The 136,798-nt window shown below is 53.8% G+C and overlaps 5 protein-coding genes across 9 annotated transcripts; 2 read left to right on the top strand and 3 right to left on the bottom strand.

The window, feature by feature from the left end:
* Nucleotides 1–18,881: 18,881 nt before the first annotated feature.
* On the bottom strand, nt 18,882–26,171 carry MYMK (myomaker, myoblast fusion factor). The gene is made up of 5 exons (XM_053962413.1): nt 26,037–26,171; nt 23,596–23,710; nt 20,971–21,119; nt 20,036–20,152; nt 18,882–19,028 (listed from the first exon to the last, which is right to left on the bottom strand). The coding sequence occupies exons 1-5, from the start codon at nt 26,169–26,171 to the stop codon at nt 18,882–18,884; spliced, it is 663 nt and encodes a 220-aa protein (XP_053818388.1).
* Nucleotides 26,172–34,588: 8,417 nt separating this feature from the next.
* On the top strand, nt 34,589–62,548 carry ADAMTSL2 (ADAMTS like 2). Of its 5 annotated transcripts, none has more exons than XM_053962373.1 (19): nt 34,589–34,664; nt 36,176–36,287; nt 37,146–37,288; nt 37,858–37,933; nt 38,313–38,415; nt 40,038–40,183; nt 40,286–40,409; nt 41,387–41,467; nt 42,618–42,793; nt 43,710–43,974; nt 44,764–45,112; nt 49,950–50,053; nt 51,898–52,024; nt 54,567–54,780; nt 56,912–57,067; nt 58,337–58,507; nt 58,879–59,055; nt 59,934–60,078; nt 61,770–62,548. In XM_053962373.1, the coding sequence occupies exons 2-19, from the start codon at nt 36,177–36,179 to the stop codon at nt 61,886–61,888; spliced, it is 2,787 nt and encodes a 928-aa protein (XP_053818348.1). In that variant the 5' UTR covers nt 34,589–34,664; nt 36,176; the 3' UTR covers nt 61,889–62,548. The 5 variants fall into 5 exon arrangements, with proteins under 5 accessions (XP_053818348.1, XP_053818347.1, XP_053818346.1 ...); XM_053962372.1 differs by having other exon boundaries at nt 44,731–45,112; XM_053962371.1 differs by having other exon boundaries at nt 43,710–44,052; nt 44,731–45,112.
* A 503-nt stretch (nt 62,549–63,051) lies between these two features.
* Nucleotides 63,052–86,167, bottom strand: FAM163B (family with sequence similarity 163 member B). The gene is made up of 3 exons (XM_053962377.1): nt 85,904–86,167; nt 65,645–65,760; nt 63,052–65,563 (listed from the first exon to the last, which is right to left on the bottom strand). The coding sequence occupies exons 2-3, from the start codon at nt 65,735–65,737 to the stop codon at nt 64,964–64,966; spliced, it is 693 nt and encodes a 230-aa protein (XP_053818352.1). The 5' UTR covers nt 65,738–65,760; nt 85,904–86,167; the 3' UTR covers nt 63,052–64,963.
* An 8,779-nt stretch (nt 86,168–94,946) lies between these two features.
* Nucleotides 94,947–111,050, top strand: DBH (dopamine beta-hydroxylase). Its single transcript, XM_053962439.1, has 12 exons — nt 94,947–97,169; nt 99,257–99,403; nt 100,648–100,905; nt 102,267–102,443; nt 103,157–103,259; nt 104,495–104,661; nt 105,371–105,514; nt 105,609–105,647; nt 106,449–106,508; nt 107,226–107,353; nt 107,792–107,951; nt 110,305–111,050. The coding sequence occupies exons 1-12, from the start codon at nt 96,738–96,740 to the stop codon at nt 110,437–110,439; spliced, it is 1,950 nt and encodes a 649-aa protein (XP_053818414.1). The 5' UTR covers nt 94,947–96,737; the 3' UTR covers nt 110,440–111,050.
* Nucleotides 111,051–112,344: 1,294 nt separating this feature from the next.
* SARDH (sarcosine dehydrogenase) lies at nt 112,345–136,557 on the bottom strand. The gene is made up of 22 exons (XM_053962252.1): nt 136,289–136,557; nt 136,099–136,217; nt 134,671–134,986; nt 133,977–134,155; nt 133,359–133,538; nt 132,902–133,025; nt 132,632–132,732; nt 131,418–131,522; nt 130,908–131,037; nt 128,839–128,925; nt 128,632–128,722; nt 126,733–126,874; nt 125,167–125,250; nt 123,648–123,761; nt 122,994–123,132; nt 122,351–122,464; nt 120,189–120,336; nt 119,614–119,707; nt 115,390–115,552; nt 114,968–115,136; nt 113,812–113,947; nt 112,345–112,858 (listed from the first exon to the last, which is right to left on the bottom strand). The coding sequence occupies exons 3-22, from the start codon at nt 134,978–134,980 to the stop codon at nt 112,733–112,735; spliced, it is 2,736 nt and encodes a 911-aa protein (XP_053818227.1). The 5' UTR covers nt 134,981–134,986; nt 136,099–136,217; nt 136,289–136,557; the 3' UTR covers nt 112,345–112,732.
* Between the last annotated feature and the right edge of the window lie 241 nt (nt 136,558–136,798).

Below are 136,798 nucleotides of genomic sequence, written 5' to 3'. Positions count from 1 at the left end.
GCTGTGAGTCTGAGCTGGTGAGTGCTGGATCAGGATGGAAGAACGCCCGGTGTCTGTGCTGGGCTGGGGCAGCCCCAGGGCTGGTTTGCCCTGGGCTGGGGCAGGGATGGTTCTCTCTGCATCCCCCACATCCTGAGGCTGGAGCAGAGCTGGGGTTTTGCAGCGTGGTGCTGCTTGGTGGGTGATTTTGGGGAGCGTGGTCCCTGTTGAGGAGCAGTCAGGGTGCTGCAGAGGTACAATGATGAAATATTTCCAGCGTGTGCTGGGTTTGCAGAGCCGTGCAGGAGGTGGCTGCTGGGGACACATGGGGTGAAGGTGGGTGCTCACTGGGGTCTGGCCTGGTGTTGGATACACCCCTGGGAGGTGCAACTGGGGGACTCCCAGCTCAGGAAGCAGCTCCAGCTGCTCCTCCCACAGCTTTCCAAAACCCCACGCCTTTGGAAAATAATGCCTGCACCCCCAGCTCCCTGGGCATCAGCACCTGGAGCCCAGGTTAGCTTTTCCAGCCAGGCAGACAGAGCTCAGCTCTTCCCTGGCTGAATCCCTCAGCCCACTCCCCCCCAGAGGAGAAAATCACCACCTCTCAGGCTGCCATCTGTTTGTTTTGTCAGATTCTGAACTTGCTGAAACGTCTTTCGATTGGTGAAGGAACGCAGAGTAGAAGAGCAGAGCCTGGCAGGCTGCATGGTGAGTGGAAAACAGTTTTTTTTGGGGCTTTCTGGAGTTTGAAGGCCTGATGATGGATGTGCATGAGAGGGATGGTAATGGCTTTGTGAGTATCCAAACACAGAGCAGAGGAATAACTCTGCCTGATAGACTGAGAAATGTGTGTGGGACAGGATCCTCCCCGCTCCAACACGGAGCTGAATGATGGAGTGCTGCAGGTTTTGGGAAGGGAGGCTGGCATGGGCTGCATGTATTGGAAAAAAGGTGCAATCCTATTGAAATCCTATTAAATCTTTGCTGTGAATGCTTTGGAAAAAGCTGCATCTTGCCTCGGAATGAGGCTGGCGGAGCTTGCAGAGATCTGAGAAGGACTCGTTGTGGTTCTGACCTGCTGGGCAGGGCTGGTGCTCCCTCTGCCTCCTGGCTTCCCTTTCCCTGCCTTCCCACTCTGCTCCCAGTGTCCAGACCTACTGACAAAAGTGATGGGTTTATGTGGAAATTTTGTGGGGATAAATATTTGCCTGTCAGCAGGGCTGGGTCCAAGTGTGATTTCTCATGTGCCATTTGGAAATGACATTTCCAAACAAAATTAGAATTTCCCATTGGGGTTATCTGGGGTTTTTTTGTTGTTTATAAGCTGGAAAGTGGTTGAATTTGAGGGATTTCCTTGTTGCCATGCAAATGGAAGAGTTGTTCATGTCCCCATGCTTGGAGTGAGGGGTTTTAGTGTCCCACTTCCAACCTGGCTACTTCAGGAGCTGGGATGAGCTGGAAGATGTGTGTGTGCCCTTCAGCTGGCTGGGGAATGTACCAAAAGTGGGATGTTTTAACCTGCTTGTGGGACTTTTTTTGCTGTCACATGAAATCCCCATGACCCACAAATTCCAGTGGCTGTGGGTACAAGTGAAACTGGCACAGTGGATAAAAAGGGGACGTGGGGAAAGGTCCTGGGTTTCCAGCCCTTGCTATGCCATGTGGTGACTTTGTCACTCACTGTCACTTCTGTGACAGCTTTGGGTGTGAGCAGTGTCAGGGCTGGACACTCTTCTGGATCCTGAATGTCCCCAGGGCTCTCTCGGGTGGCTCCTGAGAGAGGGAGGGATCCCTGGATGTCCTTGCACCCCTTGGATCTGTCCTGCCTTGCCTGGGTGCTGTGGTGGGGGTCACCTGTGCAGTGACAATCGCAGGGCTGGGTGTCCCCAGGGATGCTGTGCTTTTGGGTTTTCCACAAAATCCAGCTCTGGGCAGGATGGGCTGGGATGTGGCTGCTCCCAGCTGGGGTGGGCCCTGCTGGCTCTCAGTGCCCTGGTGCTGAGCCAGGGTGGGGTTTGGGTGCTGGGTGAAAACTTGGTGAGCTATTGGACACGAAGTGAGTACACAGAAGCTTGGTGAGTTCAAGAGAGAAAAAAGAGCCAATTTTATTTCTGACCTTGCAATATACAGAATTCCAAAAGTGACAGTGGATTGGAGGGTGAAACTGCCACCTCTCCAACCACACTGGTCAAACCAACAGTCCATCAATTCTCTCCTCCCACAAAGAAGAATGCAAAACAATCATTATTTACATGGACAGTGCGTGAAAACTCCAGTAGAAATATGTAAACATTATCAGAAGGCATATAAAACTTTCAAAAGAACTTTAAAACTTTCAAAAGAACTATAAAAGAAAACCTAACACTTTTAAAAATCAGGGCAACAGGGCTGCACATCCATGGGAATCCCTGCAGGGATGTCTGAGAGGCTGATGCTGACCTGTGACCTTGGGATGATGATTCTGCCACTGCCAGGCTCAGCCCACATCAGGATGCAGCCACAGGGGCTAAAAATTGAATTTTAAGAACAAATGCAGGAAATATCCTGCACATCCAGAGGCACCAGCAAGGTTTTAGATAGCCTGTATTTGCTGGCAGGTGGCAGGATAAATAAAATTATTTGAAGAAAATTTTTAATTTTTTTTTTTACTGTGTTCCTTTGGAGCTGCTGGGCCAGGCTTTGGAGCAGTGCCTGTTGTGATGCCACAACCTGAATTTTTTGGATCCCCCTTCCCTTGCCCACTTCTGCTGGGTATTTTGAAGTTACTTTTTCTTTGATGGCAAGGACTGGATTTCTTTACACTTGGGACAAAAAATCTCCCCCCTGAATTCCTGAGAGCTGCTGCCTGCTCCTTCTTTGGCTCTGTGTGGGTTTTGCCTGTTTAATATGATTAAAAAAAAAAAAAAAAGAGGAAAACAAAACATATCATTTCCTTGCTTTAATGTGAGCCAATTATGGCTTGCAGGCTGTTAACTTCATCACCACTTCTTCCAACAAAGCTCTTGGTAAAATAAACCACAGCAGAGCTGCCTTCCCTGGGCCTGCTGTCCATCACAGCCTCGAGCCATGGCATTTTATCCATCCCCCCTGGCTGGAAAAAAAAAAAAAAAAAAAACAAACCCAGTGGCTCTGTCCCACACATGCCCACTAAAATATCCCAGCACTTGTTGTACATCTGCTGACGGATACCAACTGGAAAGGAGATTAGGGCTCAGACTCCGCGCTGGGCTGTCTGCCCCTCCTAATGAGGAACACATTGGAGCACGACTGCAGCTCCAAATGGCAAAATCAGGAGGGTTTGGGAGGGTGGAGGGTGCCAGGGCGTGGGGCAGAGGGATTGGAGTGTGCCAGCAGCCAGGGAGAGCCCACAGGGGCTGTGTGGGGTGCTGAGCCCAGGGGACTCCGGCAGTCGGGGACACCTGAGCTGCTGTCAGGGCTGGCACAGGGTACCAGGGATGCTCTCTGTGCTGTCCCCAGGGGCCTCCTGTCCCTGCAGTGCCCTGCCCATCGCCCCCAGTCACACCTTGAGGCAGGGCTGACCCCTCCAACACCTCCTGTCCCTGCAGTGCCCTGCCCATCGCCCCCAGTCACACCTTGAGGCAGGGCTGACCCCTCCAACACCTCCTGTCCCTGCAGTGCCCTGCCCATCGCCCCCAGTCACACCTTGAGGCAGGGCTGACCCCTCTGACCTGGGCACTGCTGGCTCAGGGACCTGGAGCTGGGTGTAGCCAGCTCTGGTGGAATCCCACACACTGCAGGGCACCTTCTGTGTGGTGTTGCCCAGCTGCTTCGCCTTGGGAAGAAAAATGTTCTTGGCATTCACAAGCCTGTCAGGGCCATCCCCAGCAATGGTGCAGGGTCCCTGCTTTTCCCACCTTTGGCCACAGTCATTTCCCTGGAGGCTTGCACTGGGACCCACAGACCCTGCACCCGTTTGCTGGTGACTGCATCCCCATCTCATTGCTCCATCCCCTGGCTGGGATCCAAGGCAGGAATGTTAATTTATTTTTATTTATTTTGTGGCTAATTTGGGACTTTGGGCAGACCTGGTACTGCCTTCTCCCTCCCTCTGCTGCAGTATCCTGTAAAAAGGCCAAGATGAGCTGGGATTCCCATACAAGGGCCAGTGGGAGGCAGCTGCATCCTCAAAGCAGAAGAATCAGGAGCTTCTGATAAGCCCATTTTTATAGGCACCTTTTAACCTGTTTATCCTGCTGTCAGAAAATCTCGTGGATGAAATTCGGAGTGAAAGCAGAGACCTGAAAGCACATTTCTGCCCCGCTGCTGATCTGTAAATGGGATAATCTTGTTACAGCCACCTGTTAACCCTGCAGAGACTCTTGAGGATTTCTGGGCAGATATTACATTATTTTAATGGCATAACAGTGTCCTGTCCTGTGATCCTGGGTTGTCCCCAACACCCCAGCCCTCAACTGCTTTCCCATTTGATATCACTGAAAGTGACACTAAACAGCTTCAGTTAAACCAAAGTGGATTGGAGGTTTTGGAAGCTCGTGGTGCGCCAGGATTTGATTCAGGAGCCTTTAGGGTGAGCCCTATGTTTGTTAGAATATCCTCAGGGACCTTCATGACTTTGAGTTTCTCTCAATTTTGTGACTGGATAGAGAAGAAAAAACCCCAAAACCGTGTCCTTGCCATGGCAGTTAACTCATGTGCCCATGCCATGGAGCTCCTTTCCCTTCCCACCAGCTTCGCAGCAGCTCCTCTGGGATGTTGTCCCTGCACTTTTAAACCTCACAGGCCGCGTGTCCCCTGCAGCCCCTGAACTCTCGGTCACCCGGCAGGTAGGGCTGACCCCAAAATTCATTTCCCTTGGGAAAGCCTCCTAAGCCCCGTGCACATCCCACTGCCCCCCGGGTCCCTAACGGGTGAGCCAGACCTTGCAGGAGGATGGGACGTGGAAATCCAGGAGCAGGGATGGCAGGTGCCACCCCTCACTTGGTGCCTGTCCCCTCCCGAGAGCTCCCTGGACTTTTTGGGTGTTTGCAGCCCCTGGGGCCGTGCCCGTGTCTGGAGGAGCTCATGTGAAAGCCATTAGAAAGCGTAAGGAAAGGGAGCACGACGGTTGGGAATGGTTTTGTTTGGGTTTCTGAAACGTGCGCATGAAAACACTGTGTGGTTTTCTGACAAATTTGAACCAGCGCTGCTCAATCCGCTCCAGCGCTGCTACTGTTGATCTTGCAGACTGTAAAGCATTTATTGGAGCTGCTTGAGGCGAACTTAAGCATCTGTGGAATAACAAGTCCAGGAAGTAATTGCATCCACAAGGAAAATATTTTTATGTATAATTCAGTGACCCATTTTATAAACATTGTGGTTCCACCTTGGACTTTTTTTTTTTTTAATCCTTTTTTTTTTTCTTTTCCCCTTTTTTTTTTCTTCACCCGCAGCCTTTCCTCTCCAAATGTCTGGGTTTAGTGATCCATGTGGGGCTGTGTTTAGTGGCTCTGCGGTGAGGGTTTGGCGTGGCATGGGGCGGGAAGTGGAGGGGAAAACCCTGGTGCTGCAGGGAGATGAGGGTCCAGCTCCGAAGGTGGCACCACAGTGGGGTGCTCCAGGGAAGCAGAGACAGCGTGGATTGCTCCTGCTGAGCTTGGCAGGCACAGAGGAATTGTTTCGTGGCAAAAGCTTTTCTTTCTTCCTTAGCAAACCAGCTTTACGAGAAAATGAGTCACTTCCAGCCTGGGTGGCACAGTGCTCGCACGGGTCTGGGGACCTGGGGACTCCATGGCCTCTTTTTGGGCTTTTGGGGTCTCATTTCCAGTAGAAATTCACTCCTGCCCCACCTTGGTGACCCCAGGAGCTCTGTTTGCTCTCACAGTACAGGTGGGAGCTGGAAGGAGCTGCCTCACAAAGACCTTTGTGCCCTGCCTGTCCCCTGACAGCCTGGGCATGGCCAGTTTGGGGACAGCACTGCATACAGGTGTTTAAACAGGTGGCAACGTAGAAATAGATTTGCTCTGACACAACAAACTTATAAAAAAGATAAAGCTGCAAAACACTGTGTTAAAATTACACTCATTTTTTGTAGGGTTAATACTGGCACCTTACCCAGGGTAGAGCTGCCCTTCCTGGGGACTGGGGGATTGATGGCCTGGGACCTTGCTCCCCCTTTTCCTGCCATGGATTGGTTGGCATCTTTCCCCCTTGGGAGGAATGAAAGTTTGACTCAAAGTGAGTGGTGAAAGGCCTGTGGCTGCTGTGCCATAGGACCAGTGGCATCTCGTGTGCCCCCATCCTTGCTGTGGCACCGTGGGGATGTGACTGACCCCCTGTCAGTGCCTGTGCTGCTGGGATGGACCCACCACGTCCCTCCCAGCTCCTGTCCCTCTCTCTGTCCCTGTGCACCAGGCATGGCTCAAACAAAGCCTGGCAGGGCTGAAAATCAGAGGGTGAAGCTCAAGTATGAGGTGCCAGGCTGAGCCTCCCTTGCTTTTCCCATTGCTCCTATCACCCCCAAACTGCTCTGTCCTGCCCAGGGAGCAGCGATGCCAAGGGCAGCCACAGCCTTGGGGCCAGGCCTCACTCCAGGAGGGAGAAGAAAACAAAACAAAACAGGCTTGGAAGTAAATATTATCTGTATATAGAGGAACACGATGTTTCTTCATATGGGTCTAGAATTTCTGCCTTTTAACAGCTAACCTTGACTCAGCCAATATCCACAACATGCAGCTCTGGCCAAAATATGCTGGGCCTTAAAGTACCACAACAGCTGTTTTTCTTGCTAAAATATGACATTAAATTTTTTTGGACGGCTGGTTGCTTCCTTGATGAAAGTGGAATAAGGGGCTATTTTTCCTCTCCCTCTTCCCCCCCCTCCAGCCTTTCCTCCTCCTTCCGTGCAGGGCGATAAAGCCGGAGCCTTTGCAGATATCCCGTGTGGGCAGGCCCCATGGGGCCAGAGGGGAGGGGGCTTTGGGCAGACCTGATACTCCCTGCAGCCCAAGGGAGGGGGCTGCTGCTCACTGAGCCCCCCTTGTTACTGCTGGATCCCTCCCACGCCCCGGCAGGGTCAGTGCCAGCAGCAGTTTCAGCCCTGACATCTTGTTTTGCCCATGTCAAAATTTTCTGCCCTTAAGATGAGGGCAGTGGTTGAAGGACTGGGGCTGGTGGGTTTTGTGCTTCAGACCCTCTGTTGTCACAAAAGGGACAGTTTGGGGCTTTCCAAGAGCTCCAGCTGTGGTCAGTGGTGTGGGGCAGGAGCCTGGTGGCCACATCTGAGTGAGCCGGTGCTGGTCCCTGTCCCTGGGCTGACCAACACTTGGAGGAATTGCTGGTGGCCTGAGCTGGCGCTGGCTGGGATCTGCCCTGCTTTGTCCCGGGACACCAGTGAGGGCTTGTGCAGGGTTTGGAGCTCTGCAAAAATCACTGCAGTGGCTTTTGCTCTGGTGGTGTCACCTGGTGTGACAGGTGCCTTCCTGGACAGCCCGTCCACGGATGAGCTGCATTCCTCAGGATCCAACAGGCACAGGGATGGGGATTTGCAGTGGAGTCACTGCTCTGAGCCTTAAAACACAGGAATGGCCGTGGTGGCAGCAGGGATTTGTGGTGGATGGTGGCAGCAAGGTGACTCTGCTCCTCAGTGCTGTGGCCATCCCCCAGCAGCATCACCCAGTGGCACCTGTCTGTGCTCTGGGGCACTCAGGGCTCACTCACACCTGAGGGGTGATGTGGCAGTATCAGGATGGGGTACCTGCTCCCCTTGTCCCCACCCCAAGGGCTGTCACTCCTTGCCCAGCTTTCTGTGCACAGCTGAGGACAAACTCCCTGCCCTCCACGCCTCATCCTCGGCTTCTTTTTCCTTTATTTTAAAGATCAGATCCATTTTAACGGGAGGCAGAAGAACTTTTAAAGTGGGGAGGTGGCAACTAAAGCAGGATGAGAATTCCATTGCCCAGAGCCTCTCGGGCTCATCGATTTCTTCTGGAGGCTGATTGATAACCCAGCGAGGTGTGGCACGTGCAGGGTCCCGACTCCTGATTACCCATCCCTCCTCTTATTTCCACAACAATCCCGATTACCCATTCCGACTCCGGATTACCCATTCCTCCTCTTATTTCCACAACAATCCCACTGCAGGACCCTTCTTTATCCCCACTCCCTGCCGAGCTCTCAGCCTCGCCGCGCTGTTTATTTAGGAGCACCCAGGGGTGCTCACGGCCGGGATGCCCTCGGGGGGTGCCCGGGGTGCCCGTGTGTTTGGAAGGGGCTCGTTCCCTTTTCCCGGCCGGCGAGCATGTGGTTGGAATTAGCGGCGCGGCTGCAGGGGGAGCGGGCAGCTGGGTTTCTCCGGAGCGTTTCAGTGCTTAATCTCTGAAGAATGCAGAATGTCTGTCTGGACGGCCCGGCCAAAATCAACTCCGCGGCACGGGGAGGCCAATATAAACGTTCATGTTTTGTGTCACCGAGATTTCATTAGATGTTTTTTATGTAATTGCATAAGTCGAACTACCGTGATGAAAATGCCACAGCGAGCAAATGAGATGAATTGTGAAACCTCTCCTTCGAGGAGACACTGGCCCCCTCTGGGCCGTGTGGATCCAGCTCCAGCCCCTTCCAAGGTGCTCGGTGACCTTTTAGGGATAAATAATGGGTTGTTTCTCCGTGTCCTCGCTTTCTACCCCTTGCCCTGATGTCAGGGCGAGCTCAGAGCTGGGCCAGGAGCAGGTCTGCCCATGGCCAGTGCTGGGAGGCAGAGGGGCTGGCTGCTGCTGTGCTCCAAAGGGGCTCTCATCCCTCCTTGGAATCCGAGGGGGAGGCAGAGGAGTAGGGAGAGGACGGAAAATCTCCCATTTCTTGGTTGCCTGGCATCCAAGTGCTCTGCAGCATCTGAGTGATATCACTGCCCTCTTGATTTCCTGCTTTAAACCCTGGTAGGGGCAGGGATGGAGAGTTCAGGGCTCAACAAGCACCCCCAGTGATGCTGTGCCCCATCCCCATCCTCTGACCCTCTCCACTAACGACAACCACTTCGTTAATCTGTCCCTTCGAGGCCTGGCGTGCTTTCCTGATGATAACAGATGAATGCTAACTTAATTAGGCCTGAACCAGTGCTTGCTTGCTTCAAACCCAGACATGCTCCAAGGGCTGCTGAGTGCTGTGACACGATGGTGCTGCTCATCCCGGGCTGGAGGGCTCGGTGAGGTGACACCCCGTCATCCCTGAGCACCCATCCTGCTCAGGGGGAGAGGCTGGACCCACGGGGTGGCAGCCCAGCACCAAGCCCCGGGTTTTGCTCCCGGAGGAGGCTCTGCCCTGGGTTCCCCGCGGGGATGGGAAGCAGCCGGCACCACGGGAGCCTCGGGCGCTGCATCCCCGCAGCGGCTCCTGCGAGCTGGGCTGGGACGGCCGCCCTGGCCGCAGACACATCTGCTGGGCGGGAGGGCCTGGAATTTGGGATATTGTTTTTCTGGCGGGGAGCGGTGGGTGCCAAAAGCCTGATAAATTAATCACCTCTGACATGGGTCAGTCCAGCTCTGGCGTGCGCAGGCTGGGCCCCCTGAGACGCTGCTGCTGCGACGCCAAAATTCATCAAGCAGCGAGGCTTGCCCCGGAGAGCAGCGGATTTTGGGAGGGGGCAGCTGCTGCCAGGGAGGGGCTTGACCACTGCGGTCCTCTGGGATGGCAGCACAGCTCTTCCAGCTGCCTGTGCCTGGCAGTGCTGCCACCTGACATCACTTGTTTTGGAGCAGGACCTGGCTGGGTGGCTGCTGCCTGCTGGGGGATGGGAATGGATTTAGGATTTGTGCAGCTCCTGTCAGAGCAAGCTCCTTGCTCAGCGACTGCTGGAGTGCCAGTGGGCTCACAGAGCCCAGGGAGGCTGCGTGGGATGGGGATGTGGGGCAGGAAGATGTGCAGGGCATGGCAGGGGTGCAGCTGCTGGAGGTCACAGGCAGCTTCTTGTGACCCCTCAGCCCAGTCCCTGCAGGCAGGTGTCCTCTGTTGGGAGCTGGGGTCTGCATGTCCCTCTGTGTGCTGCTGAGCCTGGGGCCGAGGTGAGAGCAGCACTTCCCCTCTCCCGCAGTGAGCAGCATCATGGACCTTTCATGGTGGGTTTTGTTTTGTGGGGATCTGATCGATCCAGCCTTTTTGCCCAGGGCAAGGCAGGCTCAGCCTGCACCTCACCAGGCTCCTCTGCCCTTGGAGAGGGGACAGGGGGCCCACAGGTCTGGTCTGGTACAGAGTGTCCATCCCTGGGGATTGACAGGTCCTGACCCTGCAGAGCCCCCACTGCTCGCAGCACACCCCGGAGAGAAGATGGGGAAGGGCTTTGTTCAGCCTCTGCTGGGCTTTCTGCACAGCTGTGGAACAAAGGGGATTTTCCTGGTTTTAATGACTCCTCTTACCATCCACCTCTTCCCCTCTCATGTGCTGCTTCCCACCCTGGTAGCTGCCAGCAGCAGAATTTGCTTTACCTTCCTCCAGCTTTCTTGGGAACATTTCTGCTCAGAGAAGGAGAGAGAAGGAAACAGAAGGGGAGCAAAGCTCAGGGGACAGGGTCCCACGAAGTCTTTGAGAGTGTCAAGGGCTGTGTTTGTGCCTGGCATTCCCCGAGGTGTTCACAGGGCTGCTCTGGGTGGCAGGAGGTGTTAAGACACCCAGCATGTGCTGTGACCTCCACGTGGGATCAGAGCAGATCTTATCAGCAGCATGCAGAAGCCTCCCTGCATCCCTCCTGCCTTCTTCTCCGCTCGCTTGCTCTCCTTCTCTCCCCCTTTTATTTTTTTTTTTTTGTCCAGACATAATTAATGTAAACCAAATGCTTTGTGCACAGCTGCTGGCATCCTGAAAACGTTTTGTGTGTGGTCTCTCCTTTAGCCTGGACAGGGATGTAGCAAAGCTCTGAGCACTATCCCAGACCTGCCTGGGTAGGGAGCAGCATCTGTTGCACAAGAAGCACCTTGAATTTCTGCATTTCCCTCGTGGGATGAGGTTATGGTTGAACTGCTTTAGATCAAACCATGGAGCTGCCCTAAAACTTCATCTCCCAAACCCAGTCAAACCCAAGCTTGACTTTTCTTGCTGGTCGTGCTTAACTGAAACCCCAAATATCTGTCTCATTTTTGTGGCTGCCTCTGTGTGTCTGAGTTCCCCCAAGGCCTAAGGGATGCTCATGCAGCACAGCTGCTGTGGGAAGGATGTCCTCATGCTGCTTTTGGTGCCTTTGGACACAGGGAACAGCGAGATATTGTGATTTATGTTTTTTTTCCAGCCAAAGGGACACTTTTTGATCACTGCTATTGTCACTTGATCTTTAGGGCTTGAGGTGAGAGGGAGAGAAAGTGTCTGGCCCTACCTGTTTTGCTCCCAAAAGCCCAAGCAGCAGCTGAGTGACATCCTGCAGCCTCTGGATTCCCTTCCTGCACCTTCTGCACCCCCACACTGAGCTCTCCCTGCAGCTCCCCCTTCCCAATCCCTCACAGATGATGCTTTTCCCCTCCACTGCTCCGATCACTCCCTCAAAACCCCAGTGTGGCATCTGGGATCACCAGCAAAAATGAGCAAATTCCATGCCCCACGTCCTGCTTGCTCACTCTGAGTGTGGTGGGAAAGCTGTGTGGTACCTAGGGCCGCTTGGTTCCCAAAAATCCCTTTTTTTTAAAAGTCAAAAACCCCTCTGGGCTGGTGTAGAGTCCTGCCATGGTGCAGTGAGGCTGTCCTGGCCCTCTGTGAGTCAGTGGCTGAGCATTTTGCAAATGTTGGAGCTGAATGGGAAGCATCTGAAATCCCTGCGTGGACGTGCTTTGGATTCCGGGATGATTAGGATGCTGCAGATGCCTGGGTGAGAAGGTGGGCTGGGTGGAGGTTTGGGGGGTGACTGTTCTCATGTTTCTGCTCCAAAACTGTCTCCATGTTGTGGCTGGGAGATGGGAATGACACGTCTGGGATGAATCCTCCCAGTAGAGACTGAGCAGCTGGGGCATGTCTTGAGGTGGCTCCTTCTGGGGAGGCTCAGAGCAGAAAACCCATGTGCAACAGGACAGTCACCATTTGGGGGCAATATCTGTAATTTAATTCCTCAGACAAAAAGCACATTCACGTGTTCACACAATATTTTAGTTAAAAAACCCAGTACCTGGAAGAGTTTAAAGGGAAAACTTTCAAGCAGCCCGTGGTGGGTGCCTGGGGAGATGTGGGTGTGCAGGAGGGGCTATTTCTGCTCTCAGTGCTTGGCTGAGTGATGCTCATAGATGAGGGAAGGGCTCTGATTTGCAGAGAAATCCTTCCCTGGCTCCCCATCCTCACACCCAACCCCACTCCAGGATGTTCTGTGGGGCTGGAGGATGCCAGAACACAAACTGTGTGCACCGAGTGCCCCGCAGCACCCGGGCAATGACAATCTTAAACGAGTGAGAGGCTGAAAAATAGTGAGTGAGATATTTTAAAAGGTCACCTTGGCCAAGGAGGCATAAATTCTTCCTTGTGCGAGTGAGATGCTTTAGGAACTGCCTTAAAATTAATCCAAAACATGAGCTCGGCTCCAAATGAGTGGGATTTGGCAAGAGGGCTGGACACATTATCTTTAAATATAGGCAGGCATCCTGGAGGGTTTCTGGTGGTTTTCCTGGTCACTTCTTATTCCTCTGTCTCCCCCTCTGCTCCCCACTCCTTGCATAATTCTCTCCCTTTTAATGCCTCTTCCCACATTTTGGGAGTGATGTCTCCCCAGATCAGGCAGGGTTGCAGCACTGAAAAAGATTTTGTGTCCCGTGGCACTTTTTCTCAGGAGAGCATTGCCTGTGTGGCCAGTGACTTCTGTCCTGGGGAGGCTGTGGCTCCCAAGGGTTGTAAAAGGAGTTTTAAAGGCATAAATCGACATAAATGGGTGTAATCCACCTCTGCCTTGTGGATTGGAGCCCTCACGGATCCCAAGCTGTGCAAAATGTGTGCTTGTGACCATCAGCGTGGGGCCTCATCGGTCACTGCGGCCCCAAAACCTCCCGTGACAGGGGCAGCAGTGCCCAGCACACCAGGAGGTTTGTGACAACGGGCTCTGTGGCGCTTTCCTGGGCTCTTCAGCTCCCTTTGTCCCCTATCCCACCATAAACACGAGGCTGGGGGCTCGCGGAAACGAGCGGGGCTCGGTTTAGGCCGGGAGGGAGAAGCCAGTCCCCGCCACCAAAGCAGGGAGGCTCGGGACCCTCTCAGGCTTTGAAGCTGGAGATGTCTGGCCATACAAAGACACATCTGTGTTTAATCCTTCCCCCTGTAACTGAGCCTGGGCCGGGGCAGAGCCCAGCAGCCCCTCGCCGCGTGCTGCGGGGATGTGTGCGGATGCGTTTGAAGGGCCTTGGCAGTGCGGCGGTGCTAGGCCGGCTAGAGCCACATGTTCTTGCAAATGCAGCTTCCTATTGACTTGTTAAACATTTGCTATTTATCAGATTTTGCTTTTAAACTGTCTGTAACAGTCTGGGAGAAGTTGTGTCAAAATCCCTTCCAGATGTGAAGGTGCTACCTGATACTTTGGTTATAACCTGGACCCTCGCTCCTGCTCCATTCAGATTAGCTCCACTACTGTGGAAATGAAAATGCAAATAAAGACATAAAGAGAGTTGAGACGTGGGTAAAACTTCCCTCAAACCTTCCCTTTTACAGGCAAAACGATCCTGCCTTTATAAGGAGATTGTGAGTTTTATCAGTGAGCATTTGCTTTGCTGGAAAACCAGAGGAGAGCAGGGGAGAGCAGCCACCATCCCTGTCTGCCCACACGGGTGTTTTTAAAGCATAATTGACTTTTTTTTCCCCTCCATTTAAATAATGTTTCTTTGGGTCTGGGGCTTCCCAGACACATCAGCCCGTTTTATGAGCATCAGGTGATGTGTGCAGTTGGAAACCTGAGCGTTTTCTTTGCATTTGGAGCACGTGGATCAGATAACGGTGGCTCATTAAATGCTCGTTGGAAGGCGGTTGCGAGGCTGGGAGCTTTCCCCAGGAGCACCCGCTCTGCAGACCCCCTGCCCCTGTCCCTTTCCAGGAGAAAACTTTGGGGCCACGAGATATTCCCAGCTCAGGACAGCTCCATGGTATCTGTCAGATCATACAGGGCCCGAGCCAGCTCCCATCGTAGCGAGGGAGGGTTTTTCCACTGCCTTTGAGAGGCGCTGGAGCGGGGCCATGCTCTGTGTAATGCGGATCCGGCAGCGTGCGTGATGCACTGCATGATGACAGAATTTCTGGGAGATTGGCCTAAACCAAAAACCTTGGACCCGGGACCGCTCTGCCGGAGGAGTGGGGAGGCTGGAGACACCGAACCCGGGCCTGGAGAGGGGTTTTGCAGCTGGGGAAGCATCCCTGGAAAGGCCCAGATGTGGCCCGGCTGTGCCACATCTGCCCTGCCCCGGGGTTTGGTGGTTTGGGTTGAGTCCACAGCCGTGTCCGTGTCCGGTGCTGCCGGGGGGAAAGGACACCTGGGAGGGTGTGAGGGGCTCCCTGCAGGACCTCAGGCTGGCTGTGGTGCTGCAGCTGAGCCCCAAAACGCCCCGGAGCTGAGTGGCTCAGTCTGTCTGCAGTGCCCCAAAAATACCCCAGTGCTGCCAGTGGCACTGGGATGGGGCTGCCCTGCCTGCACCAGCTGGGCTGGGAAGTTTGGCTGGGGATCTTGCTGAGAGAAAAAAGGAGGGAAGAGAAATGTGCTGGACCATTGTGTGGCATTTTAAGCAGAATCCTGATGCATTAAAGTGGTTTTTTCTCCCATAAATGCTGGGTTAGGCAGATTGGCACCCTCACAGGAGGTACCACTTTACTGATTCCTGTGGTTGCCTCTGCCCTAACTCCATCCTGCTGTTCCTGTGTGCCTTCTGACTGCTCAGCAGAGCAGGAGACCTTCTTTTTACACCCAAAAAGGATGTTCATTGGGGCTGGGATAGCTGGAGCAAAGCTGAGAGATACCAAGTGGTCCCAAATAGGTGCTTCAGTTGCTCCACCTCCCTTTTTTTCCAGGCTGATGGACAAGGCTAGGTTCTCACAGTGCATCTGCACCATGTCCTGGGGCTGTGGAGCCCCAGAGCTGTGTAGGACATGACTGGTGACTTGCTTTTGCCCCTGCAGACCTGATTTTATCCCTCTCACAGGGCACAGGCACATCAGAGCTGGAGGGTGATGGAGGAGCCCAGGGCAAGAGTTCTCCCTTGGACTCCCCACAGAGCTCCTGCCCCTTCCACCACTCTTGAATTTCCAGGGGAAACTTTGGTTCCTTTGGCAATTCCAGGCAGAAGGCTGCTCCCAATGAACTCCTGGTGCCTCAGGATGGAGCAACACCACTCTCTGAAGTGGGGTGGTGTCACTGGGGCCTGACAGCTTCTACGTGGGCACAAGGAAAACCTTGGCCCCACCATCTGCATTAACCTGGCTGGTTTCAACACTTGGACATGCGTGGAGGAATGACAGTGGGAGGGTGGGGAGGGAAGAGCAGCGTGAAGGGGAAAAAACCTGAAGCTGTCTCTCAGAATCACATGGTGATAAGGCTTTTTCTGGAGTGCCCCATGCAGCTGGCAGCAGAAACCAGGCTTTTATGTATGGGTCTGGCTGGCTTTTCACTTTCTGCAGCCAAAAGGATCTGGATAAAGTTTGCCTGGAAGATTAGCTGGCGCTGAGCCTGACTAGACATCTCTGGAAGCCTCCCCTCCAGCAGGAGTAGGTTCTGGTTCCCTCCTCCACCAGCCCTGCCGTAGGCAAGTGTGGGGGAATGTCCCCTGGAGGGGACAGTTCCACCAGCCCTCTCCCCTCTGGCACACCAGATCCCTGCTCCCACTGCAGTGGGGATGCTGGGGAGCGTGCAGGGATCCCAAGGGATCTTTGTCACCAGGATGACAGGGAGGTGACACTCCACAGCCCGAGGGATGGGATTGGGAGCACGGGGCCTGGGCACCCACGACCCTTCCCTAGGGACACATCCTTCATGTGTCTGTTCTGATACCAGAACTGGGCTGGGAAATGGGGTGCATGGGAGCCCCCCAAGCAGGGCTGGGCTCCCCCAGTGCCAGCTCTGGGGCAGATGTGCTCCAGCTGCTGCACACTGGGTTTGGCACCAGCTGTGCTGTCCGGCCACATCTGAGCTGCCAGCTCCGGGGCACAGCTGGCAGGGGATGGAGGCAGGGGAAGAGATGCTGTGTAATGCCACCCCCACGGGGTCCGTGGGCACGCTATGCTGACCCAGACACAAAGCAAATTTTGGGTTGTGTGCCCACGGAGGCCTGGCAGAGGCGGGAGAGACTGCGCTGGTAGCAGATGCCAATGCCTCCAGAGCGGAAAGCCCAGTCCCTCCCCTCTCATTCCTTTTTTTCCTTTTTTCTGCCTTTTTTTTCTTCCCCCACCTCTGGCTGATCTTAAAAAAGCCCAGGCAGTTTGGGCTCTGTGAAACCCAAATGCCTTTTGCAGCATCAAGCCCGGATCCCATAAGTAATATCCCAGCATTGAAGAGTAAGACAGTATATGAAGTAGACGGGGAGCTATAAAGACACTTTAAAAGGGGCAATAAAAGTTTTGGGTTTCATATCGTCTTACCAAAGAAGAGAATAACAGAGAAGCAGGAAATTTCAGTAGCAGACATGACAAAGGTCACAGCACTCAGACTGCACCTTAGACGAAAACACCTACTCTTATGAAAACAGCCAGAATTTTTGGCAGGGGCTCAAGAGCTCTTACAGGCAAAGCTCTCGGCAGCGCTAAAAGGTTACAAGAGACTGTTTTGTCTACGTTGCTGTAGATGTTTATAATATTTCCCTGCATTGGTGCTGCAGGGGATATCCTGCCCAGGATAGTGGATCCAGCCCTGCACCTTCCTCCCGTGTCGGGGTGCCAGGTGCTGCCATCAGCTCGGGGCTGGTGCCAGGGCAGGGACCCTGTGGCTGTGCCCAGGTGTGTGTCAGTCCCACGTGGGTGCTGGCCCTGCATTGGGGTGCAAAGGGATGCATGGTTGGCAGAGCTGGAGCATTGCCCTGGGGCATCAGCAGGGAGAGGAGGGGACAAAGTAAACCTTTTGCTGTGTGCAAGAAAATTTGGGTGTTTTTTTGCAGCTCAGTATGTGGCAGGTGGGAGCAGGAGGTTTTATCAGCTGCTCCTCAGGTAACATGCCCTCCATGTTTGCGTGGGGTTTGCCAACCTTTGGTCCCTCATGCTCAGCCCCAGCTGGGTGTTGTGGTCACCCTGTGCCCTCCTCCCAGCACTGGATCCCCACAAGGCTCTCACCGTGCCCACAGTGCCCATGTCCCCAGGGCTTGCTGCAGGGCTGGGCCTGTCACTGCAGCCCAGGAGGGACCAAACAGTCCCAAAATGAGCTGCTGGGGTGAAGGAGGCTCTGATCCCTGGCTGCAGCAAGCGAGGGAGGCTGCTGGCACTGCTGGTCAGGATCCTGGGGAGGGTCAGCGTTGAGTATTTGCATTTGGGGTGACAAACACCCAGGAAGAGCCAGCGTGGCTGTGGATGTCCATGGGGATGACGCCTCAGGAAGCTGTTGTGCACCCTCAGAGGCATCTCTTGCAGGCAGTGCTGAGCTACTTCTTTCACTCCAAATCAGAGCACTTGGGCCTGACTTTTGGGGCCACCCTGAGCAGCCCTCACATGGCAAAGAGCTCCAGTAGCGTGCAAGCAATGAGGAAAGCCTTGCACACAAACCCTGAGAGCATGCTGTAAACATCCTGAGGGCTGGATCCAGGCAAGGAACGGAGCTGTGTGGGTTTAGGTGCTGGGGAACCCTTTGAAAGCTGTCTGCTAGCTCTGCCTCTGCATGCAGCTGCATCAGCTGTGCCACCGCTTGCCAGTGACTCTTGGATGCTTGGGGGTTCATAATTCATTTCTATTTTTGTTGGAAGCTCATTCAGTTTTGGTTGTTGCCCCGTCGCAGGAAGTTGCTCTGATGAATGACTGGGGTGGATTTCTCTTCCAGAGGAACCCAGGCTTAATGTGGGCTTTCTGTGGACATCTCTGTATATCAATACTGCTCTAATTGTCCATGACATATAGTCTTGGCCTTTTTCCCAGACAGTCTAAATAAATCATACACTTCTGCTATAGTAAATAGTCTGTTAGAGGAGATGTTATAGGCTTACAGCCCTCCCCCCTCCCTCCAGGAGCTTCTTTTCTCTGCCTCTCATTTTCCATGTACTTTCCATACCAGTGAGGCACCTGCTGCCTGCGCCTGCAGGTTTGCATGGACAAAGTGCCCAGTGTTGCACGTCCCTCCAAGTTAGAGGGGCTGTGGTGGCCGTGCCCAGAGCTCTGCTTTGGAGTTGGCATCTGCCCTCGACTGAGCTGAGTGGAGCTGGAAAGTTTCCCACCCCGCTGAAGAAATGCTGGCATTGCACACTGGCAAGGTCTTTGTTAGTATATATTATTTACATCGAGAGAATGCATAAATAAAATAGTTAATATCTCACAAAAAATACAGGTTCTGTTAACTGGGTGTTGCAAACGCAGCTTTGTGCGCACGGGCTGGGCAAACCTGCACGGAGGGGACAGCTTGGGTCCTGCCAGGTCAGTGCATGGGACAGCCCAGGAGAAGGTGACATGGCCTGGGAGGGCAGGGGTCTCCTGGGGCAGGGGACAGGTCCCAGCCCAGCTGAGTGCTCCTCCAGGGAGAATATGGGTATGTACCAAACTGGAAGTGCAAGCTTTGCTAGGGCTGATGGTGGAAAGGTGAATCACAGGGTGGTTTGGAAGGGACCTTAAAGCCTGTCTTGTTTCAATCCCCCTGCCATGGGCAGGGACACCTTCCACTAGACCAGGTTACTCAGGAGACTTCCCAGGGGAGAAAATCCCAGAGCGGGCACGGAGCTGGTGGGAAAAGATGCCAGAGGAAAACCCAGCAGGCAGGCATTTTCCTTTTGGCTGCAGCCCTCCATCACCCAGGGGCAGGAACACGCGTGCCCGGCCTGCCCGGGGGCTCAGACGCAGCAGCAGAGCGTGGAGCAGTCCAGCCTGGCGGGGGTCCCGCCGCCCCCGGCCTTCTTGTTCTCCTTGGGCAGCAGCAGCACGAGGGCCATGGCCAAGGCACAGTGGTAGAAGCTGTGCACGTAGGTGTAATCCCACTCCTGCGGGCAGGGAGAGAGGGTGAGAAGCGGGAGCAGCAGGGCCGGCGACTCGCGTGAGGTTCGCGACATTAAATTTCTACAAGTAGCCAAAAGGAAGGGGATAAAAAAGATTCCTGAACCTTCTGCCTCCCTTTGCTGTCAGAGAAGAAAGGATTTCCAGTGAAAAAAAAAAAAAAAAACCTAAAGCAAAGGGGATTTAACACGTTCTAATTTGCACATTTCCCAATTCTTGAATGAAGTGTTTCATTACCCCGCAAAGGACGCGGCGGCGAGGCCGGGGCGCGCGGGGAGGCGGCTTCTGCTAAGTGACATTTTTATGTTCTGCTAGAATCTGCAATTACCAAATGCTTTGAAAAATAATCCTTGGGGATGCCTGTGAGGTTGTATCTCGCAGCTCCCAAAGCACAGAGCAGCCGTAACGGCGGCGCTGAGCGCAGGCACGGCCGGCAGCTGTGTCGGGGGGTTATCGCCTGCCCGGCGCGACCCTTCGGAGCAGGACAGGGGCACTGGCCAGCAGCAGGAGCAGGAGGATATAAACACAGGATCAAGTGCCCCTGGGAGTCACTGAGAGTCTTTTCTTTGGCGTGAGCCAGCTCTGGATCCGGCCATGCCTGGGTTGGATCCAGTCCCTGCCGCGTCGCTGTGAGGTGTCCTTAAGTCACCCGTGCCCAGTTTCCAAAAAACCCCGTTCCCACTTGACAAAGCCATTCTGAGGACCACGTGTGCCTGAGGAAAGCACATCCCCTGTCCTTGTCACTCACTGAAGGGGGAAAAAGAGACACAGCATCACCCTGTGTGCCGCTTGCTGTCACACCTGCCCCGAATGGATCATGGAGAGACCCTTGTCCCTGCTGCCAGACCCCAGCATGCCAACTCTTAGACCCATGTCTAAGCTGGGTTTTGTGCAAGGCTGGATGCAGCCCAGTGGTGTGAGCGGGGCTGTCCCTCTCTAGGTGATGTCCCTCACACCTTGTAGAGTCAGGGAGGGTGAGTGTGCACACAGGTACCTCAAAGAAGAACCTCAGCATCAGCGCCAGCGCCCCGAAACAGAAGCCAGGACCGATCTGTTGGGTGTAGACACTCTTGTCAGGATAGAGCCCTTTCTTCTCCTTCATCTTCTGCAGCTGGGAGGAAGGAGAGAGCACACCAAGTGGATTCACCTGGATTTAGCTAGCTGCTCCACCCTCATTCCTTGTAATAACGCTGTTTTTTTAAATATTCAGCCCTAAAGCCAGCTCAGGGAGTGTGTGCCCTCACAAACGCAGTCTGTGGGAGAACAGATCCCAGCACAGCATCTGCAGACTGGAGGATGCAGGGTGCTCCTGTGCCTTGGTCTCCTCCTTGCCCATCCCCTCCCCATGATGGCCACTTTTAGCTGCTGGCTTAGTGACAGTTAATAACTGGGACTCGCACCACTGTATTTCCATGATGTTTGGCATCATCTTTCTGCAATTTTTATCCCATCACTCCTTGCCAACTCCTGCAGTGGCTTCCCCACCTCAGTCCCAGCTGGGCCCACAGCACAGTGGGGCACAGACTGCAGCATTGTGCCCAACTGTCCCAGCTGGATTCAGGCAGACTGCAGACAGATTCCTCCCCACTTTATCACCGTGGTTTTATCCACATCTTCCCCGGATCTGGGGCAGTTTACCAGATCCCTCTGCCTCTGAGTAGCTGTAAAAACTCCATAAATACGCTCCTCCTGATTAGAAATGCAGGGACAGGAGATGTGGTAGATTGCTCAGACCGATCGAATCTGGCATTTATCACAAAGGCTGCTGTCTGCCTTCTGCTCGGGTTAAAGGAGAAATCACTGTGAGATTGAGCGCTGCATCTCGAGGAGGAAATCACTGGCACGGGTTGGACTCCTCCATGCAGGGTTCAGCTCCTTTCCCACCAGGGGCATCCCACAAAGGCCACCCCAGTGCCCTGCCCCACGTACCCATCTGACCGTGATCACCAGCACGGCCGTCCCGATGGGGCCCGAGTAGACGCCGTAGCCCCAGCGGTCGTGGTAGATCCTCACGGCGATGGTGAGGACGCCAAACATGATGAAGGTCGATCTCTTGGGCTCGTCAAACTCTGCCAGGGCTGAGGGACAGAGAACAGGGAGCACCAGCTCGCAGCCCACCTTTTTCAGCTGCTCCCCTAAAGCCTTCCTGGGGTCTCTCCCTCCTGCCCTGGGGTTGCACCCATGTATGGTTTGCTCTTCTCATGTCACACTGCTGGGGAAACTGAGGCACGTGGGGCAAAGCAAACCATCCTGAGGCATCTGAATGGTGGGTCCAGGAGATGATTGTTGGGGTTTTATTTCAGTGTTGCATTGGGGAGCTTAAAGGAGATTCTGTTCCCAGAGAAGCTGTGGCTGCCCCATCCCTGGAAGTGTTCCAGGCCAGGTTGGGTGGGGCTTGGAGCAACCTGGGATAGTGGAAGGTGTCCCTGTCCATGGCAGGGGGTGGAACAAGATGATCTTTAAAATCCCTTCCCACTTTAAACCACTCTATGATTTCCCTTTTACTAAACCCAGCATTCAGAGGCGTTTGCAAAAACCCTCATGCCCTGCGAGCCCACAATCAGCTCTTGGGTTCATCCTGCATCTCCAGCCTTCCCAAACTCACTCTGGCACAGGCTCCACCACCCCAGTGCAGTGGGACTCCCTCTCTGGTGCCACGGGGTCCCGGCTGCCCGGCCGCGCCGGCACCTGCCCGGGGTTTGCAAGCTGGAAGTCGCCAGTGTGAGTAAATTATTAGAGGCTTTTGTTTAGCACAGAATGGGGTAATAACTGATAAAAGTTATGGATCCCAGTGGGCTCCATGCTTTTCCAGCTTGCACAGCTGTGTTATGGCTGTCCTGGATTTGCATTCCGGGAAGTTTGCCCGAGGGTCTGCGTCCGCACATGTGCACTCGGGCTTTACAAGCCACAGTGAGAGGCTTCCCTGGGCTTCAGTCACCACACCTTCCATGTCCTTGGATCGTGCTTTTATAGGGAGTTTGGCTAAGGGATAATGTCCGCATGTTAATCTCTGTTGTTTCCCAGCGGGTCAATATTTTAAACCTCGTAGTCCAGGATTTGTATTTTTTGCGAGGTTTCTGAACGCAGTAATGAAGCAATCAAGTTGAATTTTGCTGTAAGAAGCCAAAGTGTCTGGATCAGCTCTGACCTACCCTGACACTGCTGTTATCCACTGAAAATGCCCTTTGGAAATGATTTGCCTCGTTGCCTTTTCTAGCTGAGCAGAGAGAGCACTGCGGTGCCCTGAGTAGTGGGGGACCCCCCATCGGGACTCACATTTTGAGGGGACAGAGCCATTTCTAAGGGTAATATTTTCCCCACACATTTTTCCCTGCATGGTAAATTTATCCTCTTGCATGCCCTGGAAGGGGGATGCTCCTGCATCCCCACAGGATGAATTTGCCCAGCTGTGGGGTGTTACCCCTGCTTGTGCTGGGCTCCGAGGCTGCAGGAGCCCCGTCCCTGCTGGAGGTCCTGCACCACCCCTGTGGGGGGCAGAGGGGAAAGTCCTGTGGTCATTTTGGGGCTGTACATTGGAGCACTGACTTCAGCTTATCGTGGGGAGAAATGGGAACTCTGTCTGGAGTGGGCAGTGGTTAGAAATGGTCCAAATTTTGGAGCAAAACCATTGTTTGTTGGAACATCTCTCTCCCCTGACCCTGCTCTATTCTCCTGCCATCAATACTCACATCCTTCCAAAACTTATGGTGACAAAATGGGAAAATGATAGGTTGGAACTTTATGTCTTCCTCATATTTCTTTCCGTTTCTATTACATTTTGCTTCGGTAGCAAATAAGGAACAAAATGAGGAAAAAGAGAGTGAAGAAAATGTGGGAAAAGGAAAACTGAATAACAGGGCAAGGGGTGGGATTTATAGTAAAAAGGAAGTGAAATAAATTTCTGCTTTTTCTAAGCAGATCTAATATTCCTATCAGCCCAGACCAGGCTTTTGACAAACTGGGAAGTTATATTTGTTTTGACTAAACCACTTTGATTCTCATGCTACCAAGGGAAGTGGCAGATTCTGCATTTCTTAATGCCCCTAAGTGAGGCAAGATAAGCTCACGGGCCTGGTATGGGGAAAATGAGGAGAAATGGGAAGTTCCCTGGTTTATGAGGTTTCAGATTCAGTCGTCTCATAGTCTTGTCCTTCCTTGAACTGCAGCACAAGGCTGCCAGTGTGTTGCTGTCATTTGAAGCAGAGGACATGTGTGAGAGCTGGTGCAGACAGAACACCCGACCAGCACCACCAGCAGGTGCCACAGCTCTTTATCTCCAGGAGCAAAACGTCCCCAGCCACCACTCAGGACAGTTCCGTGTCTGGACCTCACCAATTGCAAAGACTTTCCAAGATGTTAATGATACAAAACTGGATTAATCCACAGCACACTGACTTCCACAAAGGACAATTTCAGTGGCAGCTCAGGTGGAGCTCAGAGTGAGCAGCATTTCTGGGGACTGTCCCCACTGACTGGCCCATCAGCTATCCTGACAAATCCAGCCCTTCCTGCCAGTGGTGCAGCTTTCAGGAGCCACAACAGACCAGTTCTTACCCATCAGGGACACCCAAATGGACAGGGCTGTTCCGTAGATGCTGAAGTACTCCAGGATGTCGTAGCGCATAAAGCACAGCACTGATAACCCGGGGCCGTCACAAACATGGTAAAACTATTCAAAAAGAAAAAAAAAAAAATCAGAAAACCAGTTTCTTACCCACATACCATCAGGTAAAAGTGCTTATCAACTGGTTTGAAATAGTGTAGCTGCTGAGAGGATGGCCAGCCAGGCCAGAACAGTGTCAGCTACAGCAGGATCACTGATATGCAGTAATGAATATATTTGAGTGATAATGTCATCATTCCCAGTTGCAAATTGCCCAAGAATCAGCATTCTTCTCTTAGTACAAACTAAGGCAGGCTTTAATTTGCCTCTTGGCCAGAATTTGCAATCTGATGACCAAGCTGCTTTGAGCGGGGTGCTGGGGGACGGCCTCTCCAGCAGAAGGAGGACTCTGGGGTTGTGGTTTTAATTGCGAAAGATTCTTGTAAAACAATTCAGAATGAGTGTCCTGATGAAATGTGTATGGATGCCAGGTCACTGTCCAGGCTAAACAGGGTTTATATGGCCAGACTCTGAATAACGGGGAATTCACTCATTAGTGCATTCCCTTAAAAACCACCAGTTCCTGCCCATTAACTCATTGATTAGGTTATTTGCAAAACCCCCATTGTCATGCAACATGAACGCAGACAGCTCCAAGAGATGTTTTCAGTGCAATCAGAGGAATGCTCCCAGTGCTTGCCTGGCTCTCTCCTTTTCCTGCCAGCCCTCAGCCCTGCAGGTTTTGCAGTGGCAGCAGCAGTGAGCTCTGCTGTTCCTGAAGAAGTCCCTGCTCCGCTTGGCCCGGCGCCCTTGGAACGCTGCTCGCTGTCACGGCCCGGTGGGGATGCTGATATAATTTATAATGGGAATTGCTGCGAGCCCTCTGGCTGGCTGCAGCTTCTAGAAAAGATTGCACCACGGCTGTAATTCTTCTCCCTGCCTGAGATTGGGCTCGGGGAGTCTGGAGCCGGGGGGAAGAAAGGGTGGAAGGCAGAGCATGTTCCTGGCACTTGTCTGCCACGGCCATGTGCTTTCACTGCTCTGTTCAGCTCTCCTGCTGGAGGAGGAGTGGGATGCTACAAAAAAATGCAACAGCAGCAGCTGCTGCCCTTCCAACCCCCTCCCCACCGCACTGGCAGCTGCCTCGCCTCCTGTCCCTTCTTTCCCTTCCCCACTCAGGGATATTTTGCTTCTTCAGTCTCTTCGGAGAGGACCTGTTCCACCTCCCTTCGAAACACGTGCCAATTTTCCTACTGACTTCTCGGGGAGGTGGAGCAGACACAGACCCAGTGCAAAATGAAATTGTAGATGTCTGGCTTCCCTGGGGAGCTGGGGCGGGGGGCTCAGGGATGTTTTCATATTAACTGGTCCTGTAGCTTTTATAGAACTGGCAGAATTTCTCCCCCTGCATCATGCTTTAATCAGCTCAAATGGTCAAGGATGTTCTCTGGATCCTTAATAAAAGACCAACCTGATCCTGAGCCCTGTGAAAGAGCTTTTCACACTGAGAAGATCCTTTGTCTACTCCCTGCCTCAGTTTCTCTGAACAAGGAATGTGCCAACCCTCACGAGATGCCTTGAGATGGATGAGGATTAGTGGGAAATGCAACATCAGCTGGGTTGCTGAGCTGTTTCCTTCATATTCTTTAGAAGATCATTGAAATGTAGTCAAAGAGGAGATTTTTTCCAGTGGGAATGCTGCTTTGGGTGCTCAGCTGGTGTCTGTATGGAGTCACTCAGCAGGGATACAGAGCCCAGGGCAGCCCACGGCTGGGAGCAGGAATAGGAATATTTTATATATGTACAAACATTACTTCCCTAGTTATTTCCACACAAAGGAAGGCCAGGGAATCACAGCCTGATAAAATACACGTTTCAACCCACAAAGGGTTAATAATTATTATATTTCATCATGTTTTAGTCTCTCCTTTCCCAGTGCAGAAAATCCCCTGACTCCAGCATTGCTCCCATTCCCAGCTGACAATTGCAAAATCAATAATTTGACTACTATGTGCTTTTGGCTAAAGTGACAGAGGCAGAGCAAGAGATTCTGGAGGCAATTTAAAGCCTAAATTCAGCATGGCCACTTAGCAGCTGTAAAACAAAGAGAAAAGCCAGCTCCAAAGCATTGCAAATCAGTCAAGGCTCTTTGCACCCAGACCTTCTCCCTGATCTCAGTCACAAAACACCACTAAATCTCTGTAAGGCCACAGTGTAGGACATCCTAAACTGGAGAATCAGCTGCTCAGCACCACACATGGTGGGAAATAACAGAAAAAGGATATTTTAGGGGTTGTGCTGGCTGCTCTTGGGTGAATCAGCTTCTCAGTGGTACAGGGGGCATCTGGGGGGATAAAGCATGCAGGGAGAGGGGAAACTGAGAACTTCTTACCGCCACGAAGAACATGGTGAAGAAGTAAACCATGGCTTCCATGTGGAAACGCCGCTTGGCCGCGATGCTGATGGTGGGGAGGAAGACCAAGGAGCTGAGGGTGGGCAGAAGGAGCTTGGCCACCAGCGAGCCCATGGGTGCCTCGTGGGCCGGCAGCTCCTGGGAGCAGGGTGGCTGTGAGCTGGGCAGGAATGGTGGAGAAAGGAGTGGGGAGTGTGCTTTAAAATTTAAATGCCCTGCGTGGCAGGGAACAGCTGCCACCGCCACAGCCGCCGCCTTCGCTGCTGTCTCGTCCCGAATTCTTGACACAGCCGGTGGCTCCGGGCAGCAGATGCTCTGTGCCCCCAAAACCGTCCTGGGTGTTCCTAAAGGAGTAAAAGGGAATGTTGTCCTTGCATGCCTTGTGCTGGGTGCTGGGTTTGGGTACATGGTGGGTGAGGAATCTGGGTTTGCTCACTCCTCATGGGGACATCCCAACCCTACATCCTGCTGTCCCTGTGCCAAGCCTGGTCAGTGCTGCTGGAGCAGGGAAAATCCATCTTCTTTCCTCACAAAGTGGAGGGGCAGGCACTGATCTGTCTTCTCTGGTGGCCAGGAGTAGGACCTGGGACTGTCCTGTGCAGGGTCAGGAGCTGAACTCCGTGATCCCTGTGGATCCCTTGCATTATTTTATTATTCTCTGCTCTGCACTTACATGAAGGAAGAACTGGTATGCGGCAGGCACTAGGGTTTTTTAAAACAGTGGGATGTATCCTACGGCCTTTGTGAGCTTGAGAAACACACACCAAGCTCCAAACCTGCCTTTATTTCCCCACGGGGACACACCTGGGGTGGGGGCAGACGCGGGGGAGCTGGCGTGACACAGCACCCAACGCTTGCTGCCAGTGCCTACGTGCCCTCCGTGGAGTTCAGTGCAGTTACATTTCCCAGCCATGCCCTCAGCCTTTGCAGCCTGGCCACCTCCAGGAGTTCTGTCTGAAATTCAGGAGCCGAGCGTCTCCGGGCTGGAGGAATTCGAGAGGTTTGTCGTGCGGCGCAGAAAAGCTGGAGGAAAGGAAACCAAAAGCCAAGCGGCGTTTGGGCTGCTAATCCACTCAGTGGTTCTCTCTTTTATTATGACTTTTTATTATATTGATGCTGCTCCCCCCCTGCGTTAATATCTTTTCCTTGGAGCCTCGCAGGGATTCTCGGCATCCTTTCGGCACAGCTGTTCCCGGGACACAGGGAGCAGGAATGCTACGCTTGAGCAAGCGCCTTTGTGGCTGCGGCTTTGGGGAGGAGGGTGGGAGCTCTGATAGGAGCCACCAGCTCTAGGGCTGATAGGACGGGCTCGCCTGTCCCCCGGGAGGGGGTCTGGAGGAAAGACAGGCACGCATGGATAAAAAAAAATCCTCTTTAAACCACTCCAGGACGTTGGAAAGGGCTCTGGAGGGGGAGAGAGGGGTGTGTGTGTGTGTGTGTGTGTGTGCAGGGAATGGCACAGAGCGTTGAAGCATTGACTCTGTGCCCAGAGCCTTCCCCGGGCACGGCTCAGATGAGCTGGGTAGGGCTCCCGTTTTTAGCTGATACTGCAGGAACCATCTGCATTCCCTGGCTGGCTGCAGGCATCATCCCTCCGCAGGATGCTGCCCACACCACATCTCCAGCCGTCCTCCTGCCTGGGCAGGCTATAAACTTACCACAAAGCTCTGCAAAACTGAATCTTGACCATTAAATATTGGAAAACCCTGGTGTCCCTATTTTCTGTGAAAATTAATCCCTCCAAGCCAGCACATAAATACCCTGATGCTCCCCAGGTGTCCAGCCCTGAGCTGAAAGCAGAGCTCCAGCACAGCCCAAGGCACCCCGCTCCTTTTTTGGGCCATATCCTCAGATGAATCCATTATTCTGTGTTCATTATCTGCTTGGACCAAGGATGGTGCCCTGGGGCACAGCAGGGCTTGTCCTCATGGGGGTTTTGAGCAGATTTGGGGTTAAGAGGTTGCAGAAACCGTTCCAGATTCCTGGCTATGAAAACATCATCTGCCCTGCTTTTGTGGCCATGAGACAGATGTGAGAGAGGTGAAAGCACAGCTCCAAACCTGCTGCTGAGGGCACACCTCCATGTCTGGGTGCAAAGCAGCCCCCACACCACTTGTGGGGACACGGCAAGGACGTGCAAGGGTGGTGGTTGTGCACAAGGCAAATGGCATCAGGTGAAAATTACCATCAGGCAGTTGTTAAACGCATCCTCCTCACCCCCAGCCTTTGCCCAAAATCCAGCTGGCTCCCACTGGAAAGGAAACCCCGTTGGCTGCTGGATGCAGCAAGTGCCAGCCATGGCAGGCGCTCCCCAAGCAGAGAAGTGTTGGAGCTCTCAGGAGCAAGAAAACATTCCACAGGTTGTTGGGGTTTTATTCTATTTTTTTTTTTTTTCTCTCCCAGCTGCACACCCTGGGCTGGTGGCTGGGTTGCAGCCAGCTCTGTAGGCATGGAGGGAAAAAAACTCCCATCAGGTTGCACACGTGTTTCAGCTATTATTGAAAAAGAGCCCCCAAAATAAATGGGGAGGAGAGGGGCAGGCAGGTGGTGAGCTCCTGGCAGAGGCTGCTGCTGCTTAAAAGGTCTTTGTTCACTGCGAACACCGCGGTGCAGACGTGGGTTGGGCAAACCTTCCCGGGAAGGAACCCAAAAAACAAAGGGCCAGGACTTTGTTCCTTCTTTCCTAAACAGGTAGGAAATGGAGAAAGAGCAAATTTTAGCTCCTGAGTTTAAGTGCTGCTGGAAAGGGAATTTTAAAATCTGCATTCCACAGGGCTAATTTCGTGTGGATCGGCGTGCATGCAGGAACGGTGATATATATGGCTGAAAAGTGGCTCCCAGATGCCAAACCCAGGTTCTGGTATGCTGTCCTGGATCCTTCCAGGGTAACATTAACCATGGCTTTCTGCAAGCACTTCTACCCTTTCAGCTCAGACGTTGCAGTGGAGGAAAGAGACACAGAGAGTTTTGTTTTATTTTTAATATGAGGGTGATGGTTTGAGAGCAGTGGATGTTGGAACAGGGGCTGAGGGGGCTGTGCCAGCTGAGAGCACTGAGAGCATTTTCTCCTTGGGGTAAGTATGGGATGATTTTTCATCTGCCTGTGGTGTAGACTGGGTCAGAATTGAAACCTGCTCTGTTGAGTGCCACCAGCCACTGCCAGGCTGGAAATACTGGTGCTAATGACCCAAAAACAAAGAGTGAAGCTGCAGTTCCACCTGGGTTTGCAGTTTGAAGGACTGTGATGCTACAAAGTGGTTTTTTTTACCGCTCCCATTACTTCAGAGTTTAATTTTTCATCCCCACAACCCTTCAGCTGGTGCACCCTGATGGTGAGAGGCTGGATGGTGGCCTGGTCTCAGCAGGTTGATGTGGCAGAGCCCTGAGGAGCCCTGAGCAATGTGACCAGCATGGCACCATCCAGTTTGTGAAGATTTCCTGCCTTTTTTTTTGATCAAGAATCCTCCTGGGTGTGGAAGCACCTGGTGCAGGAGTGGAGCAGCCCACGGGCACGAGCCCTTTCCTGCCTAGCTGGAGAAGGGATGGCAGCAGCACCTGGATAAAATACCTCTCCCCACCCACTGCTGCCTCTGATCAGGGCTGGGGGTGAGATCCTGATGTGGGGAACACTTTCTGGCCAGCTGGAACCCAGACACGGCCCTGGCACCAGGGAAAGGAGCCCCATAAAGGCAGAGCCACCAGCTGTGCCAGAGCCCTGCTCGGCCACTGCTGCAGCCCCAGCTCTGATCACCCAGGCCCAGCCCTGCCAAAGCACCTGCATCCTCCTCATTTTATTAGTGGAATAAATTGCCACTTAAAATACCCATTCTCCCTAAGGCCTGGCCCCATTTGAGGCAGCTTTAACTGAATACTTACCCTTAAAAAAAAAAAAAAATCCCCCTTCCTGTCTCCCAGTTGAATAAACCTATTATGCATATTGCTCACAGGTATTCCTGCTGCTGTTTTCTTTAGGGTTTTTTCACTCTTCCCTTTCCTCTCAGCCCTGTCATGGCCCATGACAAGCATGTCACCATTAATGATAAGGACATCTGATTTCTTGTCACCAGTTTTCCATCGCTCCTACCTTTGGGATGTCCTGGGGTGGCCCCCCACTGCCAAATTCATGGAGGCAGTGCAGGGGTTTATTGCTCATTTCATGGTGTTTAATGTTGTTTTTTTTTTTACAGTCATAACTCCTGGAGCCCAGTAACAACGTTGAGGGTCTCAGCTCTCACCCTGTTGGTCAAAAAAATGTCATTTTCTGCAGAGAAACGCTTGAAGCTGTGATGCTTCAAGGCTCAAAATCCAAAAAGGGAATGAAACCAGTCTTAGGGTTTTTGGGGAGTCTGACTCACGGATTTTGAATGCCTGTGGTTGGCAGGGCTGCATAGCTGATGGCCCTCAGCACAATACTGCTCAACTTCCATGTCAGACTCATTCCATTCAAAGAAAAGCCTTTGTACTTTTTTTCCCTTCAATCTTTGAACAGCTAAAATTTCTAACAGAGCTTGACTCGCCTGGAAGCTCCTCCAGGTTCTTGCAGGAATGTGCAACCCTTGGGGACAGGTAAGACTGAAGTCTGCACAGAAAAAAGAGGTTCTTGAAACCATTGAAACTCTACAGCCACGACCGTACCTGGGGTCACTGCGGTCGCTTGTGGCTTTCAAATTGCCCAGAGAGATTTTTCACAGGAATCTGATGGTGGGAGCAGCTCGGTGGCTTTGGCTGGTTCAGTTTGACTCAACATTTTGCAAACCCTCACGCCAGGATGACATAAATCAGCCCCATGCCCAGAGCGTGGGGACACGCAGGGATGAGCTGCCTTGCCCAACACTGCGCCGTAGGTCACTCTGCAAGGGACTAAAGAACACTTCTGCCTCTAAAGAACACTTCTTTTGGTCTCCTCTTGCTTGTTTTACTTACCCAGTGGTGGGCCACAGCTGCAGCTCTTGGCTGCCAGGGCCTTTTTGGGGGGCTTTGATCCCCTTGGTGAAGTTCTGGTCATGCAGGGACCTCACACGCTCAGGGGACAGCTTTAATCTGCCCGTGCCACACCAGTCTGGCCTGGAAATAACTGCAGAAGTGTCAAATAAAAGCATCACTTCTGCAGTCAGGATGAAAAAGGAGGAAAACCAATCATCCCTGAGGGAAGATGGAGCTGCTGGGGGTCCCTGGGCCAACAGACTCCTGACCACGCTCACACTCCTGGACCTGGGCAGGCATTTGGGGGGGACTGGCTACAGCAGAGCCATCCCATCTGCTGTGCCAGTGCAAGGGCTGAGCCAGGAAAGGGCTGGTCTGGCTGGGAAAGTGGTGCTGGAGCTCCATATCCATGTGCCTGGCTCACCAAGAGCAGGTTCTGTGGTACCAGGGGTGTGCCTGGGGCGCAGGGGTGCTGGGTGTCAGCTCCAGCAGGTCCAAGGCTGGTGCTTGGGTCAGGATACAGAAATGTCCTGCCATGGGAAGCACAGGGAGGAGGTCAATGTGTCCTGCCTGGATCAGAGCTGGCTGTCACTCCCTGCTCCAGGCCGAGGAAGGAGGTCCCTCTGCCCCAGTGAAACTGCCCCAGCAAAGGGATCCCCCAGCCCTCCCTCGGTCCTGATCCTGCAGAACCCCGAGTTTCTCTGCTCAGCTGAGCATCCCTGGCTCCTGCCAGCAGCACCAGTGCCCAGCCCAGTGCTCTGTTGAACTCCTTTCAGCCAAGGAAACTCCTGTCCTCCACAGGCACTTCTCCGGCCAAACCAGCAGCCAGCCGCCGGCAGCGCTCCCCCGACTGGACAAGGTTATTTTGGAGTGTCTGTCGCTGCTTTGGGGTTTTTTTTTTGCACTCTGAATTCTGCACAACATCGGTTTGGGGTGGAAAAGCCTGGCAGCCTCCTGGGGCAGGGCTGCTCTGTGTCCCATGTCCCTCGGGGTGGCTGTTGGGGCAAACGTCCACCGTGTCCGGGGCAGTGGCGGGAGGTGAATGCCCAGCACAGGGATTGCTGCGCTGCCTCGCCCAAGTGCGGGATGCAGAGAGCAGAGCTGGATAAGGGACTCTCATCCAAATCCTAAATTTCCCTGGGAAAGTCCAACACGAGCCCTCAGTGACCGTCCCGGGTGGGAAAGGCTCTCGCTCTCCATGCAGGTGCATCTTGTCTCAATTTACTGCGAGCCCAAAAGCAGTAAATAACATCTGCAAATCATTTCTAACGCTCCTGCCAAAAACTGGGAGATGAAACCCGCTGTTGTCTGAGCCTGGCCAGCCGTGATTAATGCTGTACCTGCAGCAGCAGCACCCACAGCCCCGGGGCTTTGGGGACACTGCTGTCCCGGGGGATTTTAGGGTGGCAGGAGTTGAAGCTGCGGGGTTTGGCTGATGTGAAACTCGTGTTTTGGATCTGCTCTCTGCTGCAGTTTGTTCTCGGGGCTGGTTGTGCTCCCATCGAGGCGATGGCATCGCTCCTGCTGATTTCACGGGGCCGGGCCGGGGCTGTGTGAGCCGTGCTGCCGCGGCCAGGGATAACACTGTGATTTATGGGAGCAATCAGTTGCCACTAGGAGCTGGTTAGGAATTTTCCGATGAAACGGGGATTGCGTCAGAAACCGCTGAGTCATCTCAACTGTTTCATAAAAAAAATAAAATAAAATAAAATAGTATATTAAAAAAAAAAAAATCCTTTGGCTTTGATGAACTTTTGGTGAAGCACAGACTGGATGTGTCTCGCCTGCTGCCGGCTCCCCCAGATCAGCATTCCCACCCTCTGGCATTCTTCCTCCAGCCTAGGGCATCCCTGCAGAGGGACGGGGTGTGAGGTCACCCAGGGATGGCATCTCCTGGGGTGGCACCTCCTGCCCATCCCCAGGGCTGGGGGATGCTGGGGCTCGCAGGGACCCAGGCTGCTCTGGCGTTTTCAATGTGAAATAATTCGATGCTTTTAAAACCTCTCGTGTTCAGACTTTTCCCTCCTGGTTGTTCCAAAACGGAAAGGGTTTTCTCCTGCATGTCTCGGGCTGGGATATTTTGAAATGCAGGAGTTGGGTGAACTCAAGTGCTAAATTTTCCCAGTGTCCTGGTCACAGCCAACCGATGGAAAATTGAAAGTTGCAAATCAACCTGGCTGGGTAAATTAGAACAGGCTGGCAGACATTTAGCCAAACAGAAAAGGAGACTTCATTTCCCATGTAATTTTTTTGGGATGGATTCTCTGTCACACAGACATCCCTTGGAGGACTGGGTCCAAATTAACAACGCTGTGATTTCTGCAGGGTACTGGGAGCTGTGCAGCAAACTGTGCCCATGGTGGGGGCACAGTCACCTCAGGGCCCTGCAGATGGGTGCCCCTGGCCTGTGGCAAATGGTGACAGGGCTGAATGCTGCCCTCAAAGTCCAGGAGCAGCCAGAGGGACAACCTGTAGTGCTGGCCTTAGTGCAGTGCCCTGCTGGGAGCACTGCTCTTGCCCTGCGCAGGGAGGGAAGGAGGAAAGGCTGGAGCTGAAGCATGTCTGGTGGGATGTAGGAATTGTTCAGGTGGGCTGCTCAGAGCTCCTGGGATGTGCTGAGGAATGCACAGGAATGAGTGTCACCGCATTTGACACGTACAGACCTCAGAACACAGACAGATAGATCATACATCAAATATAGGTTGCACGCCCTGTAGCTGTGGCCTTCTTCCCCACAGGCTTTTCTCCCAGACACACAAGCACAGATCAGACACAACCTGTGCATGGCTGTTAATGAGCCAGGGTGTTTGTCCCCATCAAAAATGGCTTTTGACACACCCCAAACCAATTTTCTGACCCCGTTTTCTCCATGGCACAGAACTGTCTCAAGCAGCAAGACTGGCACTGAGCTTTACCAAACGGCACCAAAACCACGGGACCTTGAGGATTTGGTTCATTTTCCAGCAGCAAGCGAAATGAAAACCTGGCAGACCGTATCCAGTCATTCCCCCGGCCATTCCCGAGGCAGGATGTGGCTGCACAATGCCCGTGGAGGTGCCGGGAGTTTTTTGGTGACCTGCGATGATAGGGCGGGCGGAGGGGTAGGGGCAGCAGGTACCGTTCTGCCGCCCGAGGAGGGGAGCGGCGCATCCTCCCGGGGAGTGCCCGGGGAGGGGGGACAGCCGAGCATCCTCCCTGGGGGTGGGAAAGCGGAGCATCCTCCGGAGGGTCCCCGGGGAGGGGGAGCGCAGCATCCTCCCGGGGCTTCCCGGGGCCCGGCGCTGCGTGGACCAGCGGGAACGCATGCGTGCGGTGCGGGCTCTCCCCGCCTGTGCCCCCCCGGTCTCGCCTCAGGAAACCGGCTGGCGGCCGCGGGCCGGCGCCGGGGGAGGCGAGGGGTTAACCGGGGTGGGGGCATCCCGGGCCGAGAGGTGTGAATTCCGCCCGCTCTCCCCCCCTGCCTCCCCCCCCGTCGCCGCTATAAGAGCGGCCGGCGCGGGCTGGGGGGAGCCACTGCGGCGGCTCCTCCTCGCTGGAAGCCCCGGCGCTTTTGGCTGCCCTTTGAAGTCGGAGAGGGAGAAGGAGGGAGGGAGCGTCTGGGGCCGCCGCTGCTCCGCTCCGCGCCGCCGCCGCCGCTCCCGCCCGGCCCCGGAGCATCGTCCTGCCCGGCCCTGCCGCCGCCAGGTACGGCCCGTCCCGTCCTGTCCCGTCCTGTCCCGTCCTGTCCCGTCAGTCCCATCCCGGCCCCGCGGGGGTCGCGCCCCGCCGGATCCTTGCCCGCTGCCCGCTCCGCGGAGATGGAGCCCCGCATCCCGGCTCGGCATCCCCGCCGCGCATCGCCCTCCCGCCGCCCGTGCGGGGCTGCCCCGGTACCGGCTCCGCGATGCTGCTCGCCGACATCCCTCCCCCCTCTTTCTTAATTTTCCCTTCATTTAACCACGCAGCTCCGAGCGCCTGTAGGATAAACTCCGAGCGCGCTCTGGTATTGGCTCCGAGTCAGGAGTGTCTGGGAGCCTTAATGAGAACCAAGTGTAAGGCAAGGCTCAGCCACCTGTCCACGGGATCCCCGGCCAAGCGCTCTGGGCTCCCATTAATCAATGGATCTGCCTCTTGGAAAGTCTCTTTAGCATGCTGGACCTCTCCCCCAGGGCGATTGCAGAGCGGATTTGGCGACCTGGAAGCCCTCTGGTAATTTTTCTAAGCCAGACAGCAAAGCGGGGCTGGTGTTGCCGGCAATCCCGCGATTTCAAAACCGCTACAAAAACCTTTGCAAGGAGGAAAAAAAAAACCCAAAATGAGTAGGAAAGAAGCTCTTTATATTGCAGGTCTGCAGTCCTGCCCTCTCTCCACAGGAGCAGCACCTCTCCCACCCCCCTGCTTTCCCAAAGATAGTGTCTAGCTGCTTTTCAAGGGAAATTAGCTTAGGGGAGGATATTTTTTCTTTCATTTTCCTCACAGACATGAGCTGCTTTGATTGCCTGGAAGCCTGATTTCCTGAAACCTGCTCCTTTCTGGCTCTTGCAGGGAGGTTCACAATAAAACGTATTGTGGCTTTGAGCTGGGTTTTATTTAAGAAAATGCCATTCTGGGTTACTCTCTTTCATGAGGCAGATGGAGAAAGAGATGAAAGGCTGACACTTGGGATACTTCATTTCTGCTCTTTAATTGTGGGTCGAGTCTTTTCTATAAGAACAGGCATCTTCCCTGGGAACCGAGGGGAATTGGAGTGGAATAAATGAAAAAAAAGGAGCAATAATGCCTGTTAATTGCATTTTTTTTTTGTTGTTTTTGAAGCCTTTCATCTCATTCTTCCAGGAGCAGTCCTATAAATGGGGATATTTGAATGCACTGCTTTTATAGATCCAGGAACTCTTCTGGCTACTCACTGTGCTTCGGTGTAAGCCAGGCTCTCTTCCAAGGCAGGCTTGGAGCAGTGTCAGGTGCAGCCACTGGAAACCAGTGCAAAGTTGTGGTTTGACAGATAGAAACCGAGCTGAGAAGTGAACCTGTACCACGTTCGTGCTGCTATTAATTAAATAAAGCTTCAGGCTCAGGTCCCTGCAGTCGCTGGTGGTCGGTGTCACCGAGCTGAGCGGGAATGCTGGAGCAGAGCTCTGGAACCAAGAGCAGGTCCTGCTGCTGGGCATGGGGCTGGGTGGGAGTTGTGCTCAGTGCAGCGTTTGGTTGCTTTCTAGGATGAAGATATCCAAGTGGAGGTGGAGCAGCATCTCTGTCAGTGCTCAGCTGCAGCTGAAAGGCACCCTGGCCCTTCTTCTTGTGGGCAACGTTGTCTTTGTCATAGCTCAGGTAAGGCGATCAGGTTTTTGGGGGCTCTCTGGGCTTTAAAATGCTCTGGTGTCTGGGATGGGAACCCCCTGGGCTCGCAGAGCTGCTCTGTGCATGCACCACATCTCCAAAAATTGTGAGGACTTCTGACTTGCCTTCACTCTTTAGTCTGGGCTTGACCTAAGTTGTACCCACCATGGCTAAGAGCATTCACAGAGCATTTCAAGGACTCTGAAGGGCCATGCCCTGCTCCTGGGTGAGCATCACTCCTTGCTCCCTGCAGTGGCTGAGCTTTCATTTACTTTGTGTGCAATATTTGCAGTTCCTCTGCCCTCTGATGCGTGGTTACAACAAGGGGTGGGAGGTGGGGGTGCCAGGGACCCCCCTGAAGTGACAAACCTGTGCTTGCAAAGAGAGCACACAGGCTCCTCCACCCTGCTGGCACCCCCTGGCACCCACTGACCTGCTCTCCTGCTGCAGAGGGGTTTTGCAAGGGTTTGTTGAAGCTTCCAGTGGAACTTTCAGCTGCAGCTGGCTCTGCAGCTCCCTGAATTCTCTATGGAGCAAGAGTCAGAGAGCACCAAGAGTCTCGGAGAGTTTAGGGTTGTTTGGGAGCTCGGTTTTGCCAACTGAGCAAAACAATGAGAATTTCCTTTCCTGAGGAATCCCAAATATTGCCACTTCATTCCAATTTTGTAATGAAAACACAATTGCAAGAATGCAGGGATGGAAACCTCAGGCTTGACCTCAACTGGAGAAGGCAATGCCTGGGTCGAGTGGGGCAGGCTGGGAGGGGAGGGGTGCCCTCAGTGTCCCCACGCAGGCTCTGAGGTTTGGATGTGACTCCTGCCTCTCTTCCTTCCCCCGTGCTCCGAGCAGGACCTGGCACAGACGTCCAACAGCCTGGAGGAGGGGTCAGATGTCACTGCTTACTGGTGGGGAGAGTGGACCAAGTGGACAGCGTGCACCAGGACCTGTGGGGGAGGTGTCAAATCGCAGGAGAGGCACTGCCTGAGGCAGAGGTACAGCACCACGGGCTGGGGAGGGGCTCTGCAGCTGCCTGACCCCAAAGGTCAGCACTCAGAGAGAAGCACTGATGGAAACGTGTCTGGGCAAACCCTGCTGGAGCAGGAGGGGATTTCCTGAGCTTTGGGCATCGCTGCCAGCAGCACCAGCTGAGTGATTTCCGTGCTGGCCCTGCAGTTTCTCCAGCAGGGCTTGGTGCAGAGGGGCAGCAGGCACAGACTGAGCCTGTTCTCCGGGCTTTGGGGCACAGCAGCCCCTGGTGCACGGCTGGTCGGGGACCCACTGATTCCATCTGCTTTGTGCCTGGCTCTGCCCTCTCTGGGCAGTGTGGTTGCCAAAAGCCACTTTGTAAACCTTGTCCCCAGGCCCTCACCCCATGACACCTCCTGGAATAGTTGGTGATGCAGGTGACAAAGCCACAGACACCTTTGCTGCCAGCTCCAGGGACAATGACAGATCTCTGTGTGGCTCTGCTGTGTTGGACACTGACCTTACAGAGAGCAAATATATTTAAACAAGGGAAACTGATTTCTGCCCCCCATCTAACCACCATTTCCTTATTCAGAAGGAAGTCAGTGAGTGGGCTGGCTAATAAAACTTGCACTGGAACATCCAAAAGATACCAGCTCTGCAAAGTCCAAGTAAGGATATCCTTTGTCTTGTTGGGAGCACTCGGTGTGCAAGGTCATGTATGGCATTTCTGGGTCCCTTGCAGAGGGGACACCATTTGTCCTGTAGCTGTCACCCTGTTGCCCCTCCAAGCAGCTGGGGGTTCCTTTCTTTGGTGCCCAGCACCACTGTCTGGGCTTTGGGCATTTTGCCATAAAAACCAGAGAGTGCCTCTGGCAACAATTCCTGGGGGGTTTCTGCAGTGGGGGGAGGAAGAGGAGGAGGAGAGGAGGAGGAGGATGTGGCCTGGCTGGGGAAGGTGATGGAAACACTCCTTGCAGCTGGTGGTGATGTGCCAGAAACCTTTCCCGCACTTTGTTTCCGTCAGGATGTTAATGTATCCCATTCTAGGAGTGCCCTGTGAACGGAAGGAGCTTTCGAGAGGAGCAGTGCTCATCGTTTAACTCCCATGTGTATAATGGCAGGACGTATCAATGGAAACCTTTATATCCTGGTAACAAGACATTCTTTGTGTGTTTCATAATGCTCAGCCAAATATTTTGATAGTTATGATGCTGCAGCCCGCAGGAAGGTTCCTCCTCTGCTGTTTTAAAGTGGTTTTTCGGAGGCACAATCAGCTGTCTCCCGAGTTCAAAGGCTTGTTTGGCAGCTGCAGGGTAGCTTGAAAATTAAATAACAACATGAATTCATGTCTGTAGCCTGTGTTGGTCACAGCTCCCAGGGACCAGAGGCTGCAGGAGGATGTGAGAGCAGGGGGTGATGGGCTGTGCTGGCAGGGACAGTTGGGCTCACCCAGACAAGTGTCCTTTGAGCCAGGGCTATTGCTGGCTCTGCTGTTTTCAGTGATATTTGGTCTCTCCCACGCCCTCCGTGTCCTCTGTCAAATGTCACCGAGATGCAGCCGGTCACTTTGGTCATCTGGGGTGAGCAAGAGCTGCAGAAACAACTTGGGACTCAGAAACTGAGGTTTTATTGAAGTTTTAGGCTCTGAACTCCCATCAAAATCAAGCATTAAACACAAGCCATGGATGAGCTTTAGAGCTGCTGGGAAGCCAGGACCCTTCTCCTGAGGAGGCTCCTGAGCTCAGGTTCTTCAGATTCACTTGGATACCTTAAAAATAGAGATGGGATCAGATTCATCTTCAGATTCATTTGAGTGCCTAAAAATAGAGATAGAATCTACTGCAACTTTGTTTTAGGGGTCTCTGTAGATACCCAAGAACAATCATCTTCATCAAATCAATTTCCCTGTGTACCAAACCCCTGGGTCTCCAGCCTTGGCAGGGTCAGCGAGGTAGAACTTGGTCCCTGAGCTATTTCTCCTTGGTGGCTTTTGTCCCTTGAAGGTGACGCTTTCCTCAAACACATTTGCTGTTCAAGCTGACTCAGCAGAGATGTTGCAGGAGTTGTTTTGTGCTTGAGCAGGCGTTCCTGTGAATCCTGGGGGATTTGCAGCAGAATATTTTGACACTGATGCTGCCTTGCTTGGGTGTGGGGGCCAGTGGGTCTCTGATTGCTCAGGAGTTGGTGGAGACAAACACTTGGCCTCGGGGTTCTGGTGCAAATGTGATTTTGTCATCTGCTTCCTGTGGATATTATAAAATGTGAGATTACTGTGCTGGTGGGTGCTGCCAGCCAGTTGTTGTCTGCAGAAAGCAAAGGGTGAATTAAGTCCATCTTGGGTGAATGTTTATGGAAAAGTTATAGATCAAGAAATGCTCTGAGTTGCTGTGGTTTTGAATCTAGTCTTACATGTGTATTTCCAACAATATATGTGTAAATTTAACTCGTGTATCAAGTGCTGCTAAGTGAACATGCTTTTGTGTAATGTACAAGTCCTTGCTGCTGCCTCAGTGCCTGCCCTGGGCTGGTGCTGCTGATGCCCCTGGCATCCCTCGGGCATCTCTTCCTGCCAGGCTGTGCAAAGGCTGTCACACTGTCCAAATGCCATCTCCTGCCTATCCTGAAACACAAGAGATGGCCACTTCTGAACTCTCACTGCTCTGCAGTTGTGCTGCTGCTGTTTAGCTTGGCAGAGATTCACTGGCTTGGGTAGGATGAAAGTTGTGGTGTTTCTGCTGTTTTTGAATCTCTCTTTATATCCTTTCCCCTTAGATGACTATGTTCACATTTCTAGCAAGCCCTGTGACCTTCATTGCACCACTGTGGATGGTCAGAGACAGTTAATGGTTCAGGCCAGGGATGGAACATCCTGCAAATACACGGATTTCCGAGGGGTTTGCGTGTCTGGAAAATGTGAGGTTGTTAAACATTATAGCAAAAATATTGTTAGTAGCATTCAGAGAATCGCAATGGGTGCGACGTTTGCCTGACCCTCAGCGCTCTGTCTGTGCATTTTTTAGCCCATTGGCTGTGATGGCATTCTCTTTTCCACCCACACCTTGGATAAATGTGGAGTTTGCCAAGGAGATGGGAGCAGCTGCACCCACGTAACCGGCAGTTACCGGAAAGGAAATTCTCATCTTGGTAAGGCTTTGGGGACTGAGGGCTTGAGTTGAGAGGGCTGGGTTTAAAATGGACTAATTTTTTTTGGTAAATTGCTTTCAGGTCTTACCAACTGCCCAGTTTCAGTTTTTCCCATGTGTTCTATGCGTGTTAATGCCGCTTGTGAGTTTGGGCAGACAAAATCTTCTTTAAAAAAAAAAAAAAAAAAAAAACCAAAACAGGAAATTTTTGCGTGGTGTTTGTCTCTGGTTTCTGATGATGAGTGGTGCAAAAGGGTTATGCAAGAGGCTGGTATCTATTTTAGTCTTCTTTAGTCATTTAGCCAAAAACAGGACACTCATGACCCAGTAAGACTAGAAATAAACGACTTGTAATAACAGGAAGCTACAATATCTTGAAAGACCAGGATTTCAAAAATCAGTGTGATGTAAAGCAGCCGAACCTACACGTCCTAAATATAACAATCTAATTCAGGAATTATGATTAATGCTCTCTGAGATGGAGCAAACTGCAGGAACTTCAGTGCTGTGGGAGGACTTGCCCTGTCCCATCTCTTGTCTGGTGCTAGGCAAAGGGGAGTCAGAGGAGAAACCAGCTCCCATCTCCTGCTGGGGTTTTGGGAATGCTGGCTAACACAGGGATCAATACTGAACCACACAACAGCTTCTCTAGCTAATAAAACCATCTGCAGATGTATTTTCTTACACCAGTTTAGATAAACATGATATTTGTGCATGCAAGAACTGAATCCTTTCCTCCCAATTGGCTGTGCTTTTCCTCCATAAACCAGGACACAATTCGTACATTTTTATTTTCTATTACCGATAAACTCCTGTTTGCAGCCTAAAACACGAAGGGTTGGGGCTTTTTTAATCCACAGCTCATTAAAAATGTGGGTCCAGGCCAGCGTGTTGGCTAGGTTGCAGCTGTGCCTGAGGAGGGTTTGGTTCAGATCACCGGTTACAAAGATCCTCTCATTAATCCGGAGTTTCCCGTAGGCTATTCCCTGGTAACGCACATTCCCGCCGGAGCGAGGGATATCCAGATCGTGGAACGGAAAAAGTCTGCAGATGTTCTGGGTGTGTATAACCTCTTGGTACTTCCCTAGGATGCATGCCTATGCTGGCTAATGCTTTTTCCAATGCAGAGCTGGATGTAGTTTTGTCATAGAATCACAGAATATCCTGAGTTGGAAGGGACCCACAAGGATCAGCGAGTCTGTTTGCTGCAGACATGAGTTAAATCCGTAGGCAACGTAAATCCATCCGTGTTGTCCAAGCCAGGGTGTTGCTCCTCTCTGCAGTCCGAGCACCTGGGCTGTGTTTGTCAACACTTTGATTGCTTTAAAGCAAAAAATGTTGGTGAATATTACTGGGATTTCAGCAGGGTGTGACAGACACCCTGGTGCTGGATCACGGATGGCCAAGTGACTTCACCTCTCTGGTGATCCCCTTAACCTTCCCCTGCCTGGGGGATGTGCGGTGACAACAGCACCAAGGGGATGTGACCCACATGTGGCCTTGCTGAACTGTTGGTGACCACACTCCCATCTCACGGGGGAGGTGACAGAGCTGCTCAGGAGCAGTGTGGAAAAATCCAGACTTGCCAAAGAGAAGCACATTTGCTGCCTCAGGGGCTCATGGCCTTTGGAAGGCAGCTGTCACTTCCCTGGAAGTGTTCAAGGCCAGGCTGTTTGGGATTTTGAGTAGCTTGGTCCACTGGAAGGTGTCCTGGCCCATGGCAGGATGAGATGAGCTCCAGGGTCCCTTCCAATGCAAACCATTCTAGGAGGATTCAATGGGTGAAAAAGCCTTGACGTGGTTACCGGTTCCTGGGCTGGCTCAGGGCGACCTGTCTTGGGCCACTGCTGGCTCAGGGGGCATCAGCTCCCAAGGAGGCAGCTCCTGCCCTTGGCCACCTGCCAGTGCTCTCTGCAGAGCTGGGACTGTTCAATGTTCTTGCTGGGCTGGTGCCAAGGGGGTGACAGAGCCAGGGGCGAGTGTGAGCCACATTCCCAGGGGTTTGCAATGTGGAGGGACACGTGGCCCAGAACTCTGGGCACGTCCTCACATGGTGAGTGCTGCAAACAGGTGACCAATGCATTGCCATGTAGGGCAATCTCTTTTTTTATGGCTGTGGCACTGATTTTACTCCCTGAACACACCAGGGGCAGCATCCAGAGCTTTGCCCTTGTATATGATGGCACTGACTCTTCTCTCTCCTTTGAAGCTGTGGCTGATGAAGCTGGGTACTATTTCTTCAACGGGAACTATAAAGTGGACAGTCCAAAGAACTTCAACATTGCAGGCACGGTGTTCAAGTACCGCCGGCCCATGGACGTGTACGAGACCGGGATCGAGTACATCGTTGCCCAGGGACCCACAAATCAAGGGCTCAACATAATGGTGAGCTTTGACTTCTCATGTCCTCATGGTGGGGAAGAGAAAATCCACCTTGGATTGAGGAAGGGGTGACCTTGGGAGCAGAGTCCTGCCATGGTTTCACACGAGGAGGGGGTGGGAGCAGTGACTCTGCCCAGTTCCTTACCCAACCCTATTTTACTTGTGTCAGTGCTCTTGGATTCAGGCAGGGCTGTGAGTGGTCAGTGTGGGCTTGGTGACTCCTCTCTGCAGGGAGAAGATGCCTCAGGCACTGTGAGGGGATTTCTCCTCTGCTCCTTGGCATTTTTATCCGAGTTACCTGGCAGGAAAAGCAAAAATAAGAAACCGAGCCAGAGAGCTTAGACAAGTGCATAAACCTTAAACCCCAATTCTTTCTCAAAAGCAAACCATGTAAAACCAGGTATTTGGAGAAAAGTCCCTTAATTTTCTTCTGGGCAGCCAGCCAGAGTCCAACTCCTGATATCTTCCATGTAGCCCCAGGCTCCTCTGGAAGGGGAAGGGATGGTTGCTTGGGTGCTTAAAAAGCATTACACCACTATAAGGCTGTCTCAGCTGGGAGTCCCCAGCCCCAGTGGGGTGTAGTAGCTGCAGGGGAGGGTGTGCTCCTCATAAAGCCACAAAAAGTGGCTTTGCAAGTGATGGTCTTGTGAAGTGGCTGCCCCAAGCCTCTGGTCACTCAGTGGCCATGGAGGAAGTGTGACCTGTGGCTCCTGAGCTGGGGTTAATCCCCACAGCAGCGCTAAAAAAATAACCTTTGGAAAATGGCGCAGGGCTCCAGCAGGAAGAAGCTGGCACTGTGAAGGAAAACAGACTGGAAATAGCAAAATAGATGCTCCCCAACTGTCAGGTGCAAGATGAATCCCACGCTTTGTGTGCCACAAATTCCCTGCGCCTGCTAATAACTTGATTTCTTTGCTAGGTCTGGAATCAAAATGGCAAGAACCCATCCATCACGTTCGAATACACTCTCCTGAGGAAGCCACACTCAAAGAACCTGCAGCCCATCTACTACACCTTCTCTGAGTCGGAGAGCGAGGAGAGCCGAGAGCTCGATGGAGACGTGCCATTGGGCTTTATCCAGCACAATGCAACCTATTTTGGGAAAATCTCCAGGGAAAGGATGGACTTGGAGAACCAGGTGTTTGGAAGGCAGGACACGGAGGAAGATTTAAACTTGAGCAAAGGTCAGGAAACCAATGAGGTCTATGAAAGAGCAGAAACAATTGACTGTGAGCCAAAACTGAAGGGCAAACAACCCCAAGGTAAGGAGGAGACTTGGGCCTCACCGTTCTGCTTCTCAGAGCTCTTGTTGAGAAACGCTCTGTTTCTACCTCTGGTGGTTCTGCTGGTTTGTGTTTTGGAAACCTCGGAAAGTTCTTTAAAACATCTCTGCTCACAAATCCTCTTTGCCCTTCAGATTCTGGTTTCTGGTGGGGGCGTGTGGGGGGTGGACACCGGGTGAGATCTCCCCGCTGGTGCCCTGCTGTGCTTTGCCTCATGCCAAGGACAGGAGGGAGCCCTGGGTGCACAAAACTCCCCATCACGACGTCTCCCATCACCTCCCACCCCTCCAAAGCCCCCATTTGAGTCCCTTGGGCATCCCACCCCCAAAGTGCCTGGAGTGCCTTCCCAGCATGGCTGCATGGGCTGTGGGGCCAGGAGAGCACCTTCCTTTCACCTCTGCTATTGCTTTGGGCAGTGCTGGTGGGTGCTGAGCTCCCCTCTGGCCACACCATAGCGGGATAAGCCCCCCCCAAAGCTGCACACCCTCGAGAACCCCATGAGATTCCCCCTCCCCTGAACCCCACCCCTGCCTCTCGCCCCCCGTGTGGCTGCTCAGGCTCCGGCGCGTCCCCGCTGCTCCGGGCTGCTTCTCCCTCCCAGCCTCGATGCATTTTGTGGTTGTCACTGTGGTTTCCCCCCTGTTGGCTCCAATCTAGATTCAAACGTAACCAGGTCTACTTACCAGACAGACCATGACGACAGAGACGCCGAGCCCAGGCTCAGCTCCAGGGAGTTCCTTTTGGAGAACGCCATCACGGACAAGCTGCTGGACAAGACCTCGGACTCCAAGGAGCTGCTGCTCAACATGACCATGAACAGCATCTTCGCCCAGGGAGACCCGACCAACTCGGTGGGGTCACCCATTGACAGCCTCTACGTGGACTACGAGGACAGCGATGGCCTCGTGACCTACTCGGTCAACAGCACCTTCATGGAGCTGAGCAATGGCAAAGCCACCAACACCTCTGCAGAGACACCGTTCCCCAACGCCACCGTCACCATGAGCAGCCCTCAAGGGAACAGAACCCACAAAGCAAGGTAGGAGACGTGCCTTTAATTACAGTAAATCCAATTTATTGCTGTCCTCGACTCGTAATAGCCCTGTGCTCAATGCATGGTTTCCATCTCTTTGGAAGCAGGAGGTAAGTGGGGGTGGGATGGTGGAAATGTTCTGTTGGGAGTTAATTTGGAAGGAAGGGCCAGAGGTTTGGGAGCAGGAAGTCACGGGAGCATTTAGGCTAGAGGAAATCTTGATGTTCCCCTCGGTGGACATGCTGAAGTCCATGCTGATGTTTGTCAGCTGGGGCCTTGCTCTCTGCTGTCACAGCTTCTTGTCAGAGCCATGGCCATGAAGAAGCCTCTTCCATTTGCCTTCTCTTGACATCCTGCTCCCATTCCCCAACCCCTTCCTCCAAGTTCTGATGCAGCAGAAGTTGGTCCTGGCCCCTTTTCACCCACCCTGTTGAGTGCCACCCATGATCCTCCTCGCTTGGGATGGCAGGAATGCGCTTCCAGCACCTCCCAGGCATGGCCCTGCCACCGGGAGCTCCACTGCAGGTCCTGCAGGAACAGCCTGGATTTGTTTCTCAGCAGCTGCAGAAGCAGCTCAGGGAGTCACAGCTTGGTCAGGAATATCCAAACTCTGCAGTAGCAGCTCAGATTGATACTGGGACCACCACCTCAGGGCTCCTTTAGATGGCTGGCTTGAGTGGAAGTGGGGAGGTAAAGAAAGACTTCATGTAGCTACAGCAGCAGGTTTTGCTCTGGGGAAGGGTGGAAGGAAGTCTTGGGGTAGGTGCTGATCCCCAGGCCTGGATCTATCAGCTTTTGAGATGTCCCAGGGCTCTCTGGGGGCAGCCTTGATTCCCAGCCCAGAACTCATTCCCAGTGTGACCACATGGGGACTGAGATAGGGCTAGTGCTCACAGCAGCAATTAGCCCAGCAATTAGCCCTCCTTCATGGTCAGCCACACACAGAGCACTCCCTGGGCAGCTTGAGCTGACACTGGGGCCTTGGGAGTATCCAGGTCCCAGAGCCAGGTGTGGATTTGGGTCCCACTGTGCATCCCCACGGCACCCCAGCCTCCTGTCAGCCTCCCCCTGGACCTGTAAAACACAGGGTAAGATGCTGAGCTTGAGGAGATGCAGAGCCCTGAGCTGATGCTCCCTCTGGTTAGAGTCAGCTGGATTTACCCACAACTTCCACTACGTTATGCTAAAGACACTCATGCTAAAGAAAATGGCCATGCAGCCAAATGGATCAACAAGCTTCTTAATGATAAGAACATGAAAACGTTGCCAAGGGCTTGAATCTATCATCTCTCCTCGTGGCTTGTCTTGGGAGCGCTGCCTTCGGCTGCCAAAGCAAGCATTTCATCCTCTCTGACAGAGAGGGCAGAGCCCTCAGCTCCCCTTGCCCTGCCCTGGGGCAAGGAGGGGACTGCCCTGCCCCTTGGGGCTCCCCTGGGCCCCATCACACCCCTGTGTCCCCTCAGCTCCTGCCCTGTACCCCAAAACTCTACCCCAGCAGCTGTGAAATGGGGGCAGTGCTTTCCCAGCTCCTGGGAGTGCAGGGAGCTTTAGCCCTCAGAGCAGCTTGGCTTTTACAGGACAATCAGAGAACTCTGTGCCTCCAGTGCAGATTTTTGGGTGCTAAAAAGTTCCTTGCACTGCCCCTGGCTGCCCAGCTATTGATAACAGTGATTTGAACCCCTTCAGGAATGTCAGCCAGCACTGACATCTTTTTCCACCTGTTCCTCCCTCAGTTTTGTTCTACTGTGTCCCCTCTTCTCCCCCCACTCTCTCTCTGGAACAAAATACAAACTTTTCAGATCAAAGCATTGATATCCAGACTAGTTTTGCACCAGCCAAAAGGCTGAGAGAGGCTCAGGTCCTTTCTGGCTCCATCCTTTGCTGGTGGGGGGCTGAAAGACCAGTGCAGGCAGACTGGGGGCAGAGTGGGGGCAGCTGTTTGGAGACAAAAAGAAGAGGGAGGCAGAGAAGAAGGCAACAAAACAACTTGCACCTCATTTCCAGAGGGTGGGATGGGATGGGATGGGATGGGATGTGTCAGCACAGCCTGGTTGTTCCTAGACCTTTTTTGCTTCCCCAAATTTTAAATTTATTTCCTCAAGCCCAGTTGCTGTTGTACCTCTGATCACTAATCTGGATCTCCAGGGTGGGAATGAGGGATGAGGAGCTCCAGCTCAGCCCCTGAGCTCAGGATTAAGGCTCCTGCTGGCACCAGGGGGGATAAAGCCCATACTGCCAGTGGGGTTTGCTGTGCCATGGGCTGGAGCTCTGGGGACTGGGGTTGTCCCACCAGGAGGAAGGGAGCTGGAGAGGACAGCCAGATCTGTGCTGGAAGAAACAGGGATGGGACACAAGGAAAATCTCTTGTCCTGGAGTGAGGCAGAGTGAGGGATTCCCATCCTTGGGAAAGGGCAAGGCCCTGTGGGCCCAGGCTGGTATTGGGGTCAGCCTAGTTCTGGGTGCAGGAGCTTGGACTTGAGACCCCCCAAATCCTTCCCAAGGACAGTTTGGGATGGATTGTGGCTTTTTGTTCATTTTCATTCCCTGTCAGTGAACAAGCAAGGGAAGCTCAGCTCTCTGGAGTCTGTCCATGGGGGTGGAGGAGTTCATTTCTTACTGAACCACTGTAGTGTGGGTGGAGGCACCCAGGAGCACCTTGCACCACTGTGGGGTGCCCTATTTCCTCTCTGGAAACAAATCCAGCTGGGATGGATGGGTTGGTGGCTCTTGTGCTGCTTTTCCTCTCCTGGAGCAGCTAAAAACCTTTCTGGGGTGTGCTTGGACAGATCTAGGCCCCTTCTATGCCAGGGCTGGGCCTGCAACAGGAGCCACGATTTTGCCCCTTTGCTTAGAAACAAAATCAAAATAAAACACAGAAATGGGAGCCAGGGACTGTGGATGCTGATCTCTGGTGTTTGTGGGCATTTGTCAGGGTTACTCCTCTACTGTGGGAACTGTTTTGGGAAAAGGGGCAGCCCAGAACTCAGTTAAGTGCTAATTTTTGGTGCTGTATCTTGCTTGAAAAGCTGATCAAAAGCTCGAGAAACAAATGTGTGACTTTATTATTTAGCTCATAATAAAGAGGGAAATTAAAAGAAAAGAGAAAATGCCCCCAGTTTTGTTGGACAATGGGCTGCTGTCTGCACTGAGAGGAGAACAAAGTGGCAATTTTGTCTTTGCTGGAAATGAGCTGCCCTGTGCCCAAATGTCTGATTCCCCTGGAAAGATCTTGTCCCTGGGACCTTGTCATGCATAGAAGCTCTTTATTTAGGATCACATACAATAAAGGGACACTGCTGAAAGATTTACAGTCCTCTGATAAGGGATAAAGCTTATTTTGAAGATTTTCTCCTTTTAAAGACAGAGGAGTCCTGGTCACAGGATAACTTGGTGTTTACTTTGGTGCCTCAGAGATCAGGGGATAGACTGGAGGATCTGGGTAATATTTCCAGGCAAATTAAAGTACAAAAAGCAGATGTTGACTATGTTTTAATGACCAGTGTCATTTGTGAGCCCTCACCTGGCTGGGTGGCAGCTGGTGGCACAGGGATCAGGAGCTGGTGTGGGTCCCCAGGCAGAGCTGCTATGGCAGATAAAACATTATTTATAGTGAGCTGGGGTTGTTATTTTTCCACCCAAAAAAAAAAAAAAAAGTCATATTCATTTCAGTTCCATTTCAAGTGCAGGAAGCGACCATTTGCCAAACTGACAGAGGCAAAATCAACAGGGAAAATGAGATTGTTGTTGTTTTTAATCCTTCTGGAGGCTCAGTGCTGGCGGTGGAAGGAGGGTGGGTCGGAAGGGAAACGGCTGGATTCTCAACAGTGTCCTTTTAAAGGTTGATTTGATAGGCTGGACCTCAACTTTTTCTTACAAACAACTAAATAAGGCAATTCCAGAGCTTCTGCTGCCTAGAAATCATACAAGCTGCATATCCTGCCAGGCCAGAGACAACTGGATGTGAGGATACAACCTTGTACACTATTCCAGTGTAGCTGTTTCAAGGGTTTGGACAAAGGTATGAGAACAGAACCGAAGCCTTTTGTTGTAAAGGTGCAGTATCCCTGAGGTGTTCCCCCCTCCCAGCACGGGGAGCAGCTGCAATTCCTGCTTGGATAAATGTTTTTGCTCACACCAGGCTGACTCTGTTACTCCTCTCCCCGTGGCATTTTGTGTTTGAGCACAGCGTTTGAGCTGAGAGATGCAAATTCCCCACTTGACATCCAGCAAAATAAATCAGACCAAAACCAGAGTGGCAAAATCAGTGGGCTTTGAGGGGCGAGCTCAGAAACTCCTGTGCTGGCTTTTGGAGATTGGAGCAGCCAAAATCTCTGCTGCACTGAGCAGCACGAGTGGGTTTGCCCAGCCCTGGAGACACAGGGGAGGAGATACTGCACCTTTAGTCACTGTGTGCCGAGGGCCAGGTGTATTTGAGCAGAAAATGCAAACTTTTGTTAAATTCTGAACTGTTTCTACTTGTGGGTATTTTTATCCCATTCTCTCTATTTCTAGACAGTGGAAGCTCTGCCTCTAACCGGGCTGGGGATTCTACTTGGGGCTCAGGACAGGTATGTTGTGAAACTAAAACAAATTAAAAATTGATTCAAACAAACGAACCTCCCAAAAAATCAGAACAACCAAACCCAACAAAAGCCAAACCAAGCACATCCCCTCCCAAACCCACACCCAACCGAACTGCAGCCAGATGTGTGTGTCTGTCGTGGGCTGTCACCGCTCGCCTTGTAAATGCCTTTTGTTTTTGTTTTGTTTTATTTCTTTTTTTTTTTTTTTTTTTTTTTTTTGTTTTGTTTTGTTTTGTTTTGTTTTGTTTGCTTATCGCTAGAAACAGATTGAAGTTGTTAAGAAAGGGCCAAGGTGTGAGTGCTGCTGACATGTACAGGTGGAAGCTTTCCTCCCATGAACCCTGCAGCTCTACATGCACCACAGGTAGTTATAAGAAGCAGCCAAATTCTGCACAACCTGCTGAAATCACCTGGTGTGTGAGTCCATTTTATGTCTGTTAGGGATGGGAAGGAGCTGGTGATGTTTAGGGGATCTCGTGAGCTCTGCTTTAGCACAACCCCAGCTCTGCTGTGCCTGGGTGCAGAGGTGGGGAGAGGAGCTGGGGGCTGAGCATGCAAACCCCACCGAGCTCTCAGGTGTGTTGAGGACCAGGAGGTGGTGCCCAGCGTGTCCATCATCCCCCCAAACACCCTCCCTTTGGGCAGCTCTGAGCACTGCCTTCACTTCCCATCACTTTGTGTCCCCCCTGGGGCTCAGCAGGATCCCCAAACCTGTCCTGAGCCTCCTTTTTCCTCCTCCTTCCTCACCTTTTTGACAGCTTCAAGGGGTTTGAAAAGCTCAGCTGCTTCCCTGCAGAGAGAAATTTTAAAGACTGTTCAGCTCTGGCAGGAAAGACAATAGCATTTGGCTTTTTGATTATGTTTTGTTTCTCCCACTCCTTCTACCCTGGAGCCTGAGCTCGGCTGCGAGGGTGTAAATCTGGAACAGTGACAGAGATGCCAGGGATATCGAAACTGAGCCTCTATTCTTCAGGCAGAAATTCCCTCTTTTTGCATTAATTCCTCCCTTTTGGCCCCCTGAAATGCTTCAAGGCACCTGATCTCCTCCCTCACCCCTTGGTTAGGGGGTCCTGCTGATCCCTTGGGATGAATCAGGCATGTGGGTTGTGCACTTGTCTGTGCTGCCCCTGAAATTATCCAGAGCCTGCAGTGCTTCTGGAATTAAAAAGAGGGAAAGGAGTGGGAGAGAGGAGTTTACAATCTCAGAGACTTCTCTTAAAAGATCAAATGCAAGGATTTTACATTTTAAGCATTTGCTCTGGTCCAGCAGCCTCGTGCCTGCAGCAGGAGCTTTGTGAGCCGTCCCTTTCCCCAGGATCCTGCCATCCACATTTTCTGGGACATTTTTGACTTCTTTGATCCCCTCTGAACAAATTTCTCCCTTGGCTGGGCCAGCCTGGTGTGCCCTGGTTTGCAGCAAACCGAGAGAGGTTTAACTCAAATTTCTCCTTCCTCGCTGCCTTTTCTCACTGACATATCGCAGAGAGGCAAGGCCGTGTCAAGAGCTGTAGATCTTTTTTTAGTTTCATGTAAACCATATGTTCCCCAGAGCTGCAATTCTTGTTACCTGTAGCCAGAGCAGCCTCCTGGTCCCCAGCCAGGTCCCAGAATGGACTTCCCAACATTTACTCTGGCACGGGAGGCTGTGGGGGAAAAGGTCTCGCTCTGACGGCACCGGCTGCCGCTGCCTTGGAGGGGGAGCAGGAGGGGCAGCACCTTCCTTGCCAAATCCCCAGGATCCCTGCCTTGGCCTGGAGTTCTGGGTGCACCTGGGGAGCACCTGGTGCAAAGGGATGGGTGATGCACAGGGAGAGTGGGGGATGGAGCGGGTTGGGGACTGTTTGCTGTCGCCTCCACCCACCAGGCTGGCAGGGTGGGAGCTGCCGGGCAGACTCGTGACCCTGAGTATTTCCTATAAAAATGTGTTAGTCATATATTGGTTTTGGTGGCAAGCCCTGGTAGGGGTGGCCGTGCCCTCCTCTGAGCTGGCCAAACTCAGCCACACTGCTCAGATTGGTGGGGTGGCCACTGTGATAGTCCCTCCCAGCAGCACCCATGCCACGGGACGGGAACTCAAAACAGAACCTCCACGGGGAGGAAGTTTTGAGAAATGCAGCTAAAACCAGAAAAACAACAACAACACAAAAGGGTTAGGATGCGCAGCTCACCAAGCACCCTGCTGTGTGTGTGTGTTCTCTCTGACCCCAGGAGTGATGTCCACATATGCCATGTGTGTTCGCTACGATGGGATCGAAGTGGACGATACCTACTGCGATGCCATGACCCGGCCCGAGCCCATCCATGAGTTCTGTGCTGGGAGAGAGTGCCAGCCAAGGTACTGCCTGCACAGGGCACTCCTGGAGTCTCTGTGCTTCCTCTGCCCTGGATGCCTTTTTGGGGGAGGGTTGGTGTGGATTTGGGGGGCAGCAGAGATGGCCCATAGCATCCCCATCCCTCCGCCCTTAAGCAAAAGTTTCCTCCTGAGTGCTTTAGCTCAAGCTGCCAGGTTAAAACTTCCATAAATCCTGGCAGAGTTGGCACCTGGGGCTCCTAGCAAGTCCAGCTTTGAGCAGTGCAGGATCATCCTGCCCTGCCTGGCACATGGAAAACGTGTGAGTGAATCGGGTGGAGGGGCTGGGCTTGCAAACTGTGCCACAAACCCAGCCCTGTGATCCCTCCAGCATCCCAGACCTCACTGAGGTTTGCTTGTGTTGGGGCAAGAGCTGGTGCAGAGAGGAGCTTGTGCTGGAAGTCCTTTGGAAAGTTTTCCTTCTGATGTGGCTCTTATTCCAAGCAGTGACCACAGTCTGGAGCCAGGCTGTCCGGAGCCACGCTGTGCAGCTCTGGACAACTCCAGTGCTGCTGTGGAGGCTGGGAGGTGTGCAGGGCACAGAGGGTTTGGGAAGGACAGACCCGTGTCTGGCAGAGGGAGGGGATTGTCCCACTCTGGTCGGTGCTGGAGCAGCCTCTCCTCAAGTCCTGTGTGAAGCTTTGGGTGCCAACACAGGAGAAAGTGATTAAGGAAGGCTGTGAAGGTGGTGAAGGGTGTAGAGGGGCCCTACAAAGAGCAGCTGAGGTCACTTGGCTTGCTCAGCCTGGAGGAGACTGGGGAGAGACTTCATTGCACCCTACAAGGTCCTCACAAGGGGTCCCAGAGGGGCAGCACTGATTTCTACTCTCCAGTTGAAAATGTCAGGACCCACAGAATGGCTGGAGCTGTGTCAAGATTTAAGCTGGACATCAGGGAAAGGTTCTTCCCCCAGAGGGTGCTGGGCACTGCCCAGGCTCCCTGGGGAATGGGCACAGCCCCAGGGCTGCCAGAGCTCCAGGAGTGTCTGGACAGTGCTCACAGCCACAGGGTGGGATTGTTGGGGGGTCTGTGCAGGGGCAGGAGCTGCACTGGATGATCCCTGTGGGCCCCCTCCACCTCAAGGCATTCTACTCTATGGCTGTGATGGTGTCAGACTATGGGAGGAGTAAAAGGAGGAGTAAATCCAGGGATCTGCACCCTGGAATGGTGAGAACAGGGCAGAGCAAGACCCCAGTGATGCCAGGGAGCAGGGATGGCTCCTGGAAAGCGCTCAGGTGACTGTGAAGGAGGACAGGTAGATTTTCTACATGGAGTAAAAGATCTCCTGGAAACTCTCACGTTAGGGCTGAGAGCCAGGGCAGGCTGCAACTGAGGCAAGAAAAATGTGGGGAGGTGAATGGTGCTGCTGCAGGGAATGCACCCACCCCGAGGGCACCACGGGGACTGGAATCTCTGTTTGTTGTCATTTTTTAAAACAAGCATTAGGGTACCTTTTGTGCTTAGATTCTCCTAAAGCTGTCCCTCCTTATGGCTGTGCTTGCACTGTGAGGGAGAAGAGCTGCTCTGTGATTTACCAGTGACTTCAACTGGAGACCACTGGGAGCTCATGGGGTAACCATGAGCTTCCTCCTGAGTGCTTTAGCTCAAGCTGCCAAGTTAAAACTTCCATAAATCCTGGCAGAGTTGGCACCTGGGGCTCCCAGCAAGTCCAGCTTTGAGCAGTGCAGGATCACTTGGCAGCACTTGGGCAGACAGGAAGATGCTTGAGCTGGCAAGGCTTTTCGAAGAAAAAATGTTAATTTTGCATGATCTGGGTGGGGAAGACCTTTGTTTCATTTCCCTTCTGAAGTTAGGTGACACCTCTAAATGACATCTCCAGGTGTGTGACATCTCCCTACGGCTGCTTGTTGTGCCTGGAGCCCCAGATGGGGTGTGAGGCCTGGGGGCAGCCGGGGCTGGGGTTCTGCTGCTCGGAGAATGGCAGCAGTGGGGAGCTGGGGGTTGCCCACCTCCAGAGGAGCTGGAAATTCTGATCCATTCCGTTTTTAAGCTCATTATTTAACTGCTATAATATTCCTGTACTGTAAAAAACTTGACCTTTTATGTTTTTTCCCTTGGATTGCAAGCTTGGATTGCTGCTCCTCTCTTGTCGGGGCAGGGGTGGCAGGGGACAGTAAAGGACAGGCGGTGCTTGGAGCAGATCCCAGCTCTTCCAGCCTGTCACTTGTGCTTAGCAGAGTCAGACTGATGGTGGGACATGAACGTGTGTCCCACCGGGGCTCGGGCAGCTCTGTGTGACATTATTGCTGGCATCTGCAGGGTGATGGATGGCGTGTCCTCTCCCTACTTCAGCTGAGCAGGCAAAAAAGGAGAGGTCAAACACGGGCAAAAAAAGCCTGACGGAGGCAGAGCCCGCGGTGACAAACGCTCACTTGTCACCGAGGACACTGGGCCAGGCCCTGCCGTGCCACCCTTCCTCCTGACAAGCTGCAGCTCGCTCCTCCCTGCAGCCAGGCTTTTCCCGGGGGCTGCTCCACGGGGCTGACGGGCTCTGTTCCCTGCCCAGGTGGGAGACGAGCAGCTGGAGCGAGTGCTCGCGGACCTGCGGCGAGGGTTACCAGTTCCGCATCGTGCGCTGCTGGAAGATGATCTCGCCGGGCTTCGACAGCTCCGTGTACAGCGACCTGTGCGAGTCCGCCGACATCGCCCGGCCCGACGAGCGCAAGGTCTGCAAGAACCCGGCCTGCGGGCCCCAGTGGGAGATGTCCGAGTGGTCCGAGGTGAGTCCTGCTGGCCGGGCCGGCGCCTGAGCCCGGGCTTCTCTCCCTTTCCCGATTTATCCTGGTGATGCCTCGTGGTTCCTGATGCTGTCACATGGTGACAGGTCACCAGCTGTCCGTGGGTCACCGTATGACCGAAAAAAGAGGCTAGAAGGAGTTAAAGAATAAAGCAGGGATTTATTGGATCCCCTTGGGCAGCACAAGAGCTCAGTCAGGGCTACACCCAAGATGAACCAAAAATGGTCCCAAAAATGCACAACTGCTCATGGGTTCTGCTCCATTTGCATACTGGAGTTAATTGTCCAGTTACAGCTTTAGGTTATGAAGTCCCATCCTTCTTGTTTTTCTCTCTTCAGCCCACATTGTTTGTGCTCTTGGGCCTGAGATTTGGATCATTTGGTCATTGGATCATTTGGATCATTTGGTCATCATTTGGTCCCCAGCTAGAGAAGGAATTGTTTTGTCTCCCTGCTCTGTGAAGAGAGCTCACCATCTCCTAATATGAAGCTCAGAAGTACACACCAAAGCAGCACAGAATCTGAAAAATAGAAAAGCTAAAACCTGAGGCATCAATCCTCATCCGTAGCATCCACAGGCATCGGCCTCTGAGTTGCAGTAATGCTTGTGGATCAATGAGCATCAATATTTTTCACTCTAAAATGAAGCCCTGGCTCCCATTTAGGATGGGAGGCCACTGCCATTGGTCACTCACAGGTAGGGCAGGAGCCCATGGCTCAGATCTCCCCATCAGTATTTCCTTGGCAACCTCTTCAAACCCAACGTGCCGGGAAGGTGATCCTGACTCCCACATGAATTACATCCCTATAAACGTCCCTTCCTCACCTCCAGTTCCTCTGCACCACACGCAGAATGAGACCTTTCCCTAGCTGTGCCTTAAACCAGTCCCCAAAGCCACTGGGAGATGGTCTGGGGAGGGTTCCAGCTAATTGGTTTCCTTGGGAAAACCTGTGGAGAGGGTTTGTGCCCCTCAATCCCTTTCCAAGCATGGAAAGTGCTCCAGCACATCCCTGACAAACACAAACTCATGGAAACAACCACACCAGTGCTGCTTCCTCGGGGTGCCTCTTCCCAAATCAAGCACAGACCTCATCTAAGCAGGAGCAGATGAGCTCTGAGCCGAGCTGTCCGTGGGTGCCAACCTGCCCCATGGTTTGCATCACGAGGAATATGACTCTTCCTCCTGGGAAGCTCCCAAAAACTCCTCTCAGTCATAATTTAAACGTCTCCATTCCCCTGCAAGCTGGTGTGCATCATTTCCCTGGAGCTGACAGAGGGGCTGGTGCATTCCCTGGTGGTGCAGGATGTTTTGACTTTCCCAGCTGGTAGAGAGGAGCTCCCTGAGCACGTGCTGGAGCGTTATTTTGTCCGGCGTAGCAAACCGGAGTGGTTTATTTTACAGAAATGTGTATTCTCCTCCAGCATTTGTCAGGGACAGATTGCTTGAGACAGTGCTGGAGTAGATTGTTCTTAGCCAGCAGCAAAGCTAATCTCCTTTGGATCCCATCAGAGGTGGGGTGCCAAGTTGGCTGGGGAAATAGGCATTAAAAAAAGCACATTTCAGGGCTCTGAGGATTAACATCTCGGCACGGTGCGTCTAGGCCCTGTGCTGTTGACACTTTTCCCTGCTTTACGTTATGCATGGAGCAAATGTAATGTGTATGTGAGACTGTAGTAACTCAAATCCAGTTCTAAATAATGTCACTGGGCTGCACGGTGCCAAATTTATCCGCAGCATAAAAATCTCAGTTGTGCAGTCACGGGGGGAAAACATTCTCCAAAGAGGTGGAAAGGAGCTGGCTGTTCCTGGGAAGGAGGCAAGGGAGATCTCACCCTGTCTCCAAGTGACAGCTAAAACTGCTCAGCTCTGAGCAGGCATTCCTGGAGCCTTTCCCCCCCTCTGGCATCACCTGTTGGAGAGCACAGCACCTGGGCAGGACGCAGTTGAAGCTGTCGAGGGGGTTTGGGGAAGTCATTTGTGCATTTTCACTGGGTGGCTTTTAAACTTTTATGTTCAAATATGGGGGTGGGGGGGGGGGAAATCCCAACCCCCGATCCAGCAGCTGCCGTGGTGCCGGGAGCCGCGGCTGATGTCGCTGTCCCCTCCCGGCAGTGCCCGGCCCGCTGCGGGGAGCGGAGCGTGGTGACCAGGGACATCCGCTGCTCGGAGGAGGAGAAGCTCTGCGATGCCAGCGCCCGGCCCCTGGCCGAGAAGAACTGCACGGGGCCACCGTGTGACCGGCAGTGGACAGTGTCCGACTGGGGACCGGTGAGACCCCGCCGTGGCCGCCTGAGTGGCCATCGTGCCCCACCACAGCCTGGCTTGTCCCTGGCGCTGGGGGTGTTGGGGTCGGGCTCATCCATGCCTGGCAGGTCCCGGCCCCAACAAACCTGCAGGCAGCCTGTGCTGGGAGCTGATCTCGAATAATTCCACTGCTTTGGCTCTCTCGGGTCGCCTCTGGCAGCACTGTCACCCTGAGCCACCCTGGCTCGGGCTCTGGGGGTGATCCAGCGTCCCAGTGGATCCTGTTGCTTTCCCCTGGGCTCCTGCCTTGGGGGGGATGTGGTACAGCAGGGGTTAAACCCTGAGAGACCTGGCTGAGGGCCTTAGTGGGTGTCAAAATCCTCTTGTCTGTCTGCTGCACAGCATTCCTTGGCAATGCTGATATTCCGTGCCCAGAAATTGAACCTTTTAACCTTTTCCCCTTTTTTAATTTTCGGTTTTCCCCTTTCTCTTTTCCCTTTCTCCCCTTTACTTTTCTTTTCTCCTTTCCTCCCTTTCACTATTTTTCTTTCCTCCTTATTTTCTATTCTCTGTAGCTCTCTCTCTTTTTTTTTTCCTCCCCGCTGGCTTTTTCCCTTCCTGTACAATTCTGCTCCAGAGACCCCCTCCATCCCAAGCTATTTTTACCCAGGTTTTGATACATCCACATCAGCTAAAAATAAGTAGTTTCCATGGCAGCAGCAGTGCTAGGAAACACCGAGAGTCTCTACAAGAGCAACCACGGAAGCACGGGGAGCACTGGCAGCTCTGGGCACTGGGGGCTGAATTTTTGCAGCCACTTCCTCGGTCCCCTTTGCCTTGGCCTCTTTGGGAGCCACTCTGGGGTTCTCTGCTCGTGGTGCTTCCCCTTTTGCCTGCCCTGAGAGATGCTGGGTGTTGGGTCTGTGGCCCTGGCGCAGGTTGCCCAGAGAAACTGTGATTGTCCCATCCCTGGAAGTGTCCAAGGACAGGCTGGACAGGGTTTGCAAAGACCTGGGATAGCAGAAGGTGTCCCTGCCCATGGCAGGAGGTTGGAACAAGATGATTTTTAAGGTGCCTCCCAACCCAAACCAGTCTGGGATTCCGTGATGACGGAATCTGTTGGCCGCAGGAAGGATCCGCTGAGCATCCCTGTGGCTGTTTAGCCCCAAAAACCCCTCTGAAATTTGGGGCAGGCGGGTGTGGGGAGGCAGCTGAGCCCTGCGGGGGCTCTGGCCCTGCTGTGGGATGGGGCAGGGACGGATCCCTGGCGCTGAGTGCCCGCTGTGGTTGCAGTGCAGCGGCGGCTGCGGGCAGGGCAGGATGATCCGGCACGTGTACTGCAAAACCAGCGACGGGCGCGTGGTGCCCGAGTCCCAGTGCAACCTGGACACCAAGCCCCTGGCCATCCACCCCTGCGGGGACAAGAACTGCCCCTCGCACTGGCTGGCACAGGACTGGGAGCGGGTAAGTGCAGCTCCTGTGCTTTGGGGTGCCCTAGAGGGCTCAGGATGGGGTGGCAGCTCTCAGGTGGCTCCTGTGCTTTGGGGTGCCCTAGGGAGGTTGGGATGGGGTGGCAGCTCTCAGGTGCTCCTGTGCTTTGGGGTGCCCTAGGGAGGTTGGGATGGGGTGGCAGCTCTCAGGTGCTCCTGTGCTTTGGGGTGCCCTAGGGAGGTTGGGATGGGGTGTGCAGCTCTCAGGTGCCCCTGTGCTTTGGGGTACCCTCAGAGGGGTTGGGATGAGGTGGCAGCTCTCAGGTGCCCCTGTGCTTTGGGGTACCCTCAGAGGGGTTGGGATGGGGTGGCAGCTCTCAGGTGGCCCTGCTCGTGACCCCGCAGTGCAACACGACGTGTGGCCGGGGCGTGAAGAAGAGGATCGTGCTCTGCCTGGAGATTGTCAATGGCAAGATCAAGACCCGCAGCCCCGCTGACTGTGACGTGGCCAAGAAGCCCGTGGAGGAGAGCACGTGCTTCGAGAGGCCCTGCTTCAAGTGGTACACGACCCCCTGGTCCGAGGTGAGCAGGGAGGGGTCCCAGGGCTGCCCCATCCCTTTGCACCAGGGGTCACCCTGCCTGCAGAACCCCCAGGAGATGGCTGAGTCCCTGCAGGATGTGGTCCCTGAGGGAACACCCTGGGTGTTTTTGCTGCACTGGCAGCCTGCCCTGCCATGGTGCAGCTGGGGCTGTCTGTGCTCAGGGAGAACAGGACTGAGAGGGGCTGTTTGGGGCCAGCTGTAGCTTTATTTTTTTTTCCTTTATTTTTTCCTGGTGCATGGGAGTGTGGCTGGGGGAGTGCATGGAGCCCACAGGGTGGCTGCCCCTGGGATACAGAATTTGGGGATGCTCCATCACTATGCACAACCCAAAAGGCAGCCAGGGTTCAGTGGCCAAGGGTCCAAGCTGCGGGCTTCCTGCAAGCCCTCCGGGATGCTCCAGGATCCTCAGTCTTGCAAACCCTGTAATTAGCCAAAGCATCTCTGCTGTAATCCCAGCTCCAAAGGGCAGCAGGCAGGGAGTGCTGGGCCCAGCAGTGGCTCCACAACCCCCCCGTGAATGCACAGAGACCCCACAACCCCACTCCTGGTGCTCTGGGGGTTCTGTGGCCACCCATGTCCTACAGAGCATCACCTGGACAGGGCCAGCTCGTTTGTGGTCCCTCGTGAAGGGCAGCAGGAGGAGGGAGGATGTCAGTGCCGGGGGATGGGACCACATCCACCTACCCCTGGGGCAGAAGCTGATGGTGCTGGCAGCAAAGACAGAGCGAGGGGACAGCGGTGTGGCACTGAGATGTGACATTCTCCTCCTGCCCTAACATCTCCAGTGAGCAGGTTCTGGCCCAGAAGAGTCCCCTGGGATGGCAGGGTCTTGCCTCACCCCCTGTTTCTGTCCCCCAGTGCACAAAAACCTGCGGGATCGGCGTGAGGATGCGGGATGTGAAGTGCTACCAGGGCAAGGACATCGTGCGGGGCTGTGACCCCCTGGTGAAGCCGGTGGGCAAACAGACCTGTGACCTGCAGCCCTGCCCCACAGAGCCCCCAGGTGAGCCCCACAGCCTTGATTTTCCATGGATCCCTCCAGCAGCACCGCCAGCATCTTATCTTCCCCTGCCCCCTTTGGATAATCATCCCAGGGAGGATGCCAGGGACAGCTCTCCCTCTGTGCCCGAGTAATGGAGGGCTGTGCACAGGCTGTTTCTGGAGATAAATTAAGAGGAGAATTCAGAGAATCATGCTCTGACCTGAAGATAAAAGGGGCTTTTGGAGAGCTGATTTGGGTGCTGCTTCTGTAAGATTCCAGCTAGAGCCGAGGAAGTTCTGTCTGTGCCATTATTTTAATGATTTTTGGTCTTCGGGTGTCCTGTGGGGTTTGTAACTATCTCGTTATCTGACTCGTCTGCTGGCTCAGAGTCCCTGTGATCTTTAGCAAACACACAGTTCTAATCCTTTAATAGGATTTGGGAATAAGGACAGTGTGGGAGAAAAAGGGTGGCAGATTTGGGGCCAGCTCCTGGCTCAGCTCTGGGTGCTCCCAGCTGCCCATTCCCTTGGGATCCATGGAGCCTGGGAGTTGCCTCGTGGCCACCTTGCCCTGGGAGCAAACTGGTTTCATGCATCCTATGGATTTTAAGGAAAAAAAAAAAAAAAAGATAAATCCTATGGGTTTGAAGCAAAATATTGCACTGAAAGGAGCTGGGAGAGTGCTGAAGCAGCCTCTTGGCTCATCCCTTTCTCCAGCATCTCACTTGCCCCTAACTCTGGATGTCACACTGCTGGATTCCCATTCCCTTGCTCAAATAGCCTCTTTGGGATAGAAATTGTGAACCCCTACCAGGGGAAGCCCTTGACTTGGGGACAACTCAGGGCCTTGGTGGCTGCAGCAGTCCCTGGGCAGCTCTGGTTTACAGCAAAGGCATTGGGCTGGGACTGAGTGAGACTCCCCAAGCCCGGCCAGGTGTGGAGGAACAGATCAACCTGCTCATGCCTTTGCCCAGGCTGACAGTGACATTTCTGGAGAAGCTGCTTTCCAGGGGATGTCAGGGAGGTGGCAGCCACAGCTGAGCTGATGTTGTTGCTCGTCCCGTGGTGTTTAGAGCTGTGCAGGGTGGAAAATGACCTCATGAGCTCACAATTGTTTATTTTCTTTTTCTTTTCTGTGCCGTGCATTGAGACATGGTACCCTGGGAGAGAGGGTACCTGCCTGCTCACACCTGCCAGCAGCTACGAGACAATGGCACTAAAACTGGCACAAACAAAGCCCCAGCAACATTTTAGGTCAGGCTGGGAACAGCAGGAGAGACATAAATTAAGGCAGAAATCCTAGCCTGACCACCTACTCTCCAAGTGCTTTAACAAAGCTGGCTCCCAGCTCGTGCTGTCAGGTTAAAGCAAAAACCAGCCACCCCAGCCCCAAATCACTTCAGCACCCGAGGTAAAGCAACTGGATCTGTCAGGGATTTAACCTGCTTCCAAAGAAAACCAACCCGTGCCAAAAATTAAGTATTTTAAAAATTAAGTATAAAAAAAAATTTGAAAATGAAATACTTAATTTACTTTCTTAATTTAATACTTAAAATTAAAAATGTTAAGTATAAAATTTTAAATAAAATAAATTAAAAAATTTAAAGTATAAAAATTTTTTTAAAAAAATTAAAAATCAAGCATGTACCGAAAACGAAATATTTTCAGGCACTTGATGTCCTGCTGAAGTGTGAGTGTTTTCTCTCCCCGCAGACGACAGCTGCCAGGACCAGGCAGGAACCAACTGTGCCTTGGCCATCAAGGTGAACCTGTGCAGCCACTGGTACTACAGCAAAGCCTGCTGCCGCTCCTGCCGCGCGCCCCACTCCTAGGGCAGGGCTGCCCCAGCCAGGGCTCCACCTCCCACCTGCCCACGCACCCCACACCCTGCTGACAAGGATGCTTTTGGCCTGGTTTTTGTGTCCCCACCGAAGCAGAACTCCTCTCCTGCTCGAGGGACGACGTTGGGAGCCCCCCGGGGTCAGAGCTGTACATAAATCGTGTATATTTGATTCCCCCCTTAAAACTCCAGCTACACCCAAGGTCTTGTCCTTTTTCCTCCCTCGGTGCAAGGTTGGGGTTGGCGAGGGGAAGGTGTGAACTCTGGGAAGTGCGAGTTTCCCTTCACAAAATGAGGTTTTGGTGCCTCTCTCCTGATTTATCCCGAGACCTGCAGGCTCTCGTTAGCTGAATTAACGTGGTGGGAAGCTGATCCTCCTTTGTTAAATGAACTCGAGCCCTTTTTTGTAATATGTAGGTGTATACTTTTTCAGAGAATTTTATCTTATAATCAAATGTTAGTTTCATAGTCCTTACAAACCCCCCTCCCCGATGCTGACATATTGTATATAATATGGAAACATAACTGCACTTTATATCACAAAAAAGACGTGCTCTTTTTTAATATATTTGTTTACAGACAGTGAACTTTATCCATATAATCATTAATTTGTACTCATATGTATATTTTAATAAAGTTGTCATATTTATGGTGGTATTTTGTTTTATTCTCCAGTTTGTAGTGGAGTGCTGGGAACACTGGAATTGGGGATTTGCTGGTGCCCAGGGGAGGCAGAGCAGCTTTAAATCAGGAGGATCACAGCTACTTGGACAGTGATGCAAGGAAAAGTCCCAACAGCGGGGGAATTTGGGGACTTTTGGGGGCCCTTTGGGGTTCTGTGGCTTTAGAAGCTGCAGCCCTGAAGCTCCTCAGGGGCTTGGGAGCAAAGAGATTTCACATGGTGCCAGTAAGAAAAGGGCCTTTCTGAGCTCCCAAGGGCTTATTGCTCTGTGTTTTTACTGGTGTGACCCCCAGACACTGAGCCAAAGGCTCTTTAGCACCCCCCAAACCTCTGTGTGCACCCCAAGTGCTGCTGCAGCCCTCCCTCAGCAGCAGGGAGCTCCTGAGTGCTTTGCTAACATCACCCCAAATTTGCAGATGCAGGGGCAAAAAAAAAAAAAGGAAAACAACAAAGAACAAACCTCAAAACCCATGTCAAAGTAATTTATTTCTTTTTATTTTTTCTTTTTTTACTTTTCCCCTCCCCAAATCTGAGATTCCCAAAGTCCTGTACAACAGATCACCAGGTGAGGGTTAGTGAAAGCCAACCATTTGCTGAATTTCCAAGCTACAAGGGAAAGAAACAAGGAAAAAAAGGAGGAAAGGAAGGCTGGTGGGAGAAATCACGAAAAATGGGAAGAGAAGGGCTCAAGGCATGGGAACAGACCCCAGTGAGAGCTGTACATGGGGGCATGGTCTGAGTGGCTGCATCCCTCTGGGATGTGCTGGACCACAGGGACCGAGCCCGGAATATTAAACACGTACGAAACCAACCCCAGCCCTCCCCACCCCAAACAGAACCTCCCCCCCCCAGAAAGTCGAAGATACTCATTTGCAAAGACTGACTTGTACTTCAAAAGGTTTCCTGTGGAATTAAAAGCCCTCGTGGTTCGAAGTAAAATACCCAGCCGGGCTGCAAACAGTGTCCGTGAGCCCAGGGGGCTGCAGCCACGGCTGCTTCTTCCCAGAACACCTTTAGAAAGGAAATTCCCCCTGGAGCACAGCCCTGAGCCCATCTGAGTCTCTGTGCAGCCAGTCCATCCTCAGCAGCTACCCCCAGGTGATGCTTTTAACCTGAATAATGCCCAGTCCAGGAGAAACAGGGTGTTGTGTCACAAGGAGTGTGCTGAGGTCGGAGGGGAGGGATGGAGACAGCCAGGAGAAACCAGAGCTGGAGGCCCCTCAGTGCTGCAATTCCTCTCCTAAATCTCTGAGTAACCCCAAGGGCTCCTTTGCAGCACATCTGGTGCAGAGGGACACGCTCGGGGACCAGCTCTGTGCCTGCTGCTCCCCCAGGGCTGTCCCTGCTGGATCCAGCGTGGGACAGAGCTGGTGCCACAGCCAGGCTGCCCGGCCATGGGAAATGGCTCAATGGAAAACACAAATCAGAGGTTTTGACTGAATTTAAAAGTCTTTTGACGCTGTCCTGGATGGCGGGGGGGAAGGGTCTTTTTTATTTTTGTTTAAAAAACCTCTCCCAAACAAATAAATGTGTGTAAAAATGTGCATGCAAGGGGTGGGCACACACACGGCGACCCCTGTGCCACGGAGCCCTCAGTGAGAAGTTGTGGATGGCATTACTTGGAGCAGGGATGTTGATTATCCAGAGGGATATTCCTCCATCCCAAGGTGTGCTGTGTGTTATTTCCATCGCCGAGTAATGCAGAGGTTTTACATCCCCAGCCCAGCTCCTTCAGGGGGTCCATGAGGCCACTCTGGGGGGCTCCAGGGACAGGCCCAGCCACCATCCTAACCCTGAGGGGATTGTGCCTGGCACCTGGGCATTAACGCCCGGCTGGAGGAGTGGGATGGGCTGGGAGTGGCGCAGGGCTGTGCACACTCACACCCACAGACACCCCCATGGCTGCAGCGGGGAGCAGCACGGCACAGGCTGGCAGAAGGGTGGGCAGCGACAGCCCTGCTTTGCTCGAGGACATTTTGGGGTGGGTGAGTGTATCCTGGGGCCCCCAGGTCACGCCAGCAGCTGCTGCTGACCTGCAGCACGAGCCGTTTTCAGCCACCCATGAGCCCCATCATTCGCTCATCACCCCCAGGCCCAGTGGTGAGGAGGGGCAGCTCCTCCGTAGGAAAGGATGCTCAACATCAAAATCCTCTTTATAAAAGAAAAAAAGCAAGCAACGCAGCGCTGGGAAACCTCCCGTTCCAGCTGCACCCCCGCACTCCTCACTCGGGGTTGCTCCGCTCCCCCTTTATACCACCAGCCCGTAGAAATACATTCACTTCATTTTTTTGTTGTTGTTGTTTTTTCCCTTTTCAAACCCCCCCCCGCCACGAATCCCGACCAGTCCTTCCCGCTGTGGAGGAGGCTGGGAGGGCGGGCGGCAGCTCACACATCGGTGCTGATGCTGCGGCTGCGGGAGAACGCCTCCCGCATGGCCGAGAGCCGGTTGGGGTTGAGCGCCTGCAGGTTGGACACCGGCAGGGCCAGATCCTCCTGGCTCACCGTCTTGTAGCTCACCCGGTCCCCCCCGTTGTGCAGCTCCTCGGGGGGCTCCTGGAGGAAGAAGGTGGGGGGCTCCTGCAGGAAGGATGTGGGGGGCTCCTGCAGGAAGGAGGTGGGGGGCTCCTGGAGGAAGGAGGTGGGGGGCTCTTGGAGGAAGGAGGTGGGGGGCTCTTGGAGGAAGGAGGTGGGGGGCTCTTGGAGGAAGGAGGTGGGGGGCTCTTGGAGGAAGGATGTGGGGGGCTCTTGGAGGAAGGAGGTTGGGGGCTCCTGAAGGAAGGAGGTTGGGGGCTCGTAGGGAGCGCAGCTGGGGCAGCTGGGCCGGCTCTGGGTCGGTTTTTTGGCGAAGGGGGATGAGGAGTACAGGGAGGGGCCGTTGGTCAGCACTACGTTGCGGTTGCAGTGCAGCGGAGGGATGTGCGAGTGCACGGCGAAGTCGGGCTCCTCCTCGTCCTCCTCGGATTCATCCTTCTTGCAGCAGTAGTACTGAAACGGGAGGGGCTCAGCTGGCACCCCCAAAGCTCCCACCCCACCAGCCCTCCCCGCTGCGACGCCCCCCGGCCTTACCTGGAGCCTACAGTAGCAGAGGACGGCGATGATACAGAGTAAAATGACAGTCGCTAATATTCCACCTGTGATGACCACGGTCCCGGCTGTCATCCGCCCTCTTCTCCATTAACAGCCTGCAAAATCGAGTGCACGGGGTGAGGGGATGGGCTGCAGAGCCCCAAACTCTCTGCTAACCCCCCTTTGAAGTGGGATAAAAACCAGGAGGGCTCTGAAGGGCAGAATCAGAATCCACTGGGCACCCGTGGAAAGTCACCAGGGAGTCCCCAAAAATGCCATCCTGCAGGTGCAAGGGTTAAAAAAACTTCATGCAGTGGGTGAGAGATTGAGTGAGAAGCACCTCTGGGGTCACACGTGTCTGTTCTGCCCTCAGGAGGGAGAGCCAAAGGAAATAACACCAGGCACCAAGGGCACTGTCCCAGCTCCTACCTGGTGGCAGAAAGCTTCAGTGATGGGAAAAGGAGCCTTGCATTAAGGATTTCTGATCTGCACTCATTTTCCTCTGAGCCTATAATCCATTTTCCCCAAGAAAACAATGTGGTATTTTAATTTGGAATAACCTCAGCTGCTAAGTGAGCCTTTAACTACTGCAGGGAGCGGGGTGCTGCCCTCCCTGAGAGCAGGACCTGTCCGAGACACCAGGATCCTCCACTTCACCACGGCCAAACCACGGGGGGGGGGGGCTCTGGGGGCACCCCGGGATGATGTTTGACAGCCCCAGGTGAGCTGTCAGTGGACATCACAGAGATGCTGTGGCTCAGTTTGCGTTTTGGGGTACCACCAGCACCCTTCTCTCCCTGGAATGCCCCCTGGGAGCTGGCACGGCACAGGGAGCAGCAGAAGGTCCCTGTCCCTGTCCCTGCTGGGCTCTCCCAGAGGGCAGATGTTGTGTATCATGCACAGCACGAGCCTTGCAACACCAGCACGGTGCAAGGATGCTCTCAGCATCCTTCCCTTGAATGCTCACGGGAGGCCTCGAGTTCCTCTCCAGCCCAGGATCAGACACAGCTTTTTGCCCCAGGAAGGATGCTGGGGAGACAGGCTACCAGCCTGCTCAGTGGCACTAAAACTGGCACAAACAAAGCCCCAGCAACATTTTAGGTCAGGCTGGGAACAGCAGGAGAGACATAAATTAAGGCAGAAATCCTAGCCTGACCACCTACTCTCCAAGTGCTTTAACAAAGCTGGCTCCCAGCTCGTGCTATCAGGTTAAAGCAAAAACCAGCCACCCCAGCCCCAAATCACTTCAGCACCCGAGGTAAAGCAACTGGATCTGTCAGGGATTTAACCTGCTTCCAAAGAAAACAAACCTGTGCCATATTTTCAGGCACTTAATGTCCTGCTAAAGTTGGGCGAGTGCTGAATGGATAAAGCAGCGTCACATTTTATGTTGCTGCTGAGCAGCTCGGGAGGAGGGAAGGGAATTTATCCCGATGGCTCCACGGCTTCTCACACCCTTCTCACACCCTACGGCCACGAGGCAAAAGCAGGGCCCAAATCCTGCCCTCATTCCTCAGGGAAAACACTCTGAGGAGGCTCAGGGGGAGCAGCACAGCCACGGGAAGGGTTTGCAAACGATGCATTCGTGGTTTAGAAACTTTGGCTGCTGTTTAAAGAGGGATGGAGGCGCCTGGCTGGGCCAGGTGCCAGCTGGAAATGCCCATCCCTGGGTCCTTTGCTGCCCCCACTTGCAATCCCCACGCTGCCCCGGAGCCAAGGGCAGGGGGTGCAGGGTTGGGACAGGAACCTGGCTCTGGGGTGGCCACTCAACCCTGCAGGCTCTCGGGGATGGGAGCTGCACCCATGGCACAGCATCAGCATCTCCCTGCCGGCCCGAGATGGGAGGTGGCAGGCAGAGCTCTGCCAGGGAGGGCTCTCCGGCTTTTCCACCCATTAATTAAAGCCCCGGGGCACAAGCCAGGGCTGCACTGAGCCAATTTCCACGGTTCCTGTCCAGCCGCGCCCAGCCAGACGTGGCATCGGAGCCACTGCTCCCTCCGGAGCTGGACCATTTGCATTTCTCCCTTTTCCCCTCCCCAAACATACTTCTCTGATTAAAGCTGCATACCTGGAAGCTTTAAACCCTCCAGCGTGCAAAGGGGGAGGGAAGCAGAGCATGCGGAGGCCCATAAGCTGAACAATTCCTGTCTAGACCTCCTTTTTACATTTGTTCCTAATTTCACGCTCCACAGGCTCCCAGATTCATATATTTAGCAATAAATATCCTGGTAAAAGGAAGTGCTTTGCAGCTCTGCTGTGGTCTTGGAGAAGGTATGCAGGAGCCCTGCTCTGAGGAAGGCAGGCAGGGGGACTCAGTCCCGAGAGACCTCGGCTCCTTCCTCCAGCTTTAGGAGCCCTCCAGCTACCAAGGATGTCTGAACCCATCCAAATTCAGCCCCCAGCACATCATCCATCCCTGGCAGGCAGCAGGAAGGGGCTGCAGGGGGGGTGTAACTCCACACAGGCTGTTTGCCCCCAGCCCAGCAGCCCTTTGCTGTAGGAACGTGGTCCCCAGTGCCATGGGGTGACAGGGGGATGGTGGCCCTGGGGTCACTGGGAGCACGCAGGGCTTGATGCAAGGCTCCTCCTTTCTCAGAGTGAAAAGGACAGGCTGTGCTGCCACAGACCAAAACCATTTCACAGTTCCTGGATGCAGGTCCTGCAGGAGCTGTTTGGTTTTAGACACGACCCTGTGCCACCTGCCTGCTTTTCCCTGTCCCTGCCATGCCTGAGGATGTGGATTTTGGGGTTGAACTCTCACGAAGGGCCGGATCTGCCTCAGCCTCTGCTCCTGCCTTCCCTTGGGCACTGCCATGAGGAGCTGCCCAACGCAGGGGCTGGGGGAAGCTTCTCATGAGCAACAGCGAGTGGCAGGAGAAGGGTTGGGGTGAGAAATCATCCTCTTTCCACCTCCCCAGCACCTTGAACACGGCCCCTGGACCACCACGGGTGCCCGGTGCGGGGAGAGGCTGCTCACAGCTGCGCCTGGCTCCGTGCAGCCGCTGCCCCTCGGGAGGGCTGCGTGGGAGGAAGGCTTCCGAGCAGCTGGGGGGGCTGAGCTCAGCCCAAACCAAGGCTCCAGCAAATACCCGCCTCTGAAAAGCTGAGCTCCAGGTCCAGAGGCTCGTGTGGACTGGCCTGATCCTGCCTGCTGAAGCTCGGCGGGGGAAGGAAGAGGAAACTGCTCCGAGGTTCCTCTGAGCACCCAGTTAAGCCACCTTGTAGGGTTTGCAGGGATTAAGAATAATCTTCTGGGCAATTAAATAAAGGAGGCTTTCAGCTGTCCCATCCCACCCCAGATCCCAACTGCAGGGTAACAAAGTCACTCCGAAGAGTTTTGCACCACCTGGAAGTGCTGCCATGGCAAGTGGTTATAAAAAGGGAATGCTGGTGCTACTGAAGCTGTGCCTGCACAAGGAGATCGTGTCTTACATGCAAAGAGCTGTATCCCAAAGCTTGTCCCTCTCTACTGCTACTGCATCCCCCAGCAGCCCTGGGAACCAGAGGCAGCACAGCCCTCTACTCACCACAAAACGTGGGAATTGCCCTCATTCACCTGTCCCCAGGAGCTGGAGATTCAGACAAAACAGCCAGACTGGGTACAAAATGCCAACTGGCAGCACAGACACCAGTGCTGGCAGGATTGATCCAGCGCTGGAGCAGGCAGGAGCTGAGACCCTCCCTGGTGAGCACACAGGGACAGACACAGGCAGAAACAGCCCCTGCTCCAGGGAACGACAGGGAGCTGAGACCCTCCCTGGTGAGCACACAGGGACAGACACAGGCAGAAACAGCCCCTGCTCCAGGGAACAACAGGGAGCTGAGACCCTCCCTGGTGAGCACACAGGGACAGACACAGGCAGAAACAGCCCCTGCTCCAGGGACACTCAGCTCCAACCCCGGAGTGAGCCCCTGCCCCTGGCTCACCGTGCGTGCAGGGGAGCGGGGCTCAGCTCTGCCCCGTGCTTCCAAACAGCCAAGATGGAGAAGGGAAAGGAGGAAAAAAAAAAAAAAAGGAAAACACCCATCCCACCCTCGTCAGGGAGCAGGGGAGGCCAGCGCCGTGTCCTGGAGTGACACCGTCCTGCCTGTCCTGGCTCTGCTCTGCACGAGCACATCCCTGGCTCCGCTCTGTGCTTGGACAAGTTGTTTCTGCACCGAGTGCTGGGTGTCCTCCAGCACCCGGGAAGGGCCTCTGAGGGGGGACTGACCCCAGCACAGCCCCCAGGCTGACCCTCATCCGGGCTGCTGGGGGGGGGACCAGCTCATTGGGTCACTCCAGGGCAAAGATCCAAGGGAAGGACCTCAACGGGGGGATGATGAGGTCGGGGAGATTTTAAGTTCTGTGTGGAAACTGGGCGTTGAGCAGCTGTGTGTGGGGCAGATGTGTCTGACCCTGCGTGGTGCAGGGAGAGCAGCACTGCAGGTCTTGCCCTGGGTGGGCAATGCAGCCACTTCCCAGCTCATCCACGTGCCACGAATCCTGACACTGACACTGCTGGTCAGGCCCTGCCTCAGAAGGAAGAAAAAGAGCTCAGCACGATGCCAGGGAAACAGGAGAGCATGTGAGGGATGCTGGCTGTCCCAGATGCCACTGCCCTAAGCCACTGGGCCTTGCTGCTTTCTGTCCCCAAGTCGGGTGCAGACAGCATTCAGGACCTTGAATCAGAACAAGAAATCCCACTGTAATGAACTGTCCAGGGCAGAGCAGACAGGATGCGAGCCCTTGATGCTGTAAAGTTGAGGATAAGCCTGGCTTGAACTCCTCTGCTGCCACCCTGGAGCTCTGTAAGTGCCACAGCTCTGCCCAAAGGCAAACACCGGAGAGTGTCAGTGTGGAGGAACTGCCACGGGCTTGGGAGGTGGGAAAGCAGCAAATAAACCAGGAGCCAACACCAGTTTGGTGGCAAATCCAGCCTCCCTCGTGCATTTCCCCCAGTTCCTGTAATCCTACCCAGTCAATGAATAAGAGCTGGGCTCTGGGAACGGCCGGGCAAGGTGCCAGCAGGAGACTTTGCATCTCTGGAGCCAGGGCCAGGGCAGCTGCCAGAAACACAGGCAGGAACGGGGCTTTCCAGATGAAAAACACTTTAACCAGCGGGCCTGCATCAGCCCCGTGGCTTTCCAGATGAAAAACGCTTTAACCAGAGGGCCAGCATCAGTCCCCTGCGCTCCCTGTCCCCTCCTGAGGACAGCATTCCTGGCCTGGGGGCTGATGCTCCTGCAGGGATTCAGACAGCCAGGCTGGGCTGGGTCACTGCAGACCCCTGGCTTTGACAAGGCCACCTGGGCACTCCTCAACACAAGGAGACACATCTCACCACTGCATGCTTGCCCAGCCCAGCAGCAGTGCTGTCCCCATGGGAACCCCCATCTCCAGGCACTCCGTGCTCCAAGGGATTTTGAATATTTTATGAGCAGAGGGCACTTCACTCTCTGTTGTGCCCTGTTGGGAGGGGGCTACACACAAATTCCCAGGCTCATCCACAGCAGATGGGTCCTCCTGGGTGCTGGAGATGGCCCAGAGATCCCAGCAGTCCCAAATTCCCACCTGCATCCCCCAGGACAGTGCTCATCCCATCTCTGCTCAGACACCGCCCTCGGCAGAGCAGATCCTGCACTCAGGAGGGCCCTTCCCCACCCTGAAAGGTACCACTATTGATGATCCCTGGAATAAGAGGAATTCTGTGAGCCCGTGGCACATCAGAGAGGGCTCCACCAGCTGGGAGATGCCTGTAACACTGTCATGGGCTTTTAACAGCAAACACAGCAGAGAACAGAACATTCCACATCCACCTGTCCCCTTCTGGTGGCCTTAGAGCCTTTACCCGACTTAAAGCCAGCTTCAGAGGTCACTGTCAGTGGCACAGGGGTAACCCACAGCCCAGACTCCTGTGAGAGTCCCCCAGCCCTCCTGCAGCTGGGACAGCCCCGGGTGCTTCAGCTCCCATTGATGTCCAGAGCAGAAACCACACGTTGGAAAGGGAAATTCTCCCCAGTGCCTGATCAATTATTTATCAGCCAGGACCTTCAGCTCTGCAGAACAGGATCCCAGCCACCCGCCAGGCTTGGGCAGGGCTCAGGGGACACCTGGGGATGGCTGAGGGCAGGACAGCACCTGGCCAGGAAAGGTTTTAGTGCCCTGCCAGTGAAAGCCAAGGCTGGAGGTACATCAGGATCACACAGATGATGGGTGATTTGGGGATGTATCCCCCATATCTGCATCAATCAGAACACACAATAAATTCCTCCAGAGGGCTGGAGGGACCAGGGGCTGTTCCTCTCCTCTCTGCCCATTCTCAGCTCAGGCCTCTGCAGCCAGAAAATCTCCCCCCGTGCTCCCAGAGCAGTGCTGAGGTGGGGAATGGGTCACACTGAGCTGTTCCTTCTATCTGCTCCTATTATAATTCAATATAAAAATGGTATTACAGATAATTAACCCCCCGGATTTTATAATGAAAAGTGTTTTGTTAAATGTCACGTGTCAGTCCAACAACTGCTCGTTGCATAACCTTTTTCCAGATACCAAGGACACTGTATATGCACCTCTGCAGGCGTCCCTGCCACAGAACTGAATTTTGGGTCAAAGGGACCTTTAAAGGTCATCAGGTGTGACCCCCACAACCTGCCAGAGCAGCCAGGCTGCATTCCTGTGTGACAGCACCAAAACCCAGCAGAGGAGGCTCAGGCTGTTCCAGAGATCCATCCTACAGCAAGAGCCACTTCGAACTGTGGGGTTTCCTGAAGTTAAAAAAAAGCAGAAGTTCACAGCAGAGTCAGGAATCCTCTCGCACCAGTTTTTACAGCAGAGATTAGCTCTCAGTCTGAGTTTCCAGCACACTTCAGAAGGTTTCCTTGCATGCAGGGGTTGCCCATCCCGGCAGAGGGAATGTGTGCTCGGCACTAATGAGGCACTAATGGCACTGAGCACACGCAAATCACGCTTCACAGAAACAATATTTGCACAGCTCATCAAAGCGGCGTGAAGGCTTACTAAGCACAATGCCAGGCAGGAATTTCAGCGACGGCAGATGCTCCATGGAGAGAGGCTGTGCTGCTGGGAGGGATGGGGGAATCGCTGAATCACCTGGACGCTGCCCTTGGGAATGTCCCCTTCAGGGGCCACCCTGAAGGTGCTGCTGTCCTCATTCCAAAGTGACAGGGGAAGGTGACTGTGGACACTTGTGCACTCATGAAGGGCCCACCTTGCTCTGTCCCCCTGTGAAAATGAACGACCACATCCTGAGAGCATCGCAGGGGCGTTGGTGACATCGAGAGAGGTGCTGGTGATAATGGCAGGGCTGCTGGAGACATCCAGAGGGATGCCAGTGAGCTGCCCACCAGTGCACCCCTGTGACATTCACATCCTCTGGGCAGAGAGACATCATTCTGCCTCTCAGGGGAAGCACAGAGAGAAGAAGAGAAAACAATCTTTCTCTCTGCTCCTTTGTTTTCCCCATGTGGAATGTGGTGTGGAGATTGTTCACCTGCAGTGGTTGCTGGGCTGGATTCTGGTGAAGGTTGTTTGGGGTCAGTGACCTGTGGGATCCAGCTGTGGCTCGGGCTCTCAGCAGAGTCACAAGTTTGTTAGATAGGTAAGAAGTATGTAAAATGAAATAATATCTCTTTAAATAGTATATTAATGTATTATAGTATAGATTTAATAAAGCTGTCCTTCAGCCTCCTGATCTGGAGCAGACATCAGCATTTCTTCCCGTCGGGGGTCGCCTGATTTCCGATGCACCCCTGCACACCAACCCTACGCTGGCATCGGTCCAGGACAGGTAAATCCAAAAACCAGGCCCAAGGAACTGGTGCAGCAGTGATGGACTCGCCCCCAGGTCTGAGCTGCCACAGTGGGAGCTCACAACCAGCCAGGCTCTGTCTTGATCTCAGAACTGCTGTCCAACCACTCCAGAGGGTTTTACCCTCCTCAGTCCCACCTTTTATAGTAAAAAATGTGGTGAACTTTGGATGTGGGAAGAAATGATATTTGGTTTTAGATTAGAAGGTTGAAGGATAACTTTATTAAAACTATTGACATTGACACCAAAACCCAGACCAAAACACCAAAACTATTATATATATATATATATAAAGAGATACTATACTATTTTATATACTTACTTTTTACTTACTTATTTAACTAACTACTAACAAAACTCGTGAGTCTCTGTTGAGAGTTTGAGATATAGTTGGATTTGATTGGTTATTGAAATTAAATAACTTTCACTAGAATCTAATTAAGCAATTACTTCAGGTAAACAATCTCCACACCACATTCTACATGGGGAAAACAAAGGAGTAGAGTTCAAGATTGTTTTCTCTTCTTCTCTCTGTGCTTCCCCTGAGAGACAGAATGATGTCTCTGTGTCCAGAGAATGTGAATGTCACAACCTTTCACTGCCCAAACAATCCCAGTCTGCTTAAGCACCAGGAATTGTTTCCATCCATCAACTGGGAAAGCAGGCCATAACCACAAACACACATCAGCAGTCTAAACTCCTTAAAAAAAAAAAAAAAAAAGAAAAAAGATAAAAGAAAGATGTGCTGTCATTCCACCCTGCATCATTTAATCACCTCTTGAGTATGGCTTAAGCAGCTTGAGATATTAAACATTAGAGAGAGCAGGATTGGGAATTAGCAGGCTGAGATAAGGGGGTGCAATCATTGCTGAGGGGGAAAAGGTCAGGGAGTGGGGAGCACCCACTGCCCAGCCCAGGACCTTCTCCCAGCAGGGCAGTTTTGCCAACAGCTCCTCACTTCCGAGGGGTGTGAACACATCTCTGTGGGATGGGAAGATCCTCAGCAGATTAAAGTCTTTGTGAGCTGCACATCCTGCTTCCCTTTGCTCAGGAGTCACAGATCCAGGCTGGGATCCAGGGAGCTCCTTTAAAATAAAATGCAGCAACCTGAGAGCTTCAGGGACACCAGCACACCCCTCTGTCATATTTTATGAGCAGAGGGCACTTCACTCTCTGTTGTGCCCTGTTGGGAGGGGGCTACACACAAATTCCCAGGCTCATCCACAGCAGATGGGTCCTCCTGGGTGCTGGAGATGGCTCAGCCCTCCTAAATTCCCACCTGCATCCCCCAGGACTGTGCTCATCCCATCTCTGCTCAGACACAGCCCTTACAGCACCCCTCTGTCCCTGCCCACCCCTGCCAGCTGTGGGTGGCTGTCTGGCAGCTGGTGACATCTCCATCAGCATCACACTGCGCCCCCCAGCATCCCTGAGCTGTCCTGGGCTCTGGCTTTCCATGTAACCCACTTTTTCCTCCTCAGTCCCCCTCCCCTGCCCTGGGGACACAGACCTGGCTCTGTGCTTCCAGCTCCTGCTCTGAGACACCAGGGGAGTCCCTGGGTGCTGTAGGCAGCCCTGCCTGGGATCTCCAAAGAGACATACGCTGCTGCTCTCAAAAAAAAAAAAAAAAAAGGAAAAAAAAACCACCAGAAAAAAGGGTTGGGAGTTTCCATAGCTACAGCTTTACATCGCTCTGGTGAAGGCTCTGGCTCAAGCCCTGTAATGAGGCACAAGCAGAGTGTTTTTTCCCACTCCAGCCCAGCAAGGCAGCGTGGTGCATGAATAAAGAAGAGGAGAAGAGAGGGGGAGCTCGGGGATCTTAGAAATAACACATAAATGTTAAGGACTGGAGTTTGGCACACGTTCCCTGCCCTGGTGCTGGGGCAGGGCATGAGCTGCACTTGGGGTAGGAGGGAAGGAGCCCCTCACTCATCACACGGTGAGTGAGAGGAACCTTCAGGCTGCCCGACATGGGCAGAGGACAAAAACTGCTGCATTTAAATTCCTTTCTGCCTGGTGCTCCCGGGGCTGGACCTCAGGGACTCGGGAGCTGCTGCAAGTGGGGAAGTGCAGAGGTTTAGGGCTGCTGCCAGGGCAGAGACACTGCCCACAGCACCTGGGACAGGGCACTTGCCTGCCTTCCCCTCCATGTCCTTTGTTCAATGTAATGTCACCCCCTTAGGGCTGGTGTCAGCACGTGCATTTGCAAAAGTGATCACAGAATCACAGAATTCCAGACTGGTTTGGGTTGGAGGGACCTTAAATTTCATCTCATTCCACCCCCTCCCATGGGGGGAACACCTTTCCCTATCCCTAAGCCCTGTCCAACCTCCCCTTGGACACTTCCAGGGATCATGGACAAGAGGGAGATGGGCTTCCTCATTATTTGCACCCTGGAGTTTTTCTACAGGAAGTAAAATCTCCTTATGTTATCCTCTTTGATAAGGATTTATCATTGCTGCATAAGGGAATTAATACAGACCGTCTGAGAGGGTAATTTTCAGATTCTTGGCAACTTACCATGAACCAGTTCCAGTAAATTTTCCCCTTTTTCCTCACCTTAATTTTGTTACAGCTTTTCCTGGGAGATGAGAGAGGGAAAGATTTAACTCAGAGGAAAAAAAAAAAAAAAAAAACCAAACAAAAATGACAACACCACAACAACAAAATCATAAGTGAAAGAGTGGAAAACATAAAGGAACTCACACAGCTCAGCTGAAAACCCTCATTAGAAGAATAAAGAAACAGAGAAAAACCTTCACACAAATTGCTCTGCTCAAGCCCACGTGGGCTGGGATCAGATGTTTGAAATATTGACTGTTCCCAGGGACAGCATCTTTCCGAAGGCAGAACACGTGTGAGGGATCTTCTTGCCTCTCGTCAGCACGGGGACGACACCAGCCCTGCCTTTGAAATGACTCCTTGATGCTGGAGAGGCCCTTGAGAGCGAGGCAATGGCTCCTGATCCTCATCTGCCACCTCCTCGCCGTGCCCAACTGCCAGAGAAATGCTGCCACAGGCACCAAAATGTGGGAAACTGAGGCAGGTGAGGTGAGAAGGATGGGTGTGATCAGAAGCTTCTGCTCAGTGCTGGCGCATCCTACAGCTCCTCCTTTCCTTGCTTGACTGACTGGCAGCACCTCAAAGCAGCAGAAAATGCCAGGGGTCTTCTCTCAGAAAGCCAAGCCTCAGACCAGTGCTCTGAGTCCCACCCTGAGCCTGTCTGAAGGCACCCACAGCAGCCCTGGGAGGGGTCAGAGCCCTGACCCCCCCAGGGATGAGCCCACAGAAATGCTTCCACCCATCCTGGGAAGCAGGAGGAGGCTCACACAGCACCCCCAAATCCCAGCTGGATTCCAGCTTTCCTCCCTTGCACCGTGAGCTCGCTTGGCCTGAACGCAGTTGTTGGAACTCCTTGGGAAGCAGGAGTGTTCTCTGCAAAATAACACACTTAATGTGGCATTCACATCCTCTGGGCAGAGAGACACAATTCTGCCTCTCAGGAGAAGCACAGAGGGAAGAAGAGAAAACAATCTTTGTCTCTGCTCCTTTGTTTTCCCCATGTGGAATGTGGTGTGGAGATTGTTCACCTGCAGTGATTGCTGGGCTGGATTCTGGTGAAGGTTGTTTGGGGTCAGTGACCAGTGGGATCCAGCTGTGGCTCGGGCTCTCAGCAGAGTCACAAGTTCATAGTTAGATAGGTAAGTAAGAAGTAAGTAAGTACAATATATACTATCTCTTTAAATAGTATATTAATGTATTATAGTATAGTTTTAATAAAGCCTTCAGCCTTCTGATCTGGAGCAGACATTGGCATTTCTTCCTCCATCTGGGGTTCACCACATTTTTACTAAGTTAATGTGCTGGACTTGGAGCCCAGGACCAAATTAGCAAAGCTGCTGATTTTCTGAGCTGAGCTGCGATGGACTGGGAACCCAGAACCAAATCAGCAAAATCTTCAGTGATTTTCCAAGCTCTCCAGGCACCACCTCCCCCATGGAGCCCTTCATTACCATCCTGCCTCGATGTGAACCAGACAGAGAGCTGAAGTCTGAGTCTTACAAAACCCAGAGCTGTAAAAATGTGAGCATCTTCCCAGTGCCCAGTGCCTTGGCACAGAAGAGCCCCTGAAAACGTGCAATGGAGCTGTTTCTGCAGGAGATGCCCCTTTGGGAAGTCCAACAGACCAGAAATCTCCTCTGGGAATCAGGAATGCCTTCACTGCTGGTCCAAACCACGGGCCTGGTTAAAAAACCACCTTCCAACCTGGCTGCCACTGCTGCTGGGCTTGACAGAGCAGAGAATGGAGCGTGTGGGAGCCCAGGAATTTCTGCTGGGAGCCCAGGATGCTTCAGTGCTGCTTCTGGTCTGGTTTAATTGGGATTATCATGGAATTGCACAAGCCTGTGATATTTGGGTTACAAGGTGATGTTAACAGCCCAATCAAACAAAACCCTTTTCATTTCAGGTCCTGGAAAACCTGTATTCATTTCTAGGACCCCTCTTTTTTTGAGCAAAACTCCAGAAGCAGTTTTGTGCCAGTTTTATGCATCCCTGGGGCTGAGCAACTCTAATCCTCTGCAGTCAACAGTTCTGCCACAGCCCAGCAATCTTCACACTTTATATTTACTCCCCATCAAGTCAGACAGTGTTTTACAGACTAACCCTTTGCCTGCCAATCTGAACATCCAACAGTATATAGTATTTATAATGGTACCCAGAAACCACGATCAGTGCTTGTTTTCTCAGAAACTGGTGCCACTGTTTTGTGTTTTCTGTAACCTGCATTGTTTTCTTTGAAAATACAACATAAACAAAAATGTGGTGCCAGAAACACAAGGGAAAATAGGTGCAACTAAGAAAACTCCACTTTCTGTGGGCTGAATCTGCTCCCACGAGCTTCTGTGAGAATCAGGAATAACTCTCGAGAAAACAGCAAAGATGAAGTGTTGCAAATCAGAAAAAAAATCATCTGCAACTGTCTAATATTCATTGTGCTTGTCTTTATCTCAGGGGGCTGGGCCTGCCCATGGGATGTCACATCCAGTGCTGGTCACAGAGGATCACAGAGGATCACAGAATCCCACACTGGTCTAGGTTGGGAAGGACCTTAAAGCCCCTCTCGTTCCACCCCCTGCCATGGACAGGGACACCTTCCACCATCCCAGGTTGTTCCAAGCCCTGTCCAACCTTGCCTTGGGCCCTTTCAGGGATCCAGGGTAGCCACAGCCTCTCTGGGCACCCTGGTGCCCACCAGATCTCCCCTGCAAAGAGAGACCTGAAAGCTCAGTGATGCCAGTGCTGGAGACCCGAGCTGCCCTTGGAATCACAGACTGGTTTGGGTGGGAAGGGACCTTTAAAGGTCACCAAGTCCAATCCCCATCCAGGAGCACATTCCCTGCTCTGGGTGGACCTTACCTGTGGCACAGTCACTGAGAAAACGGCTTTGGTGACATTTGGATGGGAGATGTCACCTGGAGGGCTTCGAGAAACACCTCTCAAGCATTGTCATGCATTTGGATGTGGAAGTGGGGCTGGCTCAGCTCTCCTGGCAGAGCTGCAGCCACAGGCAGTAGCAGCTTGGTGCCTGTCACTGTTTGCACAAGGACAAAGCCACACAAGAAGCCATGGGACAGCCATAAGTTGGAATTATTACCCCAGTTGCTCCTTTGTGTAACATAACAATAAACCCACTAAATTTTCCTAACAACAAATGCAAGTCAGCGCTCATTACCCTTCCCCTCCCAACTCCACTCCCACTCTCTCAGCAGAGCGATTTTCCCCCAGATCCCACCGCTAATCTTCCCAGGGCTTAGCTTCCCAGCAGGCAGCACCAATGAGACCGAGCCACCTCCTTCCCCTTCCACAGGAGAGCCTGCATCCCTGCACATCCCTGCTTGCACTCGCGGGGAAGATGGGGAGAGATCCCCACCAGCGAGCCCGTGCATCTCCTCAGCCACCCTCCCGCAGCTGGGACACCTCCAAGCCGAGCTCTAATTCCTCCCAGGAAACGGCTTGGATTGCCCCAAAATGCCTCTTGTTTAGAGGAAAACTCGGCTTTCCCCTGTCACTCCTGCGCGTTGTGTTAAGCAAAGAGCGGCGTCGTGCACGCCGCTGCTCTGGCGGCAGAGCGGGAGGCAGGAGGAGCATCGCTGCCCGCAGGGATGATGCAGGAGCTCTCCGTCAGGGAGAGCCTCCCTGCACACGCTGGCACCTCGCCCAGAAGGCAGGCAGCAGGTAAAGGAGAGAGTTAATGCCTTGCCAAAGCTCAGGCAGGAAGATCCGTGATGGATCCAAACCCAAACGCAGGCGGGGAGCGCAGGGAATCCAGACTTTGGAATCCAGGCTTTGCACGGCAAAGCCCGAGCAGCACCCTCTGCCTACAGCGGGAAGCAGACGCGGCTTTCCAAACAAACAAACCCGAGCTCTGTGCCGGGAGCGCGCTGTCCCTGCCGGCCACCTCGGAAATACCACAGCATTTCCCAGGCAGAAACACCCGAACGCCCCAGAGAGAAGCGAAGGTGGAATATTTGGAAGAGAAACGAGCAAAGCTCTCTGTAGGTAAGTTATTTTTCTCGCGGGAAGCCGTTCCTGTGAGTGATGCTTCAGCAGAGCTGTGATTTTCGCAGCCGCTCCGGGGACTCGTCTGACGCTTCCCTGTGAAATCCCCCTCGCTCCCGGCACGCTCCCGCAGCATCACAGCAAATTCCAGCCCCAACGGAGCCTCTGTGTCATCTTCTACAACAAAGTCCACCTCTCTCTGCTGTGATCAGTGCCAGCCGGTGAATCCTTGAACCTCAAGGCATTTTGGTCCAGTTCAGCTGAAGTGAACCGAGCTGGGGAGAGGTTGGGGAGACGAGGAATCCATCACAAGGCTGAGGTGAAGCCCAGGGGGATTCAAAGCAGCCCCATCACCCAGAAATCTGGGGGCTTCTCTCGCCCTGGCAGCCACTTTTCTGGCATTTATACGGATGGATTTCCCCCTTTAATCCCAAACACTCTGTGAGTAAAGAGAGGAGCAGGTTTTGCCTGGTGCCAGCTCTGTGGGGACAAGGCAGTGCTACACTCTGCTCCATCGTGGTCCAGGGACCAGCTCTGCACTCTAAAAAAATGCAGCCACACAGCACTTTTCCTGCTGGTTTGCTGAGATGGGATGGAAGGGGAGGAAATCCCAGCTGTGTGGCCTGCTCAGCACTTGCAACTCCCCCAGTGTAATGAGCTTATGAGCTCTGCAGCTCAGAGCCGGCGATGAACTCGTACCTAGAGCAAAGCCATGGCCTCAGAGCCAGACCTAAAGCTGGTGGTGCCCAGGGCTCCGTGCCCCGCTGAGCAAGATCATCTCCTTCATCCCCTCCCCAGGAGAGGCCAACCAGCTCAGCCTTGACAGAGCCTAAGCCGGACTTCAGTAGCAATTCAAAGGGAAAAAACGCTTTTTCACTGAGCCTGTTTTTCGGGCAGTTTCCTGTGGTTATCTCACCACCTAAGGATTTTGTGACTGTTATCTCGGAAAGGGAGGAAGAGGAGGCTGTGGAGCAGGAGGGCAGGGCTGGAGCAGCAGTGGGTGAACAGAAGGGGGAAGGGAGGGCTGGGTGTGTGGGATCTGAGCAGCTCCAAAGGGCTCCCCCAGCACTGAGACCCTGCAGCACTGACACGGCGTCACAGCACCAGGTGAGGCAGAGGAGGGCTGGAGGCAGCGGGACAGCACGGTCCTGCTGCAGGCACAGCCCTCTGCTTGGCCCCAGGGCTCCACTGAGTGCAATTCACTCACCCCAAAGCCCCTCAGAGAAAAACACTGGTGAAACAGGAAGATACGTGAGCCCACGACATGATTTCCTCTCTGAGGGGCAGGAAATCATCAGTGAGCATGAATTCTGCCTGCCCTGGGCTTGAGGAGAGCAGCCAGCAGTGGCTGCTGCCAGGAGCACGCGCAGGTGTGTGAGTGACAGCAGAGCCACAGCTCGTCCCTTCCTCCACATCCCTGTCACCTGGGCCAGGGGAGGGGAGGGCAGCTGGCCCCTGGCTCCTGGCAGGAATTCACTTTTCCTTTTTTTAATAGAGATTAATTCAGTGCTCTGGGACGTGCTGAATACAGGCGTGGGCTCCAAGTGGCTCCTGCTGTGGCCCCACTGAGCCCTGGCAGCCCCCCAGGCCCCTCTCCCTGCAGAGCCTCCCACCCTCGGCTCAGGTGCTCAAAGGCAGCTGCTTTATCCATGGCTAATGACATTTATTTTCTCCTCAGTGCCTCGGGGAGGGCTCTTTCTCCTGCTGATGTGAATCCTGCTGCCCTATTATGCTGATCTGAGACCTTTTTTTATCGTTGAAGTGCTGGTGAGCTCCACTGCATCCCCCATCTGTGCCCCCCAGCCTGCTCTTCCTTCAGCCATTCCCCAGGTTTGACCCCACCAGCACTGAAGCAAAGAGCAAACCCCCTCACATTTTCAGCTTGGATCAGGTCCCTCACCTGGCTGGGACAGGCTGAGCCTTACTTTTGGGTTTTTGGTAAGTTCCCTCTAAAACGGCCTTCAGAAAAGGCAATTACCACAGTGCCATTAAAGCTTTCCCCACTGCACAGCCAGCTAAGTCGCTGGGAGCCTTTTGAAATAACCTTTAAACAATAGATCCTGTCTTGTTTACTGAATGTTTCTGAACTCAACAGTAATGCATCCAGATGTCACCCCTTGCCTACCGTAGGCCTAACTATTTCTGGAAACACACCAAAGGCAAATTGCTTGGATAATGTCAGATATGGTTGCAAAAAGAATATGACAAGTTTCCATCTCCTTGATAAAAGCTGTGGAGCAGAGAGTTATTTCCCAGGGCAGCAGAGCCGTGTGTACCTTCCACTCAGCCCCGTGTAGGAGCTGCATCCCTCCCTCCTTCAGCTCATGGGCAGGTGGACAGTGGCACGTGTTTTCCAGCTTCCAGCTCAGGAAAACATCAGTGTTGCTGTCCAGAGAAGCTCAGCACACTGACAACATCCACGTCTGCGGCTGCAGGTGGCTTTTGTCCTGCGGGAGAAGCGCTGGAGATGGTGAGCAGGGCCTGAGCTGCCCCGGTGATGCCTCATCTCGACTTGTGCCATTGTTGGGAGTGGAGTTAAATGTCAGCTCTGAGCCATCACAGGGGATGGTTCAATGAGCAGGAGAAAGCTCTGTCTGAAGTGAGAGGCTGACAGAACTCGCCAGCCCCTGGTTCATGTGCTGTCTCCGCTCCTTGTCCTGCCAAGGGGAGCTCACGCTGAGGGAGGTGCTGGACCCAACATTGTACAGAGAGAAATCTGTACTCTTGGACACATAAAATCATCATCGTGGTGGTTCTGCCCTAAATCAAGTCCTGTCCCCACTCAGTGATGCCTCTGACACCTTGAGGATCACATCTCCATGGAGCCTGGTCCTCCTGCTGCTGCCCTGAACTGCTGTTAATGGGTCAAGGCTGTTATTAACCTTTCCAGGGACAAAGAGGTCCACGGATATTTCAAAACATTATTCTGACCTTTAATTTTGTTCCCCAGCCTTTCCCACTGCCCTCTGCCCAGGGCTGCTCTAGCAGGTTCCTGAGGTCCCAGCCCTGTCTGGGTTGGTGCTGGCTGTGAGCTGAATGTGGCTGAAAGGTCTGGAGAGGGTCAGAGTTCACCACCCACCTATCTGTCACCCCTCTGCCCATCTGCACTGCTGGGATAAAAGGCTGTTTGCTCAGGCAAAGGGGGAACCAAGTCTACCATAAGAGATTACAAGGAGAGAAGGAGATAACACCCAGTGACCTGGGAGAAAACGCAATTTAAATGGGGAATGAGCTGCAAGTTCAACCCCAACAGCTGCCACCTCTGCTCCATCCTTCCCTGCACCTCTTCAATGTCACAAGCTGCATCACCAGCCGTGGCTGCAGGAGCCCTGCCAGCCTGCAGCACCTCTTTCCTGGCCATGTCCTTATCCATATCCATGACAACACCACAGACAGGTACGGGAACAGGCCGAGTGGCAAGGGACCCAGCCAGGCCTGCTTCTTCCACCAGCACTGCGCAGCCAGAGGGAAAAGTCTGAGTCAGGCAAATCCCTTGGAGCTTGGCCAGCTGCAAAACCCCTCCTTGCCCCATGTGCTGGGTGCTGAGGACACATCCTGACATCCCAAAGGTCAGTGGCACAGACTCTGCTGGGCTGTGAGGATGCAGCCAAGCTCTCTGGGCTGCACGTAAATGCCTGGGGGGACTGAGCACCTTTATCTCTTTGAATCTGGCACCCAGCAAAACTTTTAAAGACCCTAAAGAGGTGCTGAGGAATGGCTGTAGGGTCAGAGTGGGAAACACTTAGGAAGGCTTGGGTCAATAAACCACGGGCAGTGAGTCTGTCCCTTACCCACTACTGAACATGTCCCCCTCAGAGAGAAAAGCCCCTGAGTCAAAGCTTGACTCTCGTGTCACCTCCACGAGGGTTTAGGGACTGCCAGAGATTCAATGGAAAAGTGTCAGGAGATGTGACAGCCAGACCCTCTACCAGGCTTTGCAGGAAAACAGCGAGGACACCACCAGGAGCCGCAGCACTGGTGATGTTCTGCCACTCGTTGTGCCCAGGTAGGCACAGGTATTTCAGAGCTGCCTGTGTTTGTCATCTGTGCCCACTGGCAACAAACCAGAAAGGAACAAATGCTGTTTCCTTCCTTTCCCTCGAATCCCCACATCCTTTCTGAACGAGAACCAATGTACTGCGGGGTGATAAATCCACATCAGTAGCTTTGCAGGGGATTTTGTTGAAGTTCTTTATCTCTCCTGAGCACCAGCACCATTCCTTAAGAGGTCCTGTCATCACTCTGCACAGAAACCCTGACATGAAGAGGAAGGAGGTTACACTTCTAATTACAGTTGCAGAATCTTTAAGGTGTTTAAAATCTTTTTTCACCAACTGACAGCCCCTAATGCACCTTTCTGCTCGTTTCAGGCAAGAAGAAAATCAACCACAGAGACTGCAAACAACCTCCAGTTATTCACAAGCCATTGCAGCGGGGCAGGAGCCTCAGCACAGGTGTGGGATAGTTCAGGCACTCACTTCATGCACAATTCATGTCAACTGCTTTCCCTCACAGCACTATCATTTAGATGCTTCCTCAGTGAAAACAAGATGTGATGACTAAAAACCCCATCCTACTGGGTACTTTTGCTCAAATGAAGTCACCCAGGAGCACCATCTGCACTCTAAAAATTGGGATAACCCACCAGGTTCCCTAAAATGACAGCCATACATCATGACAGACTGAAGTGCAGAGTTTTCCCTTCTAGGTTTTATGCTGATTTCGCTGCTCGTTTCAGGCTGGAAGACAATCTGTTGAACCTCAAAGTGCCGTCTTCTCTTACCTTGAATTTATTCTGCCAGAGAACTGTCTACCTTAATGAGTATGAGCACACCCCCACTCCCTCCCAAGTTTGGTGATCTGTTATGTCAAATATAAATAATCCTGTCTGAAAGCGGTCGATATGGGGAAATGAAAAGCCATCTTCCCTTGGGGGATTTCTCTCTCCCTCCCACAGCCCCCCTGAGCCCTCAGGCTACCTTTAATGTGCTGAACAGCATCCATGTGGCTCTGAGAGCACAGACCTCCATGGCTGCTGGACGCAGAGTGACAAAAACAACCCACAGGTGACTGTGCCATCACCTTCCTTGCATTCTGCCCTGGATCCCTCTCCGTCACCACTGCTGTGCTGAGTGTGAGCCAAGGGGATGTTTTCCTACCTAACCCAGGACTGGGGTGTCCTACAAACTCATTGGGATGGAGAGGGGGATTCTGATGTCCTTTGGGGCCAGCGCATGAGATGGAAACAAAGTGAATCACATGGCTTCAGGTGAGATGTCCAGACAATGAAGAGAGGCCAGTTCCAGTCCCACACTGAGCGTGCAAAGGGGACCGAGGTGTCCCTGGGGCAGAGAAGGACAGGACCTGCGCACCCAGGAAAGGCATGGGATGGGGGCAGCTTTCCCACTCCATCCTTGAAAGGTGCTTTCATGACATCCCTCGTAGGCTTTGGAGCTGAAGATGCTGTAGGATGAGGGAAAACGGAGCCTGGAGCACCCCAGTATTTTCCATGCAGGTCTGAGGCGGCGGGACTTGCCCGGTCCCTCCGGGCAGGCTGTGGGGGAGCGGATGCCGTGCAGTTCTCCATGTCCCTCCTCACCTCTCCCCCTCCAAATCCCTTCCCAGCCCACTCCCGGCAGCCGGGGCTGTCCTGTGCCTGCTGCCCTCCTTGCAGGCATCCCCGGGATGCGGGTTCGCTGCCGGTTCCCCGGAGCAGCGATCCCAGGCAGTTTCGGATGCACCGGGAAGCGGGCGGCGGGGGCGGGATCGAAGCAAACAGGGGAAAAAACACCGCGAGCGACCCCAGCGCTGGGAGAGACGGGAAGAAGGGGCCCGGCAGAGCCGGGGGGTCCCGCGGAGCCCCCGCGCCGGTGCCTTCTCCCGCTCCGCTTACCTTCACACGGGGGAATGGGGCCGGCTCGCTCAGGTGAGGACCGCGTCTCCCGAAGTCTCCCGCTCGGAGAGCATCAATACCAAAATAAACGGTTTAAAAAAAAAAATCTTAAAAATGGAATCACGATTAAAAAAATTATTAAAAATAAGCGGCAGAAAGGGGGCTGAGGAGGCGGGCGGCAGCGGCGGGCGCGGAGCAGGCAGCCGGCAGCAGCCACCCCTGTCGGCACATGGCCGGGCCGGCGGCTCTGCGGGGGCCGCTCCCGCCTCCCCGCCCCGCTCCCAGCGCCGCGGGGCCGCCAATGACGGGCCGGGAGCGGGGCCGAACCGAGCGGCGCCCGCCGAGCCCCGCAGCGGCCCCGCACGGCGAGCGCCGCGCCCGCCGCCCCCCGCCCCGCAGCCCGGGGTGCGGGGCCGCTCCCGCTCCCAGCCCGGGGTGCGGGGCCGCTCCCCCTCCCAGCCCGGGGTGCGGGGCCGCTCCCGCTCCCCCTCCCAGCCCGGGGTGCGGGGCCGCTCCCGCTCCCCCTCCCGGCCCGGGGTGCGGCCTCAGGATCCCAGTCCCGGCATGCGGGGATGCGCTGGGTATCCAGGAGGGGCAGAGCGGCGCTGCGAGATGGGGGACTCCCCCCAGAGCGGGGTTAGCCCCAAAGAGACCGGGGTCATCCTGCAACCGACACGGACTACCCCCCTACAGAGCCGGGTCACCCTCTCTACAGCCTAACTACCCTCCTAGAGAGCCGGGTCACCCCCTCTATAGCATAACCACCCACCTGCAGAGTGGGGTCACCCCCCTCTATACCCGAGTCACCCCCCAAAAGAGTGGGGTCACCCCCTCTATACCCGAATTACCCTCCAACAGAGTGAGGTCACCCCGTCTATACCTGAATCACCCCCTTACCGAGCCGTATCACCCACCACGGGGCCAGGGGATGCTGGTTTGGACTAGAGAGCTTCACCCCCAGTGCTGGCACAGGAAAGGAATCCCCCTCCCCATCCCCAGGGCAGAGACAAAGCCAAAGCAAACCTTGCAGCACCCCCTGTTTGATCCCACACAGCCCCCAGGGCATTTCATAGGTGATGTGAGTTTGTTCCCTGCTCTGTTTTTCAGGAGCTGTGCTGGGCTTTCAGCTGGTTTTGGTTTCATGAACAGAATAGGGAATGTTTCTCCTCTTCCCAAATCCATGCCCATTCCAGCGCAACCTCAGCTTAGAGCCCTCATCCACAGCTTTTTCCCAAAGTGGTGATTTTCAGCAGCGGTGATTCACGAGATTGCCTTAATGCTGGGGTAGTGATGGCTCTTCAGAGCTGGAAAAAGCAAAATCTGGGACAAAACCTGAATCCTAGAGAGGCATTACCCCTCTAGAAGGTGGGCAACCTGCAGAAGCACCACGACAGCAGACGTGGAGGTTGTCCCCCAGCCCCAAGCTGGTGTGACAGGGGAGCACAGACCGCCCCAGCTCTCCCTGAGCTCTGCAGTCCCTGGTCCCCGGGCTCCCTGCAGAGCTTCCCTGGGCACAGAGGATGCTCAGTGTGTCTCAGCAGGCTCTGCCACCATCCTTGGCTCTTGCCACCCAAGCTGTCAGACTCCTGGTGCAGCAGGGACCTTTCTGCAGGCCCCTGGATTCTCTCTATTCATTGGGATGTGTGACTTTTGTCCTGCAGCATTCATTTCTCTGGCAGTGAAACTCATTCCCAAGAACTAACTTAATTTTTCTCATCAGCAGTTCCAGCCTATTGATACTTTTCTGTCCCTCTTAACTGATGAGAATAATCAGTGTTTTTATAGCACATCTGCTCTTTTTGAGATGGTATCGCTCGTAGCACTCCTTTAATCTATACAGAGGGAAACAGTTGTATTTAATTAATTGCTCCCCAAATAAACTGATCACCTCCAGCAATTCCAGCGCACTTTACACGCAGTTCAAAAGCCTGTGCAGAGATCTGAAAGGAAAAGCACTCACTGTGATGACAAGAAATGAAGGTGAGGGGAAAAAAACACAATTTGTCTTTAAAGAGTCTACTTAAGACAATTATTTAATTATTCTATCAAATCACTTAATGCTGAACTGTGTTGTGGTTGCTGTTGAGTTTTTCTTCAAGGTTACTTGAACCACGTGCAGAAGATGTTGAAGGGCTGTGCTTTAAAAAAAAAAAAAACAACCAATTTTAGCTTTTTATTACTTGTGCAGGTCAAACGTCACCATCTGGCAATTTGTCACTGCATCCTTGCTCAGAAATATGAACGATGGAGGTTCTCTGCTTGGCCCATTCATTTTGGTTTCAATGCCTGGCCTCAGGTACTGCAATAAACATCCTCCTTGCTTCCCAGGGAGATGTCAAAGCAATTCTCACGGAGCTGAGCCCAGGATAAGAAGCAAGAAAAAGCAATGTTATAACAAGGACTTAGCAAATGCTTGGGCTGCCTTGGGAGAGTACAGAGCTTGTTTTTCGGACTTTAACATGAAGGTTGCTTACTCTAAGAGCAAGTCTGGGAAATCAGAATTCTGTGAAGGAGAAAAATGTTTTTATAATGTATTTCTGTATTGCACTGATGTACAAGACCTCCATGGTGAGCACGGTCTGGCCGTGCCAGGGCTGTACAAACACGGATTCCCCAGACTTTGCAACAGAAATTTTTACAGAAGGGAAGTGCTAATTAGCATCCACAGTTTGGGAGCCAGTTGATAGCCTCGAGACCTGGCAGCTGGCCAGCCACAACTTTCATCAACCCCAACATTTGGGAAGTGTCCTGTGCCTGCCAAGTCTGTGGGATAAACAGACCCAGCAGCAGCTAGGAGCAAAATAATCTGTGGGTTTTAAGTGCAGTGCTCAGGTGGTGCTCACCTGCTTCCCTCCACCACCACCAGTGGGTCATTCTCAGCGTCAGTTATTTGGTGATTTTGCGCCCTCCCACTCCTGCAACCCCAAATTCTTGGTTTTCTCCTTCGACTCAGAACTTGGCATCAAACTGCCCAGGAATGTTTTATGATCTTCCTGTCACTTAGCATCCAAGGCTGCTCTCTAGGGTTTTTTTTGCCACACCTCCAGCTTGCTCCATCCCCAGGGCAGGTTCCCCTTTGGTTTTCCTGACCCTGGAGGAATCTTCCACCTGAGAGTGATCTGTGAGCACAACCCACAACCAAACCTGGGCACTGCTGGGAGCAATAGGCTGCTGGAACACTGCCCAGCTCCCGGTGTGTTTTCCCAGTGGAACACCCCAGCCTGGGGGATGCTGGTGATGTTTTTATCCTCAAAACTCCTTTGGCAACTGCAGTTTGGTGGATGTGACACACACCAAGCGTGTGGCCTTCCAGAGATGCAATAAAATACACACTCACCTGAAATACAGCAGCAAAAGGCTCTTAATACTGCTAAAGGATCCCACTGCTTGTGCAGGGCTCTGTTCCAAGAGGAAAACACAGAGTTAGGGCTCTCTAATCCAACTCTGCACATGGCAGACGCTGGGAGTGCGTTTGGGTACAGTGACAACACAACCTTGGCATCACCTGCCAAATTCCCTCCTTTCCCATTCCTAAGGACAAAGCCTTTTCCTCAGCTTCTCTCTGGCTTTTGTTTTTGCCTGAAGCTCCCTGGCAGTAACAGGACCCCGTGTGTGCAGCTTTGCAGGAGGAGGCTGCAGCAGGACGCTCTGAGGCTCAGCTCACAGTGCCAGCCACCCTCTGGTCCTCGTGGAGGGACCAGGTGCTTTTCTCTGCCTCTTCCCCACGATTATGGAGGTTCCTTCTCTTGCACTTTCTCTGAGCTGATCCCAAATATTCACGGCAGCAGGGTGAAAGTCCCCACTGCCTCCTCCTCCTGTCTCAGTCACCTTCACTGGATTTAATTGCAGAATTTTATATTGCTGAGAACAGCAGCGATTCCCAGCCTTGTGCTCTTCCACAGCCACCTCTCTGCACCTGCTTTAGCCCCCCACGATGTCAGAACCACCTGGCTTTTAACACAGCCCCAACAACTGCACCAAACTGGGACGTTGCTTGGTGCCCCCCGCCTTGCATCCAGTGCCATGGCTTTAGGCAGGAGCTGAAGGTGCCCTGGGGACACATCTGCCACGTGTCACTCTGAGAGGTGTCTGCCCGTGAAGGTGACAACCTCAGGGTGCCAAAGGATGAATCTGACTAACAGATTAAACCTTCCATGGGGGATTAATCCTTCCATGAGTATCTAGGCAAGGCTGGGAAAAGGGCAGAGCCTTTTGTCACAGCCGTGGAAATCCAAGGATTCCTGGAAACACCTTCCCCTTCAAGCTTCCTGAGCTTGTCAAGAGGTTTGTAGGGCAAACCCTCCCTGTACAGAGGCCACATTGAATTTTCCAAAGGAAATCTCATTTATCCACAATTTCTAATCTTTATTTGTCCTTCTGCTAAGCTGTCTACCACAAACCTCAAGCAGCAGGGCCCGCAGCCTTTGCCATCCAATGCTCCAGCCCTTTCCTAAGCTGATGAAGCTGCATCTCCAAACTCCTCAGGCTCTCTTGGCCCCGTGTCCTCTCCTGGATCTGCTCCTCATCATGGAGCTCCAGCCTGCTGTGGGATCCTCAGGAAGCAGCTCAGTGCCAGCAAATGAGGGCCAGAGGAAGAGCAAGAAGAAAGGTTGGCACCAAAGAGCAGAGACCCGTGAAGGAGGGCTCAGCACCAACCCACCCCCTGGAAAATCATGTGGCAAGCAGCCCTGGAGCCGTGCCCACAGCACATTCCAGCTCCTTTTGCTGTTATTTCCAACCAAAGTGGGGAAGAATTCTCCCCTGCCATTGCAGAGGTGGGAAAACTCTTGAGGGAATTAAGAGTGGTCTTGTGGAATCAGGGATGGCTGGTAATGGAGGACCGCAGTCAGGGTGTTCTGTGTCTGAAGGGGGAAAAACAGGATTTGGTGTGGTTTTTAAATGATAAAACAGATCTTTCCTTGTGGAATTTGGGATTCTCCACCACAGGTCGGGTGATGAAGCTTGGAAAGGTGTCGGCTCGGATTCACATGGAGAGAGAGAGGAGAGAAAACAAGTGGATGGATGGATGGATGGATGGATGGATGATGGATGATGGATGGATGGATGGATGGATGGATGGATGGATGGATGATGGATGGATGGATGGATGGATGATGGATGGATGGATGGATGGATGGATGGATGATGGATGGATGGATGGATGGATGATGGATGGATGATGGATGATGGATGGATGGATGGATGGATGGATGGATGATGGATGGATGGATGGATGATGGATGGATGGATGGATGGATGGATGGATGATGGATGGATGGATGGATGGATGATGGATGGATGATGGATGGATGGATGGATGATGGATGGATGGATGGATGATGGATGGATGATGGATGGATGGATGGATGGATGATGGATGATGGATGGATGATGGATGGATGATGGATGATGGATGATGGATGGATGGATGATGGATGGATGGATGGATGGATGGATGATGGATGGATGATGGATGATGGATGGTTGGATGATGGATGGATGGATGATGGATGGATGGATAGATGGATGATGGATGGATGATGGATGGATGATGGATGGTTGGATGATGGATGGATGATGGATGGATGGATGGATGGATGATGGATGGATGATGGATGGATGGATGGATGATGGATGATGGATGGATGATGGATGGATGGATGGATGATGGATGGATGATGGATGGATGGATGGATGGATGATGGATGATGGATGGATGATGGATGGATGGATGGATGATGGATGGATGGATGGATGGATGGATGATGGATGGATGATGGATGGATGATGGATGGATGGATGATGGATGGATGATGGATGGATGATGGATGGATGATGGATGGATGGATGGATGGATGATGGATGGATGGATGGATGGATAGATGGATGCTCATCCCATAGTGGAAGGCATCTGGAAGGCCAGGAATGAGCTGACAGAGCCATGGGCTGGGAATGTCACCACAGGTGAACATGGAGGGTCGGAAAAGGGAGGCACTGGTGGATAGTGGGAGCTTGGGGTTGCACCTGCTGGGGGAACAGTCATCACCACTGGGAGGACTGGGCCAAGCTTCCCAGGCCTCTCCTGCAGAGCGAGGCTGGAGCAGAGTTGATCCTGCCTGGAGCATCTTTTGCGGGGACACGTGAATCTGTGTTCCAATGCGTGGAGATGGTTATTGCAAAGCCACTTTATTTCTGGTGTTGTTATTGGCAGGGGAGTGGGAGTGCAATACAATTTTAGCCACCCTGATGTCTCTGTGTCCCTTACATCCCACCTCCCTTCTAGAGCAGCTTTTCCCTCACATTACACGATCTTTTCAACTGTACAAAAGGGACTTTTTGCACCTGAAATGGTAAAAAATGAGCTGGTCCTGCAGAGCAGGGTCAGGAGTGGGCAGTCCTGGGAGACTTGATGCCTGTGTGTCCCCACCACCATCACCAGCCCTGGTCCCAGCAGGAAGCAGGATTTCCTTGCATATGGCAGGAACAGGGGATGACCAAGATCTGTCTGAGGCTCAGTGAGGATGGAGAAGGATGCCAGTCACACCAGGAGCTGAAGGAGCCCAGCCCTCAGGCACGAGCAGAGCAGGAGCAGCCCAGCCAGCAGCACATTTTTGTTCATTTAAAAACATCCCATTGAAGATCAGAGTGACTCTCCAGAGCTCCTGAGTCAGAGACCACCCCTCAGATAAACTCCACTTCCCAAAGCTCACTCAAACCTCTCCCACCTCCCACTGGCACTATCCCCTGGATCACACAACGCTTTATAAACACACCCAGAGAACGCTTTTGTCTCTTCCTGTCCTTTTCAGATATTTTGGGTATTTGTGGCAATCTCTCCTGTTTATATAACAAAGCCACAGCCCAGTGTTTGTGACACCATATCCATGGAAACCCTAATATAGCATGCACAGGCGAGGAGATCTCATTAGGTGCCTCAGCTGCGGCAGCACTGGGAAGGGAATTTCTCTGGGATGCTCTACTCACCCAGCCTGGAGCACCTGGCAGGGCAGTACCACCTCCCAGAGAGCAAATAGTGCTTTCCTTTGGGTAATTTTGGCCTTCCTCCTGCTGTCCCATCACCAGCTCACCGTGGCTTAGCCCAGACACCCAGCTTTGGCTCTGCAGATCTGTGGGTGCATGGCTGGAGCAGGAGGAGAGGCAGAAGGGATGGAGCTTCTCAGTCAGGGCAGTGCTGTCCTCACCTTCAGTGCCAGAGCAGGAGCAGAGACTGAGCTGTAAAGAGCTGCTCAGGTCCAGTTCTGTCCCTAATTTGGGGCGAGTGGCTCTGTGGAGAGGTCTGGGGCTGGTTCCCCTTTGGATGTGATCCTCATGGGGAGTGAGGAAAAACTTTTCTTCCACGGTGTAAAACAAAGAAAATCTGGTCCTGAGGAAGGCAAAACAGGCTGGGAGAAAGCAAGAAACTGGAACAAGCAGAGGCTTGGCAAGGGGGATGCTACAGCATTTGGGCTGTAAGGCACAAACTCAGGGCAAGGAGGAAGGAAAGGCTCTTCCCACCCATCCCTGCTGGATCACAGTCACCTCCAAGTGTCCGGGGCCATTCCCACCCATCCCTGCTGGATCACAGTCACCTCCAAGTGTCCGGGGCCATTCCCACCCATCCCTGCTGGATCAGTCACCTCCAAGTCTCCTGTCCCAGCTGGCACGTGGCACATCTCTGAGTTAAAACAGTCCAGGCTGCTGTCACATGTGGAAGTTCCCTGCAAAACCCCACAGCTTGCTGTGGCCCAGGTGACACAGGGACACTAAAGCTACTTTAGAGAGGGCAGACACTCACCTGTACCCCTGCTGGACAATTGAAACTCAGATTGGCAGCCCCATTGCCCTTCTGGAGCAGAAAAACCCCCATGAGCAGCCTGCAGATCCCTTCTAATTCCTTATGGGAACAGGACTGGGCAAAGGGATCCTTTGGGAAGGATGATAAACAATCCTCCCCACCTTGGGGTGTGATGGAACAGATCCTGTGAGTCGTGGGGCTGCTCCACGGCCCTGATCTGCTGGCTGAGGGCTGGATTTGCCCAGAGGAATGGCCCACATTGACCCCTGCAGGGTCACCAAAAGGTGAGCATCCCCCTGTGTGCCAGCCCAGCTCTCCCCTGCTCACACACGGCTCCAGCCTGAGTCAGACACTGCCAAACCTCATCAGCACCCGGGCAAATTCGATCCTGGGGCTGGATAGGGCTGTGGATAGCAGAGCCCCCGGGGCACGGAGAGCTGCACCGACCGCGGGAGCAGACAGAAAGCTTCCCCTCCTCTCCCCTCCCTGCCCTTGCCCAAATTGAATTTCCATTTCTGTTAGCGAGGCAATGGATTATAGCTCGGAGGGCTGCTGCCTGCTTCAGCCCTTAATTCAGCGCATCAATTGTGTTTAAACTCCGTACCTGTAAGGCAGCTTTTGTTCCAGGCGGGCAGCCCTCGCTGCTCCCCGGCTCCCGGCCCGGCACTCCTAGGGCTCCGGAAGCCACCGCTGGCCACCAGCTTTGTGTGGCGATGGAAAACCACGGCCTTTTGTCACCAGGAGGGTTTGGGTGTGTGGCTCTGCAGAGCTGAGCTCAGCAACAGCCGGTGCTGTCGGGGGCGTTCAGCATCCAGCCCTGCCCTGGGGCTCTCAGCCCGCTCCAGGTGTTCCTGGGCATCTTTTCTGCCTGCAGAGGGGCATGGAAAGTCCCATCACCAGCACAGGGAGCAGCACAGTCCTGCCGGCATTCCCTTCCTCAGGAGCTCCCACAGGGGCACAAAGCAGCTGCTCTGCCTTGGAGGAAAGGGCAGGACCCAGGGCTCCCACCCCACAGCCCTCCCGCGGGATGCTGCTCCCGGATGGTCCGAGTTTCCAAGTCAGGAAACTCTGCTGTTTCTATATCTCCTTGAAGTCTTAAAATAAACACCCCAGCAATGAGTGGAAAGCTAGATCCTCACTCCTTGCCTGGATTTATGAGCCACAACTCAGGAGAAACTGAAGGGGAGGAGAGAGAGAGACATGTACATAATTTTTTTTTTCTCTCTTCACATAAATTCCCAGCGCTTATCTGCAAAGTTCAGCTGTTTTCAAGCTGACCTGCTCGTGTTCTGCTGTTCCACTGCAAACTCCTCCTGTACAGGAGAGCTCAGGAGCTCCACTTGCACACGCCAGCAACCTGGGGTTTCATCTCTGATAGAGGGAGGCAGAACTTGTTAGCTGAGGACCCCCTCCTGCCCCCAGTGAGGATCACTTTGCCTTCCTGCCGTGCTTGGCAGCTCAGCTTCTTCTCTTTACAATGAGGAAACGAAGCCAAGAGAGGAGGACATGTGGGTGAATCTGCTTGGAGGAGATCAGGGATAAGGAAGGACAGAAATCTGTTCTATGGGGTTTTGTAAGGCAGCCAGACTTGTGTAATGCTCGAGCACCAGGGCTGGGGGATGAGGGACATCCATCTGATGCCTTCAGTGTGTCCAGGAATGAGCCCAGGAGCCTCAGGAAAAGGGGAAAATACTGCATCCTCCTTCAGGAAGGCGAAGAGAGCCGTGGATGGGGTGAGGTGCAGATCCAGGAACAGCTCCAGTGAACAGAACCCCAGAGATGCCATGCTGGGAGCATCCCCAGGCAGCTCCAGCGACCTCCTGCTATCCAGACGTGCTTTTAGGGCTGTGCGGGAGGGCTGGTGTGGGACTGGAGTCACTGGGGGAGGGATGGGGCTGGGGGACGCTCCTCTGGGAGAGCTCAGCTCTCCATCCCTCCCTGTGCCTTGGCCTTTTGCCTGGTGGGGCTGAATGAGAGAGCAAACCCTGCGACCCGGCAAGGAGAGAGGGCCGGGATCAATTGACGCATTCCTGAGTAACGGCTGTGTCTTAGGACAGTAAAACCTCATCGGGTTTAACGTGGAGATGCTGGCACTGATGACTCATGGAAACGCCGAGCTGAATCCATTTCCTCTCTTACACAGGGCTGGGGGAGGCGGGTGTGCCCCTGTGACATTGCTGCAAGGACCAGGAGAGAAAGCCGAGCCGCGGAGGGGACACCCGACAGCACGGCCTGGCACGAGAGGTGGCATTAATAAACAACAAACAGGCTCGCAGGCTAAAACCAGCCAGTGTGTGCGTGTGTGTACACATCAAAGAGCTCCGGGCAGTTCGTTATAATTCCAATTAACATGGGAAAGTTAATAACTGAAAGAGAATCCATCAGATTTTAAACAAATGGGAACCGGAAGGGAGAGAGACTAAAGGTGTCTTTAAACTGGAGCCAAGGTCACAGCTGCTACAAAGAAATAACAAATACTGAATATATCCAGTGGTTTAGGCAAATGGGGGCTTCAATGGGTACAAAGTGGGGTGAGAGAGGAGCTGAGCTTTGCTGGGTTTGAAAGGGCCAGAATCAAATCCCACAAAGGCCAAAAACAAGAGGAGAGAGGAGAGGAGACATCTCTTTTCTTGCTGTTTTGGGGAAATCAGCATTTCCTCTGGCATTGAGCTTTGTAGGGAAAATATTTCAAACCCTGACAGTATTATTTAATGCCTGGGAGCTCAGACAAGGCTCAGGGTCCTTTGTTCTCATGTCTGGCCATCTTTGGGGTGATCCCAGGCTGGGTTATGTGGACACCCAGGACAAAGGCACAATGAGCAGTGCAGAGCATGTCCACGAGGGCTCAGCCTGTGAGCAAACAGCCCTTCCCAGGGCTAAGGAAGATTTAAGAGCCAGTCACATCAGCCCAGTCAAACCCAATTGCTATTGATAATGTCCATGTGCAATTAGAGCCAATTAAGGGGAGACAGCAGATGACAAGTGTTTGGCCAGGAGCCGACGGGGGTCAATACACCAGTCCAATTTCCCAACAACTAAATGCAATTAAAGAGTATCACTTACCCGGCTTGCCCAGGAGGGCCAGCACATAAATGGGCACGGCCAGGTGCCGGGTGCCGTCCTGGCAGGATGCAGAGCTCCAGGAGCAAGCCCTGCTCCTGCCCCAGCCTCAAGCTGCGGGAGGTGGCATCCATGTACTTCACCATGGTGGCAGCGTTCCTGGTCATCCTGGTGGTGGCCCTGCAGGGCTCGGCGCCCCGCCAGAGCGATTTCCCCTACAAGGTGCCCCTGGATCCCCAGGGGCTGCTGGAGCTCTCGTGGAATGTCAGCTACCCCGAGCAAGCCGTGCATTTCCAGCTCCTCATCAGGGAGCTGCAGTTTGGGCTCCTCTTCGGGATGTCGGACAGGGGCGAGTTTGAGAACGCGGACCTGGCCGTGCTCTGGAGCGACGGGCACAACTCCTACTTTGGGGTGAGTCACCTGTGTGTTTGCATGGATGCTTTTGGGGCTCCCTCCCCGTGAATGCAGCTCTCTGAATCTGGCTGGTGGTTTGGTAGAGTGGGGTACAGGGGCACACGCTGGGCCAGCCCCACCCCTCAGGGTCCAGAAGGTCTTGGTGGTTTCTACCCCAGATCAGATCCACACAGTGGGTTTGGCATGGGGGTTAAGCCAAAAGAGAAAAGAATAAACACAGCAGCACATCAGCAAGGCTGAGGGAGCCAGGAGCTGGGTGTTTCTGCTGTGTTTAGCTGCAAAGACACACACACAGAGGATGCATCAACACCCTGCTTCACTCGTGTGCTGCTGCCAGCCACATTAAAAATTAATCACAGCTCCCATTAATGGCTCTGAGACAGGGCAAAAGTCACCAGGCAGAGAGGCTGCTCCTGCCAGCAGGAAGAACCCGGCTGAGAGTTGCATCCAGAGGGATCAACGGGATAACAGGGCAGCCTGGGGTGCTGTCAGAAATTAAAGGTGCAAATGTATTTGGGAAAACTGATTTCCAGCTGTGTTGTTTGCTGCTGCTGCAAACTCCATCCTTCCTGCCACTGTCTGTTTCTTGGGTTCCTGTCTGGGTGGTTTTCCCAGCTCTGGGCTCTCCAGCCCTATCCCCAGCCCACCACATCAGGCTGATTGTGATTGTGCTTGGCTGCAGAAACCAATTCCAATTTTTGCCTGTGTGAGGCTTTCCAGTAAGTTAAATTTTACCTCTCTGCTTACTTCAAATTAACCATAAAACACATTCTTTCGCAATCAGCCGCAATGTGATCCGCAGTGTAATGAAAGCATGAAAAGAAGGGTTTATTATCTGCGCTGTTTTCCTGCTAATTACCAGCCTTTCAGGGTCTGTGGTGGGCCAAATGCTCCAGGATTTCACAGCATCATGTTAAGAAAACATAAAGGAACATTTCTGATCTGCCTTCCTGTGCTCACCCAAAGACAAACAGAAACACGCGGCAGCGCTCGGGTTTTCTCTTTCACTTGGTGCTGAGCAGCATCCTGCAAGGAGATCTCTATAAATCTCTCCAGCCCTGCTTTTCTCTCTCCCAGCAGCTTTTCTTCTGGATAAGTGTGTCCGCTGTTAAAAAGATCCACATTTGTTCAGCCCCCCATGTACTATGAGATTAACTTGCACTCCATATTCCTACGAAAACAAATGTCATGAGAGCTCCATGGAGCTGATTTCCCTCTCCCCCTCTAAGGACAATATGTTCTGGAAATACGACTCTATAGCTCTGGCTGAAATGATGCCAAGTTGCTTTATCCTTTTCCTTCTGGTTTTTCCTCCCAAGATAAGAGAACCATTGCCACTTGTGTGCATCCAGCCAGCTACTTCCTGGGTGCCTTTTCTGAGTAAACAGGAGACTCACAGGAGAAACAAAAGATCAGAGAAACAACCCTGATCAAATCCAAATTATCACAGGATTTTATACTCCAAACCTTCAAACCCTGAGGCACAGGAATACCCTGCTGCTTTGCTTCTTGGGGTGGCTTTGTCACCATCCTCTACAACAAGCAGTTTTTGGGAGGCCGTGCTGGGCTGCCAGAACAATCTGACCGTAAAAAGTTTAAGGGTTTTGCAGAAGGGCAGCAATTTCTAGGGATGACATTACGGCCCAGCAAGGGTCTGATCTTAAATTGAGGGAGGCTGGTTTGTGCCAAGGGTTTTGGAGAGCCCAGCACCCCCTTCCACAGGGTCCTCCCAAGACAAACACACCCAAAATATAGCACAGACCAACCCAACACCTTCACATGTCCCTGGGGCTTTCCTCCCTCCCTTCCCAGCCTTTCCCCACTCACATCTCAGCTTGTAAAGGTCTTTCTGCAGACTGTTAGTGCTGGGTCAGGTGTTTCCCAGGTCTGTCTGAGCGCCAAGGATTCTGTAGCAAAGGCCATTCCAGCATGGATCTGCCCAGGAGATGCTGGAGGTGGGCATGAACCGAAGCACAGGCATCCTGCAGCTCTGGGATGCTGAGGGTGCACAGAAGGAGGACCTGTGCTACCTCTGGAGGTACCTCCTGGCTGAGCAGGCTGCTCTCTCTCTCTCTCTCTCACAGGATGCCTGGAGCGACGCCAAGGGGCAGCTCCACATGGATTCCCAGCAGGACTACCAGCTCCTCGGGGCTCGCAGGACTCCTGAGGGGCTCTACCTCCTCTTCAGAAGAGCCTTCAGCACCTGTGACCCCAAGGACTATCTGATAGAGGTATGGCATGGCCCTCACCCCGCTGTGGCACCCCCAGCCCCATCCCTGTCCTGCAGGGCTGTGCCTGTTTGGGCACAGCGTCAGGTGTTGGTGCTGTGTGAGGCAGAGAGGAAGTGAGCTACAGATGTCAGCCCTGGCCCATGAGTAATGTTTGGCACCATCTATTCACAAGCCCTTCAAAAGCTCTCTCAAGTGGAGCTTTTAGCTCGTTTGCATCATCAGCTCCTGTTGAACATGCATTGGGTCTATATAAATCCTTCCTGCATCACTCTGCTTGACAGTCTGGAGCCAACTGTTGGGAGTGTCACGAAGAGGGGTTGGTGTATCAACAGGAGGCAAACAGGAGGATGTGACAGGAGCTGGGACACAGGGACAGCAAACAGAGGTGCTGCTCCGTGCACCTGCGTGGCTCGGTGACGTCTCCCTGGCTCTGCATCCACCACTCCTCTCTGAGCTGGGATTTGGGGTAAACCTTCCCAGTGGGGGATGTCAGACAGCTCAGGAGCTCAGCTACAGGCCCTGCAATCAGTGCGAGGCTCATCTCACATGAAAGCCTTTGTGGGCAGGATATTTTAGAGCCAACGTGGGCACAGAGTGTCCTCGAGTTTTTGCTGCGGGTGCTCAAAAGCTTCTCTTGTGGTGAGAAGTGTCTGTCGTCTGCCAAAACACTGAGAGCCCTGGAGGGAACAATCTGTGTGTGTGAGCCACAAAAACACTTGCTGGTCTTTATTCTCTGATCCTTCAGGAAAACACTGTTCTCTTTTTCCTTTCTCCCTTATCTCCTGTCCAGGGCTCTCAGCGTTCTTGTTTGCAGTAGACTTTCAGCAGAGCTTCTTGCGGCACCTTCCCCCTGAAGAGAAGGTGGAAGAAAAGGGAGGATTTGAGGGAGAAGTTTTGTTTCTGCTGTTACCCCCCAGGCTATTGCAGGGGAGGATGAGCCCTGCACTGATGGGTTTGTCTCAGCCTGGAGCTCATGAGGGGCTTGGAAAGAGCAAAGAGGATGTGTCACCCTTGTGGAATTGATGGGGAGCCTGCTAGGGAACCCTCTGTGACCACATCAGCCAGAGAAAAACCCTGGGATGTAGAGCTTTCCTGGGACAGCACAGCGGAGTGAGCTGCTGGTGCAGCCAGGGTGGGGTCACAAGACCCATTTCTGGGTTCATGCCATCAGTGCTGGTGCTAATGGTCCATGCAGCTCCTCTTGTGCATGAAAAACCCACAGATCTATTCTGCTCTGGCTTCAGGATGGCACCGTGCACCTGATCTACGGCATCCTGGAGAAACCGGTGCGTTCCCTGCAGGCCATCAACATCTCTGCCCTCCACGGGGGGCTGCAGAGGGTGCAGCTGCTAAAACCCAACATCAGCATCCCTGAGCTGCCCAGAGACATGAAGACCATGGAGATAACAGCCCCAGATGTTGTCATTCCCAGCCAGGAGACGACCTACTGGTGCTACATGGCAGAACTCCCAGAGGGCTTCCCCAAACACCACATCATCATGGTAAGAGGCAGGAGAAGAGGGCTGCTTTCCCCGGGGTGGATCAGTAATTGTGTTCACATCCTGCTAATTCCATATCACAGGGAGCCTTTCAGACCCTGACATCCAAATGTGGTCCCGAAACCTCTTCTGGTCCACCCCACCAGTCAGTAGCATCCTCTTGTCTCCTAGAGTGTCTCAGCAGGAGGGGACCAGGTAATGTTTTCCCACCTGGCACATCCAGCATGTTCCAGGGCAGCCTCAGAGCTGACTCCCTGCAGAAGGAACAGACCCACAGCAGGATTTTGGCACACAGAGAGCCATGAGGAGCATAAAACCACAGGAAACAAAGGAAAGGACTGATGAGAGCAGGGCAGAGCCAGCCAGGATGGGAACTGGCATCTGAAAGATGAGGCATAGTCCAGAAAAAGAGAGTTACAGATGTAAATGCAACTTCTGGGCATTGCCAGACGGGTTGCTTGGGCCATCTCCTGCAAAGGAGAGGCAGAAACCTGCTGGCAATCCCGAGGAAAGGATGGGAGAGCACCCAGCAGGTGTGGGGGTGGCTCAGGAGGTGCCCTGGCACGTTCAGAGTCAAAACCCCACCACGGGGATGAGGAAAACCTTCAGACACTTGAGCTGCAGTGAGTGCTGGGTGATTTCGAGGGGAGAGACAGCACTGCAAAGGAAGGCTCAGAAGGAGGATTTTCTCCCTGACAGATGGTGTGAAGTGAATCATCTGTGTGTAAGTAAGAAGTGTGTAACTCCTGATACCTTCCCGCTGCTGCAGATCACTTCTACAGCTGGCACTTTTAGCCAGAGATGTTCCTCAGGCTTGAGTCACTCTCTCTCCCCCAAATCCCCCTCCCCACGCCCCAAGCAGCTGCTGGACAGAAACAAAACCCAAGGGCTGCAGGCAGAGCTACAACGACAACACAGCCAGGACCCTCTGTAGGAAAAAACAACATCCCCAGGGCCACCTTTACCCCTGAAAGGATTCAGTTATCACAAAACAGGCCAAGATCTGCTGATCCCCATCTCTTGCTGGAGAAAGGATCACTGTGGGTTCAGGTGGGCTCTGGGTTGATCCTTAAACCAGCCAAGAAATGACATATTTCCACAACTGACCTAAATGGTCCTGGGGCACTAACAACATAGTGTTTCCTCTGTGAAGTACCCTCAGGTGCTTAACTCTGCCATAAGCAAAATATGGGGTGAAAGCTCTTGGCCCTTGGTGCCTCACGCCCTGAGCAGCCTTCCCTCCCCATCCTGTGGCAGAAACTGGGACCAGGCCACAGATATTCCTGCCCTGGCTCCTCGGGGAGCCTGCAGGCCGCAGGGACGGGCTCTCAGTGTGTCCTCTCCTCCTTGGACCTGCCTTGCAGTACGAGCCAGTGGTCACGGCGGGCAACGAGGCTCTTGTGCACCACATGGAGGTTTTCCAGTGTGCGGCCCAGTTCGACAGCTTCCCCCGCTACAACGGGCCCTGCGACTCCAAGATGAAGCCGGACCGACTCAACTACTGCAGGCACGTGCTGGCAGCCTGGGCCATGGGGGCACAGGTGGGTGTGACAAGGGACACGTCCCCCCTGGGTGACAACGGCCTCCCAAACCTTCCCGGTGCCGCTTTGGGGCTGCCCTCACCCTGCTCTCTGCTGAGGTTTGGCTTCAGCCCTGCCTCAGCTTCCCAGCCCCTCCTGGGATTTCCTACTTCCCCCCAGCTCTCCTCCTCTTTGGTGCCATAAATCAGTGGGGTGGGACACTGGAACAGCTCCCCAGGGAACGGTCATGGCCCCAAGCCTGAGGGAGATCAAGGAGCTCAACACTCACAGGCGCTTGTGGGACTCCTGGGGCTGTCCTGTGCAGGGCCAAGAGCTGGATTTTGATGATCCTTTTGTGGGTAACTTCCATCTCAGGGATTCCTGGGGCTGTCCTGTGTGGATTTTGATGATCCTTTTGTGGTTCCCTCCCATCTCAGGGATTCCTGGGGCTGTCCTGTGCAGGGCCAAGAGCTGGATTTTGATGATCCTTTTGTGGGTCCCTCCCAACTCGGGGTATTTTATGATTCTATGACAGCATTCAAGTGTTGTGCCACTGCACGTGGATTGAGAGAGGCTTTTGGAAGCAAGGGCAGCTCTCCAAGCACAACCAAGGGCATGTCCCTCAGCCCATGGTGTGGGTCAGGATTACACCCACACACTCCCTTAGGCTTTCCAGCCTTGTTCCCAGGAAAGCCACCCCACTGCTCCCCTAACACCCTCCCTTCTGCTTCCAGGCTTTCTATTACCCTGAAGAAGCAGGTCTTGCCTTTGGTGGCCCAGGCTCCTCCAGATATTTGCGTCTGGAGATCCATTACCACAATCCCCTGGTGTTCAAAGGTGAGGGGCTGCCTGCTGCTTTACCTGTTAGACCACGGCAGGAGAGCTGGGGGAATTCCAGGGAAGGATTGCCACCTTCTGGGGAGGCCTCTGGCCTAAATCATGGCCCTGTTCTCAACTTTGTGGAGAGCTGATGGTCCAGATCTGTCCCTGCAGGAAGAACCCATTAAATCCCCACCATGCTGCTGCTTTTCTGGTCTCAGCAAAGTCATCCTCACTGAAGTGCATGCCCAGAGGTGGGGAAGGATGCTTGGGAAAGGAGCCTGCAGGCAGAAAATTGCCCTCACAGAGCTCCTGCAAGGATGTAATCCAGTGCAACACCAGGATCCAGCTGTCTCAGGAGTGCCCCCAGTTTCCACACAAGGTGGTGGGGAGTGGCTGCATCAGCACTGTCAGCTGGTTGTGTTCATTAGAGATTCAGTGGGGCTGGGTCTGAGCTCAGAGCAAGAGTGACAGGAGTGCCAAGTCACCAGAGAGACCAGGCTGCCTGGGGAGGGGGATGTGGATGTTGATTCCTGTTCTCCTGCTTCGATAACATTGTCAGGAGACACATTGGGAAAAAAAAAGGATTCCAAACAACCCAGTTTCTTCATTAACATAAAAACAAGCAGCTTCTTGACTACCCAAGGATATTTTTAGGAGGCCAGAGCATATGTACTGTGGATCAATCATAGCACATTCGGCAACTTGAGAAGAAACATGGCTATAAATATAGAGTTCACATCTTCCATCATTCATCTGCTTTTGCGTGTTAACCAATAGTGTCTCCCCCATTATTCTTATCCCTGGGTGGGCTCCAGCCTGGAGACAGGGAGCTCAGAGCTGGCCTGGACCCCTCCTGGCCTATGGACCCTGCTCTTTCCCTTTGCCTGCGTGGCCTTTTGGGATTTTGGGATTATAGAAGTTGCAGTGAGCCACATTCCTGAGGGAGTCCTCCAAAGCACCCCGTGCTCTGTCCTTCTGCTTTGGGCTCTCCAAAGACACCCCTTACCTTGCTGTCCTGGGACAATTCAGCCTCAGGTCAGTGCCCTCACCAGGGAACCAGGTGCACCTGGGGCCACTCAGTGAAGACTTGCACGAAAATCTGCAGGATTTAAAACAATTTCAAACAGAGGAAGGAAGCTGGGAGCGAGAGGCTCCCCACATCAGCCCTGCATCTTTTTTTCACCTGTCCTTGTCTTCCACCTTTTGACCTTGTCCCTGCAGTGACTTGTCCTTGTCCCCTGGCCCACCAGGTCGCCGCGACTCCTCGGGGATCCGGCTGTACTACACGGCCACCCTTCGTCCCTACGACGCCGGAATCATGGAGCTGGGCTTGGTGTACACCCCAGTGATGGCCATTCCCCCTGGAGAGGACAGCTTCGTCCTCACAGGATACTGCACTGATAAATGCACCCAGCTGGTGAGTGCCTGTCCCCTCTGGCCTGGCAGCACCTCAGAGGAGAAAGGCTGCCCGTGGCTTTTCCCTGGCTCCAGGCAGCACCAACCTCCAGGCTGCCAATTTGAAGTTTTAAACTCACACTCGTGAGGTAGTGCTGGAAAGAAAAATCTGCTGTGTACAATAAACAGAGAGCAGCTGGTTGGGATGTGCTGAATCCCCCTGGAAGCAGCTCTCCTGGGGAGCCATCTGCTCCAGCTCCCCGGGGTACCATTCCCATAAAACTCACTGCCGAGCTGGCTGTGGCCCAGTGGTGCTTTCCCTCACAGGGCTGGGAAAATTGGCTCCTGCTCCCGGGGAGCTTGCCAAGAGCTCCCTCAAAGATGGTTCCAAAGGGCCCACCTTGCTCTCTCAGGGGAGTTTTGGTGTGTGTTTTCGTAGGGCCTACCCACAAGGAATCATTTGTGCCGCCACTAACGAGGGCAGGGAAGGAAGCAGGATCTGCCTCAGCTGCTCCTGCTGCTCTGGAGCATTGTTTTGGCAGCAGTGAGGGTTTGTCCCTCTGCAAGGAGCTCACTGAGGGGGTACAGCGATCCCCTGAACCCCGTGTGAGAGCCAGAACAGGGACAGCGAGTTCCCAGCACACAGCCAGCACACAGAGGGGATGTGAGGGAGGAGAGAGGGGATAGGGGCTCCCACGGGGGCTTGAGCTGTCCTTCCTTCCGTCCCCCAGGCTCTGCCCGCTGCTGGCATCCGCATCTTCGCCTCCCAGCTCCACACACACCTGGCAGGGAGGAAAGTGGTGACGGTGCTGTCCCGGGACGGGAGGGAGCGGCAGGTTGTGAACGCCGACGGCCACTACAGCCCTCACTTCCAGGTACAGGGGCTGCAGGGGGCACGGCTGGCTGTCACCCCTGGGCACAGTGCCACAGTGGCACTGCTCTGATGTGTCCCCTTCCCTCCCCTCCCAGGAGATCCGCATGCTGAAGGAGGTGGTCGCAGTTTTTCCGGTGAGTTGCTCCAAAAGAACGTTCCAAAGAGCACGTCCTGATCGCATGGCCCCGAGTCCCCTGCCTCCTTCCACCACCCCATCCCATCTGGGGACTCCCAGGGGGGCTGGGGCGAGGGTCCCTGGGTCATATGTGCCATCCCCACGCAGATACTTTGGGGACAACCAGGCCCCCCTCTCAGATGGCACAGAATTGGTGTGTGGGCAGCCCAGCAGCTAAATGAGGCTCCTAATTTAGCTGGGCTTCGTCTGGCAGAGGGAGGCTCCTCAGGGGGTGAGGATGAACCATGGTGCTGCCCTGTGGCCTTGCTTGATGGAAGGAGAGGAAGAGATTCGGCATCAGAGTGGGAGTGGGTGGGAAAACAGGGGTGGAACCGGCCCCAGGGCTCTTCAGATGGGGAAGGACCTGACTGCAAAGCTGGGGGCAGCTCCTGGAGCTGCTGTGCCCCACGAGGCTGCTCAAAGCACTCAGCACCCGTTGGAACCGTGCCCAGGGCTGTCCCCGTGGTCCTCAGCACTGACTGTGGCAGGGAGGCTGTTGTGCCATCAAGTCAGCTCCTATTTTGGCACTTCAAACTCTTGCCTAAGTGCAATTTTAAGGTGTTTTCAACCCTTCAGAAATTCTTAAAAAGTGAGGAAAGCGGGAAACACCATCCCTGGGATGCAGCCCTGGGGAATCTCCACAGGGGATGCAGTTTTAGCAAGGACTTCTGAGGGGTTGCAGACTCCTGGTATGGGAAGCAGAGATTTCTATGTGGAACACTCCCCAGTCCCTAAATTCTCCTGTGTTTGATCCCCCCAGGGCGATGAACTCATCACCACCTGCACGTACAACACCGAGGATCGGAGCAGAGCCACCGTGGTGAGTGCAGGGGCAGCTCCCCTGCCTCTGGGGGCAACCCAGGGTGGGCTGGGGGCACCCCCAGAGTGGGCACCTGCATGAAGCCAGGCTGAATCACAGCCAGAAGCAAAGGGAGGGTGGGAAGAAGGGAACTCACAAGGCTCTGCCGCCTGCAGCGGGGATGTGAAGGTGCTAATTGTGAAGTAGCATGTGTCACTCTAATTCCCATCACAAACTGTTCCACCAGGGATTAATTGTAATTAAAGAGAAGTGGCATTTTTTGACAGTGCATGTTATTTCCTTACATAGGCAGTGGGAAAAAAATATAAAAGAGCCTGTCAGAGGTACCATCAACAGGGACAAGGCTAAATATAGCAGAGGGATTATAGGAAATCTGCATTTTAATGTAAACCACACGGTCTAGCCTGGAAGTCTGTCCTTGCACAGAGGGCAGACAAGCAGAGAGCTGCCCATGCCATGCACCTGAAGGGGTGTGAATGCCTATCTCCATCATCATCTCTATCTCTATCTCTATCTCTATCTCTATCTCTATCATCTTTATCTATCTAGAGACCCAGATATCCAGATACAGATCTAGACAGAGATTATAGCTGTAGATCCATGTGAGTGTGCACCCAGAGGTGTGAGCTCTGTGCCCCCCTGCCCTCCCTGCCCCTGTGCAGCCCCAGCAGGGCACAGCCAGGCCCCACTTCCATCACCTTCCTGCCTGTGCCACAGGGAGGGTTTGGCATCCTGGAAGAGATGTGTGTGAACTACGTGCACTACTACCCCCAGACCCAGCTGGAGCTGTGCAAAAGCGCTGTGGATCCGGGCTACCTGCACCGGTACTTCAACCTCGTCAACAGGTAAAGAGCCCCTGCACAGCGGGGCTGGGGCCACAGGGACCACTGGTACAAAGCCAAACCCAGGGCTTTGAGGATGACTTTGTAGTGAGAACCACCAGGAAGGGAGGGAGGGAGATCTCAGCAAGAATTAGTGTATGGCTGAGTGCATAAATGCAAAATATTCCTTATAACCCGAGGCAGACTCCAAGGATCCACGCCAGGGGAGGAGGCTGCAGCCCATCCACCCATGAGGAGAGGGAGATGCTGACCTTGCACAGGGTGTCCTACCCATGGGCTGGTCCCAAACGCTGCCCTGCAGGTGCTGGCTGCTCCAGGCTGTCCCTGTGCCCAGCACTGCCCTCAGAGCCATTCCAGGTTCAGGCGGGGAGGAATTGGTCACATCCAGCTCTGGAAGGACACAGCACTGCTGTGCTTCAGCCTGGCCTTTCTCCTGCCCAGGTTTAACGACGAGGAGATCTGCATGTGCCCACAGGTGTCTGTCCCACAGCAGTTTTACTCCATCCCCTGGAACACGTTCAACAGGGATGTGCTGAAATCCCTCTATGGCTTTGCTCCGATCTCCGTGCACTGCAACAAATCCTCCGCTGTCCGGTTCCCGGTAGGTACAGCCTCACTCCCAAAGCTTCCCTGCAGGATTTCCAGATGTAAGGCTGGGTCTGTGGTGCTCAGGACACATCCAAACCCAGCAGGCTCAGGGCAGGGGGCTGGAGCTGCCTGGAAATCCCTGGCATCAGCAGGACACGGAGCCCAGCCCTGTGCTTAGACAATATATCAGGAGCCCACCATGGATGCTCCCAACCAGATCCAATTAGGAGATGCATTTGCATAAAGTGATTTGGAGGCTGCTTTTGCTGACTGTTAAAGTAGGGCCAGATCCAAGGAGAAACGTGAGGTGGTTTTTAGGATTTTGGCAAATCACCCCAGGTCCCAGCAGAGCGAGCTCATTACACACAGCATCTGTGCAGCTTCCAAATGTGGTGATCCAGCAAAACGTGAAGGATAAAGGACTGGGAGGGCTTTAAAATTAAACTAGGCCCAGAGATGAGGAACATGACGATGATGGTGGTGAAGATTTAAAACCACTGCTGGCATCAGCTTCTAATGCCATTTATCAGAGTAATAAATTTGGATGACACCTTGTGCCTGGATCCAGTGCTATCCACTGCAGCACAGGGGCATGCTGAGCTGATTGCAGGGATGACCATCAGCTTTCTGCCACTGTATATTCCCTTTAGCAAAGTTTCACTCTGAAGTGGGCAGAAACCTTTCCAGTTTCCTGGAACTGGACACCAGGCACCTCTCAGCCACGCAGAGCTTTGCTGCAGGGACAGAAGTGGTGCAGAAGTTTTGTGCAGCAGCAGAACTATGAATTAAACCTCTTAATTTATGACCCAGACAAGTCCCTTGATTTCAGAGAGGTCCTGGGGGTTGTCAGGAAGGGCCTCGAGCAGAGCAGAGCCAATGCTGGCACAAAGTGGGTCATGAGCATCGCAGTGAGGGCGGAGGAGCCTCTCTGCTGCGCTGGTGTTTCAGAGCGAGCCCCACTTGGAGACATCTCATTTATTCCATGCTGTTTCTGCCAAGAGAAAAGCACCAGCTTCTAATTAAGCTCATGTTTTTGCAGTTCAGTGATCCCAAATCTGATGATTTCTGGAAGGAACTGAGTGCTGTTAATTACTGAGCCAAATCTCAAGGTAACACTTGTGAGCGGCAGCGGGGACGGTGCCATCCCCAAGTTCCCCTGTACCCACAAGGGCTCACAGTAAACTCTGTTCAGATTTCAACTCGAAAGCACTGAAAACAACAACTATCAAGACACTCCACATGCCTTTGATCTCTCCAAAAAGCAGGCTCAGGGTTTGGGATGTATCAGCAGGGCAGACGCCGCAGCAGATGGGCTCAGGGCTGGAGCCGAGCCCTGGAGCAGGCGCACCCTAAGGATGCTTAACTGCTCCCCTAAGCCATAAGGGCACAGGAGAGGAGTTGTTCCTCCAGCTGGTGCTCCCCTGCAATGCTGTCCCCTCTCTGGTCACTCCCAAAGAGCTTTGGAAAGCTCCCTCCATCCCACTCCATCTTTCCCCAGGGTTTTCCCAGTGCCAGTGCCAGCTCTGGCCCATTTTGCTTGACATACCAGGAGAAATTTCAGCTGAAAACATAAATCCCACTTTCATCTCGCTGATGACTCACGGCTCTACCTCTCCTCTCCAGACCTCCCTCCTCCTCCTCACGCTGTGGCTCAGCCTCTCGCTGACATTTCCGCACGAACACGCAGCTGGCAGCCCAACCAGAGCACCACCACCCTGGAGCTGAGCCCCCCGTGCCCTCCCAGCCCTGTCCACCTCTCCACCGGCCACCAGGCCGGGCCAAAGTCACATCTGAGTTAGATCCTGCTCGGCAGGCTCAGCCCCGGGCACTGCCTGCCCCTGGCAGGATGCTCTTTGCAAGGAGCATCCCCAAGACGAGGTGTCGCCATGGATGCACAGGGTGATTTGTCCTGGCCGTGGTCACCGTGAGCCCTGATGGCTGTGACAGCCCTTCCACGGCACCTCAGCCAGGTTGCTGCATCCCTCCTGCTCCACGGGCACATCCCTGCTGGAAATTCCTGGTCAGGGAGCGTTTTCCAGAGCATGGTGGGCCTGTGGGACTCCCTGGTTTCAGCTGTCTCCACCTGACTTGGCAGGTAACACTTTTTTGGGGTGGAAACTCCCCAGCTGGGGTGGATTTGTGGAACACCTCAGACGTCTGCGCCGCTCAGGGGATGTGTAGGTGCTTCTGCACTAGGAATAATTAGTGATATCTCTGAGAAAACACCCTGATCTGGGCTAAAAACCACATCAGACGTTGAAACTCGTGCCATTTCTCCAAGCAGACAGAAACACCGAGCCTCCAACAACTTCTTGGAAAGGGGAAAGCATTTCCACCCGCCGTGCTGACCTTGACCTCTCTTGCAGGGCGAGTGGGAGAAGCAGCCGCTCCCCAGCATCACCGAGAGGCTGCGGGAGCCCGGCCCTCGCTGCCCGCCCGCCCCGGGGCCTCAGCCTGCTGCCCCCGTCCCCCTCCCCCTGGGCCAGCTCCGGAGGGACTGACACGGTGCCTGCCACCAGGAAAGCGCCTCCAGGCAGGAGCATCCATCCGTGGGGAACATCCCTGCCCGCACAGCCATGCCAGCCGGTGCCCTGGCCCTGCCTCCGGAGGGGGTTAGAGCTCAGCAGGCAGAGTTCAGAAAGTGCTCCGGGGATGGGAAGAGCTATATTTAGTGTGTTATTAGCAACGCTGCCTCTGAGTAATGCTGCTTCCCACCCCCGCAATAATAACGGCGAGGTTTGCTACGGTGCGGCCCCGGGGAGGGGGGAAGGAGCTTGTTTGCCCGCAGGGAAACTGAGGCACGGAGCAAAGGGATGTGTGGGAGCAGCACAAAAGCCTTGCTTGGCGTCCCACGGTCCCGCCTAGCTCAGGATGGCTCCGCAGGTGCTCTCCCATGCTGGCAGCTGTGGCAGGGATGGAGGGATGGATGGATGGAAAGAGGGGTGCCACAACACCCACCCAGCACTCCCCTCCCTCCCCTCCCCACTCCTTCCCCCACTCCTCCACACTCCGGATTGTTCCTCTCCATGCCACCAGATGCCAATGGCTGGGAACAAACGATACCTCTGGGATGGGGTTTGGAAAAGGGGAGGGGAGGAGGGGGAATGACAAATCTTTTGTCAGGAAAAATCGCTCCATTAAATATCTAAATGTAAATTAAATTGCTTTTTGCTGTTGAGCTCTGAATGGAGAACATTCAGGAGGAGAAGAGAGGATGGAGGTGCTTCAGAAGAGTCCATGTCCTGCCCAGCTTGGTGCCCTGCCCTGGGATAGGTGGGATCCAGGCCAAGTGGCCCCCAAATTTCCTTCCCAACCACCTTGGGTGTAAGAGAAACCTCAGGGCAGAGCACTGCACACCAGAAAAGGCTTTTTAAAGCAAAACCTGATCTTCCAGGCAGAGTGGATGCCTGGCTTGGCAGGGAGGCAGAATGCTCCTTCCCTCAGAACAGGATCACAGCCACCCCCTCCCCTGTCCTGTGCCTGCCAGAGGCAGGGCAGCCACCTCCTATTCACGAGAAAAAAATCATCTCAATCTTGTTTTTCAATGTTTTCAGTAAAACAAAAGCATTTCAGAGTTCACGCTCTTGCCCGTGGCGCTCGTGGCATGAGGGCAAAGAATTGAAATCAGCTCTGAAGAGGGTATGACCCAAGCAAACCTAGTCAAGGGAGAAAAAGGGAAGAGCAGGGAGTGAGATTATTTCTTCAGGCGGGTGAAAGCTTCAGCAGAGAGCCCGGAAGGGGACCAGAGCAAGGGATGGTGATGGGGAGTTGCTGATCCTTCCCTTCAGTACAGGCTGCCTGCATGTGAGGGCAAACCCTCCCTGCTGCCCTCCTCGCTGCCCCCAAGGCTGGCTCTGAGCTGCCAGAGGCTGCAGGGGTTGGAGCTCACGGCTCAGCCTCTGCCAGCATCTCCCTCTCTCTGCTGGGAGCTAAAAGGAGCCACCTCCAAGGTGACCTCTGGGAAGATGCCACAAGGGACCAGGGAGCTGCCAGCAGATGGGGCTGAGGGCAGCTGTGGGGCAATGCCCCCGCTGGCCACCTTACACCACAGCCTGTGCCAGGAGCAGCCCAGGAAAATGGTGGCTGCCCCTGGATCCCTGGAAGTGTCCAAGGCCAGACTGGATGGGGATTGGAGCAAATGGGACAGGGGAAGGTGTCCCTGCCCATGGAACCCATGGAATGAGATGGGCTTTGAGGTCCTTTCCAAGCCAAGCTGCTCCATGATTCCAACACACAAACAGCCCTGGCAGAGGGGAACCCACGGCGTGAGCCTGGGCAATGTCCCTGCACTCCTGCCCCTTCCCTCCACGGCCCCCACTCCAGCAGAGTCCCCAAGACACAGCCAGGATGAGGTGACACCCATGGGAGTGGGGACAGACACAGCAAGGGACCAGAGGGACGGCAGGTTTGGAGGCTCCAGCTGTATTAACAGCAGAGTTAGTTAAAAATAATAATAATAATAATTTCCAGGCAGCGTGAAACTACATTTAGGGGGGAAAGAGTTTCCAGCAAAGTCAAAAATTGAAACCACTTCATACACAGTGAGACCAAACACCGTTTGCAGGCCAATTAACCCATGGAAAAGAATTATTGCTGCAGTGGCACCGCTTCACTTGGGAAACAGAGCAGCAGAGTCTTTGCACTTCTTGGAATCTCCTCCTCCCTCGCCTCTAATTCGACCCACATTGACTTGGAGAGTTGCAGGAGGTTGCCCGGCTCTTGCAGCTGAGCCCGGGGCCAGCAGGGGCAGTGGCGCCGGCAGTTCAGCCGGCAGCTCCTCTGTCCTCTCAGCGCTCAGTAAAAGCCCTTCACACGTTTGTTGTCGGGGTCGAACGGGGATTTGGTGTGAGCTCGGGCCGGGAAGGTCACTCCCATCCGCTCCAGCTCGTAGCTGCCACTCTTCACAAAATCCAGGGAAACCTGCGAGGCAGAGCCATGGAAAATCCCCTGTAGGGTGCCAGCATCCCAGCCCCATCCCTGGGCAAGCTCCCAGCCGCCCCACACATCTGCTCTCTGCAGAAAACCCGGCTCTGCCACCCCGAGAGGATGTGGGGAAAGGAGGAAGAGAATTGTTAAAAGCACCCTGTTTAAGAAAAAAAAAAAAAAAAAAAGCAGTGTTTGAAAATTTTGAGTTTCTTTTTTTTCCCTGTGGAGGTATATGATGGAAAGAAAAAAGGGAAAAGGAAAGGGGAAAAGAATGGAGAGGAAAAAGGGAAAAAGGAGAAGAAAAGGAAAAGGGAGAGGAAAAAGGAAAAGGGAGAGGGAAAGGAAAAGGGAGAGGGAAATGAAGAGGAAGAGGAAGAGGGAGAGGAAGAGGGAGAGGAAGAAAAGGATAGGAAAAGCAGGAACATTTATCACTGGGAGAAAAGGGTGTTCCCAGGGGCAACTGGCCCACAGAGCCACTTGCCCTGGGACTCTTGCAGGATTGCAGGATGAAAAGCCAAGGCAAGCAAGAGCAGGAATCACAGCACACACACAGCTCTTGGTTGGCACAGAAAAGGTCCCTGGGGATGTCACCCCAACCTCTGTCCCCACAGCACACTGCTTAATGAGGGCACCTGACTGATCATCCAGGAGTCTCCCAGGGTTAATTAAAATCTTGCCCTGCTCCTATTGGCCACTGCTCCCTACAACAAAAGTGAATTTGCTACTGCAATTAAATATTTGGTTGCAATTACCACCCGAGGCAGCACTCGAGCCCTGCGTGCTCCTCACACAGTGACAGTGACAGTGACACCACCTTTGGCACCAACCCCTCACCCTCCAGCCTGCACAGGGAAGCACGAGGGAGCTGCTGTCCCATCTCCCAGCCCAGGTGACAGCGGTGGGTTTGTGCCACTGCAGGGAAGGAGGCACAGGCACCCTGCACTCACCGGGCCCCCTGCAGGGTCTCGGATGTAGCCGTAGGCGATGGTTTTATCGATGGCAAATCCAAAATCTGCCCGGCGGATGTGGCCGACCACCTTCCCGTCCCTCCAGACCGCCTCCAGGCCGAACATGGGCACCTTCCTGCAAGGCAAGGGCAGAGCTGCCACAGCACAGCCCCTGCACGGGGCAGAGGGCTCTGGCTCTGCCCCAGGCCAGCCCACGTGCCAGGGCTCCCACTGCCCACGGGCTCATTCACCTCTCCGTGCTGAACCCAAAGTCACTCCAGCCCAATTTGCAAAACCTCCGGGTGAAACAAGATCAACCCTCACACCGCCTGCAGCTCCCACTGAACATCCAACAGGGAATTTGAGGAGGGATTTAAATTAGAGATGGAATTAGAGCACGGAAAACAGCTGAGCTGGTTGAGCCTCGCACACATCCAGGTGTGGCACCTGTGCAAAGGGCTGGGTGGGTGTGAGAAATGGATTTGTAAAGAATTGTAAGGATAACATTGCTGAGAGAGACACTGAACTAGAAACAACGTTCAACAAGTTTCAAAATGTGGCCTTGCAAAAAGACCAGATATTTTAGAGAACTGTGAAAGATGCATGGTAGCAGGACCACGTGGGGTAAAAATATAGGTGATTGGTGTTAGGAGTAATAACAGCGTTGTTAGGCTGAAAAACATTTATAAAGTATTGTAACCAAGAAATAGGTTAGCTTCTGATGAAATGGCACTGAGTTTTACATCTCTTATATCTCACCCTTCATCAAATCTGATAATAGAATAAAATCCTTTAAAACACCTCTCAGTCACCCCATTTCTGTAATAGCCAGGAAAACCAACAGGTGGGCTGGGAGCTGCAGCAGGGAGCAGAGCCAGCAGTGGTACTCACTCCTCTGTGCTACTCACTCCTCTGTGCTACTCACTCACTCCTCTGTGCTACTCACTCACTCCTCTGTGCTACTCACTCACTCCTGTGTGGTACTCACTCACTCCTGTGTGGTACTCACTCACTCCTCTGAGGTACTCACTCACTCCTCTGAGGTACTCACTCACTCCTGTGTGGTACTCACTCACTCCTGTGTGGTACTCACTCACTCCTCTGAGGTACTCACTCACTCCTGTGTGGTACTCACTCACTCCTCTGAGGTACTCACTCCTCTGTGGTAAAGCACACGAGGCGGCGGAAGATGCCCTTGGCTTTCTGAGCCTCCACAGCCTCCCGGCCCAGGAAGGGGATGCTGGACTTGAGCTTGCAGGTGAAGGCCAACCCTGCTTCTAGCGGGGTGTCATCGGGGCGCAGGTCTGCGTGCCAGTGCCTGTACCCTGCAGGGAGCAAGCACGGGTCACCCACTGGCCCCATCACAGCAGCAGGACAAAACACCACCCCTGCCCCTGGACACCCGCTGGCTCGTTCATTTGGATAAAACACCCTGCAGAGGAGCCCACACAGGGGAATTCTCAGCACTCTGAGACACCTCCGGTCACACTGACCCACCCTGAAGCTGAGGAAAAGCTCCTTGCCCTGGTTCCCCCCCGGAGGAAAAGCAGGGAGTGCAGCTGAGAGGAGAACGAGGACCTTTCTCGATGCTGAGGCTGTCGATGGCTCTGTAGCCGGCGTTGGCGATGCCGTGCCGGGCTCCTGCCTGCATCACCGCCCGATAAACCTTCACACAGTCAGCCCTGGGCACGTGCAGCTCCCAGCCCATCTCGCCCACGAACGACAACCTCATGGCCCGCACCTGCAAAGGCAAGAGGGCAAACATCCCCGTGGTGGAGCTGGGCTGTGCGGGCTGGGAGAGGCCACACGCTCCCATGTCAGAGGAAAAGCCAGCTTTGCCTGGGAGCCTTGTGGTGGAAGGCAGTTCTGTGCTCTCCTTTCTGGCACAAAGACAGGCTCAGAGTGAATTTCTAAGCCTGGCACCTCAAACCTGGCTACCATCAGTGCCAATGGGCAGAGGTGGCTGCTGCAGCATCCTCTGGCTATGGACTCCAGGGCTGGGGTGAGATGTGATGCTCCAGCCGAGCTTTTGTCTCCCTCTGCTGATCCACTGAGACAGGGAAGCTGGTCCCCAGCAGGACTGTCCTGCTTTTGGGGCACTTCATCACTGCTGACCCTTCTCCAGGGATGTTTCCTTCTTGGAGCCCAAGGCTCCTGGGCAGGGGCTGAGCCCGGTGCCCTGACCCATGTCCCAGTCCCACCAGGAAATGCTCAGGGTTCCCCATGGAGGTTGTGTCCCAAAGCTGTGCTGTCACATGAGCTCCACACCAAATGCAAGAAGCTCTGAGGAGGAATGAGCAGATCAGCACAGGGGACTGGGTGCTTCTCCAGAGAAGCCTCATTCCCGGGGATGGAGCCTGGCTGCAGTCCCAGGGAACAGCCTGCCCTGCCTGTGTTCCACCAGCTTCTCACCCAGACACCCTCCTGCTGTCCCTCTGGAACAGTCGCCATTCCCAGAGCTTTCCAGGCCAGCTGGGACCGGCCCAACTCAGGCACCTTCCCTGGAGACAGCCCTTGAGTCTGAGCTGCCTTTCCCTCTGATTCATCCCATTGCGTTTTTCCACTTCCTCCCCCACAAAACCCCTCTGGTTCATCCCTCTGGGTACACATCCACTGCAGACACAGAGCTAGCTTTGGGAGAGAGATTAACTCCAGAGTTCTGCTCTGGGTTGTGATCTGTCCTGTTAACAAAGCTGTTCCCACTCAGAACACACTTCCAGGCTGGTTCTGGTGGCCTCGGGCTGGCCTGGCCATGCTGGCTCTGGCTGTGCTTGGGGCAGAAGCTGCATTTTGCCATTTGCTGGGCTCTTGCTCCAAGCAGAGCCGGTGCCAGCTGTGCTCTCTAATCCCGGGGACAAATGCAAACAGACACCAGCAGCTGCTGCCCAAAGCAGGCAGAAGTGCTCAAGGGCTGCCTGGGCTCTGTGCTGCCAGCATGGCCAGAGGGCACAGCTGAGAGCCCAAATCCATTCCTGCTTCCCCTAGCACCAAAATCACATCCTCGAGCAGAGTTTAAAGCAGCTTGTAAGAAGCCTTAACCTCTGCCACAGGAGTGGGGAGGAGGAAGGAACAGTGTGGATGGGGAATTTATTTTGAGGCTCCCCCTGAGGAGCCATGCCAGGAGCCAGCCCTGCCCTGGTCCCTGGCCAGGCACAAAGGCTGGCACTCCCTTCCCCAGGAGCACGGGCACCAGGGGCTCAGAGAGGCCTTTTCCTCTACACAAAGGTGTCATCTAATTAGGAAACAGCCTGAGAAGAGCCTGCTGCAAGCCAGCTTCATCTTCATTGCAGCAGGAGATGCTCCGGGGATTGACAGGCAACTTCCCGGCTCATTAACCCCGTCTGTGACTGCAGTTAAAGTGCTTTTTACAATCAAGAGCAAGTTACTCCTGGGAGAAACTTCCTCTCAAAGCACCAGTGCTCCAGGGGAATGAGCATCCCAGCGAGAGCAGTGCCCCACAGAAAACAGGTAACCCTGGAAAACTGGGGTGCCAGTGATCAGCTCAGCACAGGGAGGGACTGGGGTCGCCCCCATGTGTGTGAACCCCAGGCAGGAGTCACATCCCACCACGGAAGGGAATGCTAAGGGCTGGACTCAGCAGCTCTGCTGGATTCCCATAGGAACAGCTCTTCCAGCTGGAGCTGTGAAATAACATCCATTCCTGGGTTTTTGTGCAGCAATTCAAAAGCATTCTAGGTACCGTAGAAAATGAAAACCTGAATTTTCCCCTGTCTCCAGCAGTGAGATTCAAAGGAGGACCTTTCTCTGCTGTTCCATACAATGAGAGACTCTATATATAAACTCACAAACCAATCCATAATTTCCAGAGTCATTAACTCTGCTGGAACTCTCCTTTGACTCCAGCTAATTTTGTTCAACTGCTGAGTTAATGCAGGAAAATCTCGGTGATAACTTTTTTAAGATGCTGGGTTCAGTTTAATCCCCCTGCAAGGTGATAATATCAGCTGCCCTGAGAAATCTTCCCACTCTAATTCCAGCGTGGGATGGGGTCCCTGGTGTTCATTGTCCGGTGGGACAATGGAGACCTCCTGAAGGGTGGCCCTGGCAGCAGGGCCCACACCCCTCAGGCAGGAGAGCTTTCCTCTGTCCATCAGGGAATTTACACTCCAAAGAATCCACAAAACTCCTGCCAGCTCGATCTTCCTTGAAGGACCAGATTATTTATAACAAACTTGAAGTGAAATGCAAATAAACTCATCACACCCGTGGAGACAGGAACATTTCTACACCTTTCTTAGGGCATAAGCAGATTATTACAAGATGATATCAGTCTGCTACAGGCTGACAAGGGAGGGTGTGGGGAGGATTAATGGAGACTAAAATCCAGCACTTTGGACAACCTGCACCAGTGGATTGGCTTTGAAATCCCCCAGGCCTTCCAAGGGACACTGAACTCGCTGTGGGTTGAGCTGTTGGGCACCCAAAGCCCAGGGTGCATTGGTGGCAATGGTTTGGAGATTAATCTGACTTGGGCAAGATCTGTACCTTGGTTAAACCACTTTGAGGCCTGGCCAGGCTGTTGCTCACAAATCAAGAGGCTCTAATTTGATTTAGCAGCAATCTCTTCAGCAGGCAGCTGCAGTCGAATTAAAGCCATTTTAATTCTGAATGAAAAGTGGCCGCACGTGGCTTAACCCAATTTCCTTAACATCCAGCCTGCTGCAGCTCCTGGCTCTCCTGCTGCCTTTTATGAGATTTACTGCTTCACCTTCACCTCCTTCATCCCCCACCAGGCTCCAGCCCGAGAGCCAGAGCGAGTCCTGGGCACGGTCCCTCCTCCCAGCAGCTCATCCAGCAGGAGAGGGGTGCTCTGGGATCATGGCCTGCCCAGCCTTCCCATGGAAAGGAGCAGGTACAAATTCCACCCTCTCTTCAAAGTGTTTTTGCAACCACAGGAATATTTCACACGGGATAAGCATCACTGAGAAACCAGAGTTTCTCCAAGAATCCTTGCTAAAGCTTTTCCCTGGTACCCAAAGCTGCCAGCAGCAGGTTTTCTCCTTTGAGAAAAATGACACTCCATGGTCACCAAGCCTTCTATTTGGGGTGTTAAAGCTCAATCAACAGCTTCAGGGCATGAGCCCTGAAGCCTGGGCAGAAGCAGGATGATCTGTGCCTGCACAGGAAGCTTAGGGCTGCCAGGCTTCTGCTGTGATCAAACAGCAGCTCCCAGGCTGCCCAGTCCCTACTGCCAGCACTTGACAAGCTTTGCATTAAATTGTCCCCATTTTTTTTATGAGGAGGGGGAAATGGAAAGTGTCTGGAGTGTCAGGTAGATCTCATCACCGGCGCTCGCCCTAACCCATGGAGATGTCTCTTGTTCCTCTGGCATCACTGCAAAGCCATGAGTCACCCTGTCCCTTCCCCAGGCTCAGTGGTGTGACACCACTGGGAGGGCTGGGAGAGCAGGATGGCACCTGCCAGGCAGTCAGGGAGGAAAACACCCTTTTCTCACTGTGGGTTTTGGCCTTTTCCTACGAAAACCACAACAAAACCTCTCTGCAACAAAGAGGCAGACACATTCCTAACAGAGAGAGAGAGAATAGGGTGGCCAGAGCAGCTGTGGCTGCCCCTGGATCCCTGGAAGTGTTCCAGGCCAGGCTGGATGAGGCTTGGAGCAACCTGGGACAGTGGAAGGTGTCCCTGCCCATGGCAGAGGGGTGGAACAAGATGATCTTTCAGGTCCCTTCCAACCCAAACCAGTCTGAGATTCTGTGCTTGGCTGGTGGGTGCACAGAGCCCAGAGCTCCCTGGGCAGCTCGAGGAGTGGCCCCTTCTTACCTGGCATCCTGCAGCCGTGGTGATTTTGTGTGTGGAGAAGGGGAAGGCCTCGTTGCTGAGGTCGGTGTCGAGCACTTCCTGGAGAACAGCACGGCTGTGGGGAAACAGCAAAGTGGGCACAGTGAGGGCACTCGGCTGCCAGCCTGCCCTGAGGGTTATCCCCAAAACTTGCTCCCTCATCTTGCTGGCAAGACAGACTGCTCACTCCAAAGAGGAGCTGAGGTGGCTGATGTGCAATGCTGTGAGAGCCTCAAAAGAAATTTCAGTTCCATGGGAAGTGGAGTGATACCTCAGCCACATCAGCACTCGGTGTCGTGGGGCTCACACCTACCCCTGCCCAGCACGGGGACCTGCACCTGAGACAAACCTCCCTGCATCCCTCCTTCCAACCCTGCATCCCTCCCTCCATCCCTGCATTTCTCAATCCCTCCCTCCACCCCTGCATCCCTCCCTCCATCCCTGCATTTCTCCATCCCTCCTTCCAACCCTGCATCCCTCCCTCCATCCCTGCATTTCTCCATCCCTCCCTCCACCCCTCCGTGGTCAGGTTGCAGGGAGGGCCCCACACCGCTCACCTCAGAGGGCCCTGGATGCTCATCATGCCCAGCTCCTCGGAGCAGTCGAGGAGTTTGCACTGGAATTTCATGTCCTGCAGCACGGTGGTGATGTGGGACCAGTTGTGCTGAGCCACAGCCCCGCCGATAGCCAGGTAGTAGCCATCCCCTGGAACACAGCCCCGGGCAGCCTTTCAGGGCTCAGAGGGCTGGGCTGGGCTCGTTCTGCTCTGCAGAGCCTGAAGTGCAGCCCTGAGCCTCTCCAGCTTGCACAGCCCTGGCTGGGGACTGCCAATAAAAAGGGGGGTTAAAGAGTTGTGGGATTAGGGAAGGCTTTGGGGCTCTGCTTTTTGAAAGTGTGTGTGAGCACCACAGGAAAAAGAATTCCTTGAGAACAACGGCAAAAGCATCTGCACTTTTGTCCCAGTACAGAACAGACCCTCAAGTGTGGAGGGAGCTGGGAGCTACAGGTGGGAGCAGGGAATGCTACAGTGACCAGCCCATAACCACTACAGCACCATTCCTACACGGAATTGTACCATATGCAAGGAAGAATTTCACCTCCTCAGTAATCCTGGGTGGAAAAATCCCTAGGGATGGTGTTTGAGAGGTGATTAATATGTAATCAATCTTCCCTCTGTCTTTCCTGCCACTACGAAATTGCTCTCTGGTATTCTGTCATAATGATAATAAGTGCAGCCACCTACTGTAATTGGAAAAATAGACTTTGCTGTGATTAAACACCTCCAGTGCCCGACAAAGCCTGCAGCTCTGCCAGCCACTTCCCACCCTGCTTCCCGTGCCAGTGTCCCAGACAGGAGGGAAAAAGGATTCTCCCACACAGAAGGAAAAATCACAGGCACCTCATGCTGCTGGGACAAACACGGTGAGATTGCCCTGTGGCACACCTGACAGTGACACAGCCTGGTGAGATTGCCCCGTGGCACACCTGGAGGTGACAACATGGTGAGATTGCCCCGTGGCACACCTGACAGTGACACAGCCTGGTGAGATTGCCCCGTGGCACACCTGACAGTGACACAGCCTGGTGAGATTGCCCCGTGGCACACCTGACAGTGACACAGCCTGGTGAGATTACCCCGTGGCACACCTGACAGTGACACAGCATGGTGAGATTGCCCCGTGGCACACCTGACAGTGACACAGCATGGTGAGATTGCCCCGTGGCACACCTGACAGTGACACAGCATGGTGAGATTGCCCCGTGGCACACCTGACAGTGACACAGCCTGGTGAGATTGCCCCGTGGCACACCTGACAGTGACACAGCCTGGTGAGATTGCCCCGTGGCACACCTGACAGTGACACAGCATGGTGAGATTGCCCCGTGGCACACCTGGAGGTGACACAGCCTGGTGAGATTGCCCTGTGGCACACCTGACAGTGACACAGCCTGGTGAGATTGCCCCGTGGCACACCTGACAGTGACACAGCCTGGTGAGATTGCCCCGTGGCACACCTGAGGGTGACACAGCCTGGTGAGATTGCCCCGTGGCACACCTGACAGTGACACAGCCTGGTGAGATTGCCCCGTGGCACACCTGGAGGTGACACAGCCTGGTGAGATTGCCCCGTGGCACACCTGGAGGTGACACAGCCTGGTGAGATTGGCCCGTGGCACACCTGAGGGTGACACAGCCTGGTGAGATTGCCCCGTGGCACACCTGACAGTGACACAGTGTGGGGACAGGGCTCTGTGGCCACCCAGTTCACATCCTGTGCCCGGCCAGAGCCGAGCTCAGCATCCTCCTCGCCGCTCCTAATGCCATTTCTGCCCCCAGGGCTGCTCTGCCGCCTTTCAGTCCCCCTTAATTGCAGCTGATAAGGGCTCGGACAGAGGTCAGAGCCGCCAGCCGGGCTGGACAAACCCAATAACAGCGATGAGCCCGGGGACAGGGGCCATAATCGGGTTACAGGCACCGAAGGATAGAGGTGGAAAAAGCCAGGTGGTGCCATTAGGAAAATGCAATCAGCCCTGTGCCTGCAGCCCCTCCAGCGTGGCAGGGAGGGAGGAGGTGCTGGAACAAACCTGCCCAGGACTGGAAAAGTCTCTGTGTGCATTGACACGGCTGAAAAGACAGCGGGAAAACTTGGGAATTTAACTATGGGGGGGGGGGGTGAACACAGCCAGAGCTCCCCCCTGCAGCATCCCCGGGTTTTACCTTCAAAAGCGGGGGCCAGGGGGGAGCCCGGGGCCCCGGGGCTGATCCTGCTGACCGTCAGGTCGCTCTCCACGCCGCCCTGCTGGTTCAGCATGCACGTGTACACGGTGGAGCCTGCGGGGGAACACGGGCACCGCTGCCCATCAGCCAGCCTGGCACGGAGCCGCGGGGCACGGGGAGCTGGGCAGCAGGAAGAGGCGTCCTCATCATTAAATCACCGATCCTGGCTTTGCCCTGACCGACCCGGGGTGTCCCAGCACCAGCAGGGGGAAAGGAATGATGCATTTTTCCTTTTCCTCTGTGAGGAGCTGAGGTTGTATCCTTGAAAATGCGCGAAGCTGCTTCCCAGCCTCGGAAAAGGGGACAACAAACCACAGCTGGCGAGGGCTGTGCTTGATTTACTCCAGAACCCATCGCACCTCCAGATGTGAGACACAGCTGGAGCCAGAGGGAAACCTCCCTCCTTTATCCTGAGCTCAGAGCAGTGTGAACGAGGCAGAACCCAGACTGTGGTGAGGACAGGGAGAGCAGCCTCTTCCCAAACCCTCTGCAAAGGCAGCACGGAGAGGAAAAGCCAATCTGGGCTCCTATGGGTTGTTTTGGGGCGAGATTTCCCCAGCAAAACAAGCAGCTGAGGCTGTACCTGGAGCTTTGCTCACATCAGCACTGAACAGCCAGTTGGCTGCTTTCGTAGCTTCAGGTCCAACCAGGTAGAATTTCCCAAAATAAGACATGTCAAAGAGAGCCAGGGCGTTCCTGCACGTTAAACATTCCTTCTTGATCTGCAATTAAAGCAAACACGGCGCTGAGGCTGAGCCGTGCTCTCAGCCCACAAAGGGAAACACAAATTAAACCATTTATGCAACGGGAAATGATATCAGACACTTGCCTGGTGCCTTTAAGGGCTTCAAAATGCCCCTGAGAGAATCAGGTATTTGCTGGAGCCAGCCTGACAGGCCATCTCCAGTGCTTGATCCCATTCCTCACCTCGCTAACTCAGTGACAGTTATCATTAATAACACCCAAATTTGATCAAATTGGATTTTTTTTTCCCCAAGCTGCTCCCAACACTTTCGGAAAGCAGCAGTATAATTCTCCCCTGAGGTTTCTGAGCTCGAGCTACACATTTCTCCTCATATTTTTTTTGGGACATTTTTCTCTGTTTCAGAGCTTCCCCTCCCTCCGAGCATCACCAACTCGCCCCAAAGCAGCGTTGGGGCGCAGGTTCTGCTGCCTCCAAGTCCCCCAGGTGCCCGGGAGTTTTGGCAGGGCAGGAGGGGCTGTCAGCCCCACTCACGATGTCGTGGTGAGGGGGGAAGTCGAAGGTGTACTCGTCACCCAGCAGGCGGTTGTAGGTGTAGTCCCTGTGGCGCTCGCGGCCGTAGGCACCGTAGTAATCGTAATCCAGGACCTGGGGGAGAGGTGGGACAGGGAGGAAGAGGATGTGAGGCCGAAGCTAAAAGACTCCTTGGCATATTCACCCCGCTCCTGGAGAGATGGCTTTGGTGGTGGGTCCCCACCCTGGCATCCCTGATCACCACAGGGATGGGCTCTCACCCCAAAATCCCTGTCCATGGGGATGGAGCCTCCCTCCAACATCCCAGCCCATGGGTTGGGTCCTACCAGAGTATCCTTTGTCACAGTGATGGATCCCCATCCCAACATCCCAGCCCATGGGTTGGGTCCTACCAGAGTATCCTTTGTCACAGTGATGGATCCCCATCCCAACATCCCAGCCCATGGGTTGGGTCCTATCAGAGTATCCCTGCCCATGGGAATGAGTCCATAGCATCCCTGCCCCCAGTGATGGATCCCCATCCCAACATCCCTGCCCCCAGTGATGGATCCCCATCCCAACATCCCTGCCCCCAGTGATGGATCCTCATCCCAACATCCCTGACCACAGTGATGGATCCCCATCCCAACATCCCTGCCCATGGTGATGGATCCCTATCCCAACATCCCTTGTCACAATGATGGATCCCCATCCCACCATCCCTGCCCTCAGTGATGGATCCCCACCCCAAAATCCCTGCCCTCAGTGATGGATCCCCACCCCAAAATCCCTGCCCTCAGTGATGGATCCCCATCCCAACATCCCTGCCCTCAGTGATGGATCCCTATCCCAACATCCCTGCCCATGGTGATGGATCCCCATCCCAACATCCCTGCCCATGGTGATGGATCCCTATCCCAACATCCCTGCCCATGGTGATGGATCCCTATCCCAACATCCCTGCCCATGGTGATGGATCCCCATCCCAACATCCCTGCCCTCAGTGATGGATCCCCATCCCAACATCCCTGCCCATGGTGATGGATCCCCATCCCAACATCCCTGCCCATGGTGATGGATCCCTATCCCAACATCCCTGCCCATGGTGATGGATCCCCATCCCAACACCCCTGCCCATGGTGATGGATCCCTATCCCAACATCCCTGCCCTCAGTGATGGATCCCCACCCCAAAATCCCTGCCCTCAGTGATGGATCCCCATCCCAACATCCCTGCCCATGGTGATGGATCCCCATCCCAACATCCCTTGTCACAATGATGGATCCTCATCCCAACATCCCTGCCCATGGTGATGGATCCCCATTCCAACATCCCTGCCCTCAGTGATGGATCCTCATCCCAACACCCCTGCCCATGGTGATGGATCCCCCCCTCAGCATCCCTGTCATGGTGAGGGGTCCCCACCCCAAAATCCCTGCCCTCAGTGATGGATCCCCACCCATCCCTGCTCACGGTGATGGGTCCTACCACAGCTGGTCTCTCCAGGCTGAAGACCCCCCAAAACCCCAGGTGTTCTTACCGGGGCTGCTCCCCCAGGGCTGAACCAGCCGGGTCTCTCCCAGCCGTGCCTCTCCTGGAAAACACAGCCCTGTCGCAGCAGCTCCTACACAGAAGAAATTGGAACAGTTTTTTTTTTTTAAAAAAAAGCCCTTTCACAGCTTTTTGAGCAGCACTCAGGCTGCTCTCCTCGGGTGCACACATGGGCTCAAGACCAGACTTGTGACCCCTTGGTTTGGCTATCAAAAGCCAAAATCAGCCCTGAAGTTTGTCTTGTAAAACAGTGTCAAACCTAAGAACTGCCTGATTTTTGTCCCCCTCAAGCAGGATATTTTCCTCAAGGGTGGTCAAGGGGCAGAGAGCCACAGCCCAGCTGTGCACCCCACCAAAACCTGCCCTAGGGTGCCCAAATTACTGACCAAAAGATGCTACATGCAGACAGCAAGATTCCCCACGATGTTTATGAAGTAATTATGTAACAACATCTAATATTTATACAGCAACCTTCTCATTCCTCCTCTGTGCTCTCAGGAAAACCTCTCTGCACGCAATTAATTAGGGATCCATTAAGACATTTTTGTTTGGAGCCTCAGTTTGGAAAAGAATAGACTTTGTTGAACATCTCAGAAATCATTCAGTGCCTATTTATAAAACACAGCACATGTTCTGGAGCTGCATGGATAAATAGCAGGCTGTCAGTCAAGTGGGCATCGCTTATTAGACGTGCTATTAAAAAATAAATTGCATCCTCAGTGACAGAAAACAACTGAGCTGTCAACCAAACACCGGGGGCTGGCGGGCAGGGGTGTCTGTTTTACTGCTTGAGCCTCTGCCCTGCAGTTGGAAGAGGAATGGTGTGATGTCAATCAGAGAGAAGCAGGAACAGGCTTGGAAATGTGGCTTTGCCAGGGCTGGGGCTGGGCTGGCAGCGGGATGAGGCTCTGGTGCTGAGTCCAGCTGAGTGCCTCGAGGGATCTGGGGGGTTCTGAGCTGCTGGCACAGCAAAATGCTGGGAATTGGGTTTTTCTCTCAAGTGCTGTATCTTGAGAGCGTTCACCTATGGATATTTGTGTGAAGAAGGGGCTGGAGCAGGAGGGAGCCCTGGCTGGTGGCTCCAGGGAGCAAAACCACTTAGGGAGTGCTGGCAAAACCACCTCCACAGAGGCACATCCCTCTTCCCACACCCCTCCTTGTGCCCCACTCCACATTGAGAAATCTTGTTTTGGGGAGAAACTCCTGCTAAATTGTGAGCAGGGGAAGGAGATTCCTGTGAGCATTCAGCCCTCTCAGCTGCCCCTGGGATGGACTCAGCCTCGGAGCTCTCCTCTCCCCTTTTCCCTTGCCCAGTGATCATCACCAGGTCCTCAATCCACATCTGCTGAGTTAAATATCATGGGAATGCTCAGGCTCTCTACCATTAAACCCCCCATGGCCCCAGAAATCCACGCAGTGAGCTTTGGGATCGGGCAGGGATCTCCCCGGGATGGACGGATGGCAGCTCAGAGGCTTTGGGGAACGACCCAGCTGCAGGCACTCCTTGTGAGCTCCTGTTTGCTGCTGTGGGGGCCAGCCCAGGCCGTGTCCCCACCTCGTGCAGGGGGTCCTTCCTCACGTTGCGCCCTGCCAGGGGCTCGTCGTGGGGGAAGACGACGGAATAGTTCTTGGCGTAGGACTCGTGGCTGCGCTCCCGGATCCAGCGGTTGTTGTCGGTCAGGGAGTGGTGAAACCTCCTGGAAGGCAAGGAGATGGCAACAGCTGGATGAGCCCACCAGCTCATGGCCTTCTTGACCAGACCCAGGTGTGGATGCAGCTGCTGGTGTAAAATTGCAATTCCTGCTCCAGTTTCGTGGGTAGGAGCGGAGGAGCCAAGCAGGGCTCGGTGCTGGCCATGCCACGGTGCTGACCATGGGAGCTGCAGCCCCCACTGAGCTCCCAGCCCCACCCCAGAGCAGAAGACAGCCCTGCTGAGGAAGGGAAATAGGAAAAAAATGAAACTTGAGGTTAATCCTGCCCCACTTCAACATGGGACCAGCCTCAGGGCACACCGGGGTTTAAACACAGCCCTGATGAGGGAATGAGCCCTGGACATTCCTTATATTTCTCACCCAATTCTCCCCAGGCTGAAATATAAATAAACCCCAAAATATCTTCAATTCATCTGAATTATTTTCATCTTCCAAACAGAAAATCTCCTTGAAGGAATGTGCCAGCTCAGCCCACGGTCAGGTTGTTAATCCCAGAGACCTCTAAGTCACGGGGAGCAGCCTTGGGTACAAGTGGCACCTTTCCCAGGGCTGCGGAAAGGGAGCCAGGCAGGGGATGAAAGACAAAATGCCATTTCTAGGGACTTTTAAAATTATACTTTTAGCTCCCCTCCTGGCTGACTGGGTGCAGAGGAGAGGCAGGGCATGGGGCTGAGCCCTGCAGGGAATACAAGTGATGCTCCCCAAGAGCTGTGAGAGCAGCTGCCTCTTCTGCTGGCAGAAGGTGACACATGGCAAGTCACCAGCACCCCTGGTTGCCCCATCAGCCTCAGCCCCTTCACCAACGACCTGAATTTTTGACAGCAGCAAGCGGGCAACAGCTGCCAGATGAAATATTTACAAGCAAATGTTCTGAGAGGATAAATATTGAAATGTGTGGAAAAGGGAGTTATTTAAAGAGGAGCTTGGTAATTGTCACCAAAAGGAAGGAATGGGACTGACAGCTTGATGACAGGGCACATGGGACATGGGAGATGTTTGGGTGGAAAGCCCCTGGCTGCTCTGAGCAGGGCTGGGGTCCCTGGGGGTCAGGGGGGCTCTGCTGGTGCCAACCCAGAGCCCAGCCTGGGATGTCTCCATCTCTCCATCCCCATCCCGAGCCCAGCTGGTGGAAGGGGGCAGCTGGAGGCATCTCCCCCATCTCTGCAGGCCCCTCACTCCCACAGCCCAAGCCAACGTGACATTTACCAGCTTGGCCACTAAAGCAACGTGAGATTTTCAAAGCTTTGTCCCTGACAAGGTGGTTGCTGTCACTGCAGCCCTGTAAGAAAGCCCAAACCCAATCAAAGACAATCAAGCAAGTCAAAAGCAATTACTGAGCCAACATCTGCACGGTCACAACTCCCAGCCCGGGTGGTGCTGCAGAGGGGGGCCGAGCTAATCTTTGTGCTGTTGAAATCATCCCCCTGATTATTAACTTAGAGGATTAGGCACGGTACTAATTGAACAACAGAACCCAAACATAATTACCCCGTCCTTCCCCACCACCACGATCTCCTTGTGCCTGATGGAAGCTGTTTGTGTGGGAGTGGAACGAGGCAAATGAGAGAAACCCCACGTGTGCATTCAGTTTAATGCTTGTGATTGATTCCAGCTCCTTGGAGGGACACACACGCTGCCTGGACACCCACTCCTGATGCCAGCCCTGCCTTGGAAGCATCCCCAAGGACCAGCAGGGATGAGGGATGCCCGTGGGGGCAGCTGGGGCAGTCGGGGTGACTTGCCTGATGTCGTAGCCGTACATGTCCTTCTCCGGCCGGCCGTGGATGATCCAGTGAGCCAATTCCCTGCCGCAGCCACCTCCCAGCATCATCCCTGGGGAACAGGCCAGGATGCAGACGGGGCCAGGAGGCCAAGCAGGGCTGTGGAATGCCAGGATCCCCCCTGGGATCCCATGCCAGCAGGGTATGACCCTCTCAGGTCTCTCTTACCGGCGCTGTTGAAGCCACAGCCGAGGAAGAACCCTCGGACTTCGGGAGCTTCTCCCATGAGTGGTTTGTGGTCAGCTGTGAATGACTCTGGAAAACAGAGAGGGGATGTGCCAGCGAGGCCAGGACAGGGGGGATCACACTCTTTGGGGACACGTCACACACTTTACAAACGGGTTTCCTGCAGCCTCCCGTGCTGACCTCGTCCTGCTCCCACAGAGGTCAGTGGGGCCAGACCTGGACCAACACCAGGCACTGCCCAGCACAGGTTTATGGACTTAGACTGAAAATTTGGGAGGCAAAATGAATTCCCCAAGAGAAAGTGCATGAGGCACTGTCAGGGCTCTTTTTTTCCTTCCCAAACCCCCAGTCAAGGAGGCTGCACTGATCTGTTTGTTGCCATTTTAACATCTGGGCCCTATTTCCTTACGGTGTATTCCACCTTCGTCAATTCCTGCTGGGAAATTCCATGACTTTGAGCCACTTGGCTCAGCTGAGGGAGGGCTGGGGATGTCTCTCCTGTGCTCATGATGTCTCCAGCTGCCAGTGCTATTCCACTGGGCCATCAGCCATAGAAATCCCTCTACAAATCCTCACCAGGGAGGACAGCAAAGCCCCTGACAGAGGTGTGCAATCCTCCTCCCTGTTTGATGGTGCTCCATCCATCCATCCATGTAAAAGGAGAGAGGGAAAACCGAGTTCAGTGGGGTCTTTCCCCACTTAGCAACACCCAGTTTGTTTCCCCTGATCCCACTGCTCCAGAGAAGGCAGGAGCAGAGCCAGAATAATTCCACTGTCACCAGAGCAGCTCCTCATGTGCCAATATCCCTGTACAGATATTCCAGGCTACAAACTCAGGGATTTAATGGAGCAACAGCCAAAGCACCTCCCCTGCCAGCACTTTGCCCTGGGATGGGTGGTGAGGGCTCCAGGGACCTTGGCACAGCAGAGGGGACAAAGCCTTTGCCATTTGCTTCAGCCCAGCATGACTCAGCTGCCACAGGCTGCTGGTTTCAATCAAGAAGGAGAAAAGGAGGAGAGCTGAGCCTTGGAAAATGACATTATTGTACGAGAAAGAGGAGACATCCCTCTGCCAGCAGCCAGTTCTGCTCTGCTCACAGCGCAGTGCAATCAAACCGCTGGACCCAGGGCCAAGGTCTCACCTCGTACAAGTCATGTTTGATCTGCTGCAGGGCACGAGACCTGCCCTACTTTCCCCTCATACAACCCCAAAGAGTTTCCCTTTAAGTGCCTCAGCAAAAAGGGCTTTTATTATAGTTGATTTCTTAGTGTATAGTGGATTTTAAGGCCAAACCAAGTGTGCAAGGCTTGGGCTCAATGCCTGGCACCTCCTCCAGCTGCCACTGCAGGGATGGCTTTAACTCCACACCAGGGATGTAAATGTGGGTAAATCTAACGTCACTAGACCAGGAGAAAGTCGTAAAATTAATTCTAGAAGATAACACTTGGTAAAATAACAGCCATTGCTTAAAAACATCTGCCTCTTAATTTTCCAGTCCAGTGGCCACAACATCAGCTGGAGATCCATTCACTACCAGACTAAACCAAGGCAGTCAGGTCCCCAGGGAAATGGCTTTAAACTGAAAGAGGGACAATCGAGATGATGATAAATCAATAAGAAATTCTAAGATAGAAGTTATTTGCAACAAGGGTGGGGAGGCCCTGGCACAGGCTGCCCAGAGAAGCTGTGGCTGCCCCATGCCTGGAGGTGTTCAAGGCAAGGTTGGACAGGGCTTGGAGCAGCCTGGGATGGTGAAAGGTGCCCCTGCCCACAGCAGTGGAGCTGGAATGAGATAATCTCCGAAGATCCCTTCCAAGCCAAACCATTCTGTGAGTCTCTGAATGTGTCATTCTATTCCTGCACCCAGGCTAGGCCTGGAATGCCACCCCTTGGAAGATGCCACCACTGCAGCCAGACCAGCAGCACTTTCTGTGCATTCAGAGAGTTTTTCTTCTCCCCAGGTTATAAAGCTTCCCTTTTCCTCCAGCAAGATCTTCAGAAAAACCCAGCCACCATGGTGCCACCACAGTGGTCACCACAGCCACATTACCTGGCCCACAGACAGTGGATTTAATTCCTGTTTTCTCCAGAACTGGCACTCTGTTGACAGCACCTTCAATGTGTTGCATGAAAACATCCCAGTCCAGGTCAAAGAGGCCAAAAGCAAACTTTTCAGATACCTAAAGAGGAGAAACAAGAATGAGGACACGGAACAGAGGATGCCTGATTGTGTGAGACCACCTCATCTCTGGCAGCCTCGGAGAAGAAAAATCGAGGCTGCATTGAATCTCTGGGATTTTGGGGTTTTCTTGAACAACCCAGACAAACCTGAAGTCTGAATTAAGGATAGAGGGATGGGCACAGCAGCCTCTGGCTCTCCTGTTGCCTCTGCACTGCATATCTGTGCCACAGACAGCCCCAAAGGGGAGATGCTCGCCCTGCTTTCCCCACCTGCCACCAGAGGTTGGTGCCTGCAGAATGCGGGGGCTGTGCACTCCTCCGAGGTGGCTTCCCTGGAAACCTGCCTCGTTCCCCCGGAAAACCTCCCGGCTCCACTCACCTCCTCCCAGAAGATGGGGTTTGACTCATATCCACCCACGGAAAGGGCATCGCCTTGGAGACGGAGATAGACCGAGGCGTCGTGATCACGAACGTTTGGCATGTTCTGAAACATGGGGAGGGGGAGTGCAGGGGTCAGAGGAGGCCATGGGGACACCCCTATGGCACCCAGCAAGGTACCAGGGCACAAGGTGGGCACCTGCAGCAGTGACCTGCCAAGGATGGGACACAAAGTGGCTCCATGGGTGCTCCCTCAGCACCGAAATTTGGGCACCCCAAGAGGAAAGCGCCCAGCTCAGCTCCAGCTAACCTTGCCAAGCAGTGGGCAGAGCAGCGTACACAGACACCTGAGCAGCACCCAGGGGTGCCCTGGGGACGGGGAGCAGCCCCTGTGGTTGATCCTAGCTCAGGAATCATCACTCCTCTGCCACCCGCCTCTGCAGGAGGATGCAGCAGCTCGACGCGCAGGCAGCGGTGCACGAAGAATGAGGGATTTGTTCTTGTGAATAATGGATGGGGAAACATTTAGATAACACTGAAGAATCGGTGTAGGGCCTGCTGCAACCCGTGTTGACAAGTGGAATGAAGTGGATGGGATGGGAGGCACCGAGGTCTGCGAGCTGCAGCCTCTCCTCTGGAGTCTTTCTTGCTGCGTACGGCACGGTGGAGTCGCTGGGACAGAAATGCAATCATGGAGCACGGTACAACGAGGCACCTCGTGCTGAAAGGTCAGGCACAGACTGTGTCAGCAGGATGGAAACTAATTAATGTGTCACCCTCAGTGCACTGGGGCCTGAGAAGATGAAGGCTCCTTCAACTCCCAAGCAATTCTCTGCAGCCAGATGGCAGGAACAGATTTATAGGGGCAGTCTAGGAATGCTTGGAGAGCTACACCTCTGCCTGCCAGGTCTGGGGCTTGCTCAGAAAGGTCTGGGATCTTTTTGAATGCTGCTATCACACACCAAACACAGAGATCTTGAGGAAAAAAACAGTATCTTGCCAGTTGTAACCTCGTTAAATATTAAATTTGACACTGTTCAAGGTGGTCTGACAGCCCTGCTGAGGGTGTGCACTCCCCTGAGAGCAGAGCCTGACCTGGCAGGAATGAGGAGGCCCCACAGGTCTGGGGGTCCCTGGAAGGGGCAGGGGTCTTTTCTGCCTCTCCAGCCCTGTCCCCCAGAGCAGAGGAGCCGAGCTGCAGCGCGCAGGACTGACCTGGATGCCCTCGATGCGCTCGGCCACCACGTAGGCGTGGTGCATCGCCACCAGCGGCACGTGCACGCCCGCCAGCCGGCCCAGGGCCCGTGCCCACACTCCTGCAGGGACAACAACCCTGTGCTGAGCTCCTCTCCATCCCCCACAGCCCCAGACAGCTGCAGGGGACAAGGGCTGATGCAGACTTTCCTCCTCACAGGAGTGAAGCCACCCGTGAGTTGTGGCTGCTGCCCCTGTCCCACCCCTTCCCCTGTGCCCTGCCCCCCGTACCTGCACAGTTCACCACGCAGGGAGTCTGGATGGTCCCGTGGGCTGTCTCCACTGCGTGCACCCTCTTCACCCCAAAGTCATCAGTTCTCACCCGGATGCCCGTGACCGGGCAGTTCTCGATGATCTGGTGGCACAGGAAGAGGGGCAGAGTCACAGCAGGGTCACCAGGGCAGGGGACAACCTGTCTCACCTGACATGCAGCCCCCAAATCTGCAAAAAGTGAACCTAAGCAGTGTCCTGAGTGCCTTGTGTTGCTCCTAAAGGTCTTTTTTCCACCCTCTATTTTCCCTGGTTCCTGCCAGCTTTGTCACCGTCACCCAACCAAGAGGACAACACCCTTCCTGGGAACAACCCAAATCTGCAGGAGCAGCTCTGCCCTGATGGGAAAGCAGAAGGTGAGGAAGGCAGAGGATGAGACCAAGAGGCATTAATGAGTAAATTCCTAATTAAGAACTACCGTAGCGCCTCTGGCAGTTGCTGCTCTGGCCAGAGTTGAGCAGGTGCCAGCGGGGTCCATGGTGCCATCCTTGGGGACATACAGGGTGCCATACAGGTCATCAGTGTTCATCAGAGGGTACAGGTCCTTGGTCTGGGACGGGCTCAGCACGTGGGACTCCACACCATACACCTTCCCCAGCTGCCAAGGGACAGCAAAACCCGGAGCTCAGCTAAGGAACAAAAGCTTTGTTCACCACTTGCTGCTGAAGGAGGAGGAGGAGGAGAATCCCAGGACAGGTTTATCTCCCAAACCCTAAATCCAGCATGGGGTGATGCTCAGATTTCATGGACTGTGACCCTGGTTTTGAATTCAAGCTGCCCGTGCAGCTGGAAAAATGATGCTGCACAATGGGGGAAACGATGCTCCCACTATTTAAATGGTCAAAAATCCGAGGCTGGATTTAATTTTGTCAACTTGACGGATTTTGGCTGCCTTATGCAAGTCAGGAGGCTGCCCTGGAAGAGACCTGCTGTCCAGGTGGGAAGGCAGTGAGGGATGGGACATTCAGAGACCTGGGGGCTCCACAAAAAAAAAAAAACCCTCCTGCAGCCCACCCTGCCGGGGGTGCATCCCTACCGACATGAGCCTTTTGTACTCATCCAGGCGCTGCTTGTTGGAGGCGATGAAGAGCCCCCCGTTCTCCACCCAGCCCGTGTGCAGCCCCGTCTCGGCCGGCAGATCCCGGCTGACCACATCCCTCGTGTGCGCCAGCAGCTCCACTTCCACATCGCTGGGACGCAGCTGCCACAGGAGACCTGCGGGGGACACGCACAGGGCGCGACAGATGCGCTGTCACCTCCCCATCACCCCGAGCGGGATTCGGGGGGGGTGACCCTCGTGTGTCCCCCTGCGGGGCTCGTGCTCCATCTCGTGGATTTGTGGGAATGCTACAAAACCATCGGGTTTTGTTCTCTCTGGGCGTTAAATGAAAGGGGGAAAGGGGTTGTGGAGTGGATGGACCCCAAAAGTGTGGGAAAAAAAAACCCAACTTATACAGCTCTGCCGCCCTGCCATAGAAAAGTGGCTTTAAAAGGGGGGGTGGAAATTGTGCAAATAAAGTGGTTTTTTTTCCTGCCTCCACATAAATCTTGGGGCGGGAAAAAAAAAGGAAATTTAGGGGACGTTTAAAAAATATCCTGGCGGAAGTAAAAGCAGAAACTCTCAGCATTTACAGCCAAAGCTCTCCAGCACACGCGGACACAGCACATCCCAAACCGCGAGCATCCCCGCGCCCACCTCGGGCAGCAGCCGAGCCGTGCCCGCCACTCACCCGCCGTGTGCCAGGTGGTGCCCGAGGTCAGGCGGTCCCTCTCGAGCAGCAGCACGCCGCTGAGCCCCATTTTGGCCAGGTGATAGGTGGTCTGGCAGCCCAGGCTGCCCCCACCCACCACCACCACCTGTGCCGAGGCCGGCGGGGGCCGGCTGGGCTCGCCGCTCCCGGGACCCTCCTCCCGCAGCGTCTTCTGGTACGGGACGCTCTTCTTGGCCGTGGGGCCCGAGGCGCTGCTGAAGGGCCGGGGGCTTCTCCAGGGGGCTGGCAGGCGGCGGGGGACCCGCCAGGCGCGGCTCATGCAGGACATCGCCACCTGCACATCCCAAAACACCTCGCTGGGTCCCTGGCCGCCCCTCTGCTCACCTCACCGAGACAGGTACTAAAATCAGTTATTGCCAAATGAGAACGTGAAAGCTTGAAATTGTGCCTCTGTCTTTTTTAAAAATGTCCATCTGAAGTGGTATTATGGAACACCACACACTAACGGTGGTCCCTAAGTGAAAATTAGCAGAATTAACAAAGTCAAACATCCCAGTGAGCTGTGCCCAGGTGTTGGTGTTCTGTCTTTCAGCTTTTCTGTGTAGAAGAGTCACAGGCATAGAAACACAAGGGACAAAAACACTCATTCTGACCCAACAGTGCTTTCAGTGTTGTCTCGTACACACACCCCCCCCAGCTGCCCAAAACACGTGGCTTTAATCAGGAATTAGGGGTCTCTGGGTGCTGTGCAGAGGTTGGGCAAGCCCTGGGTCACATCCTGGGATCCCTTTCCAGCACCTGGGGTTCCTTTCCAGCAGGGCAATGGGATCCCAGTTGCACGTGTGTGCGCAGCTCCCAAACACCCTCCCTTAAAAAGGGGGCTTGGGAATTCCCAGGGCACGGCACCCTGTGCTCACTCATGCTCCAAAAACCACTTTTTTTTTTCCCCCAACTGGAACTCAGGAGCTGTTTGGCCACAGAGAAGGTGCCAGGTTTGCTCTGGATCAGAGGGTGGGGCAATGGCTGCTGGGGAGAAACGGGGTCAGGTCCTGGCTGTGGACACTGAGCCCCTGTGCAGGTCCTGGCTGTGGACACTGAGCCCCTGTGCAGGTCCTGGCTGAGGACACTGAGCCCCTGTGCAGGTCCTGGCTGTGGACACTGAGCCCCTGTGCAGGTCCTGGCTGAGGACACAGCTCAGGATTTGCTCCTGGAACAAGATTTAGGGTGCACGTGAGGGGTGTAGTGGGGCCAACACAGACCCCCCTACACAAGGCACAGGCCATGACCAGGGGATCATGCCCTGGGGATCAGCCCCCTGAGACCCCCTGCTTGCTGCCACGCGGCCACCAGAGCACCCACTGTCCCCCCATTGTCCCCCCAAGCTTCAGACTCCCCCTTGGAATCTCTGTGACCGCCCACGGCACATTCCCACCAGGCACCACTCACCAGCAAAGCTCTCTCCGGGCTGCCTCTCCCTGCCGGGATGTGGTGGGGCCCCTGCCTTCCTCTGATGCTCTCCTCCTCCTCCTCCTCCTCCTCCTCCTCTTCCGTCCCCTTGGCCCCTGCTGCAAAAAATATTAACCAGCACTTGGAGGCGAGCGGAGCCAGCCTGAGCGAACAGAAGAGAGAGACTTACCTCCTTGTCCCCCTTCTCGTGGCTCTGCTGCTTCCCAGGCAAGACAAAAAGTCTGGCAGAGGGGAGAAATTCAAAACAAGGAGGAAAACGCTGCTTTTTTCCCCGGCTCGGTGCCCAGCAGAGAACAAACAGCCCAGCTGGGGCCAGAGGGACTCGCAGCCTCCCGGGCTGGCTGGAGCTGTCAGCTGGATGCCAGAGAGCAAACACGGCGAGGAAAGGCACCATCTGACCCCCCTGCTGCAGTTCCCAGTGGCTCCAGTCAGAGAACAGAGATAAAATTAATTTACACCTCTCCTAAGCCAGAGCCAAGAGCTCAAAGTGAAGGTGGCAACACCAAAAAAAAAAAAAAAAAAAAAAAAAAAAAAAAAAAAAAAAAAAAAAATTAAATTGGAGAATTGGAGTTGGGTAGAAAAAATGAGGGTTTGATTTCGATCTCTAAGCATGAAGGTTTGTTGTTCCTTCAGCTCAGGGCTCAGCCCTGGAATTAGGGCCTGTTGGGGCAGGATACGG

Source organism: Vidua chalybeata, chromosome 21 (assembly GCF_026979565.1).
Source record: "Vidua chalybeata isolate OUT-0048 chromosome 21, bVidCha1 merged haplotype, whole genome shotgun sequence".
In the NCBI taxonomy this organism is placed as follows: domain Eukaryota; kingdom Metazoa; phylum Chordata; class Aves; order Passeriformes; family Viduidae; genus Vidua; species Vidua chalybeata.
The sequence above is the reverse complement of the archived record's forward strand: the minus strand, read 5'-3'. Positions and strand labels throughout refer to the sequence as shown.

Coding starts and splice junctions, on each gene's coding strand:
- SARDH (XM_053962252.1), bottom strand. CDS start 134,980: ATGTCCTGCATGAGCCGCGCCTGGCGGGTCCCCCGCCGCCTGCCAGCC. Junction 128,723..128,838: donor CTGTGGCTTCAACAGCGCCG/GTAAGAGAGACC, acceptor CCTGTTCCCCAG/GGATGATGCTGGGAGGTGGC. Junction 115,553..119,613: donor CCACGGCTGCAGGATGCCAG/GTAAGAAGGGGC, acceptor TTGCCTTTGCAG/GTGCGGGCCATGAGGTTGTC.
- FAM163B (XM_053962377.1), bottom strand. CDS start 65,737: ATGACAGCCGGGACCGTGGTCATCACAGGTGGAATATTAGCGACTGTC. Junction 65,564..65,644: donor TCTGCTACTGTAGGCTCCAG/GTAAGGCCGGGG, acceptor CTCCCGTTTCAG/TACTACTGCTGCAAGAAGGA.
- ADAMTSL2 (XM_053962371.1), top strand. CDS start 36,177: ATGAAGATATCCAAGTGGAGGTGGAGCAGCATCTCTGTCAGTGCTCAG. Junction 40,410..41,386: donor GAAAGGAAATTCTCATCTTG/GTAAGGCTTTGG, acceptor AGTTTCCCGTAG/GCTATTCCCTGGTAACGCAC. Junction 60,079..61,769: donor CTGCCCCACAGAGCCCCCAG/GTGAGCCCCACA, acceptor CTCTCCCCGCAG/ACGACAGCTGCCAGGACCAG.
- MYMK (XM_053962413.1), bottom strand. CDS start 26,171: ATGGGCTCGCTGGTGGCCAAGCTCCTTCTGCCCACCCTCAGCTCCTTG. Junction 21,120..23,595: donor CATTTGGGTGTCCCTGATGG/GTAAGAACTGGT, acceptor TCTGTCCCTCAG/CCCTGGCAGAGTTTGACGAG. Junction 20,153..20,970: donor TGGTGATCACGGTCAGATGG/GTACGTGGGGCA, acceptor CCTTCCTCCCAG/CTGCAGAAGATGAAGGAGAA.
- DBH (XM_053962439.1), top strand. CDS start 96,738: ATGCAATTAAAGAGTATCACTTACCCGGCTTGCCCAGGAGGGCCAGCA. Junction 100,906..102,266: donor CCAAACACCACATCATCATG/GTAAGAGGCAGG, acceptor CCTGCCTTGCAG/TACGAGCCAGTGGTCACGGC. Junction 106,509..107,225: donor ATCGGAGCAGAGCCACCGTG/GTGAGTGCAGGG, acceptor CCTGTGCCACAG/GGAGGGTTTGGCATCCTGGA.